We start from the raw sequence: 144,179 nt of genomic DNA on the forward strand, positions 1-144,179 counted from the left end.
TTTTAAGTGACTCACTCAAATCCACTGGTATTTCAGCCAGAAAAGTAAGAGCCTTTGACCGCAGCAGGTGGTCACAGCCTGAGGATGAGCCAGTGACTTCCCATACAGGCCCCAGAAAGTCACAGGTCACCCAGCCAGCTCATCTGACCCAAAGGGAGAGGATTTCTTTCCAGGTCAGGATGGGCGGTGACAGCAGATGGAGGGAAGGTGTCATAGTTCCTGTAGCACTGCAATCAGGACCAAAGGTCACTTCTGCCTTGAAGGTACAATCAGGTAGGTGCCTGGTGTCAGGAACAGGCCCCCAAATGCCTAGGCACTGGTGTCCGCCACACAGATTAAGATTAAAAGTGCTTATTCATAGTAATGATCCAGAAGTTCTCAGTTCCCAAAGGGCTTTTAAACACATTATCTCATTACATACAACGCTGGAGGAAAGGTTTCTTATGACAACTGTAACAGACACCAGAGGCCCATCATCTCACTAGAATGTAGATTCCTCCAGGACAGGGGGATTACGTAGACTTTGTTCACTATTTCCCTCATGTTTATAACACTAAACTTAGAGTGACCCCCCATTGATTATTTACTTCATGAGTGAATAAATGGCTCTCCCAATCCTTCCAACCTAGTCTCTTCAATTCCCCCAGGGTGCCACTCACTCTCTCTTCTAGTCACACTGAACACCGTAGGTCCCCAAGTGAAGGAAGCACTTTCCCAAGCCTGCAGGTTTTATGCATGCTCATTTCCTCAGCCTGAAATGGACTCTCCACCTTTGCCTTCTACTGGACCTTTACACCGAAGTCTTGACATTCAGGGCTGCGGTGGTCAGATCTATAAGCTGTTCACCAGGCAGGAGTGACCAGCCCAGGGGGCGACTAGAAGCACAAATATCTGCTTGGGCTCTACTAGCCAAGCTGTACGCTCTCGTATGGGGCTACAAGTGCCCAGAAAAAAAGGTGGGAGGCACCTTTTTCAAATTTTCATGAAGGTTCTAAAGGGTTGTTGTGGCCCTGTGGACATCAGTTCCCCCGGAGGGCCTCTGCCCATACCCCAGAGTAACTGAGGATCCACTCACAATGTCCAGTCTTGTCTCTTCTCCCCTCGAGGCTGTGAGTTCTTCCACTGTAGGGCTGTCTTGTTAGAAGTTGTCTCATTCATTAGGACCGTTCCAGGCCACAGTGGGGGTTTGAGAAATGTTTATTGAATGACTGAATGAATAATGACTGAGCTCTAGAGAAGGAACTGCCTTTTGCAGGGTCACACAGCCAGTGATTGGCAGTGCTGGCTCAAACCCCCCAGACCTCCTGGAATCAAGTCCAGAGCTGCCTTCCACAGTAGAAGCCCTTCTTCTAAATAACCCTTCTAGAAGCCAAGCCTTCAGAGACACCTAAGTTAGCAGTGAAGACAAGCCAGAGGAGCTATATTAATTTTGAGAAGTCTCATGCATCTTATTCACTAGGTCAGTGAGGGTTACTCGTGAAGAGAAATACTTGGGAGGGGGTCTCATTTTTCCACCCCCAATTCATAACTCTATTCGTCACTCTTCACCCAGATTTAAGAGGTGCTAACTGAGTTCCAGCAGGCCCCATGCCTCCAGTGCAGGCTGCTCTGACCGGGCTTTGCCCCCTTGATTCTTAACCTGCAAACCTAAACCAAAGTTGCTTTACCAACTGGCTTCTCTAAAGGGTCCCAGAGCTAAAGGCAACTCACACTTTGGTTTTTTGGAATAATGCAATCCAGATCCCCTGAGGACATGCTGCACAGAAGGTGAGGAGGAATGCAGAAAACCACCACAATGGCAGCCAGAAGACCCAGGTCCCTGTCCTGTTTGAGCAGGAAATTCCTCATGGGAAAAGTGATATTTGACCATACAACTGGGCCAGGACTAGAGCTATTTTGCCTGCGGAGGCCAATATCCTAAGGCAGAGTGTCAGACGTGAGTCCAGAGGAGGGCTGTGATTGCCTCTCTAGCTAAGGTGGGGTTGTGCTAGGTGGAGCAGAGAGAACCCAGGCGTGGTCTCCAGGGTGGGCTCCACCACCTTCTCACTCTGTGACCTTGGGCAAATCACCCAACATCTCTCAGCCTCAGGTCCTCATCTAATAAGGGGATAGATACACAATTCTACTTTGAAAGGTTTCTGCTCGTTTGTTTTGTCATGCCCTTCTTTCCTTATCTACTTTACTTATCTCTACAGATAACAGGAGTGAGGAGCCTGGGCTCTGGGCTGAGATTTGCAGGGTGATTCTGGGTAAGTTATTTCTGTCTCAACTTTCTCCTTTGTAAAACACTTGTAAAAATACTGTATTTTGCCCAAATACCTCATGGAGTTGTTACAGGAACTAAAACAGACTAAAGTACATAATAAAGTACTTATTTAGTAAGTACTAAACAAGTGTGAACTACTCTTCCAGAATAAGTCTGACCATTAAATTATTAAGAAAGCCAGAGCACAGCATAAAAGGCAGAGAACCTGCATTCCAGGCCCATTTGGGGATCTTAAATAATTCCTTATCCCCTCTGGGCCTCCATTTATTTCCTCCGTGAAATGAAAGGGTAGGGGATCCCTAAGGATCTTCTAGTCATTCCATTCTGAGGGTCCCAATAGCTACCCCTCGGAACCTCCTGCTCCCTGGGCCTGAAGCATCTGTCTCTGCCGTGAACTCCCTACTCGTCCTCACTGGCCAGGTTACATTTAATTTCGTCTGAGGATGCTTCGCGGAATCACACAGAAAGAAGCAAACACACAAAAGTGACCACTGGCATCTTCCCCTGCCTTTAGCATTCACCAGATACAGCACTTATACCTCACTCACTAATCATTAGTTTCTCTCCTCTCCCCACCCAGCAAAGCCGGCACCCTGGAGGGCACCGCGCAGGTGGAGTATTACAAAGTGCCTAGGCTATCAAGGCAGATCCAGGCCAACCCGAATTCTGTCTGTCCCTGCCATCTAGATGATGTTCGGAAGTCACTTCAACCCTTACCTAAAAAGAGGTAGACTAGTATCTACATCATAGGGTTGTGAGGATTCCATGCAGGGACGGCCAAGAGCTAGGGCACGAGTCACTTGAAAAGGCTGCAAGCTGCCTTTCTCTCTGGAAACGTCCCCCGGGTGTGGCACAAAGACAGCACGAAATACACTGCTGAAGGACCCCACGCAGTACCCTGAGCAGCCTGGAAATCCAAAGCCACCCGCCGCCCCCACGGATAAGCCGCAGCCACAAAGAGTTAACGTCAACCACTCTTCTGACCCCGGTCCTCTCAAAACCTGGCCTGGCTGGAAGCTCTGGGCTGCTCCCATTGGGCCCGTGCAGGCCCCGCCCTCCCCTGTCCCACCGGGGGCCGCGGCGGAGGGAGAAGAACGCCAAACAAAACCCTTGTGCTGTGATGCGGTCACCCCAAACCCGCCCTTAGACAAGCGCACGGCCGCTGCACGCAGCATTCCGCACTCGCAGTCTCAAGCCGCGGGGGCAGAGATGAAAAGCAGGGAACTGGGGCCCAACCGGCCCCACCCCCGAACCCCGACACCGCACCGCGAGTTCTGGAGACCACGCTGATCGGAAAGGAGCGCGGCTAGCTCACAGCGGGGTCGCCGTCCCCCCCCCACCCCCGGGATAGGCCCCGCCCCCGCACACGGGCTTCCAATCAGCACCTCCTTCCGCCTCCCGCCACCTGAGTGCACGGGCCGCGGGAAAGCGGGAAAGCTGGCAGAGGCGAGCCACAAGGCACAGGTTACTATGGTAACCCTGGGAGACCGCCACTCACCTCCTCCCGAAAGTCAGAAGATAGTCCACACGGGAAAATGACGCAGAGGCTATTCCAAAAAAGAAAAGGAGAATTGGCGAGTCACAAAGTGCTCTTGGGGAAAAAAATTATATATATAATATATAAAAATCCCTACCCCACCCTCAGAGATTCAGTGATCCACTGCTCCCATCCCTCAGCTCTATGCCGCCCCTTCGCTCCTTCCGCAGCTCCAAGGCCCGGCTCCATCACCTTTACTCGGCCTCAAGCCCCCCCCCACCACCACCACCACCCTGCGCCCATGCCAACCCCCAAGCTGGTTAAAGCCCGCCTCGCGTCTGGCCTCACCTGCGCCGGCCTCAGGAACTCGGCCCGGGAGCACACCACCTTGCTGACCGGTCTCAGTAAATTCCTCTCACCAACTTCAAGTCCACTGTGTTTCCCGAGTGGATTCTTCCCCGCTCCTCTAAACGACAGTTGACATCTTCTTTCTTACTGGCCCAACACCTCCTCCCTCATCCTCACAGCGCCTAATCTTGCCGCCATTTTACTGCGGAGGCAGACGCAATCGCGTGGGTTGGGCCGCGGTCCACGCAGGCCCGGCCCCCGGTCCACGCAGGCCCGGCCCCCGCATCTACATCCGCGCTGGGCCTGCGCCCGGCCTTCTGCCCGCTCTCGCGCCTGGAGGTCTGCAGGTGGCTTTAGCCCCTTTCCTAGGCCTCGCCTCGCCTCCGTGGGCACTCCCGTCTTCTCGCCCGTACTGTCACCTGCCCCTGGCGTCTAAGTCATTCCCCTTGGCACACAAATTTCCTCCAATCTTTAGAAACAAAAGCAAACCAAAGCCAAACCAGAAAACAAAATCTTTTCTGGCTCCCCATCTTCCTCCAGCTTTCTACCCGTTTCTCTACAACTTTTACAGAGCAATCACCAAAATCCGTATATGCCAGTGGCGGTCAAGCTTGTTTGGTTCACCTACCCTCAAAAGAATATGGAGAAATTATGTACTCTGAAGCACATTTTTAAGTTAGCATCTAAAACTGTTCATTTTAGGGGCACCTGGGTGGTTCAGTTGGTTAAGCCGCTGCCTTCTGCTCAGGTGATGATCCGAGGGTCCTAGAATTGAGTTGGGCATCAGGCTCCCTGCTCAGTGAGGAGTCTGCTTCTCTCTTTCCCTCTGCTGCTGTATCAAATAAATTTAAAATTTTTTTAATTTTAATTTAAAAATTAAATCGTTCATTTTATGTTTATGATCTCAGCCATCCCTGAATCCCTGTCATGCATATACATTTGTGTATGTCATGCATGGCATTTAGTTTACATGAATGGCCATCAGAAATTTCCCAGCAGTTTCACAGTCATACACTTTTAATTATTTTATTAAGAGAATTATGTAAATGCACAATAGAATCTAATTTTTATGCAGTCATACGAAATTTACCACAAATAAATTCACAAACCTGAAAAAAATTGTTCATTTTAAGTTTAAATAGTTACAAACATGATAATTTATGGTAACTTGTAAATACTGAAATTATAAAAGTATTTAGTCTTTTAGATGTATTCAGCTGAATTTAAATATAGCATTCTGATGCTTACATTTACTTAAAAAATAGATGAAAGAACCAAAGAATCAGAAATTTTACATACTTCCTTTAATTCCTTGAACTCATGTTTTTTTTCCATTTACCTCCACTCCAGAAGCTCAGCCTAGTGCAGATTATTTGATTGAAAGTCATTTATTCATCATCCCACCATATAGTAACAAAAATGTAGATATAAATAGAAAGATAAAATGTTCTGTTTCCTGTATCCATGTGGTTCGAAGTATTAAAAAATTCCATCAATTAAAATAGTCAATAGTACACAATCAAAACAAATGCATTATGGATTTTTAAAAATAATTCTTAAACACATAAAGTAAAATTTTATTGGAAATGAATCTTATCATGAGATAAATGAGGATTTTCTTTACTCATTTCATGTACCCATTGGCATATATTTATTGCTAGAATGGAACAAGGTTAAGCATCAGTTCTGTCCTATTTTTCATTTTTATAGATGTCAGCACTGAGAAACCTTATTCTCAGAACTAAGTACGTGGGGAAAGAGTTTGTTAGAGGAATGTGACTCAATTCTTTGAATTTCTTCGAAGGCATATTCCAAAAACCGCATAGTGAACTATCATCAAAAATTATTTTCAAAAGTGTATCACTGGATGACAAATCAGGAGCTCCATTTAGGGCAGTGCGAGGCGCATATTAGACAGTTACGCGGAGATGTCGAGGAAATGCATTTTCTGTCTCCTGTGGTGAAAACAGTGGAATTCCAGGCAGAATCAGGATGTGAGAGGTGGCTGCACAGCCTGACCCTGACCCTGACCCTGACCCTGATCCTGATCCTGATCCTGACTGCCAGTGGAATGGGAAAAACACTGAACTGCAGTCAAAAGATTTGGATTCTAGGGGTGCCTGGGTGGCTCAGTCCGGTTAAGCATCTGCCTTCAGCTCAGGTCATGATCTCAGGCTCCTGGGATGGAGCCCCTGGAGAGCCAGGGTCTCTGCTCATCAGGGAATCTGCTTCTCCCTCTCCCTCTGCCTGCCACTCCCCTGCCCCCTGCTTGTTCTCTCTCTCTCTCTCCATCTCTCTCAAATAAATAAATAAAATGTTTAAAAAAAAAAAGACTTGGATTCTAATCGCAGGACCTAGTCTCTGCTGGCAGTGCGAGCTTGCCCAAGCTATACAATCTTTCTGAGTTTCAGCTTCCCTTTCCCCCTTCATGGGGGCCCACAAAATCTGGAGGCAGAAGGAACTTTCACTGGCAACACAGACATTTTGAGTTCTTTAACTTCTCAGGAGAACAGAATAACAGATCCAGGAACAGCTGAATCGCCAGCCACACCTGAATCGCCAGCCACGCACTCTGAATTTTATTTTTTTTTAACTTTTAAATATAATAAGTTATAATATAAAGTTTACCATCATAACCATTTTTAAGTGTACAGTTTAGTAGTGTTAAGTGTATTCACACTGTTGTACAACCAATTGCCAGAACTTTTTCATTTTGCAATACTGAAATTCTGTACCCATTAACAATTTTCTGTTCTTTCCTCCCGCAGCCCCTGACAACTACCATTCTACTTTTTTTCTATTACTTTGACTATTTTATATACCTCATATAAGTGAAATTATACTTCATTTGTCCTTTTGTGACGGTTTTATTTCATTTAGCATAATGTCCTCAAGGTTCATCCATTTGTAGCCTGTGTCAGAATTTACTTCCTTGTTAAGGATGAATAATATTCCACTATTGGTATATACCAGCTCTGAATTTTATTTCACACTGAGGTAGGATTTTTTTTTTAAGATTTATTTATTTATTTTAGAGAGAACATGGGGAGGGGCAGAGGGAGAGGGAGAGAGAGAGAATCTCCAGCAGACTCCCCACTGAGTGCGGAGCCCACACGGGGCTCGATCTTACAACCCTGAGATCATGATCCGAGCCAAAATCAAGAGTCAGATGCTTAACTGACTGAGCCACCCACGTGCCCCTGAGGCAGGATTTTTTTAGAGGCTTTCTTTCTTTCTTTCTTTCTTTCTTTCTTTCTTTCTTTCTTTCTTTCAGAGAGAGAGAAAGAGAGAGCAAGCATGAGCAGGGGGAGAGTGGGAGGGAGAGAGGGAGAAGCAGGCTCCTCACTGACACAGGGCCCGATCCCAGGACCCTGAAATCATGACCTGAGCCAAAGGCAGATGCTTAACCGACTTGAGACACCCAAGCACCCCAAGATAAGATTTTCTTTAATTCAAAAATACTTACTGATCACCTACTATGTTTCTGCATATATATCTGTATGTGATGTCCCAGACACAGTCTGCTGTAGACTTCCAAGTTGACCCATTCTCCTATCCTATCTTTTCTTCCATCAATCAAGCCTATGAGTCAGAATATCAAGTTGGTATCACAATCTCAGTATTCCAATTTGGAGCCCTGAAACTACCTAGTACCATCCTCCAAGCATACAACAGGTCTCCAGATCTTTCTTCACACCAACTCAAACCTCTGCCCACCTTTATTCACTCTCTTATAATATCTGCATAGGTGTCTGTATCTCTCATGAGATTGTAAACCTGTTTGCAAATAAGAAACAAATAAGATTTTATTCTGTATCCCCAGCACTTTAACAAGGTACTTGGCACCTAGAAATGTTTAATAATTCTTTTTTAAGGTTTACTCCTAAAGTTGGAAAATCTCTTATTTATTTGTTCTAAATTATTCAAATAATTCAAAATTTAAATTCGAAATAATTCAAAAATTACTGCTTGCCCTCTATGAGCCAGGCTCCATTCTAGGAGACAGACTGTCACAAAGAACAAGAAAAGCTGGATCCATACCGTCATGGCACATTCCGGTTGGGGTGTGGGAGAACCAACAATCAGTAAAATACCAGGCTCTGATTAGAAGAGAGTGCTGGATTACTGGCTATTTACCCCAAAGATACAAATGTAGTGATTCGAAGGGGCCACCTGCACCCCAATGCTTACAGCAGCAATGTCCACAGTAGCCAAACTATGGAAAGAGCCCAGATGTCCATCGACAGATGAGTGGGTAAGGAAGTTGTGGTGTACATAAACAATGGAATACTACTCAGCCATCAAAAAATGACATCTTGCCATTTGCAAGGACATGGGTGGAACTAGAGGGTATTATGCTAAGCGAAAGAGGTCAATCAGAAAAATACAATTATCAAATGATCTCTCTGATATGTGGAATTTAAGAAATGTGGTAGAGGATCACAGGGGAAGAGAGGGAAAAATGAAACAAGACAAAACCAGTGAGGGAGACAAACCATAAAAGACTCCTAATCATAGGAAACAAACTGAGGGTTGCTGGAGGGGGAGGGAGGATGGGGTAACCGGGTGATGGACATTGGGGAGAGTATGTGTTGTAATGGGCATTGAGTATTATATAAGACTGACAAATCACAGACCTGTACCCCTGAAACAAATAATACATTTTATGTTAATTAATTGAATTTAAATTTTTAAAAAAGAGTGCTGGAGTAGCAAGGGCCTGGATTTATACTGGCTTTATACTGACTTATACTGGGGGGTCAGGGAAGTCGTCTCTGCATAAGTGTTATTTAAGCAGAGGCCTGAATGACAAGAAGTAGTCAAGCAGGGGAAGAACATAGGAAGGGCATTCTAGGTGGAAGGAACAGAGAATGCAGAAGTCCTGAAGCAGGAACGTTATACTGATGCAGCTTAAAGTCATAGTACTCTATGTTAGAGATAAGACAACCAAATCTAGGAGAGAGACAGTGTTTATCCACCTTTCCCAAAGTGGTGGCTGGGTTGGGAGTTGAGTACAGCCAGAAAGTCATCATAGTTTAGGGGTTTGCAGACATTTATCAAAGCAGTTCAATCCCCTAAACTATGAAAAAGAAGTAGCCTGACTGACCTTGATCCCCAGTAAGCCCACTTCTCATTCTACACTCCCACACTGGGCCATCGATGCCACCCACTGCTCGTGGCTTCCTCCACCTCCACTATGTCCACATGCTTGTCCACCATCTCCACCAGCTGTTGATTCCAAAAAATCTACATCCAGCCCAGATGTCGACTCTACGGTAGAGATTCTAGCCCCCAACTGGAATGCAAGCTCTATTTTGTCTTGTACATTGCTACATGCTGAAAACCAAACATTGTCTGGCACCATAATAGATAATAAATATTTGTTGAATGAATGAAAGAATGAATGAATGAATGAATGAATGAATGAATGAATGAATGAATAAGCGAAATGCAGACCTATCTTTTCATTATTCACTGGATGTGTTCACTCCTCCCACAAACACCTGAAGTTCAACATATCCAAAGTAGACCTTCTCATCTCTACCAGTCTGTCCTCCAAACTGCCCTTTCCTTGTCTTATCTCTCTTGGAGATCAGTACATGATCCACCTGACTGCCCAAGTCAGAAACCTGACTTCTTCTGTGTGATTTCACCCATATCTAATAGGCAGTGAGATCCGCTCAGTTCTAGCTCTTGATATTTCTAGAATCTGTCCCTGTTTCCATATATCCCTTCTGGGTATGCCTTGGTACAAAATCTTATCCTTCTCTCCTGAATTAGTATAATAGCCAACCATCATCTCATTTTTTTTTCTCTCCTACTTAAACCCTTATTCTGTACAATGTCCATAAGAGTGATAATTTTAAAAATATTTTTAAATTTAAAAGCTATATATTCATTCTAAAGATATGGAAAGTACAGAAAAATGAAAAATAGAACAGAAATCACCAATAATCCCACTATGCAGAGATAAATCCAGCTATGTACTTATGTATGTAAGTATGTATGTATGTATGCATAGTTTCTTCCTCCCTCCCCCTTCTTCCTTCCTTCCTTCCTTTCTTTCTTTCTTTCCTTTCTTTTCTTTTCTTTCTTTTTGTTTTTGTTTTTCTTTCTTTCTTTTTCTTTCTTTCTTACTTTTTCTTACTTTCTTTCTTTTTCTACCTCTCTCTCTCCTTCTTTCTTTCAAACCAAAATCAGAACCATTGTAATTAAGCTCTGAATTCTTCTTTGTGGGTTGACATTTTATTATGAATGTCTCCTATACCTTTCAATGTTGTCGAATACATTTGAATGCTTTAAAATATTACATCAGTTGGATGTATCATAATGTATTTAATTATTTAACATTTAGATTATTTCTAGTTTTATTATATAAACAGTCTTCAATATGCATTCTCACATATAAATTTTTCTCTTTATGTCTGGTCATTTCCTTATGATAAATTCCTAGAAGTAAAATTATTAGATCAAATTATATGAATGTGCTTAAGGCTCTTGACACTTTTATCAAGTTGTCTCAGAGTAACTTTTTAAAAATGCAAAACTAGGGGCGCCTAGGTGGCACAGCAGTTAAGCATCTGCCTTCGGCTCAGGGCGTGATCCCGGAGTTCCGGGATCGAGCCCCACATCAGGCTCCTCCGCTATGAGCCTGCTTCTTCCTCTCCCACTCCCCTGCTTGTGTTCCCTCTCTAGCTGGCTGTCTCTCTGTCAAATAAATAAATAAAATCTTTTAAAAATATGCAAAACTAATCATATTATTCTCTTTATTTATTTTTTAAGATTTTTTTAAAAAGATTTATTTATTTGAGAGGTCATGAGTTCCAGCCCTACGTGAGGTGTAGAGATTACTAAAAAAAATAAAATAGAATCGAATCTTCCACTTAAATGCTTGCCATGAGTCAGACCTTATGCTAAAAACTCATGTCATTTAATCATCAGCCCATTTCACATAGGTGTGTTGTCTCCAATGTCCAATGGAAGAAATGGAGGCTCCATTAGTGGGTGGCTTCTACCGTTAAGTGGCAGAATGGAGGCTTAATTCCAAGCCTACCTGCTTCTAAACTCACATTCCTTATCATGGTGTGAGATTTGCTTCCTCTCTGAACTTTTTGCCATTTAGATTCCTCTTCTCTGGGTTTCCTTAGTATCCTGGCTTATGTCTGTCTTTCTGTTTGTCCATATATCAATCTCTCTCCCTAGACTGTAAATTCCTTGAGGGCAGGAACTATGTTTAAGTCACAGCATAGGAGCTCAGTGAATATTTATTGAATGAATGAGGAATGAATCAACAAACACTGGTTGTACTCTTATAACTCTGACCTCGGTTTTCCTTAATTTCCTCTGCTGTCACTGATGATGACTTTATGAGCTTGTCTCCTTGGGGGATCACCACTCATTTCCTCTGATGTCTTGATTCATGCTGGGGTCCTCCAACTGAGCAGAGGTGACATCATGGTCATGGAACTCCTGTGCCAATAAAGGTGGACCCCCAGACAGCATCCCATGAATCAAGCAGAAAGAGAAAGAAGTCGAGTGGCAGCGCTGGTAGAAAGTTTCTGTTTGCCCACACATGCCAGAGTAATGAGAAGAAAAGACGCACAGAAATAGAAGACAGGGGCTTAATGGGATGGAAAGAGGCCCCTGTGTACGGCAGGAACTGGCCTCAAAGGATTAAAAAGAAAATGAAAAGTGAAAACTTGGCACATAAGCTTCAATTGGCATGAAAGAGATCAGGTCTACAGGAACTATTGTCCACCAAGGCTGTCCCATTGATGTCAAAACTCATTCCACCCCTTCTCCCAACACCCTAAATGCAAAAGCAACGTAGTGTTTGCTTAGGTAGAATGGATTCCACACATACCCCCTGCCCCATAACAGGCACCTTCCGTAGGGAAAGTTTCTGACTGAGAGCTGCTTGGACCACATACTCCACAGTTTGGTCACCAAAGTGGCAATTATCCTTTATTTCCCCTCTCCGCTGTCACCGCAAACATCACAGCATCTCCACAAATGCCACCTAACGGTTTGTGTCTCCCACTCAAAAGAAGCAGAGTGAACATGGACATACACACACATACTTGCATGCAAATCCGGAGATACACAATCATGTATTTGCAAATATATATACATACTGGCACACATAATCACACCCCTACACACACATACAACTTCACATAAATAAGCTAAAAGAGGGACTCTCTAGGCATCTATTCAATCAAAATTTGTTTATGGAGTTTCTACTCTGTGCTGGCCACTGTTCTCCATCCTAAGGAAAAAATGAAGGATAAGACACTGTCATTGCCCTCAAGAAGTTCTCAATCAATAAGTGAGCAGATAGGCATATGGTCAGTTGGACACCAAGAAGGCAGATGGAAGGCCAGAGAAGTCATCCAACACGACCTCTGGGCTCAGAGTTTTTCCAGTGAAGGTAGGGGCAGATCCAATCCTTGAAAATGATTAGCTAAATATGCAAAAACAAAACAGTACGAGTTTAGAAGAATTGCAAGCTGTTCAGCATGGCTGGATTTTAGGGGACAAGGGGGAAAATAAGTACATTGGGGAAAAAAAAAAAAAAGGAGTAGAGGGATAGGCAAGTCCCAGATCACGAAAGTTGTCCCATGCTGAAATCCCAAATCTAGTAACATGGCAGACTTCACTAATATAGAACTATGTCCCCAGGAAAACACATAGAAATACTGAATAAAATATACTACCTCTCTCCATTGAATAAAATATAATATTCCATGCGCTCATTAATCCATGGGCCAGATCAGTAAAAGTTCCCTAAGTCTGAAATGAAAGAAAAGTATAAAACCAAGATAATACCTTGAGGCTGAAGTTGATGTTGGAGAGGTATGCAGAGGTCAAATCATGCAGTCTTGTGTATCTCAGGAGTCTCAACTCTTTCCTGCAATCCTTCTTTAGAAATTTTAAAAAGAGAATTATATGATTAGATTTGCATAGCCCAAGGCCTATGGCGACTCCCTCCCAGCAGGAGCAAAGACAAAACTACTTTTAAAGACCAGGGCACATGGGACTCCTATAAAAAACATAGCCCTGCTACAGATAAGTTTAGCATAAAAAATGATAACACAGGCTCAAACTATTTAGTACCCAAAATGAAAATGAAAATGTGAAGGGGTTTTACTTATGTACACTTACCAGATTGTTAAAATTTAACAGTCCAACAATACCAATTGTTGAAGATGGAAATCAATTGGAAATCTCATGTGCTGCTAATAATAGTGTAAGTTTGATACAACTACTTCTGAGAGTATTTTGGCAATGATGTCTGTTAAAGAAAGGACGTATATACTCTGCTATCCAATGATTCCATTTCTGTGTATATCAGGACTCAAACTCACTTACTTGGACAAGGAGACAGACATAGTGTGTGCATTGCTGCACCATGTATAATAGTTAAAAACTGCAAACAGCTTGAATGTCCTTCAATATCATAATGAATTAATAAGAAATGGTTTATGCATACAGTGATGCTACAGAGTGGCTCAAGTGAACATTCTAGATCTGTGATCCTTCATGTATAAATTGCAAAAGCACAATGTTGAGTATTTAGAGCAGACTATAAAAATACATGCTGTTTTGATAATTTTTACATATATACGTATTTAAAACTCATAAAACAATTCTATACATTACTCATGAATGCATCCATATATTGGGCCTACTAAGATCTGATGTGAAAGGACTAGCATTCAGGATAATGGTTACCTTTGAGACAGACTGTGTGGAAGAGAGGGACTGACCTAAAATTGTATCTTAATAGTTTGTTTTTAAATTATAACAATATTTAATCTGGAATAGGGCAAAAATGCAAATTTGTTATATCTGAGGGGTAGGCATATGGTTTCCATGTTACTCTGTATTATATTACATTTTTTAAATAAATTGAAATTTTAAAATAAGAATAAATGCCATGCAAAGGATTTTATTCCCTGAGCAGAGAGCGACATGGTTAGTTTTGTGCTTTGGAAAGCTCCCTCCGGCCCCTGTGTGGAGGAATTTTTATGAGAATGTAGGCAGAGGCTGGGCTATTACAGGAGACTAAAAAAGAGTTAATGAGGCCTGGCCTAAGTTCATGGTCTGGGAGTGAAAGGAAGGGATGAGTTGAAAGCTATTTAGGAAGTAAAATTGACCATATACTGTCAGTCTTTTTCTTTACCCTTTGGTATTTTTTGTTTGTTTTTACAAACTTTCCTTCTTCCCTTTTCAATTGAAGTATGCATAGCAATATGCATAAATCATAAGTATACCGCTTAAAAATTTTCACAGTGACCACCTCCCAGTGCAAGTCCTCTCCCAGTCAAATATACCCCCAAAGGTAATCACACATCTGTCACCAAAGATGAGTTTCATCTGTTGTGTTTTTTTTTTTTTTTTAAAAACACTGAACTGAATTTAATCAAATAACGGAGGCATTTAGTTATCACACATCATGAGGGTCTTGATCCAGGTGGTTTCAGAGCTGATCCACCCAGGGCATTGGGTCAATGGTTCTCTGAAATTCTGGCTTTTTCCTTAGGCTGGCAAGGTGGCTGCCACAACCCCCAACATCATACCCTCACCGCACAATGACAAAGGAAGGAAGTAGCAATAACCAGGTTAATGAGACGTCTCCTCGAATGCCTTCCTGTTTTCTCAAATATATAGAACATGAGCACCTTCAAGCTGGCTTGGAAAGCTAGTGACCCTCTTTTTCAGCTTCCATGACGGAAAATAGGTTAAGAACAACCTTCTTAGGTTGGGTGCCATTATGACGGTCAAGTAATTTCCTTGGTTTCCAACCAGGCCAATGCTAGGAATCGAGTAGTACAAATATTTATTTTGGTTCAAGAGTCTTTTTCTGTCTAAGGTATAATCATTATTCTGGAATTTTCTGTTCTTGTTCAGCTCCTTGAAGTATTGTTTTTGTTGGGTTGGTATTATTTTTTGTTGCTGCTTTCCAGTTTTGAGATATAATTGACATACAGCACTATGTAAGTTTAAGGTATACAGCAAAATAATTTGACTTCCATGCATCGTGAAATAATTGTCACAGTAAGCTTAGTTAATATTTATCATCTCATAAAGATAGAAAAAAAAAAAAAGAAAAAGGAAAATTTTTTTTCCTAGTGCTGAGATCTCTCAGGATTTATTCTTTAACAACTTTCAAATATACCATACGGCAGTGTTAACTGTAGTCATCATTCCATCCCTAGTACTTATTTATCTTATAACTGGAAGTCTGTACCTTCTGCCACCTTCATCCAATTCCTTCTCCTCCCACCTCTGGTGTCTGGTAACCACAAATCTGATCTCTTTTTCTATGGTTTTGTGGTTTTGTTTGTTTTTTACATTTCATATAGAAGTGAGATCATACATTATTTTTTTTCCCCTCTGACTTATTTCACTCAGCCTAAAGCCCTCAAGGTGCATTCATGTTGTTACAAATGGCAGAATTTCCTCCTTTTCCACGGCTGGAAAATATTCCATTGTACATATATTCCACAACTTCTTTATCCATTGACGACACTTAGGTCGTTTCCATGTCTTGGCTTTTTTAAACATTGCTGCGGTGACAGGAGGGTGCAGACATCTCTTTGATGTGGTGTTTTTGCTTCCTTCAGATATCTTCCCAGAAGTGGAATTGCTGGATCATATGGTATTTCTATTTTTAATTTTTTGAGGAGCCTCCATACTGTTTTCCATGGTGGTTGCACCCACCCACAGTGCAAGAGGGTTCCTCTTTCTCCACATCCTCGCTGGTGTTTCTTATCTCTTGTCTTTCTGATGCCATTCTAACAGGTGTTTGGTTTGCATTTGCCTGATGATTAGTGATGGTGAGCATCTTTTCATCTACCTGTTGGCCATTCATGTATCTTCTTGGAAAAATGTCTAATCTGGTCCTTCGGTGATTTTTAAGTTGGGTTATTTGGTTTTTTACTATTGAATTATGTGAGTTCTTTATATGTGTTGAATATAATTAACCCCTTATCGGATATAGGATTTGCAAATATTTTTTCCCATTCCATTGGTTGTTTTTTTCATTTGGTTGATCATTGCTTTCACTATGAGTTTTGTCTGTTTTGAACTTCATGAAAATGAACTCACGGTGTGTATTCTGCTAGGCCTGGTTTCACTCACTCTATAGTCTTTCTGTGAAGTTTGCTCATATTGCTGTGCATAATGGGGGTTTGTTCATTTTCATTGTTAAATAGTGTTCCTTGTGTGACTATTTAATTATCCACTTGATTGTTTTTTTTTTTAATGCTTTTTTTTTTTTTAAAGATTTTATTTATTTATTCGACAGAGATAGAGACAGCCAGTGAGAGAGGGAACACAGTCAGGGGGAGTGGGAGAGGAAGAAGCAGGCTCATAGTGGAGAAGCCTGATGTGGGGCTCGATCCCAGAACACCGGGATCACCCCCTGAGCCGAAGGCAGACGCTTAACCGCTGTGCCACCCAGGCACCCCTATCCACTTGATTGTTGATGAGAATTTGAGTTGTCTCCAGTCTTAGTGCATCTGTAAGCATTTTTGTACATGGCTTTTGCTGAGCATACATACATCCTTCTGTTGGGTATATATTTAGGAGAGGAATTTCTGGGGGATAGGGTATGTGTATTACTGGCTTTAGCAGATAACTGCCAACCTTTTCTAAAATGGTTGTGCCAGTTTACCTCCACACTTGCAGTGATGAGAGTTCCAGTGTTCATGTCATCACCACTTTGTACTATTGGGTTGCTTTTCTTTTTTTTTAAGTTAGAAAAGGATGTCACAAATATGTAGTGATATCTGTGCCTTTCCCCCTAAGAGTTAAACATGCTTTTATGTTTATCTTCCGTTTGCATATCCTCCATTATGAAGTTTTAAAAATGAGTAGTCTCTTTTTCTTTTTTAAAAAAGATGTATTTATTTTTACAGAGAGAGTATGTGTGCTTTTGCGTGCATGAGCACGAGTGCAGGGAGGGAGGGGTAGGGGCAGAGGGAAAGAGAGAGAGAGAGAGAGAGAATCTTAAGCAGACTCCTCGCTGAACACAGACCCTGACATGGGGCTCGATCCCATGACACTGAGATCATGACCTGAGCTGAAACCAAGAATCAGGCACCCAACCGACTGAGCCCCCCGGGTGCCCCTATTTTTCTTATTATTATCTACAAATTGTTTTGGTGTCAAAATAAAACTACCAGGGCATCCCTGTTACTAACATTCATCTATCATCTCTGGGGCCATTCCTTCCACATCTTCATTGAAAAAGAGATGTGGGGAATCCAAATGTGATTGTGTGCACTCTAGTGTTTTTGAACACTTGCAAAGGGCTGTTAAAGGCCTGATTATCATCATTGGAAGGGTTCTCACAGAAGCTGGCATTTTTTTTTCAGGATTGGATATTCTAGAAGGGATGCTTACATGAGGTGGGAAGAGGGTCCACATGGAGGGCCTCAATGTCTTTCTAATTCATTCTATTTATGTTCCTAGAACACTTTATACAGGTCCCTCCTTCCTCTATCATATCACCATCATTATTTACTACTCATTTATCTCTTCTAGACCTGCATTTGGCAGGACTCTTCATTCATTTTGGGGGGGCAGGGGAGTGATGCAAACAGGTTTTGGCCCAGGGGAGCTTCCCAATCCTCAGATAGACAGGTCCTCCTGCTGACACCTCTTGTAGTTTCCTCTGCTTTCTTCATAACACTCACTCATCTTGGGGTGCATGGGTGGCTCAGTCCTTTGAGGCTCCAACTCTTGATGTCAGCTCAGGTCATGATCTCGGAAGTGTGAGATTGAGCCCCGCGTTGGGCTTCATGCTGGGCGTGTAGCCTGCTTAAGATGCTCTCTCTTCCCCTCCCTCTGTCCCCCACCTCACTCTCTCTCTAAAAAACAAAAACAAAACTACTCACATATCTTAGTTCTTACGTATAAATATGATTATTTGATTTTATACATTCTCCTCTAGCTTGTAAACTCCTTAAAACTGAGATCCTCCTGTTCTTTTTATCCACTATCCTACCTTATGTGTTTGCTAGTGCTCAGTACACAGTAGGTAATTAATACTAGTCGACAAGTAATTGCAATGGTTTGGATCTGAATCCCAGAGTTGCTCGTACTATGGCATGGCTCTGTCTTTCCTTAAGTCTCCAGGAAATAGGGTTATTTCTTCTGAAGACCAGTTGAGTCTGTCAAGTGCTACTGGAAAGTTACTATGGGAAGACTGGAGGATTAGCAGTATGGGGACACTTGGGGTTTGGTCTCCCAGTCCCTCCCCTAACTGGCCGTGTGTCCCCTTCATACACACACACCCCCAGCAAGTTATTTGGTCTATCTGGACCTTTGTTCCCCTCGATTTGAAGGGAAAATTTGGACTCTGACCTTGAGGATCTCCCTAGCTGCATGCTGCGGCCCAATGGCACATTTCTGCTTACAGGAAAATGCTGAGAAAGTGCTGAGCTAGCATCAGAGCCTGAGCCGGCTTGTCTAGAGTGACAAGCAGACTGACCTGGGCAGCCCGAGCTATGAGCTGCATGGACCTATTCCCATGGTCTGATGAAGTCTGCCTTCTTGGGTTTTGAAATTGTGTGCTACTCATGGCTCCTCTTTTCCTTCCATTTTCTCTTTTGAACAAGAATGTCTGTGTTATTCTACGCCTGTCCCATGACTGAATTTTGGGAGCAGCTGACTTGTTTCACCCGCTCACAGATGTAGGGTAATTATGCCTCAGAATGGATTAAACCCAGAACCTCACCCTTACCTGACTTAGATGATTTTGTTTCAATGATGAGATCTGAGACTCTGAAGTTAAGACTTAGATAAGATTTTGGATTTGAGTTGATGCTGTAATGTGTTGAAACTTTGTGGGATGTTGGGATCCGGCGAAAGTATTTTGGACGCATGCTGGATGTGACTCTGGGGCCTGGAGGGTGAACTGTGATAGGTAGCATGACTCTCCCTCCCCACAAGATGTCGGTGTTCTAATGCCTGGGGCCTACGCGTCTGCCATGCCAACATGCCACGGGGGAATTAAGGAGCAGATGGAATGAAGGGTACTAGTCAGCTGACCTTAACACAGGTGGAGAATCCTCGATTACCCCTGTGGGCCCCACATAATCACCAGGGCCTACATGCGGGAGAGGTGGCAGAAACAGAAAATCAGAGGCAGCATGAGCAGGACCTGGTTCAACGCTGTTGCCTTTGACGATGGAGAAAGAAGGCCACAGACCAAGGGGATGCAGATGGTCTCTAGAGGCTGGAAAACACCAGGAAACAGCTTCTGCCCTAGAGCCTCCAATACTGTCAGATAATAAATCCGTGCTGTCGGGGCGCCTGGGTGGCACAGCGGTTAAGCGTCTGCCTTCGGCTCAGGGCGTGATCCCGGTGCTATGGGATCGAGCCCCACATCAGGCTCCTCCGCTATGAGCCTGCTTCTTCCTCTCCCACTCCTCCTGCTCGTGTTCCCTCTCTCGCTGGCTGTCTCTATCTCTGTCGAATAAATAAATAAAATCTTTAAAAAAATAAAAATAAAAAAATAAATCCGTGCTGTCTTAAGCCACTTTGTTTGTGGTAACTTGTCACAGCAGCAATAGGAAACGAATACAAGCCCCAGCCAGCAAGTGACTCCTCCAGGATCTGAGACAAGTCGTTTCATCTTTGCATTCCTTCGTATTCCTCATTTCTCAAAATAAGAACTGCCATCGGGGTCAAAAATGACAAACAGGCAGAAGTGCCTGGCACACGGGTGCGTGATGAAGGTGCGATTTCCAGCTTCCCCACTTCTCCCAGGCTGGGCCGACACAGGGAGGAAAAGCAAGGGCCAACTGCCATTCTTCCTGGAGCGCCCTCCATCCTCCTTTCCTTTGATGTATAAAGGGCTCCCTTGGGAGCTCCCCAAGCACACCTTATCTGTAGCACTGCTCCTTATCTGCCTTTGGGGGACCCACAGCTCCTCCCTCCTTGACAAAACCCCTTTAGAATACAAAAGCTCTTTAGAAGGGCCTGAGACAGAGCAGAGCCAGAGCCTCGCTGGGCAAACAGGCTTTCAGAGATGAAAGGGCAGCTCAGACAGCGATGGCTATCCAACAGCCACCATATTTCCCCCTGGAAGGATCGGGAAGAGGTGCCCTGAGGTGAGGCTGGCCCATTCAAAGACCTCAGATCGCCCGCAGTTCCCCTTCCTCCTGCCACACAGCCGAGACAACACATCCCTCAAACATTCTTGGATCCCAACTCCTTCATTAGTTGTGTTATGAGCTTTTATTTAAAAAGCACATTTAATACAAGTATAGTTTCGCAGATACAAGTTTTCACTTTGTATTCTACAAAAGTCTTTGAATATTATTCTCTTTACAAAATGGAACCTTACAAAAATACTGACACTTTAATGTTTTTATACAGTTTTCTCTAGTTGTAGTTATTTCTTTCATTGTAAAACACTGTCTACCACAGAACTACGATATCTTAGTTGATATTAAAAAAAAATTAACTCAATGCTTCTTTAAGCAGCTAATGTAAATAACACAGGTCGAGACACAGTTTATAATCATAGTGGATATAGCTAAAATTGTTTCAGAAATAATATCTTACATAGTTAACTTTTAATGTTTTATACATTATTTATATAATATTTATATATAAAAATCATAGCTTGCTAGGAGTTGAAATGAAAGGACGGCTTCTGTAGTAAGGATGTGCATGTGGTTGATTCATGTGGTTACATTTAGCCCTTTGAAAGGTCTGCATCCGCGATCGGAAAGCCTTTCTTCCTTCCTCCTTTCCTCGAAGGTTCAGTAGAAAGGATCCCTGTCTACTGCCTAGAGTGGGGCCTTGCTTGGAAGGACACTTACGGATAGAAGAGGAGAACAACTCTACGGAGATTTAACCCATGTGTTCTGCCCAGCAGAACCTACCGAGAACTGCCCTAGAGATCAACCCCAAGACAAGAGTGCTTTACACAGCTTAGCAAGAGCGGCCCCCACAGAGACCCTCGTCAGCTCCGAGATCCGGAAGCGTAGCCTCGCGGGCGTGAGGCTGTCTGTCTGCTACTCTGGCTCATTCTGACTTCGAGTAGCCAAAAGGTCGGTGAGTTTTTCACTCTTGCCCCTTCGCTCCCACGTCTCTGGTGCGTAAGGCTGCTTTCCATCAGGTGGCAGCAACGCACGCCTTTGCTGGTGTCGGGACCCTCCCAGGAAGCCCTGATGGGCGCACAGCAAGGGCCTCGAGGGAGAAAGCAGTGACCGAAGCTAGCTAACTGTTACTGAGTGTGCAGGTGCTGGGTGACGGGTGAACACAACAGCCACATCCCGCAGCAGACGTTCCCCCATCACAGCATTATGTGGCAAAAGAAGACAAATGAGGGCCAGCACCCTCGATCTCTTCTGAAATTGTCCTATTTGTGAAATTCACTCATCCACAAAGAGTCTCCTAATCACTGAAGTGAGGGGTTGTGGTTGCTGGCCTGCGGGCCGGGGGAGTGAGGGCTGAGGCCTCAGGACTGGGAGCTTGGCTGCAGGATCGAATCACCTGGCTTAGAAACTCTGCTCTTGGCTTGTATTTAACATCCCGAACCGAAGTCACAGTACAGAATAGAGTGGTGTGGACAGAGAGACACGAGACAGGAGCCCCCCGATGGCTATTTTCTTGATTCAGTGCTATTTCTGGCATTGTGTGCTACAATGGGAACTTGAGCTTTTCTCACAGGTCTGGGCTTCCTCGGGTCACAAGGGTGACTGGCAGACTCTACGCAAATCGTTTTAGTGTTTGTTCCAGAACAAGCCCGTGTTCACTAGAACATGAACACTTAAACCAATTGCACATCCAGGATTTCGGCACTTGGTGTTAGTTTGCTGTTGTTTCCACATAGGTGAACACTACCTATTTTGGAAGGCCACAAAGTAAGACTTTTTTTTTTTCCTTTTTAAAATCGGTTGGGCAAAAAGTTTTTCCCTACATTCTACTGTCTGATGAGATTGGAGAGCAGCAAGAACTTGCTGTCAGCAGTCACTGTATAGAACAGCTCAGGCGGTGGGCGGCCCCTACACCATGTTGTGGTGATTGTTCCTGTCAATAATGTCCACAGGTGAAAGGATTTCCTTCCGGAGAGCAGGGGGAGGCAGGGAGAGTGTCGTCTTGGTCTTGAAGAGGTCAGACACAAAGAAAACCTAGAAGCACAAAATGAGACATCCAAATCAGTAACTGGCCTCCGGGGTCTGGGCACAGGCAAAGGGAAGGTCATAGGAGCACAGACTTTGGGAAAAGGGGACTCCAAACCATAGATCTCTGAATAGGGAAGAATCATATAAAGACCATGTATATAAATATTCCAAATTGTGTTATACAGATAGGGAAACTAAAGCCCAGGGAAGGACAGTGACATGCCCCAGGCTGCACAGCTGTGGTAGGAGTAGAACTCAGTTCTCTGGACTCTCAGTCCAGTGCTCCATATCCAAAACCCTACTTCCTTTATTTCTCAAGGAAAACGAATAGCGATGAAAAAGAAGTTCCTAAACAAGGAAGCAAGTCGTAATTAGTCACACTCATTAATCCACGATACTTTCCCTTTCCTCATAAAGAAATCTAGGGTGTGACCACGAGATCAGCCAACATGAATTCCTATCAGCAGGACTGGAGAAGGAAGCAGTTGTGACCACGTTTTCCTGGAAGCCCAGCGAGCTCAACAATTTGATGGGGGTGAAGAAGCCGGGGCTTTGTTGCTGAGGGAGTCAGCAACTAACCCGGAGGAGAGGTCAATGAAAACTCCTATCGCTCCTTCCCGAAGTCCTTCCTCCTTGTGAGCACGAGACCTCACCCAGTCTTAGAATCACTGAGGAACATTTACTGAACACCCAGCCTGCAAGCCTACGGGGATGGCTCACTCACAGTTTCTGTCTCGATTAGCTTACGATGACAGATTCAAGAACTTGATGAGTTGGCGGAGCAAGAAAAATTTGTGCTTTCTATTAGATGGCAAAGTAAACACCCAGACATCCACTCGAGCCACTCTGCAACAGGAGTTTGTATTGAGTATAAACCATAAGAGGCAGCTATCAGTCATGTCCTTTAATAGGGAACACATGGCTGGGATTCGGAACGGAGACTAGAACACACTTTCCAATTTCCTTATGTCTAGCAGCTTTCTGGGTTGAAAAGTCCCTGTCCCGCCGCGGGTCATGCACTCACTAATAATGACGGTACTGTGACCTCATTCTGGACACGGTACAGGCTAGCAAGTGAAGTTCTTAATTTAATAAAACTTCGCCAACACCAAGGCTCAGACCAGCCAAGGCCCAGCCGTAGTAGGGACTTGCAACCCCTGCTGAACCGATTTCCAAAATGTCCTTTCTGTAGAAATACAACAATCAACAAAAGTGCTACAAAAACCACAGTAAGAAACTGGCGCTGCTGGTTACTTGGGAGAAGAGGTGACTAGAAGACAAACAGGAAACAGAGACTTACCAGCCACTACAAAACCATGACACCTTTTGCATTTTGTACCCATACCACAGATCACCTACTCAAACATTTGCAGCCCAAGTGCTACTGAACACACCGTTCACCAAAGGAAAAAACTAAGCCTTCTGTTTCTGTCCCTTTCTTTTCCAAGGAGGTATAAACAGTGAAAGAACTGAGAGCCAAGGCAAGAAAAGATTTGTACCCAACCCTGCTGGGAGGTGCCGGGCCTCTCCCACCTCGAGGAGAGCCTTCCAGTGCTCCCAGGATAAGGAAATACTAACGAATGTGATTAAAGTTAAACATGGAGACAATTAAACTTTTCAACTCTTTTCTGACAGGTGCAGAGCCAGTGCTCCCACCTCTACCTGGAAACCACCCTCCCCTTCCTCCTTAGCTTTGTCTCGGAGGAAGGCTTCGATCAACGCCCCCATGGCGGGCTCTCAGCGGCACTTATTCCCGCCTAGCAGCTGGCCACACCAGATAAGGGCTCGTACTGCTCTCGTTTCTCGGAGATCTTTCTCCCAGCTTCATCCCACCTGCTGAAGACAAATACAGCAGAGTTCGGTCTCCCAGCCCTCAATAAACATCTTCCCTTCAAGATTGTGACACCACCTTAATCTACTGCCTTATATTCCAGTTTAATTTTCTTAGCTCATACCTACTGCATATTAGGGTTTCCGTTTCCCAGCTGCAAGATAGGGATAATATGGAGGTTCAAGGCAATAATGTACTTGAGGAGACCTAAACCTGCGTCTGGTACATAACTCAGTAAAAAACATTTCTTTCTGTAATGCTCTGGGCCCCAAAGTGATGACCTAATGGACCTAGAGTAAGCCACCCCCCTCATGTGTCCCAGACCTTGCTTGTCAGCGTTTCTTCCTAGATGGGAGGCCTCTTGAGGATGGAATCCGGGCCCTAGTGATCCTACATCACCCACAACACTTAGCACCGAGCCTTGCCCACACCAGGGGCTCAGTAAGTGTTTGTTGTTGAGTTTCTAAACTCCTCTCTACCGGAAGCAAGCACCCTAGCCTTCGATCTTATCGGCACAGGCAAATCCCCCGACTTGAGGGGAACCGCGCGCTCCTACCCTGCGTGTGCGCGGCCGGCGGCAGGATGAAAGCTGACTCAGGTCCAGCAGAATCGCCCTCGAAGCCGCATTTCGCTTTTGGCGTGGCTTGAGCTCACACAAACGCTTTTTTGGGATCAGGAAACCCGATCCCGTCAGGACTCAAACAGGGCTCAGTCTTTCTAACGCTTGAACAGCAGAACACAAAAAGGACTAGCAGAAGTGAAAACTTTGCTCGGAGCAGCTCCATTTCCTGCAGAAGGTGATCTCCACCCAAAAAGAAAACCCAGAGGCCCAGGCGGGGAAGGGTCTATACAAGTGAGGTAGCTCTCTGAGGTCCAGGGAGCGGCTCCCAGCCCGCAGCCCCGCTGCCACAGATCTCTGCGTAGGAAAGAGCACGGTGGCTTATAAACAGCAGCGTCGGCAAGCCAGAAATCTAGACCCCAAGCCGCGAGAACAGTTCCCGTTTGCACTGCCCGAAGCATGTGCCTTCAATTCTATTTCTCCGATTCCTTGCATTTTATAAACTGCTTTTTCACGCTGAACATCTGCTCTGTGCCACGCCGAGATTTTAAAGATAAATACACTTAAGGGTCTTTGCCCTCCAAAAGTTCACAGGGCAATGAGGGGGAGATCCTGGTAAACAGACAGCTTACAATGCAGTGTTAAGGATCAGGATAGAGGGAAGTCAGGGTGTTGAAGCAGCCCAGAGAACGTGGCATCTAATGCAGACCGAAGGGGATGGGAGGGGGCTTTAGAAGGCTTCCCCCAAAGGAGGTATATTTGAGCTGAGCTCAATAAGGGTAAGTAGGAGTTAGCCAGGTGGGAAAGGCCAGGAATGTCGTTCTAGGCAGAGCACAGGAGTGAGAGAAGACCGCACCTTCAGGAGCCGAAGGAAGGAAGCTCAGTCTGGCTACTGCCAAGTGGTCAGTAAGGCTGGAGAGGAGAGAGCCAGATCTCGAGAAGCCTCCGAGGACACCTTAAGGAATCGGACCTTATCCTCGTGGGCCTCAGGAGTCACGGTCAAGGCTGTCGCAGGGAAGCAGCATATTGAGAAGACAGTATCTCAGAAGCAGAAGGAGTCAAAAAGGGAGCTTAGAACCTGAAGGCCAGGGCGCCAGGTAGGACCTGCAGCATGCAGGGGAGGACGGGCCCGCGGCTTGGTTGTAATACCGGCGAAGAAGACACGGATGTCTGAACCGCTGCAAACGGACTGCGGTTGACAGAGGTGCTGTGTGCGTGTGGGGGTGGTTATGTGTGCAGGAGAGGTGATGCTTTCCTTTCCAGTTCCACGTTTAACTCCAGAAATCTTTGCACCTGTCCCCATCAAAACTCTTAAGGTCTGGGCAACCACGCTAGGGGAAGAACATTCTAGCTCTGCTTTCCTCTGCCTTCTAATATTTGGGGTCCCTCCTGTAGTATCTTGGGGAATTGGTTCTGACCTTCTCCTGAGTCAGAAAGGCAGGCTCTTCTGTGACCTGGGAGTGCAAGATGGCCTGATGGGACCCAAGCCCTCAGGACGGCAGAGTCCTTCAACCGCGAGCAAGACTACATGCAAACAAGGCAGTTCCAGGCCGAGGAGTCCCATTCATGGTTACGAGGAGGTAAGAGGCCTACAGGGAGTCTCCTTGCAAATGGCGACTATCTCTATTGGGCCATTGTGTACTGGCAACCAGCTCAGCCCACTACAGCAAGTCAGACTTGTTTTCAAATCCAAGCTTTGCTGTTTTCAGTAAAATACCTAACTGAGGACACAGGACACACCTCCGAGCATTACTCTAAGGATGTGTTGTAACAAAAGCACAAGGATGACAACATGCCTGGGGCCTCGTAAGAGGTTAAGATATGAGCCACTGCCACTGGCTTGTGTGTCCAGTGCCTACCTGTACAAAGTCACTTCTCTTCCCCTTGCCCCTTTGTGGGAAGGCAAGAAACAGAGAAGGAGCTAGAAAAAAGGAAAAGGAAAAGGGGGGAAAGAATGATTCAGAATATAAGCCAACCGGTAGAAGTCAAGCCAGACAGGAAGACCATCTGCAGGTGGGAGTTTTCCACAAGAAAGATAGAATCAGATCTCAAAGTCCTGTAATTGCTGAGGCTATTTTGGGGAATGAGTCAGCACAATCAAAAAGGAAGATGTCTCTGATGTCCTGTCGCCGGCACTCACGAGTTCCAGAGGCGCCAGTCCCCTGGAGCCCACACCGTCCAGCGCCGCTGGGGTGCTGCCTGGCTGGAGTGCACCGAGAACCAAGCCGTCCAGGAACCAGCATTCTGGCCCGTCACCAGGTTTCCACTCCCACTGCTGCAAACGGCCAACTCAGCAAATTCTGCGGGTCATGTTGTAAAGGGTAGATCATGACGGCAAAATTGTTCTTTACATGTTTCTGGAGTCCTGGAGTGTGTCGACTTCTGAGAATGTGTAAGTGAACGCCTTGAAAAGAGGAATCACGTCCTTATACACTGAGATTTTCATAAGCCCCCCCCCCCCCCGAGCTTAGATGCCAGCACAGGGCGGATAAATATGGATAAATACAAAAAGAGAAGAATGTTGGAATCTTCTAACCAGAAGAAAACAGCAAGTTGTCCGTTCTGGTATTTCTCAGAGTGTCATCCTCAGATCATCTATTTCAGAACCAGCTGGGGAATCGCCCGAGACCTACCGGAAGCGGGGCCTGAAGTCTGCATTCAACGACCCTTACAGGTGTCTGCTATGCAGACTCAAGTGAGGAGAACCATCAGTGGACACTGTATAGATGAACAGATGGGCTCAAATCCTACATCTGCTACTTAATGGCTGAATGTCTTACACATCTTGGAATTGCTTTGAGAGCCGCTCTTTTATCTGTACACTGGATTTCGTGATACCTTCCCCATGCTGCCCGTATTTTCTCTTTGCTACCCACACAGCTTTCAATGACCTTCCATCTTAGCCCTAGACATAGGCTTTCAGGCATAATGCTACACCATATTTCCACTTAGACTATGACCTACTCAAGCTCATGAACTACTCAGAGCCCAGCAACTATAGCCCCCAATAAATTCGAATCCACCCCATGTGAGGATAGAGACCATGTGCTGCTCCTTTTTTTTTTTTTTTTTTTTAATTTTTAAGTAATCTCTACACCCAACATGGGGCTCAAACCTACAGCCCCGAGATCAAGAGTCGCATGCTCCACCGACTGAGCCAGCCCGGTGCCCCTCTCCTGCTCTTTTTGCAGACATCCCCATGCCTTGGCCCCTGGATTTCCTTTTGGCATCCCGCTCTCCCATAATAAACAATCTCTTAGATTAAAGGAATCATTTTCTTTGCAGGAGACAGCCTCGGGACCTGGCTCACCCTCATGCCCTCAGTGTACGTCTAAAGAAAAGCCATCCTTGGCAGCCCTGTCTTTTGACCAAATCAGACTGACACAATTGCAATCATCACTTCTTGACCTCAAAAAAAGGCCTCCAGTGGCTTTTGGCACTGGGAACTTGCCAGCGTCTCTGTTGAATAATTTCCTGGTCTATCTGCGAGGGAACTTGACGGGGTGGAAAGAATGTCACGCTCGGAGTCAGACAGCAGGATCTGGTCCCCAAACTGCAACTGCTGTGTCACCCAGGCCAAGTCACACTCTTGTCGGGGCTAGAATTTATCCAAAGTGAAGAGGTTTGTGACTTCAGATGATGGATCTGCCCTGTACTTGGGTACAAACATTATTTAAAAATTCACTTTACTGTCAGGCTTCCACGGAAGAACTTATATGAAAACACTTCCTACCCATACAGGGCCATTCAAATGCTATCTTAGTTACCATGGTTCATGGCCATCCCTGCTACTGAGGGTTGTGAACGAGGTTAGTCTCACAAAAACAAGGAGGGCTCTGAGCAGCAGAGGAGAGAGAGTGGGAGCCATTCTGGAGAAGAGAGATCTGTGGTTGCCCAGGGGACCTTCTGGGAAGGCACTTCTAGGTTATGATGAAGGAGGGTTTCTGGGAAGGGGGAGCTCCTGGCTGACAGCTCTGATAGTGGGGTGCTCGATCCAGCAGGAGATGGGGTTCACGAACACCATACAAAGGGAAAACAGGGGCTGGAAAGAGGCAGGGGCCCCCACTTCCAGAAGCTCTACCTTTTAAAGTTTTCTAGGATCAGAAGGCACACTGTATTCTCACTGTTCTCATCCATCCCTGTGTCTCTGCAACATTCCTTCTGTGTGAAATGCCTTTCCTTCTCTTTTGTAGCTCATAAAAATGTCCCCTCGTCAAGGTTCCATCTCCCCAAGGAATTCTCTCTAGCCTTCTAACACCCTCAGGAAGACGTATCTCCTCTCTTGTGCCCCCATGGTCCCCATTCGATCAGTGTTTTTCAAACTGCATGTCACAAGTCATTAGTAAGTTACAAAGTCCATTGACTGGTGGTCACTACTGGCATGTTTAAAGGTTGAATAACAAATAGTAGGATGTAACACACACAGGGAAGCTAAGTCTTATCGGGTGAAATGTTTCAGTGACGTGTGGGTGCCTCTATTGGGTTATGATGGAAAATGGTTTCCTTATCACGGATCATGGTCAAGTCTGGGGAAGCTCCCGCACGAGAGCTCTTTAAGGACCCACTCTTCTTAGCTCCAAACCTTTAAGACAAAACGTAGTACATCCCCGTGACACACATTCCATCTGTGCTGCACGTGCCGAGTCTGAGCACATTTATTCAATGAATCCTCAAACCAAAGACTGTGGGACGTACTGTCATCCCCACATCACACGACGGGGAAAGGTGCCTGAGAGGAAGTGACATGCACAACATGCCTAATGAGCGGATGGCTAGTGAGACGCCCCTTTTAGAGTCTTCTGCCTCATCATTCATCCCAATTGTCTCAGCAGGGCAATGAGAAAGGACATCTGAGAAGGACGCTGCCGAGACTGGAGGATACAGTCATCATCTGTTGGGGCCAAAGTCTGCCTCCACCTCACCTTTGCTTCCTTCTCTCTCCCATAACCACAGTCTGGCACCCCTACCCACAGGAAAGTGGGGGCCCTGAGGAGGCAAGGTCAGCCCCAGGGCCTACTGGGCAAGGAGCTAGACTTCCGCTGGGCCAGAAGACATTTGCAAGGTCATTTCATCCATTTCCCCGTGCTCAGGCACAAGGATAAATCTAATGGGAATAGATGGAATCTTCCATTAGAGAAGGAGACCCCACAGATTCCTAACACAGACCAAGCACATTTGGAGTTCACGGTCTTAGTCCGGTGAGATAGAATTAAGAGCACTGGGATCTGGTCCCAACTCTGCCACTGTGTCCTTGGGTGTGTCACACCCTCTCTGCACCCGTTTCCTCTTGAGGGGTGTCGCCACCAAGCTCTTCTTCACAGTCCTGTTCTTGCCTGTCTCTTCTCTCAAGGTCACCTCACTGGGGCAGAGACAAAGAACACCCTCGCCCTTCCCTACATCCTGGAGGAAGACAGCAGCACACAAAAGAGTAACCGCTAGCCGAGCTACACCCCCAGGGAAGAGGAAAACCAGGAAAGACTCTGCTGTGTGTTTATGACATCCAAGAGCAGCTGCTTCCTCTGCCGAACCCACAGCAATGGCGGCCTGGCCCTGCCCTGACCCCTCCCAGGGCCCCATAATTTGCCATCTGCGAGAGGGTCAGGGAGGAGGTGACCAGATAGGCAAGTTGTCACCAGACAGGAAATGAACTGATGTTTGTTGCCTCGTCTGAGTCCCTGGGTTACTCCAGGGGTGGGTCTGGTAAGCCCAGCTGTAGAGCTCCTGTGTTGGTAGGGACAACTGTGTGTGTGCGTGTGTGCGTGTGTGTAGATGGGCAGGAGGGGGGCTGTGAGGGTCAGTATGTGCCTGTGTTTGCATTGGCTTGTCTGCCGGTGCATGTCTGTGGTTCTCAGTGCTGCTGAGAGAGAGAGAGAGAGAGAGAGAGAGAGAGGATGGCCGTCTACAAGTCTGGACGCTACCTGGTCTGTCCGTGTGCCTCTGGGTCTCTCTACCATTCACATGTATGAAGATGGACGTCAGTGTGCAGGCCAATCCCACCCCACGTACCCATGTTTCTGTTCAGTCCATGACGCCACACAGGCTTTCTGTTTGTGATGAGTGCCATCATCTTCCCTTTCTGGAAAGGGTTCCACGAGTGAGCAGTGGGCGGAGGAAACTGAATCTGCTCCTGCTTGGCACGTGGTTTTTGTCTAGACACATCTGCTTGCTGGGACAGGACTTACTCTCCACAGACCTGGGTGAAAGTGCTAAGCTGTCGTGGCCTGTTGCCCAAGGCTCTGCAGTGACTCAGCCAACATTCAAGAGTGAGGCACTGTTCCCACTTAGAGACAAGTCCCCATCCCCAAATAGAGGCCACCTTCACGGACACTGCAGGGAGACGGTGCCATCTGAGAAGGCAGGTCGAGCTTAATTACTACAAAGGCAGCTATGCCTTTGAACTTCTGTGGGAGAAGGTCACAGAGCTCCGGGGCCTGCAACATCGGCTCACCGGATGAGGAAACTAGGCTCAGAGGGGAAGTGTCTGGCCTGAGGTCACAAGCTCATTCATCACTCACTCTTTAACCAAGGCTAATTAAGCACCTACCGTGTCAACCGCCACACCAAGCCTGAGGACGAACAACAAGAACGTGAAGCCATGGGTTTGCTATTGAGACCCTGGCCGTTTAGCTGGGGAGACAGACATTTGAGCAGAACCACAATAAAACCAGGCAGAAGGCCACGGCAGGAAAACCACACAAAGGGCCGTGGAAGCAGGAGGGGAAAGCCAAACAATTCTGTCTTCAGGGAAGAGGGAGGGGAAGGTGTGGCAGATGAACAATGGTCCCCTGAACATGTCTGTGTCCCAATCCCCAGGACCTGCTAATATGTCACCTTCCATGGCCAAATAGACTGCAGATATGATGAAGTTAAAGACCTCAAGAGGGGCAGATTGTCCTGGATTAACCGGCTGACCCGATGACCCCCCAGAGCCCTCCGCAGAGGGAGGCAGAGTCAGAATCTCAGAAGATGGTGATGGAAGCAGAGACCAGAGAAAATGGAAGAAAGATCTGAAGAGGCAGGACGGGGCCATTGGCTAAAGAATGCAGGCAGCCTGCAGAAGCTGGGGAAGTCAAGGAAGCAAACCCCCCCCCCCCCCGAGTCTCCAGAAGGAACGCAGCCCGCCAACGCCTTGATCCAAGCCCACTGACACCTATTTTGTAACGCCGAACTCAGGAACTGCAGGAAAGTAAATTTGTTGTTTTAAAGCCATTAGGTTTGAGGCAATTTGCTGCAGCAGCAACACGGGAAACACAGAAGGTTCTACCAGCGATGGGGTGAAACCAGAGCCATGCTCCATCAAAGGGGGACCGGCATCTAAGACAGGAGCTCAGGCAGTGGGAAATGTTGAGAAGTCTGGTGTGCCTGGAGGTGAGGGGAGTGGAGAGGAGGAGACCAGGCCCTTGGGTCTCACAGTGCTGGCTGTCGACCACCTGCGGACAACCCTGGCTTCCCTACCTTCTCTCTGTGGTACTCCATCCTTTGCGTCCCCTCCTCGTCTCTTTAGAGAACAACCATGGGTACAGGGTAGGACAGGATTTTAAGGGGACTGAGGATGCTCTGTGAAAGGTGCTCATCATCACGGCTGGCACAGGGAGCTCGCAATACATGTTCGCAAGTGTTAGTTCTCTGTTAAGGTGGTGGGGGGTCCAGTGAAGCCTGGCTCAGGTAATCAGGCAGAGGGTGAAATGGATTTTGGGGTTCCTGGCACCCGGGAGTGGCCTCGTACCATTCTGTGCTGCCTCCTCCGGGTCCTCCTCACACCCCCACGAGACGCCCCTGTGCTCTGTGTTTCAAGATCCTTTCAATACAGCCACATTCAGAGAGGAGTGCTGGCTTTCCTGGGATTCGCTGGGACAGCCAGCCTTGGTTCTTGAGTGGGAGTTTCTGCTACGAGACCCAAACAGAGCAGAGGCCACGGGCTTTGGCCTAGGCCACGAATGCCATGCTGCAAAGCTCTACCTGTGGGGCCGTGGCTCGCCACCTGTCCCCTCCCCCAGGGACTACAGGGCGCTCAGATGGCGGGTTGCCCAGACCTATCTCTGGCTCGGGCCAGGGTTGAGCTCTGCATGTCTTCCTCACACTCAAGGCCAGGATGACAGCTCTTGTAATGGCCAATCACCCACTGCCTTTTCTCCTCCAAGCTGAGCACTCTTGAGCTCTTGGGCTGACTAGCCACAGCGTCTTGCCCTGGCCTCTCTGATGGCATCCGTGACGTGGACGGCTCTGTGTTGTGATGCCAAACCTATCAGGACCACGAGCTCCTGAGTATCATGAGTACCAGACTGGGTGTTAGGCATTTGGAGAAAAATCGTAAATAAGATCATACCCCTGCCCTCATGTGTTTACAGCTAAGTAGGCAAAAGATGGAAAGATATTTATCATCCTTTTCCAAACCGTCTTTACTCCGTCAAACAGGTTTTTAAATTGAAAGGCAATGGGGGCGCCTGGGTGGCTCAGTGGGTTAAGCATCTGCCTTCGGCTCAGGTCATGATCTCAGGGTCCTGGTATTGAGTCCCACACTGGGCTCCCTCCTCAGCAGGGAGCTTGCTTTTCCCTCTCCCTCTGCCACTCCCCCTGCTTGTGCTCTCCGTCTCTCTCTCTGTCAAATTAATAAATAAAATCTTTTTAAAAAATAAATAAATAAACTCAAAGCAATGACCAGATCAACCCAAAGGGTGGGGAAAGGCCCTGTGACACCCTTAAATGATGCTCCTTAAGCAGCCTTCTATGCTGTTCTGCCTCGGGTCAACTCTGGCTGGCCTCACCTCCAGCAACACCCTTCCTTGCCCCGTGCACAGGGCAAAGCTCTGGAGTCAGGAGGCATGTGGGAGCAGCCGTTGACCAGTTCTGACCTTGGATGACTTGGCTGGTCTCTCTGGAGTCTCAGTTACCTCATCTCCAAAATGGCTGCATGTGTCTAAAAGGAGCCAGTGGGTAAAGGATCTAGAATGGTGCCAGCACCGAGTCGGGGCTTTACAAACGCTAGTCCCGAACTCCTACCCCGCGCTACAGTCAGCCAGAGCCGAAGAGGATAGAAGCCAGACCCCTCACGTCCGTCTTGGAAATAAACCCTGCCCTCCCGGGCACCGTCTCACCGCACACGGAGAGTGCTCTAGGCTATGCAAGAGGACAGCAACGAAGCACCCCAGCACCTTTTTAAATCGGGGGTGCAGGAGACCCTAACTAAGGCAGCACAGAGAAGGAAACACAGCAGCAGGCCATCTGCCTGCCGAGAGCACGGCTCAGAAGGGCACAGTCAGCCAAGGGTGACCCCTCCCTGCAAACACCAGACCCCTGCTGTCACTTCACGTTAAAGGGCCAGTGACAGCTGCTCTCATTAACGATTTGCTCTCACAATTTCTCTCCCCTCTGGCCTTGACTGGGAAAAAAAGAAGAAAGTCATGAATACAACCATCGAAACAGGCAGCCCCTTGGCAAGCAGCTCAGATGCGACTTTCTCCGTCGTGCCCTCTCCGATGGCCCTGGCCCCCCGCCCCTCCCCTCCCACCGCACCCCGCATTCGGCCCTCACCTGCAACGAGGTGCGCTGGGGGCCTCTCGGTCACGGCCCCGAGCCACGTTCTAAGTCCCGTGCTGGCCGGCGCTGCGAGCAACTGGACTGGCGTTTCCCTGGCAGCAAGGGCCCTGCCTTACTCACGCCTCTACCTTCAAGAGAATGGCCCTTGTAGTGTTCTCAAGGAAGACAGCCACCCACTGATTCTCGTTGTTAGTTGGTTAAAAACCACATTTATTCTGAGCCAGATGCCTTGAGAGGCACTGGTGAGACAGGGAGAGCAACACGTACGTCGCCTACGGTCCCCATCCTCGGGGAACTTTACAGTCTCAAGAGAGACACACATCAGCAACGTCAGCACAGGGCGAAGCACGCCGTCAGAGGAGAGTGCGAGAGGCCACCGTCGGGAGACACGGGGCCGCAGCCAGGCTTAGAAAGGAGGAAAGGCCGAGGGCTCGTCCAGATCTCTGGATTGTTCATGAGTCCTACAGTCGGTGGGGCAAGGATTATACGCACAACACACCCCATCTACGTGGTGCCTAAACACCCAGCCGTGACTGTGCTCTGGGATCCCGCGGGCCTGGAGTGAGCGCCCCTGAGTGAGGCCCAGGAAGGCACAGGATCAGAGCAGGTGTGCCTCGCGCTTGCTGCATAAGCCCCTCAAAACTTTAAGCAGGCAAGAAAAACAGAGATTCTTGAGACGGAGGCTCAGGGAGGTGGGATGCCTTATGCCGCACTCACTGAGAGTCAGGGATGAAGTGTGAGGAGAGAGTAACCCGGTCACCTGGGGCAAATGGGAACCCGGCCCCTCCCAAGGCCATTCTCTAGGCCCTTCTCTTGATGGACAAGGCCCTTCGAGCTAGCCAGGGGAAGGCTTATTAGCCTTGACCCAACTCCCTCTTCTCCAGCCAACACCAAGTTTAGAGCCTGACCAAGTCACCCTAAAGGTCACAGTGGGAAGGGTAGATGTTTCCCAAGAAGCATGTGAGCACCAAATGAGTCAGGAACACCACTAGTCACTTGACATGTGACCTGGGGCAAGTTCCTTCCCCTCTCAAATCCTAAATGTCCTCATCAGTCAAGTGACCAAGGTGGACAGCATCTAAGATCTCCTCTGGCTGCAATGTTTCATGAGCCCAAAACTTCCACGGTTAGAGAGAAGAGGACGTAAGAGATTCTGCTGAAGGAAAACTCACAGGCTGGAAGGAAAACAGAAAATACTATCCTTTTACTGAAGGGGTCCTGGGGTGGGGGGACTCTGGATACCCCGGGCAGAGAAAAGGATGGAGAGCTCGCTAGCTTTGGTCGCTGAGCTGGAAACACGGAACAAGCAAGCCGTCGGGGCTTTGCTTGCGGACCGAGGATGACATGCTACTACTCACTATGCAGCAGGCCACCAGGGCTCCTTGAGCAAATCCCGCCAGCACATCACCGGGATGGTGCTTGTGGTCGGACACACGCGACAGTCCCGTGTAAAAGGCCATCATGATCAGGGTGAACTGCAGGAGGGGCCGGAGCAGGCGGGCCCCTCTCCAAGTGAAGCGGGCCTGCAGGTACAGCTGGAGAGAGGGGAGAAAAGGAACACACATTAAGTGCATTAGACTACAGGTCAACACCCACACCGTTTCCACTAAATGGAACCATCTGGACTTTCGGGGGCATGGTGTACAAAGAACATTCAACCTGGATATGACCTCAAGTCAGCTCCTTAAACCTGGAGCCTTAGTTCCCATACTAAAAAAAAAAAAAAAAAAAAAAAAAAAGGAAAAAAAAAAAGAAAAAGAAAAGAAAAAAGAAAAATGAGAAGAGCCGAGGAATGCCTCAGAGCCCGCTGCTTGGCACATTCTAGACACTTCATAAACGTGCGTTCCCTTTTATCTTCTTCATGACTGAAACGAATGAAAGCGTAGTAACAGCGGAGTAAGGCTTCTTCTCTGCAATCAGTGACAATCCATGCACTGCATTTGTGTGTTTCCCTGGAGATCGGGCAGCGCAGTCCCCACACTACTTGCCGCTTAGGACCGTCTTGGACAAATGCAGGATTGCTAGGAGAGGTTCTCGTGATAGTCACAAGGGGATGTTTCTGCTTCAACAGAAAGCACCTCTCCCGAAGATCACGTTTCCAAGTCACCACTCCCAACTATGGACTTTGGAGCTCGACTATAAGGAAACCCATAAAGCAACCAGACAATGCCGGAGAGCTTTCACACAGAGGCTGACAGACACCGGGCTGGGTGGAGTAGAAGAGTAACCTGAAGAAAAATGGAGAAAAAAACCACCTCCTCTGGCCGAAGCAAAGAAGTTGAAATGACGTCAGCGGAGCATTGTCCCTCAGAGTTATCTAGCTGCAGTTTCCGTTCTAACCTCTGGGCACAACCTACTTCCCAGGTTCCTGTGGGAACTTGGGAAATGAGGGGGAAAAGGCAACTGGTCCAGGGGGACTTCCGACAACAAATCAAAGCCAGGCACTGGGGGAGACCAGCAGAAAGGGGGAGCGCTCGGGGGGGGGGGAGCCGATGGCCCGAAGATAGACCTGGGAGAGCGGCAGAGGCGGGACTCAGCCCTTCCTGAAACACAGGGACACCTTCCTTCTGGCGGACAGGAAGGAGCAAGCCGGTGGCTGATCCTGAGGACAGAGATGAGTGGAAGTTTCCGGAGCCACTCCTGCCGGTGGGGGAAGATGGCCTAGCACTGACTCCTCAACTACCTGGAAGGCGATTTCAAAAACCCAGGCCTCCACAACAGCAGACAACTTTATAATCATTATGAATGCATTCTTGGGCAATCTAAGAATAACAAATGAAAAATAATAATAAAGAATGCACGGATGGTGGCTGTTAACAAGCGATAAAGATCAACAGTCTCTCGTATGTGAAACATAACCAGTGAACAACCTAGAAGAAGAGGTAAAATCGTCACAGCAGCCCAGGTGATTCTACAAACAGTAATTAGCTGACCAAGAACTACATAGGACCCTTTAGGAAGTAAGGGACATACAGGACAAGTTGAACAGACAGCTAGAATTTTTATGTATAGACACTCAACTTATAAGCTCATCAGGTTGATAACGTAAATCCCATCCGATTTGTAGGGACATCCTAAAAAGATCTGGAGAAAAAGACTTGAAAGAAATCATGCTAAAAACAAACTAAAAGGCCCAAACTGTACAACTAGCCAGAGCACAAACCAACAAATAAATAAGCCAGGCACTCCAGCAGGTGCTAAGGACACAGAAATGGGAAGCTGTAATTCCTGCCCTATAGACCATTCATTCGTTGGGGGAATCCATAAACACAAGCAAGGGCACTTACAGGTTTCCTAGGAATTATGAAGAAAGTTGGGGAACCAAGGTCAGTTACTAAGGGGGAGGGGTACTTGACTTGAGTCCTAAAGATCAATCTGCATTTGCTAGGAGTAGAGGGGACAGCGATGCATATTCCAGGCAGAGCAATGGCTTAGAAGCCAGAGTTCCGGAGAACCTCACGGCTTTCAGTACAGCTCTTCAGGGTGGGGGTGGGAGGACCGATGAGCCACAGGGCTACAGAGGCAAAGGGGGGCAGTTCAGGAAGGGTGTGGATATCAAACTAAGGAACTTGGCTTTTACTTAGTAGGTCAGTCTTTCTCAAACCATACTCCGTGGCATACTAAGGGTCTTTTAAGCAAAGATGGTAAATGCTCTATAGGAAATCCTTACTTTCATTACTGACAATACTTACTGACATTTACAGAGTATCTGTCTATCGAATCGCAATTGGGAAATGTGACTGTAAGGAAATGGTGAAAAATTAAATTATTTTAAGCAAGGCCCTCAGTACCATCAAAAATAACCTGTAGGTCAAAGGCTACCCCCTCGTTTGCACAGAAATGAGCCAGCAATGGATTCTGTAATCGTGAATCGAAAGATCCTTTCCTTCTAGGAGTGGGCATGGGGGTGACACTGGCGTAGCTCCCACTTGACACAAGTCTTGGGGCAAAAACACCAGTCCGTTTGCATTGTGCCCACCATGATCCGGCCATCTTCCAGCATTTTGGCAGTGGACAAGGGCCGGGGCAGGGACAGAAAGAACACCAGGTGTTCATCAGAAAAATCTCACCGAGCCTTAGGTTTTCTCACAAATAAAATAATCCGCAGATCCTTAGAAAACGCTCCTTTAAAATCCTCCAACTCCTCCCCGCCCCTCCGTGCAGAGTTTAGGTCATGGGCCTTGGAAATCAGGGTGGGGCAGAGGAAGGGTGGGTTTCCCAACCGGACATGGCACACATCTCCCCTTCCACTGACTCAGATACTTAAGCCTGGAGCTGAAGAAAAGAAAAAAAAAAAAATAAATACACGAGAGGAACTTGAGGAGAGAGAGGAAGAGACCAGTCATCAGAAGAGCTCCAGGAAGGGAGTGCTTATGAATGAGAAAGGAGCAGGGGCCACGGGAAAAGAATGCCTTGGGGAAGCAGTCAGATGTGGAATGGCCAGCAGCACTCTGAAGCTTGTTTTTCGCTCTCCCTCAGGAACGAACACATCGACTCAGACCTTGAGGTCTCAGGACTGACCTTGGCGTCTGCAGCTGGGGCTTCAGGGGGAAGCACAGCAGCAAGAGTAGCGTGAGTTTGGGGGTGAAGCAGCCCTAGCTCCATCACTTCCTAAGTGGGCGGTCCCTCAACTTCTCATCTGGGAAACAGGTAAAAGAGCATCTCCCTCTCTGGGTTGCCAGGGTCAAATGAGACACACAGGACTGGGCACTCAAGGCATTCTTCAGAAATCTGTGTCACCCTTTGCCTTGGTGAATGAGACTTACTCAATGACTGTGGCTGATTTCACCAAAACAAGCAGTTGACTAAAGCGAAAGATTGCACAATGACCTTCCACATTGATTTGAGAAGCTGGTCGCAACAGGCTTTGAGGTTGACCAAAGGATCTAATAAGCCCTTCCGCGCCCCACCAATCCTACTGCTAAATGGATTGGCTTTTGCTGGTTTATACCCCAGTTCTCGTGAGGATCTCCATACCAGGGACTTGGACCTCACTGTGGCCAGAGAGAACTTTCTGGAGCACACTGCTCCCTTGGAAACCTGAGCCTGGGGACAGGATGAGAGGCAGGAGCTGCATTTATTCCCATTCCACGGGAGGAAGTCACACTCCTCACCACGGTGATACCGAGGCCTTGTCCAGAACCAAATAGTAGGGAGACTTGCCCAGACTCAGAATTTCTGCGGGGGGCTTCAGGAAAGTCGTAAGCACCCTGCAAAAGGGTGGTTAGGAAAGAGGTAAGCAGAGCTGGACAAAACCAGAAAGGCTGAATCCCCTTGACCTCTCACAGAGGTCAACAGCCCTGAGGTCCTGACTTATCTTACTTCCCCATCTGCCTGAAGGTCTCTGGGCTGGCAGAATCCACTTCTAAGCATCAGTGTGACCCTGCAGAAAAGGGTCTGATTTGCAATCAGAGCAAAACTAAATTTGACTCTTTTCTCTGCTCCATGTCACCTGTAGGGCCCTAAACCCGTCACTCTGCTTCTCTCAAGTCCTGCTTTCTCTTACACAATGAGATTTGTTCATTTAAAAAACAAACACCTGTCGTGAGCATCTATTCTGCTCAAAATTGTGAAAGATGCAAACATGAATAAAGTTCCTCGCTGAAAAAAAAGAATGTTAAAATTAAAAATCAAATCTCGTTCCTTTACTAAGATTTTTCTTCCAATTGCTAAAATAAAACGGCTGACTGTAGGCAGGAAGATTACAACAGAAAGCTGTAGGTCCTGCCCACGAACCCCCATCCCCAAAATGATGTATGTGGAAGTCCCCAGCACACCGAACTCACTCCATAAATGGAGTTCTCTCCTCCTTCGTGGTCCTAGCTTCAAAACTGGGGTCCTGTGGAATTCCAACAAAACCTCTTTAGAGAGGTCTGTCTGAACTCGTGGGCTCCTCTGGTCTAAACCAGCAGAGTCAGATGTGGGGGGTGAGTCACACTGGGTTCTTGCAAAGTCATTTGTGTTTCATTACATGATTTGCATACTGGTGAAACAGGTCTGTACTGTCCTCTCACTTCATTTCCATCGCTCTTGGGACTGCTCTGCTCAGAGTGAAAAGGAGGCTTTTGTCCTTCCTTATGTCCCTGCCTGCTCTCTTCCTGGAAGTCTGTCCAGATCACTGACACCCATAGGGAGAAACTTTCTCCCTTCTCTCATCTCCGCTGCAGCTCACGCTTGGCTCTGGTCCATGCGCCTGGTGACTTGTCTACATGGTGCAGAACTAGAATTTCTCTCTGGGAAGTTATTCAACTGCTTTCAGGACAAAAGAAGAATTTTTAGTGAACTTTTCTCCTCCTTCAGGAGGGAATAGGCTCTTGTTTTCTGTCACGATCAAGGGGAGAAAAAGAAACTACCAGTTTGTTGAGCACTGTTCCAGACACTGTTCCAGGTGCTTTACATGACCTTACCTGCAATGATCACAATCATCCTATTGGATAGACACCACTGTGCCCATTTTAGAGATGAAGAGATCAAGGCCCAAAGGCCATGTCACTTGCTCAGGGTAACAGAGAGCCATGATTTACACTGATGTGTCCGAGCTCTAATCACAGAACCTGGCCTCCTTCGAGGGACTTAGTACTCTGCACACAAAGTACTGGTCTTTGTACTGGACTTCTGTCTGAGGAGAAAAGCAATGTGGAGACTACAGGCTGTCGTGGGCTAAAGGACAGCCTATAGGGGATACCTGGAAGCGTGTGCTCCTGGAATTCACCTGTCACATACTTTCATTAAGGCCACTGTCTAAATTGCAACTGTGTAGCTTTTCTAAGAGTGAGAGTATTAGAATCTCTGCCCTGATTCTAAGCTAAGCAGAGCCTGTGAACCGTGCAGTCAGTGCCCCTCAGAGTGGAGTTAGCAGCTCTCCCCTCGGGGCGCCGTGGCTCAGTCCACCAGAGTCGGAGACCTCATCCACCTGTTCTGAGACTATTCACTTTTCAGGCTTTCCACAAATAGGAGGTAGTTTGGTGTCCCCAGATGCTCACACAAGGTCTGGCTCAGAAACTGCCAGATGGATGGATGGACAGATAGATGGATGGACAGATGGACAGGCAGATGGGTGGATGGATGATGGATGGATACAGGCGGGGGAAAGACAAGGGAAAACATCTACATCTGATACGGCGGTTTATTCCCTGTAGAAACCACAATCTTGTCCCTGCCAGGGGTTTCACCAGACACTCCCAAGATCTGTGGGCATGTCTCGTGGGCATACCAGACCCCACCATTCTGCGATTCTAAACGCGCTGAACAAAACCTCAATGACTAACAACCACAGGCCAGGGAACATGGCTGTCAGAGGATAGCCACTTCCCTGTTTCCTTGGTATCCAACAAACCCTTTGACACATAAACAGTTCCCACGGGTGCCCCAGTCAAGAGTCAATACGTCAATAGTTCAGCAAAGAGGCGGCAAAGGCCTTCCCTACAGCACCTAGGTCCTTTCCGACCAATTCAGGGAGGAGGGGATGAACACGATTCTGACCGGAATGGGAAGGAGACTGGCTTGGGGATGTAGAAGGCCTGCAACTGAGTCATTCATTCATTCGTTCATTCACCCATCAAATATGCACTGCCTACTTAACCAAGCGTCAGACCCTGTTTGGAGCCGTGGGGTACAGTGGTGAATCAAGAGACAAAAACGTCCCCCTCATGAAGCTTACAATTTATCTGATAGAGAAATTAAAATACACTTCAGATGGTGAGAAATTGGGGGGGCGGCAGTGGTGGTGGAAGAAGGCTGCAAAGGGAGTTAGGGAGCATCACCACGGAAGGCTTCTCTGACAAAGCACCCTGAAGAAGGCAAGGGGGCAAGGTGCTCCTTCGGGGAGGGAGTCTGAGCGGCAAAGGAAAGGCCTCGCCACCAGCTTGCTGCTTCCTGATCTGAGCTGCAGGAGGAGGGGCTGGTCCTGAAAGTCCTCGAAGCTCTCACTGCACCCTCCACCCCCTGCTTCCTACCGGCCACCACAGCTGGACTGAACCGAGAACCTGCAGCTTGCAAATCACCGCACATAAGCGGTTCTTCCGCTCTGCCCATCTTCAGCTACTGGCAGCCTTCCCCAGCTTCTGCCACCTCCAGTCCATGCTGGCTTGGGGGCCCCAACTCTAAGTTTCCATAAGGACCTACACCTGACCCCCCACCCCCACACAGTGTACCAAACTGCTGTCATTGTCTACTTGCTCCCCTAGACTGAACTCCCCAAGGGCTGTGCCCATGACTTACCGATGTCTCTATCCCCACTCCTAGCATGCTGCTTGGTCTATCACAGTCACCCACCAAATACGTGCTGATATGCCTAGTGTTGAACCCACGCTGAGGTCCTTGAGGGCAGGGCCCAGGTCTGATTCATGTTAGTAGCCCTGGGAGGTAGCAGAGTGCCTGGCACAACAGAAGCAATGCCAGGTATGCCCCACAAACTGGGGCCTGTGCGGGTGTTGGCATTTTATCCAGAAAGCCAAGTAAGTCATCCTCGGTCCCTGACCATGGAGGTACAGGGCCGGTCCAGATGTGGTTCTCTGGGGCTTAGGCCAGGACTCAGGGTTAGAAAAGCATCACATATGCTTATATATGCTGTGGGTTTTTCCTATTAGACTGCATTAATCGCTAACATGCCTTAACCTCATCTGTAAGCTTCTATGCCCAGAGATAATTTGGTGTTTGGGGCATGGTTTTTCTAAGCTAACCATTTTACAAATCAAAACCTAACGTGGAGTGTCCCTCAGAGCCATGGGAGGGTTCACAGGGCAGCTGCTGCCGACAGGCCTGGAATAGGGGTGGCTGGTGCTTCCCATCCCCCCCAACCCCCGCCTTGAATGCCAAGGTAATGAGGGCATAAGTTTGTCCTGGACGGCTTCCCATCTTTTCTTGTCGAGCTTGGGGTAGTTCAAACTTCTTTCAAACAGAACCACAGAGATTGAAAAATAAGTAGATTCCACTCTCCCATTTGACATATGGAGAAAGTGGGGTCTAGAGATGAAAAGTAGCAAGAATCCTGCAAAAGAGACATGACTGTCTCCACTTTTCAGAGGAGTACTGAGGCACGAAACCTAGGAAAGCAACCCCTGGATCCAGAGCTAGTCGTGAGGCGACGGAACCATCCAGGTCTGCCAGACCCTGAGGGCAAACGCCGTCAATGTTACGCCCAACTGGTTCAAAGGTGATTTTCCCCAAAGCCCCAGGGGGAGGTGCACTGGGGGAGGCCAGGGTCTCCTCTGCCCACCTCCATGGAGAAGCCCCTGGGGATGGGCCAGGGGGCTCCCCTGAGTGCAGCATTTCCCACAGACCCTGATAGGCAGCAATGGTGCTCGAACGTGCTCTAGAAAGCTTTGCACATTGGACATTCGGAGGGCTGAAATTTCTGCGTAGCATCACGTAGAAAGGAGCCTGGCAAAGAGCACTGTCCTCTTTGGAATTTAGCCTCAGAGGTTGTTTCAGGGCAAGATAACCTTAGAGCTAAACATAGAGCCCTGTGTTTATATGTTGTATATATGGCTATCCGGGAGTTGTGCATGTTAAAACGTGTGTATTTGCAAAGCTTCTCCAGCATGTGGTGTGTGCATGGCTGTGTGTACGTGTGCAGTAAGACGCTAGGGCGATGGAGGAGTAAGAAGGCTCTTCTGTTCCTCCGACCATCTTCCCTGCCTCCTTCCCTTCCTTCTTTCCAGAAACATAAAGGCACTATAATTTTTTCCTCCCTCAAAGACACAAACAAACATCCGGTCCGAATCTACCCCTCACTCCTCACCCCTGCAAGAGGAGGTCTCTGGCTGTAATCACAGTGGGTAGGAGGTGGTCGTGGGGGGTGGGGGCAAGCGGGGTAGCCTCTCCATTAAAGCAGATCTGAAGAAAGGCGGGTTGCCTTCAGGTGAAATGGAAATTAGGGTCAGGAATTTATATCGTTTTGTTTTGTTTTGTTTTAAGACTCTATTTATTTGACAGAGAGAGAGGGAAGGAGAGGGAGAGAGCACACAAGCAGGGGGTGAGGCAGGCAGGGGAGAAGCAGCAGGCTCCCCGGTGAGCAAGCAGCCCAATGTAGGACTCAATCCCAGCATCCTGGGATCCCGACCTGAGCCGAAGGCAGCCGCTTAACCGACTGAGCCACCCAGGCACCCAGGAAACTTATACTCTTTCAGTTTATCCTGGCGAGGCTGTTTTTTGTGTTTTGAGAGCAGAACCATGAAAAAAACAAGACAGTGATTCTGGTGTCATCAAGATAAGCCTTCAAATCCATTTTCTCCCTTTTACAGGAGATGGAATTTTTATTACTAAAATTCTTAAGATTCGGGTTGATTGGTTGGTTTCCAACTGAAAACGAGGTAATTGAAATGCACCTCGCCGAGTCACTGAGAGAACCGAATGCTATGGTGTGAGCTTGCCCAGTGCCTGGTCCACAGAAGGCACCAGAAACATGTCAGCACCTTTATCTCTTCAGCAGCTGTAGAGCACACGGTGCACAGAGTTGGTTTCAAAATTACCCCATATTTTTGTCTTGTTAAAAATGAAGGAATAGTTGAAAAATGAACACAGACCCACTCCTCCAAGCACCTTTGCAAAACACTGAAATTACATTTGTAAAATTGCTTCCAGACCTGGGTAAAATATAAAAAAAATGAAATAGGAAACTAAATATCTTCGCTAAATTAGCTTTCTAAAAGCAAAACAAAAGCAAAACAACAACAACCAATGAAGAATGGAGGGGGGAGCGATTCGTGAATAAAGAAAATCCCCGTGTGAGGCTCTCCTAGGTCGGGGCCCACCTTTCAGCTCTGTATCCCAGGTAATGGGAAGCCCGGAGGCCTCCGGGCTTGGAAGGGATTGCGAGGGAAAACAAAACAAAACAAAACCCTTCTGCTAGTTTTTCCAAATCCTAATTATGTTTTTTAAATAAGTCAAAATCAAAATGTTCTTTCTGCAAACAGCTTATGTTCCCCTGAGCTACGTCTGACCTCTCAGCGCCTTCTTGCTCCTCATCAAAGGGGCCGAAAGCAGGAAGTGCCTTGGCACAGGGACCTCATTCAAGGGGAGAGGAGAGGCAGGGGACCGTATGTAACTCACAAAGAGAAACAGACCGGCCGCTGTTTGCGCAGCAGCGGGAGAGGCGCAGGGCACCCCGCCTGCACTGTCCCAGCGCCTCTAGGAAGTCAGAGCAGACATGGCCACGGGAAGGGCAACACGGGGTTTCAGATCATGGCCCCACCACTAGCTGAGGGACCCCCCAACACACTGCTTGGCCTCCCTGGGCCTTGGTCTCTGGATCCCAGCAGCGGGGACACACATTTTGTGCCTCACCATGTTATTATGAGATCACGTGTGCTCACGGAGGCAGAATTATTTTGTCACACTTGAAATTACTCTAAGTCATCAGATAATGATAATTTTTAAAGCCTTTCCCTCAGTGGGGGATGGAGGAGGGCTGGCATGGCGAACACCACAAGGAATTTGATGACAGGGCTCGGATGTGAGCAATAGTGCTAGTGTCCGTGTAAATTCTGACAGTTCACTTGAAGTCTCTGAGCCTTACTTAGAAATCCTTTCCCACAAAAGAGATAATATTACTTATAACCTAGGGTGCCTGGAAGGGTCAACTGAGTTAAATGGATGTTCAGAAAACAGTGCTTGCTACCATAAAATGTGATACGAGTGTCTTCATCATTTTATAACTTCAAATGGGTGCACAATCCTTATCAAACAGCCATGATAAATATCAGTTATATTTGAAAAATGGGAAACGCCTAGAAAATAAAACAACTTCTACTGATGCCATGGCAGAGCTCAAAACAGAACCTCATTTTTCTAGCTAACTTCTCTTTCAAGGATTTCACAATGAAGTCTGTCCCTAACCATCCCAAGGGCTCTCTGCACAGAAGAGATTTAAGCTGGGGCTGGACGCTGCACTCCACTGGAATCAGAAGGAAGGTACTTACCACCAAATACAGCATAGTGTACATGGAGAAGGAGGCGTGGCCAGAGAAGAAGGACTTCCTGCAAGAGCAAGAGAAGGCCATGAAAGGGCCATATTCACATCCCTGACACATGCTTGCCTGTCTGTCTTCCCTCCCTGGACTGTGACCTTGAGAGCAGCACTATCTTGCTTGGTTTTGCGTCCTCGGTAATGCTTTGGATACACTGTCTAGAACCTAGCAGGCACCCACAGATGCATAAGTAAGCAAAAGGATGGATGGATGGATGGATGGATGGATGGATGGATGGACTTACCAATGTTCTACCACAATTGCTTATTTATCTATGTATCTAAATTATTTGACCCTGAGTTCCTTAGGAATGGGGACTATGCTTTATTCACCCCTTGAAACCAAAGCCCTTCACTGAGCTTGCACCTCACGCACTAGGTGCCTTAGTAAGTGTTCCCTGAGCTGCCTGCGTTGAAGGTATGCCCACTGTGGCCATGGCAGGTGGTAACTCACCTGGCCTCCTGGACTTTGCTGTCGTCACCTCTGCATTTGTAGTTTTGGATGTAGCCCTCGGAGCAGTTGATCTGGCTGAAATCAGGGTTGCAGACGCTCAAGAAGTGAGGACGCAGGCGCCCTATGGAGACTTTGGCAATGTCTGTGAAGGACTGGCTGATGGCACAGCCGAAGAGGAAGCAGCCCACCTGCTTATAGAGGGCCGCCACATAGGGGTTCTGAATCGTTGACCGGGACTTCTCCTTCAGGTAGTAGATGCGGTAGAACTCCCCAGTGATGATCTGAAAGGAAACCAACAGGGGAATTAGGCAGTATCGAGGCCTGTCATCAAAGCGAAGTTTGTAAAGGGTATTTAGTGACGTAAGAGAATGTTCAGTATATGACTGCAGGCTATAATCTAGAAAATCTCAACTTTCTGGACACGTGGGTGGCTCAGTTGATTAAGCGTCTGCCTTCGGCTCAGGTCATGATCTCAGGGTCCTGGGATGGGGTCCCACATCGGGCTCCCTGCTCAGCGGGAAGCCTGCTTCTCCCTCTCCCTCTGCCCCTCCGCCTTCTTGTGTGCGTGCTCCCTTTCACTCTTAAATAAATAAAATCTTTTTTGAAAACAGAAAATCTTAATCTTCTGTTTGAGAAATATACAGATAGAAATATGATGAGAGGAAACATCAGAGTGCTAACATGGTCATTTTTCCCTATTTTAAAAAAGTCCCACATGGCCACATAGTACCTTTGTGACAACAAAAATGTACAATCAAATCTATTTATACTTAAATATATACATTAAATATAACTTATATGTATTTTTTTTAACAAAGAGACAAATAAAGACCCAGATGTAGAAAAAAAATTAGATGAACAATCAAGGACATGGTTAAGCGTGGCCAGGACGTCAGAGGATCTAAGCCAATCTCAGGACACTGGGCTCCGGAGTCGGGGATCACCAGCCTTGTGTCAACACTGAGCCATGGTGGGGGGTTTCTACAGGAAGGTGAATGCCCAAGACCATGTCTTGGGTTTGAGTCCCAGCTCTGACACCTGCCTGATGTCCCTCGGCCATGACAACCTCTCCAAGCTTCGTTTGGCTGCACGCCCTTGCCGAGTCGTTGGCTTAAATCTGGTAACGTGGATGGGAAATGACCTGGGTCATACAAAGTGATTCTTTCGTTTTCCTTCTTAGAAGAATTTTATGATGAGAACACTGGCCTACAAACCAAGGACCTTTTAACACAATGCCCTTTGGTGTTTGCAAATTTCCAAGTCTGTGGGCATTGTCTCGCATCTCCTCAATCCTAAAGGACAGTCAGTGAGTCTCAGCTTTCATACCCTTCCTCCAACCCGCTGTGTTTACTCCTAACACTTAGGGGAGGTTTCTCACTCCTGGGAACAGAAGAGCCACCAGTTACTGATTACACACTGCATACCAGGTATCGCTCCCATATGCTTTATTTCATGACAATCCGGCCATGAGACAGGTGTGCCTGGAGCTCAGCGGAGGAAGCAGCTCCACCCACACTGCCTGGTTTTACATTAAGACCGGGGGTCCAGCTTACTCTCCGCAAGGCAAATGCCCGCGATGCCTACATGGCAGAGGACCCATCCCACTTTGGTCATGCCCAACCACACAGCCTGCTACTCTTGTCTTAACTCCACAGCGCAGCCCCGGCCACTTCCTGATCGCAACCACAGCCAGGGGACAGCAACAGTCAACTCATCACGCACCACAAAGCTCCTTTTACAGTTTCTCACAGGGCGGATGGTGAGCCACACTTGTCTTTCAGGGGGCACAGAGCATGTTCACGACCGCAACGGAAGCAATAGACGGACATATCCGGGCACTCCTTTTCAAAGTCCCCCGTTACTGTTTCACAGCGGGGGAAGGGGTCGAGGCGTGGGGTCTGATCCAAGTTCTCAAGGGCTCCTAAGTCTAGTGGGGGGATGGCCAGATGGAAGGGAGATGCCAGCTGGGCCCAGGGGCCAGCAGGTGTGGTAGCGAGAACAACCACTAGTTCTGCTAACGTTGGTACAGTGATCCTGTGTTTATAAATACTGGATTATTTCTAAGTGCTACACTTTGGTTCCCAGATCACACTGAGTGTCATTCTACGTTAGAAAGAGATAGTCAAAGGCCAGTTGAGTGCACAGTCCTGGCTTAGCCATTCTCCGGGAGAGCACCTGATCTCGCAGATGTGGCTGAACGAGTGAATGAACGAAAGGACATAGGACCATAGCCTTCACAGTTGTTTTATTACAAAACTGGAACTATCCTCTAAATATTACCAAAAGTCCTTTGATAACACGTTGCAGAGATTAAAACCTGAGAAGCCTAGCACGTCAGAAATGAAAGGGTCCATTATACATGGAAGAAACTGAGGTCTAAATTAACTCGCAAGGAAAGATTGGACCCAGGTGTTCTAGCTCCCCACCCAGCATTCTTTCCTACCATTGCTGGTCTAATTCCCCTTTGAACCTGTTTATACTTTTACCCCGTGTAACCTTACAGGCTAACAAGTTCCAGATGTTCACTACCACCATCATGCTTTCTTCTTTATTTATAAATCATGCTCACATGACTTTGGATGCAGGGAGACGAACACTCAACTAGGAGGCAGTGGCCAGGGTTCAAGTCCCTATTCACTGAGTGAATCTGAGATAAGCCAGTGTCTCCATTTGCAAAATGAGGGCACATGACTCTGTAATTTATCACTTGATAATTGCAATGACATTTATTTTCAACTCTCCTGTGCTACCTCCACCACTAGCCTCCCAGCCAAGCAAAGGTAATAAGCAACAGCAGAGGAAAGTACTTCCTCGGAGACGATGCCACAGCCACGGCACAGAACCAAGGCCCCTTGCACAGTCCCTGCCCTTGGATGGTTCCTGAGCTCCTTGATGTGTCATGGCCACAAATTAAGAAACTCTAAACTGACTTGGCTTGAGCCTGGCTTCCTGTACAATGCTGAAAAAGAACACGTGGCTTTTCATTGCAAATCAGCATCTTGCACATGAATTTACTAATTAATCTCAGACAAGTCACCTCTATGGCCACTTTAGGGAGAAAGGGTCTGATCACGACTCAAGGACTCCTTTCCGCGCTAACATCCCATCATTGTAAAGCTTCAGTTTCAGTGCCACAGTCTCGCGCACGGCAAACAGCCGGTTAAGATGCTTCCTCCTCTCACGGGAGGAGAAAGAGGTAAAGAAGGCGTTTCATGGCATCTCAAATTCCTAATCACAAAGCTATTAACAGCAGTAACCTTGTACATTTCTTTCATACTTCACAGTTTCATCTGATCTGTGACTCTGTGAAGAACTTATACCCATTGTACAGCCGAGGATGGTAAGGCACTGAAGGACAAGCACTTAGTTGAAGGAGTTGAGGCGTCTAAGTGACAGAGCTAAAGTAAAGCCCAGATATGCTGACTCTTTTTTTTTTTTTAAGATTTTATTTATTTATTCGACAGAGATAGAGACAGCCAGCGAGAGAGGGAACACAAGCAGGGGGAGTGGGAGAGGAAGAAGCAGGCTCATAGCGGAGAAGCCTGATGTGGGGCTCGATCCCATAACGCCGGGATCACGCCCTGAGCCGAAGGCAGACGCTTAACCGCTGTGCCACCCAGGCGCCCCAGATATGCTGACTCTTAAGTTCAAAGACTCACAACAGACTATATCAACAGAATTTTGTTACAGATCTTCCTCGACTTACCACAGTATTACATCCTGATAAACACATCCTAAGTGGAAAATATCCTAAGTCAAAAATGCAGTGAATACACCTAACCTGAACACCGTAGCTCCGCCTAGCCTACCTTCAACACGCTCAGAGCACCCACATCAGCCTACAGTTGGGCACAAGCACAAAGTCTGTTTTACAATGAAGTGTAGAATAGCGCATGTCATTCCTTGGATACCGCACTGAAAGTGAAAAAGAGAATGGTTGCATGGGTACAGAAAGGCTGTTTGCCCTCGCGATCACAGGGCTTGACTGGGAGCTGCGTCTCACTGCTGCTGCCCGGCGTCACGAGAAAGCACCGTACTGCGTTATCGTTCACCCATGAAAAAAAAATCAAAAGTCAAACCATCGTAAATTGGGGATCAGCTGTATCTCTATCGTTACTAACATCGATTTCCACTGCAGAACCCCAGTAGCATATTTTCAAGGACAGGGCCAGGCTGAAGCCATTTAGCAGACACATGACTCCAGGACCGCATGGCTTCTGGGGCAGCCCTGACAGATCTCACAGTTAATGAGCAACAAATTATGTATTTTCTCTATCCCCTAGCACAGAAGGGTCGGGGAGTCGACAACACAGCCATAAATCATCATTATGAACCAGCCGGACTTGGCTTCTTGTAATCCTAACCCTTAAAAGACCATTGAATGAGATGCGGGCTGCGAGGGACAGCCCGGATACCTCACCCCTGCAGAACAGGGGAAGGCTTAAATTGTTCTCTGACGCGTTACACACCTAACGTCGGAGTTCCAGATTTACTGCTTTCGGACCTTATTCATTACTCACGATGTTTTTATTCCTGGGTAATAAAATCTGCTCTTCCCTCCCTCTACGAAGGTCCGGCCCCGCCCCCAGCCCTCATTTCTACTTCGGTCAGCAAGGTTGCGATATGTAAATTTCACTGCCCACAAGAATGCCTTCCGTGTTGATCCCTTTCTGAAACAGCAGGCAACAGATTCTGGGGCGAATGGCAAGCTGCCAGGAAGCAGAGGAGAATTCTCCCCTACCTGCCTTTTAAAGCACTTGGCACAGAATCTGGAAACTAATAAAGTGGGAAAGCATTGCAATTAAGCTACGAGGGGACAGAAAGGGATCTTTCCTTGCCTGGGAACGGTAACAGTTTGTCCCCAACTCCAAGACAGCGCCTCCCTGCCTATCCTTTCTGGTGTCAGAGAGCTCCACTGCCCACATGTTCGCAAATATCAAAGTGTTCCACAGGGGAAATCTGGAGAACATCGACTTCGGAGCCAGAAAAAACTCAGTCTGAATCCCATCTCTTACCTTAGGCCAAGAGGCTCCACCTCTCTGGGCTTAGGTCTCCTCATCTATAAAAATAAGATGAATACCATCCACCTGGTGGGACTGCCAAGGGATGCAAGAAGGTGATATGTCAAATGCCCGGCACCCAGCGGAAGAGCCCTCCAAAAGTTAATTTTTTTCTCTTTCCCTTAGAGAAGAGGAAACAAAAAATTAACACATACTTGTAGAACATATCCTTCCTAAGATCCTTCCAAAAGCTCCTTGGAAAAGAACGTTCCAAATCGAAGAGTTTGGAAGTACCACCCCTCCAGAGTAGAACCAGAAAACATGTGTATGGATACATTGATTTTGACCATTGTATCTATAGGATACCTTTCTCAGGGGAACAAAGCAGAGGAGAGGTCTAAACCCCAGGCAGCAAGGGAAGGCCTACTGTACTGTTTATGTCATTTGTCACATTCCCCTCTATAAATGATCCCAAGAAAAGTGAAGACTTCTGCACAGTGTCCCAACAGTCCCTGAGAGACTGCTGAGTTTGAAGGACAAACTTCCCTATTTTCTGATCTGCTTGAATAATAATTATTTGCATAGCACCTTACAACTTACGAAGCATTTTCACATCCACTGCGTTATCGGCTTCTCACAACACCCTATGAATTACTAAATTATTGTCACCACTTTATAAGTGAGTATGGGGAAGACCAGAGGGGCCAGTGATTCAGCCTTGGTCAGAAATCCGGCGATGGCAGGGCTGGCACTCAAGCGTGGACTCTTCACGCCAGTCCCTGGGCCCTGTCCCACCGCACGAAGCCGGCTTTCCCTGCGAAGTCCTAGCAGGCAGCAGGATTGTGTTTCCAGGGAAACGGATGCTCCTAGCGCACCTGGTGAGGTCACGTACTCTTGTCAGGCACTTGCACACCTGAGGCCCTGCTAGCCATGGAACCCCGTGCTGTTCTTTCACATCTTAGTTATCCACATGAGTGCACTTCTGTCCATCCAGGACAGATTCATTCATTCAACGAACACTGGGTGATGGCTAATAAAGAAGGGGAAATCATTTTTCTCAGTCTCAAAGTGAAAGGAAAAATGTATCTGGGTCCTGCTTCTAAGGATGGAGATGGACGTGTATCTCCTCGGACGCTGGACGCTCGATCTAGTACAACAAAGTGTGGGATCTTTAGTGACGAGAAAGAACAGACGAGAAATTTAGTCTTTGCTTCTTCTCCCGCTTTGTTTGTCTTCAGCCTCTTGGCAGGAGATCAGTGCCCTGCAGACTGGGAAAGGCGAGGAGAACAGAGCTCTGTGCAAGGCCACCAGTGGAGTTTCTGGGCCCTGTGGTAAGTCAAAACTCCAATATCTAGAATATAGACAGCAAAAGGCCAGAGAGAGGCCACAGAAGCTAGTTACGGCTGAAATCAGCAGTGGCTGCCCGAAGCCCACAAGCTTTATGCAGAAGGCAGTTTGAGACATGAAGCATCATTATTTTCCCAAAGGTCGGGGCCTCAGAGCCGCGGGTCTCCTAGATGACTAGCCCTGCCTGTCCGTGCAAGAGGCTCCTGATTGTGTTTTCTGTTGCACTGACTGCTGCCCATCTCTTACTCTTTTTTGACACCGAATTCCCTAAATTTCCTGAGTATCACACCACGGTGCTTTTCTTCCTATTTCTCAAACACCTTTCTCCTTCCAGTGGCTCCCCTTCAGGGTTCTACCAGATAAATCTAGATCTTCTTGGAGCTGCAGCCTTTCTGCTGATCTCTGCTGCTTCAACAGTCTGAATTATTACCTCTGTGAAGATGACCACCCAAAGGGCATCTCTCTCTCTTCCTCTCTCTCGCTCGCTCGTTTCAGCTTACCCCTTATTCCAGTCAGTCCTCTTCCAGTCTTCTGCCACATCTCCCAAGCAGCTATCACTGATGACATCAGCATACCAACCTATATGATCACACTCATTCCAACTTCCATCCCAAACCTCACTGCTCTTCCTCTCATCTCTGTTCAAGTCACCACCATACAGCTGCAAAGACATGACCCTGTAGACTCCTCGCCTCCTCATCCCACTGTCATCCAAACCTGGTCATCCTACTTCTGCAAACTGTCTCCCACCCAATCTCTTCCTCTCTCTTCCCCTTGCATTGCCCTCACCGTGGTTCAGGCCTCACCCTCACCCTGGCTGCAAAATTGACGAAGCTAGCTTCAAATACTTTCATCAATCTCTAGCCAATTCATTTGGGTAAAAACTCCTTGACATTCAAGGCATTTCACAATGTCGCTGTGCTCTGTTTCTACCTCATCTCTATCTACTCCCTGATACTCTCTCCAGGCGAACACGTTTCCTTTACATTTCCTGAAAATACTCCATTGTTTCGCTTCTCATCCCTAAAGCAATACCTTCTGCCTGGAAGGCCAGGCTCTCTGATGAAAGTCCCACCTGCCCTTCAAAGGAGAGCTCCAGTGTCAACTCGCGGACAGGGTTAGAGTTCTGGCTCTTCTTACTTAGGGGTCTTGGATGACTGAGCATTGTAACTCTTGGTTTCCTTATGTGTAAGAAGGGGACGATGCCAGTATCAAGAGCTCCAGGGCCATTGCGATAATTAAGTGGGACTAGTGCCCGATGTTCGATGACGATGGCAATGATGATGAAGTCTTCAGCAATGAAAATAACCTTCAGTGATTTTCCTCTGAATTCCCATAGCAGCACTTTATTTATACCTCACACCATTTACTGCCTTTGGCCTCTTTTGTCCTTAAAGCTCTCAGCTCTGGGGCCCACCACCAGCAGAGAGTGCTCTGGCTCCCTTCGTGTTCTCTGACCAAGTCCTCAGTCTCCCTGAGAGTTAGTGCAGTCAGCCTTCTCCTTGCCCTGCCTCCCCTTTAGACCATCGGCTCCTAGGGCAGTATCTGTGTCTTCTACACCAGCTGTAGGCTGAGGTCTCACCAAGCACCCACCTAGCAGGCTACTGCGTCTGCAAAAACCACTTCATACAAAACACTACTGCACACCGTCGGTCTTAGGATCTTAGGTGGTCATCTGCCCAGTGGTCTACCTGTCTTGCCTTCCTCCATACACTCAGCTCTCCAAGCAAGCCCAGAAACTATATGTTTTCATAGCTCGTGAAACAAAGAGCACTCCGCATAGCATCTAGCACAGAGTAGGCCTTCAATGAATGTCAGTTCAAACACTGGGCTTTGAAGCCAGAGAGACTTGGGTTGTAACTCCTGCTCCCTCATTCACTAAACAGAGAGTAACCCTGCACTAGCTGCTTCTCCCTTGTAAGCCTCGTACCCTTTTTGTGAGACAGGGTAAATAATACCTACCTCATCTCACTGTTAAGATAAGGCATTAGCCCCCCCCCCCCATTAGACAGCTTGTGAGTGTTATCAGATTCTCCACCCCATCCCCTAACATACAACGACTCACAGAATGGATTTCCCAGCCTCCAGAGCATTATCACTTAAAATGGATAAACTAAAAACCACTTTCACACTGGACACATTTTCCAAGTAGTCACTAACCCCTAAGAACTACATAGAGCTAAGGAAGGACTGCTGCAGCTCTCACTTCTTCCAGGGTCTGGATGTCTGCGTCTGTGTGTGTGTGTGTGTGTGTGTGTGTGTGTGTGTGTGTACAAACTAAATCCTAATCCCAATGCCTGTGTTTGCTAAATGGCACATAGATGCCCCCTTCCACCATCCCCTCAGGGAGAAGGAGGTCTCAGAAGAACTCTGTAGCCATCTGATCAGGGAACGGCGCAGCTGAAGGATTCATGTGGCCACTCTCTGTGGGTGGTCCTGGTAATTGCACAGATGTAGTGGATTGTAAACTGGGGGGACAGGGTCTCCTACCAAGGCACCACTGGGCCAGCCCGACTTCACTGTTTTCAGAGTTGAAAACTCGCCTAACCTTTAATGAGGAGGCAATCTTGGGGAACCTTGTTTTCTTGGCAGTGCTCTCTCAGATAAAGGGGGCTGGGGCTGGGGAGGAAGTAATGAAGTCCAGATGTGGGCACACTGAAGCCCGATCCTGAATAAACAAGTCTTGGAGGTATTAAGCTCTTCTTCTTGTCTTTCCAGCGAGAAATCTGCGTGTGCTACAGAGCACGTTCCCATGTGCGTCATGGGCCATATTTAAGATTTTAGGGAAGCAGATGGGATACTGTTCCCTGCTGCATAGGTCCTCTCACATCTCCTGGCCTAACGCTTTTGATTTTCTGCCCAAAATGTATGGCTTGTGGTTTCTTACAAACACATATTGAGCACCAGTCCGTGCCTTGCACGAGCCATTCAAAATCAGAGCAGGCTGGTCCCTGTCCCTGCCGCCACTCACGGGGCAACCGAAAAATAAACGAGTAAACAGACAGGACAGTTCCACACAGTAACTGCAAAGTCAGAGGAGGGCCCAGGGAATCTCTGGGACCTTCGGAAGGTGGGGGAGGAGGCAACCAAGGAACGCTTCCTGGAGAGAGAGATGTCTGCCTGGGGTTTATATAGTGCCTACCATGGGCAAGAAGGAAAGCCTGGTCTCGGCCTTCTAGGAACCTACTATCTGGCTGGGAAGACAAGACCCGGACACAGATCACATTACCAGGACAGAAGTATGGAAGGTGCTATCTGTCTGTCTGAGAGGCAACCGGGGCAGACGTGTGTCACCGGGTCCCCAGCACCTGCTATCTCAGGGGTGTCTGAGAAGTAATTGTGGAAGGTAGGCAGGCAGGCTTCACAAGGCAGCAGTGATGCCATTACTTAGGGGGGAAAAAAAGGAAGGAAGGAAGGAAGGAAGGAAGGAAGGAAGGAAGGAAGGAAGGAAGGAAGGAAGGAAGGAAGGAAAAGAGAGAGAGAAGGAAGGAAGGAAGGAAGGAAGGAAGGAAGGAAGGAAGGGGAGAGGGGAGGGAGGGAGAGAGAGAAAGAGAGAGAGAAGGAAGGAAGGAAGGAAGGAAGGAAGGAAGGAAGGAAGGAAGGAAGGGGAGAGGGGAGGGAGGGAGAGAGAGAAAGAGAGAGAGAAGGAAGGAAGGGAGGAAGGAAGGAAGGAAGGAAGGAAGAGAAGAAAAGAAAGAAAGAAAAAAAAGCCTTGCCTTTGAATCAGACGACCCCTGGTCTGGCCCTGCCACTAATTAGTTATGGGAAAGTCACTTAATATCCTTGATCCCCGGTCGCCTTAGCTGTAACAATCCACCTCCCAGGATCAGCACCAGGTGCAAATCGGGGCATGCGCACATCAAGTGCACTTTGTTAACTGGAGGACGCTACGGAAACGAAAAGGATGCTCCTCGCTGATGACACGCACCATGTCACCCGATCTGACCTCCGGAAAAAGCCTATGGAGTTGGTGAATGACTGTCACCAATTTACAGAAAAGGAAGGTACGGTTCTTTTCCAAGGGGGTCCGATGATGAATAAGCACAAATAAACGAGAGGCTGCCGCAGCGTGAGCTGCTGCTCGAGTGAGGAATAGTATTGCAGCAGTCACATGCAACAGGATCTCTGAGGAAAAGTCGAGTTTATATGGCGGAGGGAGACGGGGAAGCACCCATGGCTCATCCACGCTGCAACTCCTAGGTATTAAGAATCTATATAATCCACTTTCAGCGTCTGACCAAGGCAAGCGCTGAGCCCATGTTTATTTGAAATGAATACTGAGCATTTTTTCCATATTAAAATCTTCACCCATAATACTCTGCACAATGTAGTGTAAGGCAAACTGAGAGGAGGCTAGGTAGGGGGTGATACTTTACTGTTTTTGCTCCTAATCTCACTGCTGCTAGAGTCATTAAACCTTTACCAGGCAAGGATAGGAACCGCTGCTTTGTGGATTTGGAAAGAATTCCTATTAGGCTATAATTCCAGAATCTGAGATACATCTGAAAAAGAAGTCAAAACGACTAGATTTTTCCACATCTCCTGCCACAGAGAGGTGTCTGCTTTCTCTATAACCGCTGATGATCTCCATGTCCACATCGCACTCTGAACTGCACCGGCCCCCCACCCCTTTGCTGTGGGACACTCAAACTGGAGCGAGGGCATCCACATCAGTCAAGGCTCCTCTTGTTGTTTTGAACAAACTCGAGGTCGGCAGGAGAAGGCCCGGGCAGCAAGCAGCAGGATGATTAGATTTCCAGCCCTGGGTCCCCCTCCACCCTCCCTGACTGTCATTCACGCCCTCTGATCAGAAGCAGATCCTGGATGGAGCCAGCCAGGCTCTATGACCAGTCATAATGGGAAAGTGGGAAATGTGTTGTTGTTGTTTAATTTAGGCTGTATATAGCTTTTCCAGAATTGAGTACACTAAAGTGAATTACTCATTTTTCCTCTGAGGTCTCTGCTTCTGCTTGTTTCCATGAGGACTCAAGTACTTAATGGCAGGTAAATGGGTAAGCAGACCTCATGATGAGCCCCCATCTCACACACGCCTCCAGCTGAAATGCAGGGGTAGCTGGATCTGGAGGCAAAGTCCCCTTGCAAAGAGCACTGGAATGAGAGTCAAGAGATCTGGGTTTTAGTGAATTAACTACATGGAAAGAGTGGGAGACAGGATGGGTCCCAAGGCCGAAGTTCCTTTCCTGATACTATTTTTATTAGACAGGAGGTTTTGGCAAAGTCACCTCACTACTTTTTGACCGTTGACTCATTTACAAAGAACACAGTTAACATTTCTTGAGCGTACTCTAGGTGCCAAGCACTGAGTTACTTGACATACGTCATCTCCATTTAACAGATGAGCCTACTGAGGCTCAGCGGGGTTAATTAACTTGCGACACATGCCACAGCAGGAGTTCAGATATGCAGAGCTTACACCTTTAACCCCCATGCTAAACGGAGACCTTTAAGATTACCTAGCTGTTGGGGCTTCTGCAAGAGTGAAATGTTTAAACACGGTTCCCAGGTTTCTAGGACGCATAATAGCACCTAACACAGGGCACCGATTCTTACGGAATTTTCTCGCCCGCTTCTTCTCCGCCCTCTGGAACTGTAGGAAAGCACTCTCCAAACCTATTTTGCTGATATCGTATGGGGTAAGGAAGCAATGCTCTCGCACATCCTATAAGCGAGGCCGCGGCGTGCGACTGCCTGTTTCAAGGAAACCTGAGAGGGCAAGGGGCATTTTAATTAAAACACCAACATGACACGAGGAGAAAAGCAAGCCAAACTAAACTCCTTAAGGCAGATCTTTCTCAGAAATGCTAGCATTTCCAGAGGAAGAAGGGGCTGGTCTTGGCCAACAGCAGGGAAAGAGCTGCTGAGCAGGAGTTCTGCCCGAGCAAGGAAGCAGAGGCGAGAAGCACAGCCCTCAGAGAAGCTTCTTTCGCAGCCTGTGTCCATCTGACCTAGCACTGCAGGGTCCGTTCCCACGAATAATCGTGTTTGAGTCTCCCAGCGGTCCCCATGAGTGAATGCAAACCCAGATGAGGAAAACGAGGGCTGGAGAGAGCAGTGATTCGCCCGGTTCACAGAGCTCGGGTGGCACGGCCGTCCACTGTGCTGGGCCTGGGAGCCGCCCCACCAGGCAAGCCCATACTAACTGCATGCAGACAGAGCAAAGGGCACGTGACATCCCTGTCCCCGTGCTATTCTTATCTTAAGCACTCCTGGGTTATACTCTGCTTCCTAGAAGCACTCAATTCACTGGTCCTCCAAGCGTCAAAAACACCTGTTCAAACCTTAGTACGAGATACTGTACAATTATTTGCCTTCCTGACAAACTTCTTTTCCACGAAAAGCCATTCTTCCTAGAGAACTCAACCCCACACTGTCAATTTGAAGCAAATAGTAAAATTAGATTGTAGATCTCTCCGTTTCTGAACACAAAGATCCTCAGTCCACCTTTAAGAAACTACTAGAGTTGCCAAATGGACTGTTTTTATTTTAAAGGTTGGAAAGAATTCTACTAGTCCCCATCCCCCTTCCCAATTTCAAACTGTTGATTGTGTGCCTGGTTTACGATGTTATTAAAAAACAAAGAAGGGTCTCAAAGTTTACAACCAACCCCCAGAGTGAGGAAGTCAAAAGAAAAACTTCATGAAATGTGGTTCAGTACCATCAGCGGCTTGCATCTGACCCAGAATAGGCAAGAGTAGCCAACTGCCTATCCCTTGAGCAGTTAATATGGATAAGACAGCCACTCTCATTTTGAAATCAAGTCTGCAAAATGGAAAGGGAGCTATGAAATAAGCGAGGGAGAGGCCTGAGCCCCAATTTTTACTTGCTGTAGACTTTGAGCATATCATTTAACCCCTCTGAGCTTCTGGTTTTCCACTTGTATAATGGAGATATTAGCATTTAACTCACATGCAGTATTCTTAACCTTAGCTTCCTTCCTTCTTGGCTTCTAATCCAGGCCAAAGATAAGCTTCCAGGTTCTGGCTAATATAAACATGACTCAAGGATCTGAAAGAATTTATGACCTTGGTGGACATGACGCCCGTCCCTTATGCCTACATGGCTGGGGTTCAAGGGCAGAGAACAAACAGAAAATTCTGGAGGTGGAGCATGGACAGCTGTGAAAACGTAGGACTCACAAATTACAAGACTGGATTACCATTAGTTACTCTCCCCACCCCTACCCAAATGGGCACATCTAAAACAGGGTGGTGACTTTCCAAGTAACGCCCAGGTGGGCCATACCCCAATTTCCACAGGGCGACCATTGCTCAAAATAATCCTGGACTTGGTCCCAAAGTCCGTGGCACATTTTTGCGTCCTCAATGAGGACTTCATCCTTTAAGGAAAGATCTGTGTGTTTATGCTCGCACCTGGGTAACCTGTCCTGTAGCTGGGAGTTTGCAAAGTATTTCAATATTCATGACCTCTTTTCCTTTTCTTTGCAATACTATGAAGCAAGATGGTCATCCCTGGTTTTAAGGACGTACAGCTTGTCAGCGAGCGCCAGGTCTAGGACCTCAGTCTCTCGATTCCAAGTCCCATTTTATCTTCACTTTGCACCACCGCCTCTGGATGTGAGAAGTGAACGATATGCCAGAGAACCACCAGTGGCATGATTACTGTGACAGCAGCACAGCCACGGTGTGAAGAGAGCCCAGAAAATGCCTGTGACATCGGATGGCATCTCCCCCCTCTTCTGGGGCTCAGAGCTCAGACTCTGGACTAAGGGGCACCTTGGTTCAATTCCTAACTCTGCCACTCCAAGTGGACTTGGGCAAATTACATTTACTCTGCAGACCTCAGTTTTTTAATTTGTAGAAGAAAGATAAGAAGAGTATCTAGACTTCACCGGATGGTTCTGAGGATCATGCACGCACAGTATTTTAGAGGGATGCATTGCATACTTTCATGACACTTTTAGTATAGATGTGCATATATATTATACTTCTGGTGTATATGCACATACATATATATTTAGTATTTGAAAATACTTTTTTTAATAAAGATTTTATTTATTTGTCAGAGACAGCGAGAGAGAGAGCACAAGCTAGGGGAGGGGCAGGCGGAGGGAGAAGCAGGCTCCCTGCTGAGTAAGGAGTCCTATGTGGGGCTCGATCCCAGGACCCTAGGATCATGATCTGAGCCGAAGGCAGCCACTTAACTGACTGAGCCACCCAGGTTATCCCTGAAAATACTTTTAGTAATAGTATTAACCACATGAAATGAACAGTATTAATCAAATGAAATTCTCCTTGATCTGCCAACTGCACTGGCTCAGATATTCTGAACTAGGATCCTGGGGCGGCGAGCCGGGCTGAACGCGGTGGCCAGGATGCTTACCGCGAGGATGGCGATGACGATGCCCACGGCGCAGAGGACGGCATCGTTTATCGTCTCACCGGTCTTCAGGGGATACTTGATGCTCTCGTCATTGCAGTAAAACCCTCGGTGGTACGGCTTGATGGTGCTTGTCTCAATGATGAGGAAGGGCAGGCCCGCTGCTCAAGATGGAACCACCACATGGACCAGAAAAAAAAGAAAGAGAGAAAGAGAAAGGGAAAACATCAATAAAAGGAGGCCAAAGAAGCACTGACCAGCAGCAAAGACCCCCCCCCCCCAAATAACAGCACTGACAGTGATAGTAATTTCTTGCATTTGCAGCGTGTGGGCCACAGAGAGCGCTCCGTACACGCATGCCCTTTCCTTCCTGATCGCCCCCAGCAGGAGCACAGTCTGACCCTCTTGTCTCGTGTAGGAGCGCCGCGGGAGGCAGTGGAAGAGCCGGGCAGGAGCTCTCCCCCTGCGCCACAACACCCTGCTAAAATTTAAGCCCAGCTGGTACTAATGACCAACAAAGCCTCAAGTCTAATGATGTCTTACTCTCCAAGTGCGTTGGTCGTCGCCATTCCCCTTGCAGAAGCTCATCCTAAGGCTCCGGCCCTTGGAGCAGGGAAGGCCTTGGTGTCACATAACCTGTATCTGAATCTCAGATCCACCCCCTCCTAGCAATGTGACCTTCGGTTCTAATTCTGTCTTCCTGAGCCTCAGTTTCTTCACAAATGAGTTGTGGGGTCCAGGAGAGGAGAACGAAGCACATAGAACTTCTAGCATGGTGCCTGGCACATAGGAGCTGCTCAGCGGTGCCTTTTTCAACCTTTTTTCCTGTGAAGAGTCACCAACAAGACTAAGCCAGCTGAGTGGGGCCCTGCCGCCTGCAGCCCTGGAGCGGAGCCCAAGGGCATCTGGGAGCACCGGGCCGCCCTTGCAGCTGCTGCTGGTTTATCAGTGTTAGCTCAGATGCCGTTCTCTGAAAGGTCATGGCAAATGGATTCCATCACCTGCCAGGAAAAGTTCCTCCTAACACTGAAGCAAAAGGCGAAGGCCTACAGTATCTCCTGCCTGGTCACTGCGACGGCCTCCACGTCGGTCTCCTGGCCTTCACGGTCTCTCACACGTGCCTACCAGTTCATTTCCTGACCACGAGCACGTCACTGTCTTGCTTAAGTCTCTTCAATGGCTCCCCATTGCACAGGATGAGATAAAGTCCCTAAGTATGACCTCTGGGGTTCCCCGTGAACTGGACCTCCTCTCTCTTGACTCATGGTCTGCTGCCTTCCTGGACACGGCCTCCAAGGAAACAGTACACAGAGACTGTGTTTTGGTTCATACTCTTCTCTCAGATCGGAAGTCCTCTTCTTTCCCTACCACTCAAGTTCAACACCAAGCCGCCATGCCACTTTACAAAGGCAAAGGTGAGCCGCTAAATGTTAGGACCGGGGAAGACCAAGAAAAATTATCTTATTAACAGCCAGCACTGACGGAACAGCTAACACCAGCAATGCGGAAAGCACTTTATATCCATTTTTGTACTGGATCTTCCAACAACCTGAAGAGGTCATGTTAAATCGTCATTTAAGCACATGTCGCGTTCATCTTTAAGTGAGGAGAACGGAGACTAAGAATATTTAGCTCATTCTTGGGGCGCCTGGGTGGTACAGCAGTTAAGCGTCTGCCTTCGGCTCAGGGCGTGATCCCAGCGTTCTGGGATCGAGCCCCACATCAGGCTCCTCCGCTATGAGCCTACTTCTTCCTCTCCCACTCCCCCTGCTTGTGTTCCCTCTCTCGCTGGCTGTCTCTATCTCTGTCAAATAAATAAATAAAATCTTAAAAAAAAAAAAAAAAAAGAATATTTAGCTCATTCAGAGTCTCTTAGTCTACCCCCGGATGCCCGAATCCCCTAACTGAACTTTGCAAATTGGTTTCATCCAACTGTGAATTTCACTAGCTGAAAAATCCCAAGATAAGCGGTTGTTCAAAAGATAAAATTCCATTTTCATGATTCTCAAAAAAGAATTAAATTCACGTCACGTTGCTCGCAGCCCCAGACCGCCTCTTAAAAAAAAAGGTACCATGAACTCCACAATTTTTCAATTACTTTGGTCCAGACCAGCAGCGATAAAAATGCTCACTTTCTAAAAAGTGTATTTATGTATCACTGTGCATACACACATGGATTTATTTGGTTTTATTCTTTGGATTTATTTGAATTCTACGGCTATTTATTTTGTGACCCCTAACTGCTTCCTGCTAGAACAACAATTTACTTTATCAAATTCATACTGGTGCTTTGAAAAGAAAGAAACAGCAACACACCACAGCATTGTGCCTGACCTTCTCAAAGTAAACACAGAGGGGCCCTGAAAGGCAGTTACCATTAGCTCTCGAGACTCTGTCTCCGCAAAGGAGTGAAGTGGGCAAGGGAAGGCAGTGGGTGAGCGTGGTGGCCTAGCAATGACAAGAGTAGTCAGCCTATCTTTGGGGGTGGGGGTCTGCGAGAGACAAAATATCATATGGGCCTCAACCACCTTCATTCTACTACTCAACATTTTGAAACGTGGCCAAGTTGGCTATGAAAAGTAGCCGAGAAGCCAGCAGTATGATATTAATAGTCCGCTTTTCAAGTTCCACACATCGTGATAAAACATTGAGCTCCACGTCTGAGCCCGGCCGCAGCCTCTGTGGTGCCTGGGAGCCAAAGCGTTGCTAATAAACTCAGGAAGGGAACAGACCCCGAGTGCCTCACATTTGTGCCACGTCTTAGGCCCCAGCTTCTATTTTTAATAGTGTTCACATGATAGGCCTGTAAAACATATGTTTCTAAGGACAATAAAACACATATAAAAGAGCTGTGGAGTTAGACAGAACTGGGTTAATGATCTCAACTCTGCTCCCGGCTACTTGAGCGAGTGACTTCCCATGTCCCCAACGCCCTCCTCATCTGTGCGATGGGAAGAACGGGCTCTAGTTCGGGGATTGCTCGGACGGTGTAGTACGCCGCTACTAATCCATGCATTTATTCAACCAATATTTATTCAGTCTTCACTATGTACACAAGTGCAAGGAATACAAAGATGGCACCACCCTGCCCTCAGGGAGCTTAGCGTCTAGTAGGGGAAGACGTAATGGGATGAAGTCAGCGTTGGAAGTCGCTTTAGTTGAAAGAAACCGAGCAACAGCACTGGGTAACGTGAGCACGGAGTCTGGCACACACTGTGGACACTCAATAGACGTTAAAAGGATGAAGTTGTGGGGGGGATAATCCCACAGAGAAGGCTAGTAAAGAAAATCTGTTTATTCCGTTCCTTTGCCCTCTCTTAACCTGGGAGCGATCCAAATCCTTTCTCTCATTCCTCTGCCTGAGGCTCGGGGAGTTTCCGGTTCTGATTATATGGAGGATGACCACAAACAGACAAGAAGTTGGATCTGAATGTGTTCTGTTTATTTTCTTGAAAGGCATGGAGATAGCATTTAGAAAACCCAATGGCTTTTTCTGTCTCCCCTACAAACTTGTGGTATGATTGGGGGGGGTTGCCAGTCAAGTCTTGACTTTGCTCCAGAAGAGAGTAACCTCAGATTCCCTTCAGTTGATGGGAAAAGCATAAACATTTTCTCAACGGGGCAGAGCTAGTCCTCAAGAGACGTAAGACCATGCCTTGCCTCTCCAGGACACAGGGAAGAGGCTGTTCTTTTCCACAGCAGGATCTCCATTTCCAGCACTGGCACCATCTTTATTACCAACCACTATAGTCCCCAGTCGTATCATTTCAAAAAAATTCCCAGTGCTAGCGCCTGGGAATCTAGAGGTAAATACATCACAGTACCTGCCCTCAACAGGCTCGTCGTATTTTAAGAAAATTACAAAAACAAGTGCACTACAATATTTCCAATGTGAGGACTGGCATATGTATAGAGTACAGGGAGGCCCAACAAGACTATTCCACCAGGAGGGGCGCCTGGGTAGCGCAGTCGTTAAGCGTCTGCCTTTGGCTCAGGGTGTGATCCTGGCGTTCCGGGATCGAGTCCCACGTCGGGCTCTTCCGCTATGAGCCTGCTTCTTCCTCTCCCACTCCCCCTGCTTGTGTTCCCTCTCTCGCTGGCTGTCTCTGTCACATAAATAAATAAAATCTTAAAAAAAAAAAAAAAAGACTATTCCACCAGGAGCACCAAAGATGGCCCATAGAGGATGGGAGGCTTGAGGCAGCCCTTATGTGACTAGGAGGTCTTTGGGTCCAGGGACTCAATATACTCAAAAAATTCAATGTAGTTTAGGGATTTCAATAAGGCAGTCATCAAAAGTGATGGCCATTATGAGAATACGATTTTAAATTTGGCTACAGAGCTGGAAGAGACACACAAGTAGACAATGAAAGGAAGAAAGGGAAAGCTAGCACAGACACAACGAGAATAGCTAACATTTACCAACTGACTATTATGTGCCCAGACTATGCTGCGGAGCCCCACGTGAACATCTGCCGTTTCACAAACCTGGGTGCCACCGACTGGGCCACTGTGCTGAGGGAAGTCCCAACCTTCGAGTGGCCCAAGGGCTAATGGGAGAACAGTCATAACAACGAACACATTCAGTCACCCGAAGATTCAAAGGGATTAAAGTGACTTGCCAGAGACACGAGGACTTTTGGGTGCTTTCGAAAGTCAGCAAGTCGCTTAAAACAGAGAAGGAAGCCTCTATGAGTATTGATAAATCAGTTACAGCTCACAAATTTCATGGCCTTTGAAGAAAAAGATGCCTTTATATGGAACAGTCAAGGCAATAGCTTGGGCGATTATTCACTGAACATTTACCATGTACCACGCACGGGCTCAGTACCTAATTTAATCAACACTCTGAAGCCAATATCCTGGACTTTAGATTTATCTATAATGAAAGGTACATTACAAGCTTTTTGCAAAGCAAATCCAAACAGTGTGTGTGTGTGTGTGTGTGTGTGTGTGTGTGTGTACATACCATCTGGTGATTCTAGTCCCCAACTCAAAGTCCTTCTTCTTCTTTTAATCAAGGATCAATTAACTTCCTATACCTCCGGGACCTCTAGGGATGTGTAGGCTGCAGAGGCGGCGAAATACGAACTCACTGACAAACACTTAATGGGCAGAAAATCAAAGCATGAAGAAAGGCCCCTGTGTTGGGTTCGGGCCTTTGAAACTTCTTGGGCTTTGAAAAACTAACACTTGAGCAGGTTGGGTGGTTTGGGGGGTGGGGTGTAAAAAAACACAGGATAAGTTTCTGCGGCCCACCCATTGATAAAGTCATGTGGGAAGTGTTACCAAAGTGACCCAGCCCCAGAACCCTGCTCCCTTCAGCCCCAGCTTCACATTTGCACAAAATTAAACACACTCCTGCTCTCAAAGTGCTTTTTAGAAAGCCCGTGCTGTGTGTCAGGGAAAGAGTGGGGGTGGGAGACTGAATTAGAAATCTCCGCTCTTGGGGCGCCTGGGTGGCTCAGTCATTAAGCGTCTGCCTTCGGCCCAGGGCGTGATCCCGGGGTCCTGGGATCAAGTCCCACATCAGGCTCCTCCGCTGGGAGCCTGCTTCTTCCTCTCCCACTCCCCCTGCCTGTGTTCCCTCTCTCGCTGGCTGTCTCTATCTCTGTTGAATAAATAAATAAAATCTTAAAAAAAAAAGAAAAGAAAAGAAAAGAAAAGAAATCTCCACTCTTTGGCAGGACCCAACTTAGGGCATCAGGGAGGGGCTGCCCATGGCTCCTAGAGACCAAGGCCTTCCGGCGCCTTCCCCAGAGTTGTCCGGCTTTCTACTTCATCTGATCTGTAGTTACCTTAAAATAAGCAGAGTCCAGGATCTGTGAGAGTAATGATTAAACAAACACCTACCCACAGAAGAAGAGTGGGTACAGAATCCGTGTGTGGGTATCAAGCACAGACTCATCGTTCCAGGCAGTTAGGAGAACTCCATGACAGTACTTTAGACATCTTACCTACGGTACACGCTACCGTTCTGCTCATTTTACAAATGACCGACTGAGGCTCAGAGTTTTAAGCCGCTCATCCACACTGCAAAGTTAGCAAGGGTGCCAATATGGAGCAGATGTTAGAAACACAGAAAGAAGGCATGGGGCTTCTGATTTCAAACCTGGAGTCCAGTTAGGAATTAATGTATCTGCACTTCTCCAATAGCTGTGAAAAGGTACATTATTATTTTCATGTGTCGCCAACAGAAAGCTGAGGCCAGAAGTTTTGTAACGTGGCCAGGGTTCCCACATGAGTCAGGTGGTCACTGGGATTTGAACCCAGGTCTGTCTGTCTTTTGGTTCGTGTTTTCTTACTCCATGACCTGACCCTCCCTTTCTTTATAAATGTATTCCCTGTTAAAATATGACCAACTGCTTTTTTTTTTTAATCACTTAAGGCCAGAATGGTCAACCCAACTACTACTTAGAGGTTCAAAATACAAATATTTATGTTGCTTGTAAGTGACAGGGTTTCTATTTAAAGTAATTAATTGCTACTGGTCTTAGAAGTGTGCAAACTTTCTTTGGTTTACGATATTTGTCCAGATTTTTATACTGGACACAATCCAGATGAGACAAAACTAAGTTTATTATGAAGGCGTTTCCCACCTTTGAAACGGGCTGCCATGAAAAACACTTGCTGTTGGCTGGTGTGAACAGGCAATATTCTGGGTCTAGGGGTTTTCTTTGACAAATGCTCATTCTTCAAAACTGGAAAGTCCAGTCCCTTTCTTCACAAAAAGAAGATTGTCGGAACCGAAAGCAACTCTGTGGCAGAAGTGAAGACATTAATGGCAGATCTAGTCCTGGTGCCTGGGTTTCCCAAGCCCAAGTCCAGGGCCTTCAGTGTTAATTCCACAAACATGCAGGGCAGTTTCTGAGTATGGGGCACGATTAGGTGCTGGGGACACACAATATCAAGATACCGAACTGTTTCTGAGTTTCGCAACTTTGGAAATTCTCAGGTTCCATGACAAAGGGACACCTGTCTTTAGTCTAATCATGGGTGTGAAAAAGAACTTTGGATGGCCTTTCTTATTGGAAAGTGCTTGAAGAGAAAACATTTTACTCTCCAAAATAATATGGGTCCCTTAAAACTCTTAGCTCTGTCTGTTTTTGACCTTTTCAGTTGGATTTTGAAAGGGTTGTCAGATCCACCAGGGACTAAAAAACAAACTCGCCAACAGTGCATGATTCACACCTTTCACGAAGAGAGCCCCAGCCTTCTTTTGTAGGCATGGTATTTCTAGTAATACACAACTACCAGAGCTAACAGGACATACAATTCCTCTACCCCAGGTCAAACTGGGTCACGTTCTTCCTCTTTTGACCCCTCTTTTAAATAAGGATGAGAGTAAATTTGCATTCATTGGGTGCCTACTACATGCCTGGAGCTCTGGATACATCAACTGATGTAATTCAAATCAATCCTCTAAAACAATTATTAGCATATAGCCAAAGAATTGAGTCACAGAGATTATATTTCACCACCGTTGGTAAGAGCAGTGTAACCAGGATCTATAACAGAATACTGAGACTCTTGAAGTTCATTCAGAGATGGGGCCAGTTAGCCTTTCCTGCTAAGTACACAGAGGAACTAGGTTCCTAATATGCAGATATTAGCAAAGCTACAAAACTCTGGGAAAGTGCATGCTGACCTTGAACAAGGATAAAAAGCAAGGCTCTTCCTTAGATGCTGAGATGGATTTATATAGATCCAGCTACTCTCTTGCCTCAGTCTCCCCAGATGACCCCAATGTGTTTATTTCCAATATGGCTGCCTAGAGCTAAGACATAGCAAGAATCCCATTGTGTGCATGGGGTTTAATAGCTCTTACATAAAGAATCACATTTAATCTTCCTAACAACCCCATGAAATAATGTCTTAACATCTAGATTAAAGTACCCCTGGCAAACTCCTGTATGTCTTTCAAGACTTAAATATCTCTTCTACAAAGGATTCGCTGAGCCACCTCAGCCACTCTGGTAGAGTGACTTTTTTCAATTTATCCATGAACTTCAGAGTCAGGCAGACAGGATTCTACATTCTACTTCTATCATCTGCCATGCTTACTGTATGACCCTGGGCAAGTCACTTTACCTCTCTGGGCTGCATCAATGTACAATAGGACTTTGTACAATAATTCCCAATGTACAGAGTTGATTGTGAGGACTGAGACGACACCGTTTATAAAAGATCCAACTGCCTGGCTCCTAAGTGTTAGCTCCTGCTCCTACATGTGACAGGAAGCCACGGAAAGCTTTTAAGCAGGTATAAGATGTGATCAGAGTTCAGTCAAAAGCTCACTCAAGCAGCTGGGGCCTGCCAACTCCTTCCCAAATGCAATCTGATCCCACGGGAAAAGCACGCTCATAAAATCCTCTAATCCCAGGGACTTCTTGGGATTGTATAAATAGAAGGGGCTTCGACAGTGGTTAGCAGGGCCTGGCACCCTGATGCAGAGAAGAAATATCGCGGCAGGAATCCTGCCATGCACTGCCAAAAGATCACACCAGGCTGAATGGGAGGTAAGTCTATATAAGGGTGAAAAAAATTCCCTTTTCGTTTTCTCAAAGAGTTAAACATACATTCGTCAGCATGCACGCTCCCACCCAAGCTAGGCTGCCCAGGTGTACACAAAGCACCGGGTTCACATGGCGGTAAGATAAACAACACGTGGACTGGCAGGACATCAGACACCTGGGAGGGCCAAAGTTCGAGATAGTCCAAAACCAAGACTGGAGCCAGATACAGTGCCCAAAATGAGGAGTTGCAGCATTACTGGAGAGGCCGTGAGGACCAAATCATGCTGGTGGGCCATCCAAGGCCACCAGGGCACCCACCAGGGCACCGAGCTGCATGGGCCAATCTAGGTCAAAGGTCACATGCTGGCAGCCCAGGGCCGAATCTGGCCTGCAGAGATATTCTGTTTGGCCACCCGTGGCTTCAATTTCTTAACATCGGTTGTTACCACTTCATGACAGTGGGTCTCACGCAACATCCAGATTTCCAGCTCTTGAACCAGCTCAAATGCTACGTGGCAATGTAAGCAGTGCTAACTGTGGCTGAATGTGGTCTCCGCCTTTCCTGCTGTCTCCCTGACATCCAGGCCGCAGGTCCGTCATCACTGTCGCTGAGCTTGAATTGTCGATTTTCCTACGCCTGGTCTGTGTCAGTTATTTATGTTACCCACCCGGCCGCTGTAGACATTTTACTTTTTCCAGCACTGCTCTAGAAAATATGGAAGTCCTTGAATGAACCCATAAAAACAGAAATAACGAACTCTTGGTTCAATCATGCCCTTCGTGGTAGGTAACGGCCTCATGAGACGTGCGTATGTGTAGCAGTGTATGCGTGAGTTTATTTAACTGTTTTAACCTTAAGCCTATCTGTGTTCAACTATAAATCCAGTATGCTTTATCCATCATACTCTAGCATTGTCATTACTCCTTTTTCTGTAAGTCCCCTACACTAGTGGGTAGTCTCTTCAGAAAAGGGGCCATATTTTACTCATCTCTGTATGCCCAGCACAAAGAGTAACTCCTAGTACTGAGTGGGGGCTTCACAAATGGATATTGGATAACCGTATATAGGAAACAAACTAAAATCCAGACGACGTGGCTCTGCCCCAAATACAGCCTATGGCTTCTAGATCCTTTTCCCCCCACCTTTCTGCGTTTTCATCGGAACTCTTTCACGTCTCAACCCCTGTTTCTCTAACACGATCCCCCAAAACGACACGGCGCCACGCGTCCTCATGACGAGCAGACGCATCCATGAGGAATTACTTACGGGGCACCTAACCAGCTCCAAGTCTCAGACGGGCGGCGGTTGGGCTGGACGACCGCTAAGACCCTGAATTTTCAGTCCCCCAGTCTTTTTCATGCGGTGCAACTACCAGGAGATACTCTGTAGGGCACCCAGGTAAGCTGGGCAGCCTGCCGCTCAGGGACTCGGCGGCTCACTCCACCCTGCCCCGCTGTCCCGAGGACCTAGAGATCCATTTCGGCACACCCTTGACCCACTTCCCGTGATCCTCCGGGGAACTGCTGCCCAGGAGAAAGCTCCCAGTCAGAGGAAGAGCACAATCTCAAGAGAGCAACTCGGATCTGGGTCTGAAAACCAGTGTTGCCACTTCAAATCTATGCGACCGTCCGCAAGGGGCTTCACTTCTCAGAGCCCCCGCGGTAAAAAGAGGATAATACCCACTTTGAAGAGCTGTGAGCATGACCCATCACCGGGCAGGGATTTAACGGACGCGAGTTCTCTGCCCTCTTGGCCTGAAAATCTACTCTCCAGCTGTTTACGTGATGCCAGTCAGGAGGCTGTGTCGGCTCCGACAAGGACTGTCACTCCAGTCAGGCGAAGCTGGAGCCATTCCAGTGTGCCAGGGACAGACAACCCTCGCGCCAGGAGCACACGCCCACTCTGGGCCTGTCAACGTTCCCTTTGTAGAACCCAGAAACCTTCTTCCACTCTGACAGCTGCCACCTGCACAAGTAACTCAGGGATGCAATTCTGTAACAGAATACAGGCCCTGAAAGCTGGAAAGTTTGAAGTCCAAAATAATCCCTTTGACCTTCTGCCTAAACGCTCACTAATCACTTTTTAATTTGTCGTTTATTTCCTCTCTCGGTGCTGCGCTCACAGGCTACGTTTTCGTTTCAGAAGTATCCGGAGAGTGAATGGCATTACAGAACACCTGATTAAAGTACAAGTCGAACTTCTCTCCCCCACATCTGAGGCTTGGGGTACGCCCCACCAAGATTTCCAGAATGCACTGGGTGGCAAGAAAGTGAAGGAGAAAAAGGCTGCTTTGAAGCACAGCCCTCACTGGGAGAATTATGGGCTACAGGAATTAATAGGATGTGGTCCCTGCCGTCTAAGAATGCAGACTCTGGGGACAGCTACCCATGATGCAGCGGGACAGGACCGTCCAGGGAGGCCTTTCTAAAATGCCCAGGGAGCACAGAGGATGAGCGCATGACTGGGCCGCCAGCAGGGATGTAATACCAGTTTACTGACTAACCCAGTAAATGCATTTCAAAGATTCCTTGCTGCCATTTGAATACCAACAACGGAATAAAGGCTATACAAAAATTTTTTTTAAATAAAAGTAATTAAAAAAAAAATCCAGAACTGGAAAGATCCCCCCCCAAAACAGTTAATAAAACTGCTGTGGTAACCCACCCTCAGCCCCTACCCAACTTTTAACCCTGAGGAAAAATGAGAAAAGGAGTTTGAGGGAGCCCATCTAATTCCTAAAACACAGATGCTGAAAAGATGCTAAAAAGGGAGCACTGGCAGCTAAAAATGTTGCTCCCTCCAGAAGAACTGTCTTACTTGGAGACAAAGGATTCTCGTTAATCATCACCAGGGTTACTATAAACTGAAATAAGTTGAATCCAAATAGATATACGAGGGTCACTCAACGTTGTGTGTTTATCCTAGTGAATTAGGCAACCTTTCACCTACTGGACAGCAAAGTCTCAAGCGGTCAGAGCCGGGTCAGCTCGCCAATGTCTTGGAGAAGAAAACGATTTCCACACTAGCTTCTGATTCAGGGAAGAGAGGCCTGCAGTAAGAAGACAGCACAAGTGAGTTTGGGAGTATTAGTTCAGTTTCTTTTGGCAAGGAGACCTCAAAGAACAAATCCCAACGCACACTAACTGACAGTCCTAATGACCCGTATTCATCAGTGTTAGTTAGTGAGGCTAACTAACTATACAACTCACACTTCTGCTCTCTCAGGCTCTGTGTCTTCATGTGCAAAATGAAAGGGGTGGTTTTATCAGGTGTCTTAGGGACATTTCTAACGCAGGAGTTTCCGTCTTTAGCCTCGGTGCTTTATAAACAAACCGCAGGCTTCCTTCCCAGGGCAACCTTACGGGACAGACAGATGGGCATTGCCACCTGCCCGCTAGCCCCACTGGGGTAACTGAGGGGCGCACCATGTTCTTTTTAAGTCTGGGAAGAGAGACTGGCCAAGCAGTGCCCTTCAGAATTCAGAGGTGCTCATTTAGAAAAGAACAGCTCCAACAACATCCCCGAATCTGCAGACCTTCGGATATGAACTGAATGAACGATTGGCAGCTCCTGGCTCTGTCAAAGAAGGAGGTTCACAGCAAAAACGCCGTGTGGGTTGCAGGCAGGTGGGAATTAGCATCAGCTACCGCAGCACACTGGGTACTATTCTAGGCGCTTTATAGAGGGGCCTCTACTATTCCTCCCGGTCAGCCTTTCCAGCTAAGCAGGACAAGCTAGGTGTTGCAAAGGCCCGGACTGAAGATCAGAAGCAAGGTCGCAGAGCAGGCAGAGCAGAAATGCTACAGGGCCGGGCTGGCTCTCCACAGTTCCAGGCAGCCAGTGCTTTCCCTTTCTGTAGGTGCTTCTCCCCAGACCAAGAAGGGGTGCCTCTGGCAAACTGGCTGGCTCCCCATAGTTAGAAACCCCTGTGCTCCCGGGGCCACCCTCAGCTGCTCTGGCAGCCCTCCCCTCCCCTCCCACCACGATGGGGATAACAAAATGTGGGCATTCAGATACAGGAGAACGGACTGCAGTAAAAAAAAACAAAACAAAACAAAACAAAAAAAAACCCTAGGTGGTTTGCTATAGGAACCCTATTGTTCCAGAGGGAAGTTCTTTTGCCAAAGCTCTCCAGGAAGCCACGCTCCGTGATGCATTTTTCAGCTGTTGAGAGAAAAGGGTAGTTCCTGGGATGTTTCTTCAATGGTACTGGAAGCCAGGCCCTTAATCCTTGCAAAGCAGCAAGGAGCCAGCTTCCCTCAGAGGGACAGAATGTCTAGAGTCCTTCTTCCAAATAAAAACAGAAAAACTCCTCAACTTCGCCCTTACAACCTCTCAAAATGTGTGAATCAGGCAGAGAGGGAGAAGAAGGTAGCAAAGCTCAAAGTGGGGGGCGGGGGTTCAGGCCTTCTCTGCATCCCTCCTCCCCTCGTGGCCCTGCCCACCTGACCTCTCTATAGCAGTAAATTACAAAGCCCCCACTGTTCTCTCTGCCCATCCTCCCCACATCCTCCCTACCCACCCACCCCCACACATACATTTTTTTTAAGGGCGAAATGCCAAATAACATTATTCCCCTTCACCATGGTATTGCCATGAGAGCTGCCTGGTATGTTTGCCTGAAAATTGGAAGGTTTTCATGGAAATCTCGGCCTCCACTACAGCTCTCCCTTTGTGGAAATGGACTTGGAAAGAAATGGAAGGCCCCTAACTGGAACCTAATTGGGCAGACAAGAGCAGAGAGCAAGGCCCCTGGGATTGCTCGGAGGCCGGAGGAGTACCTGACTGTGCCTTTGGCTGCCTGGAACGGGCCCCTCCTGCAGCCGCTCGCCCCTGTGCACAATGTGGCTCTGTAATGGGCTGCCTCACCTCAGAGGACCAGAGGACGGACCCTAGTATGGAACTGCGGGGGGCGGGGGAGTGCTTGCCACGCATGTATTACCCACGGGTGCAAACAGGTATCCCCAGCGCAGTGAGGTCAAGGGCTGAAAACTGTTTCAGAGCCCCCCTGAATCCACCGAGCTCCAAGAAGAAAAATCAAAAATCAGTTTCTGGGTTTGGTCAGGTTTGGTGACTGGAAGGAGCAGACCTCGCATGAGTCCCTCCCTTCTCTGCTGTGGCAGTGTGACCCCGGACCAGTGAATTCTCAGGACTTCCTCGTCCTGAGATGGCAAAACAGGTCAGGCCGCGTGGAAGAGCTACGGTGAGGATTTCCAGAGCTGGGGTGGGGGTGGGGGGTGGCCCCCAGCTGGGCAGCGCACGGAGCGCACGCACTGGGGTTCTGAGCACGAGGGGAGGGGACAGGCTGCCGGGCGCAGGACCGGATCCGTGAGAAGTCACCTCTCCTAGCCTGCTCCCTGTACCGCTGAGAGCAAAACTGTGGATGTGGGCCCCGGCTTGTCCATCAAGATGACAGAATGGGTCTCGGGGAATTCATTATTCAACAAACCGGCCCTTCACAAATCCCATCCAAAGGAATGGTTTGATGCCTTTCAGTACACTGACCATACAAAATACTGAAAGACCAGCACACTTCAAAAGCCTCACAAAAACCCAGGCCTGGGTTTGGCAGGAGTTCCTCAGCCACTGGGTTTTTCTGTGTGTGGTTTACAATAACATGCAAGCCTGATGCCAACTCCTAATCTATTAAGGGACTGCCAATTAGCAGGGGGCTTAGAGCTGCAGGTTGGAGAACTGGGGAGCAGGTCTAATTAGGGTTCCGAATCATTGCTATCACCCCCTCTCAATCTGACACCAGGTACACTGGCCTATTGTTCTGCCTGTAACCTTTCTCAATATCTCAGCACGCTTTGTTGGTTTCAAGGTTCCAGGCCTGAAAGCTAGTGCTGATTTTCACGTCTGTCTTTAAGGGTAAAATTGGGCATGGAACAAGGTTCTTCTCTGGATAGTGACTTTCAGATTTGGCCAATCATCAAAATCATCAGGGGCACTCATTAAAAAACACATTCCGGGCACTACCCAGACCTGATTAATAGCTCAATCAGAATCCCCAGGACAAGGGCCCGAGAAGTCTCCATTTTCACAAGCCTTTGAAATGATTCTATTCCCAGGTGATTTGGGAGTCACTGCTCTAAAAAGTAAAAACGATTTCATTTTTGAATTCAAGGGCTTTAAAAAACATGGATGCATAATATACATAAAACGAAACTTATATGTACATCCAGCAAATCAACACCATTTTAAGCCACAGTGAATATCAAATGTTTGGGGCGCCTGGGCTCAGTCGGTTAAGTGTCTGCCTTCAGCTCAGGTCATGATCCCAGGGTCCTGGGATCGAGCCCCACATCGGGCTCCCTGCTCGGTGGGGAGCCCGCTTCTCGCTTTCCCTCTGCCTGCTGCTCCCCCTGCTTGTGCTCTCTCTCTTTCTGTCAAATAAATAAAACCTTTAAAAATACATATCAAATGTTTGCCGTTGTGCCTATTGTATGCTGGAGACAGGAAATACTGAGACGAATAAAACAGGGTTCCTGCCCTCAGAAGAGCTCCCTGTCTAGGAATGCAGCAACATCCCAGCAGAAGAGCCAGTCTTTCTAACCTAGGGATCCCCAGAGACTGCAAACCTACAGCTCTTCCCTCCTCCTTTCTCTTCTGCCTCATGGTGGACTTTGCTTTCCAGTATCTTTGCCAAGACGGCACCAAAAATGATTTCAGACACCCAACTTCAGAGGCCTATCTTAGAAGGGGAGAAAAAGCCGGAGAAACATATGGCTTCAAGATACAGGAGAAAATATGGGCCTTAGGACTGCCTAGACTGAAGACAGACACAGAGTGGGTCCCTGTGCAGCAGACAAAGCCTGGGGCTGGGTTTTGGAGCCCAAGCCTGGATAACTTTCTCCACTGAAAGTCCCTGTTCTTCTCTGAGCCTCCTTATCTAGAGAAGAGAGGGAACGGGACTATTTGGTCATATCCTAAAGCAGTGTAGCGTGAGCCTTCCCTGGGGCCTTCATCAAAGTTCACTGCTGAGTTTCAGAGGGAGATGTACAAACTCGAAGAACCAGAGCTCTCCAGAACACTCTCGCAAGAAAAGTGGGCCTAAATGATCTCTTGCCGGCTCTAAAATTATGTTTCACGTATACGGTTTTCAAACAAGACTCGTTTCTTAGCCGTCAGTAACAGTGTTTTCTATTTACCCTCTGCTGGATATACAGCAGAGACTCAACATAAAAACGTGTCTAGGGTTGAGAGTGGCGTGGCCAGGCCGTTTCACAAAGATGACTCTGGCAGCCATGTGGAGGACAGGCTGGAGCACAGCGCCCTGAGAACTCGAGCTCCCTGCTAACTGAGGTGTGACCAACCACCTTCCCGAGGAAAAGCCTTCTGCATTTTGTAGACACACCCCCATCAACCCTGAATAAGACGTATTAAGGCCTCCCACAGCCCTGACGCCACGCTAGGTCCTGGCCAGCACAACTCAAACAAACAGTGCCTGCTCTCCAGGAGAGTCTGGGGCTATTTCCCTTCTTGCTTTAAACACCTCTCTGAACCCGACCACTGCAGCCCCCCTGTTCAGACTCTCGGCTTATCTTAATACACAGCGCTGTTCAGGAACACGCCTCGTGTAGATGAGAAGCAAACGGCTCAAGAGGGCAGCCCATCTGTTGGCCGCGGAAGTACAACAGCCTGGTGTAGCTCTAAGCACGTGGATTTTGGAGTCAGACACACCTGGGTCTCATCTCCCCCCTTCACCACGTCCGTTCAGCTCACGGTGATGTGAGAGGAATGCGATCCTAGGAGCAAAGACGTTAGGACGATGCCTGGCACCCAGAAATGCTCGGTACTGTTACTATGACGACGACGATGGGATGGTGTGTCTTCTCCAGCAAGGACAGAGACAGGTGTTATCTTGGCCCACAAAGAAACCCATTGTTTACTTCATGCACCGTTACTGAATAGGTACCATGAAGGTCACCAAGGCTTTGGCTTTTTTATGAGACATGAGTGAGTGACACTGATTATCAGAAAAAACACAGGCTTGGGGGTCGACTCGATTTCCATTTGAAGTTTGGCTCTGCCACCCCTTTTTACTCCTATGACATGGGGCAAGCTGCGAGGGTCTTTAAGGCCATCTGCAGAAGGGAGCTAGCCAAGCCCACCTTGAGGGGTTTCTGTGAAACAGAGAGACACAGCACGATATATACAGTGCCCTCAATTCATGGGAGTGGCTCTTGTCACTCACGGTCTTCCCTACAAAAGATGTCAGCATGAAGAAAGGTGATGAGGGTAGCCCTTTGCCCCATGTGGGAGCTCTGCACTTCCTTTAAAGCAGCCCAGGGCAACAATATGTGTAGAGTTCTCTAAAATACCAGTGTCTTCTCAATGTTTGATTATATCCAGCTAAAGGAAAAGAGTGGGGATTTTCTTAGCATTTCGTGCTGGTCTGAATGGAATGTCCCTCGGGACTTCCTTGGACCTTCACTTCATATTGATAGTCTCCATCTCTATGGAGACGATTTGTTCACTTTCTCTTCATTCGCTTCTTTCCAATAAATATTTATTACGCTCCCACAATGAACAAAGGACAGACGTGAGAGCAACTGGGGATATATGCAGTGATTATAGGTCAAACCCTTTTTTAAAATTCCTGTGGGGAAGTTAAGAAAAAGCACAGGGGTCTGTCCGAGTGCACTCGGTGAAAAAGAGACACAGGTTTCCACGTGCTGCACAACCCCAGAGGTCACTACTTCCAGGCCTCAGTTTCAGCCAGGACTGAAACTCAGGGCCATTTCCACTCCTGCTTCGTGGAGAAGGCTGAGCAGGCCCCATGCAACCGCCTCTGCTCCAGCTTCAACAGGGCCTCGGACTTCTTGTGAACATCACACCCTAAGCACCACGGCCCGGCTGACTATGTCACCTGGGTATTGTTATACTGGTTCTAGCCTTCCCTGGGGCCTACTGGTGTGTATGCGACATTCACACCAAACTTGTCTCACGGAATTAGTAATAAGGAAACAGCAACACCCAAAGTGTGGGACATACTACGAAATAATTGGCCAGAACCCTTTGATAAACTCAATGTTATATTTATATAAAAGATGAGAATCCGTCGCAGATAAAGGAGACAGAAGAGATAATATCAAATATGGTGAGTGAAACTTGATTAGATCCTGGATCCAAAAAAATCTATAAAAGAGATATTGGCACAATTGTACAATTTTGAGTATGAACCATATATGGGATATTATTGAATACATGTTACTTTGGTTGTAAAAAAATGTGTGGGGGTTGTAGTTAGCACACACGCGTGTGTACACAGAGCTTGCCACAGTCGTGTGGGAGAAGAACAAAAAACTAAAGGGAATCTACATAAAAGCTAAGGAAACAAGATGAAAACTCATGAGCCATATGCAATATTGCTTGGTTTTACTGTGAAATGTGATCCAGCTGCCAGGGAATCATTGGGGGGCCCCAGAGCGTATAGGGAGCTGTGCTCCCCGGTACTTCAAATACGAATGGGACGACCTGTGCAACAGGCTTAACAAACACTTTAGAACAATGAAAAGGTTTAACAAAGCATAGTGCACTGTACTTCATTTTTAAATAACATGATTACACAGGTTTCAACTGGTCAAACGGTTAAATTTAGCAATTAATAACCATCATCAAACATTGTCTCACACTAATCAAATTCAGATCAAGGAAGTAATTTTTTTTCCTTTGTTCATGGGATTTTCGATTCCTGGGTAGAAAACAGGATGTGATGAGAATGCACATTTCAGAGTCACAGAAGCCTAAATCCAAAGCTCATGCTACCTGACTTGGGCCTCATTTTCCTTGCATATAAATGCAAAAAAAAATTCATAGTTGAAGTTCGAGCCCAAGGACCTCAGGGTGTGACCTGATTTGGAGATGGGGTCTTCACAGAGGTAATTAAGTTACAGTGATGTCCTTAGGGTAGACCCTATCCAGCATGACAAGTGACCTGCTACAATGGGGATATCTGGACGTAGAGACGCCCGCACAGGGCATACGGAGAGGACGCCATATTCACACGAAGACCGCCATCGTCAGCCAAGAAGCCAGACACCAAGCCAGACATGGAACACCTCTTCCCTCACGACCTTCAGAAGAAACCACCTTGCATCACTTTGACCTTGGACTTGTAGCCACTAGAGCTGTAAGAGAATGATTTCTGCCGTTTCGGCCACTCAGTTTGTGGCACTTGGTCACAGCCACTCTAGCAAGCAGGGGCAACGGTACCTACCCAGAGAGTTTTAATTTGGGGGAGCAAGGCAAGGAAAGCAAAAGGGAATGAAGAGAAATCTATGTGATTAAAGGGTAATCCTTAATTCTGGGTGACTGTACAGAGAAAGAACTTTAATTATGGCAATTAGTAGCAACACAGAAAATCGTATGAATGTGTATGTATGTATTTATACCTGAATAAGGGAAAGAAAATCAGTAACAATGACTAAAAGGAAATGCGCCAAATGGTAATAACATTTGGGTGAGGTCATAGATTATGGGTGATTTTCTCCCTTTTCCCAAATTTTGGGTAGTTTAAAACATCAGTGATAAAAAAACAAAGTCACAGATTTAGGGGGAAAAAAGGGGCTAAAAAGTTTATGCTAGTGTCAAAATACTTGGGTTTTTCTATTTTTTCAATCTTTACTGAACAACTTACATATAGTAGGCCCCGAGTTAGGCACGAGGAATATGGAAGTAAAAGGAGAGCATCCCTGCCTCAGATTTCACTGTCAGGGCTCTACGTAAACCAATATTTATCCTTTACACCTCTCCAAATACGTAGAGGAATGCAGTAGTCCTTCAAATTTCAATCTCCCGTGCAAAATGCTCTAATTCAAAGAGGGAAAGAAAAGTTGCCTGTGTGGTCCAGACATCTATAAACACACCAGAAACTTTTCTAAATGTCCTTATTCAATAAACCAATCAGCTATTATCTTCTCTGATTAAATCCAGTTGTCAAAAACACCACCTGTGAGTGCGAATCAAAGCGGGAGACTAGCCGTCCCTGCATCTCATGCCAACATTTAACTGATGTTAGGGTAACCTAACCTGTCTGCAGATTCAAGGCCCTGGCACCTCTGAATTCCAATGTGCTTGCAGTTGCTGGTGGAGCATGTCTGCAAAACTACTACAACAGCAGTTAACAGCCACATAAGCAATGCCAGGAGGCAGAGGCTGGATAAGCTTAGATCTTGACTCTCAAAAGCCACTCAGCAATGGCTACATTATTGATGCACATGGCGGGGGGGGGGGGGGGGCAGAGCATGCATTTAAGATCACTCATCTATGACAAACTGTCCCTTCTTGCTCACAGCTCGGAGTCCCATCTGTTCCAGAAAACTCAAGTTTTCCAAACCTGTGACCCAGAGTCACCACACCTCTTCTAGGTGACAGTCCCAGTTGACCCAGGCCCTCCCAGGATCAGTCCTGTGGTCAGTGGTTCTGCCAAACCCACTCATTTCCTTTTGTTGTTCCCATTGTTCTATTTCAACCCCCACCCCCTCCCCCAATCTTACCCAGCCGTCGACAGGAAGTGGGTCTTTACTGCTCATGGAAGTTTCGGCTTAGTAGGTACAGCTTTGATACAGAAAAATGAAGACTAGAATCTGCCAGAATTTATTTCCTCCTCCTTGACTGACATCCCTGAGTCTTCTCCATGCTATCACCCTTCTCTAACTCACCAGTCCCTGCAGGGCCCAATCTGCTGGTCGGTTTGCCGATACTAATCTGTGAAGGTGAGTGTGAGAAGCCTCACTTCGGGGAAGGTCAAATTTAAGAACCTGTTTGGGGGGGTGTGCAGGGAGGAGGGTCATGTGTCCGTGAACGCAGCGGTGGGTACTTATGAAGAAGGGCAGTCTTCTTCCCTTCAAATCTTCAAGCTCTGGTCAACTCAGGTTTGAGCTCCCTGAGCAGGAATCGTACCCTTTCGACTCCACAGCTCCTAGTAGACAGCAGGTGATCAGTAAATGTTGCATGAATAAATGGATGCATAAGTGAATTCATGAACATAGCTGCTTTGGGTCTTGAAAGAAAACCTTTGGTCTCAGGTCAGACAGCCTTGCTAGAATGGTCGCGTCTGCGTGTGCCTTCATGGACCATTTCCCTCTTCTGCTCAAAGACATAGAGAGTGGTAAGTCCACATTCTACAGGCACACGGATGAAGCTGACAGAGGAAAGATAACAGCTTCTGAAACCAACTTTCGAGGGTTTTGGAATAAACTTTCACTGCATGGAGAAAGTTTATACTTCCTCCATCGATCTCATAGTCCCTCTCCTCCTCGGCAAGTCCCGGGGCGCTGTTCCAATCCCACACTGCTCTGTGCTGAGGCCAAAGCCCCGTTTCCTGCCTCAAAAGGCCCTTTGTTTGGGCTCTCTCTCCAAATCAGCGTATCCTGAGCTTGACCCTCTTGCTTTTGAGAACTCTGATGCCTTGCCAGCAGGTTTGTGGTCCTAACAGCTTTCAAAAACCTCAATGTGAGGGCATGTCTATAGCTAAGAAACTCTTTTCACGGGAGGGGAGGGGGAGAGAGTAGTATTTTAAGAATTGCAAAAACAACTTCAAATTGACTCTTTAGTCTTTAATTGCTACCAGAAGACTGAGAACTTCTTGTTCTCTTGTATTTAATTAAGATGATAGTTTTAATCAACTTTAAATGATATTGGTTAATATGCTCGGCTTAATCTCTCAGGCAAGTTTTGCCTCAGAACACTGGAATGCATTAAAGACAAATCCCCAGCATGTGCTCTCCCAACTGGAAAACACCTTCCTTCGGCAAGAGCAGATGGAAAGGTAGCCCCATCTGGGTGGCTGACATAGGATTCTCTGGCAGGACTCCAGGGCTACTTTTCAAAGATCAGATAAACTACCACTAATCCATACTCTGTATACTACACATGCTATAAATCCAGGTAGCACTCTGTTACACGTTTATTTGTCCTGAAGCCTGCCGATTATCTGGGACAGATAAGTTTTGGGGGGCAGGGTAGAGACTAATGCGGAAGAGCCTACAGTCTGCCAGGCATCTTCTAATCTTGGGACAACCTCTAAGATAGGAATTATTGTCCCCATTTTGCAGATGAGGAAACTGAATTTCTGAGAGGTTCCGACCCCTGCCTCAGGCTGTGAGCTAGCAAAATGGCGGAGCCACGATCTGAGCCCAGAACTGCCCCCAAGACACATCCTTTTTCCACTGTGCCACACTGTTTCTTAGAGTAGAACACTTCAGGCAAGACTTAAGTTGGGGGAACTTGTTAGATGAATATCTTCATCTCTCCTCTTACGTTGAAATCCTCTGACAGGATTCAGGCACTCAATCCACAGTCAAGACTCCCAACTACTTAATTAAGCACTGTGCTACGTGCAGTCTTTCATATTTTACAGCATCAAGCACATCTTAAAGACCATCTAATTCAACAGCCCCATTATTTAGGTGAGGAATATTAGAACAACAGAACCTAAGTGCTCTGCTTAAGGTTGCTAACTAGTGCCAGAGCTGAGATGACTTGAGATCACAGAGGAGGAGGGGTGGGGTAGGGGGTGAAAGCACCCAAGGCAGATGTAGTGAGGGAGTGGGATGAGCAGAAACCAGCCATCAGAATGGATTCTTTTTCCCACAGGCAGAGAGGAAGGGGATGGTGCTTTGAAGAGGGAAGACATGATCAAAGGCCAGAAGGCAGACATCTGTCGGGTGTGTCTAGGAAACAACGAGAGCAATATGGCCGAAGGAGGATGTCAGGGAGAATACCTGTGCCTTCCAAATGAGGCTGGCAGGAACTCCAATCTGTTAACACTAGATGCCTCTGGGGATTAGAATTTAGAGGGCTAACGGGTGAGAGGGTTATTCCCTTTAAGCATAATCGTATTTTTGGAATTTTTTTTTACTATAAGAATATATTACTATGCTTTGGGATGTTGTGTTAAGGTTTAAAAGGCTTTGTAGATTACTGACACGTGGGGCCAATATCTGGTTTGCAGAATAACTAAATCCGTAGTACACAGGGATGCTTTAAAATATGGTACTTACTAAACAAATAAGTAAATAAAATATGGTACTTAACTGGATTTAAACTCGAACTTGCACCAGATAAGGGTTTTATTTCTTCTGGATTTACCCATTTTCCAAGATCGTTAACTTCTCTGAGCCTACTGTTGCCATTCATGAAACAGGGGTAGGCAGCGGGAAAACCTGATGGTCAGGTCCCCCCACCTCCTGCATTCTAAGATTCTTCTAAAGCATGGTCGTCAGTACTGGTCAGAGCTGGGACAGAAGAACCACTCTGCTGGCGGAATGCCCTATTTGACAACGGTGCCGAACAGCACTCTCCCGACTCGCCATCTGAACAACTGTGACATTACTGCTCTCAGCCTCCCAAATCAATTCTGCTTTGTCTGTAAGATGTCCTTGCTGCGCTTCTAGGCCTGGATCTACCACTGTCCACTCCAGAAGAGTCACGGGCCGGGACCCCACCCAGCTCATCATTAGATCCCGACACCAGGCACAGTACCTGGTACAGTAAAGATGCTTAAGGAATATTTGTTGAAATGACACATCATGACCACTTATTCTGGGGCTTTTAATAATAAAACTAATGAATATTATTAATAATGGTAATAATTACTTAACGACACGGTACCAAACATAGCTGATGCCATGTTACAATTGTAGGAAGACAGATTTCATATTAACATACTCTTTGAGGCCAACAGTCACAGACAGGGAAAGTTACCTGGCCAAGGTGACCCAGTAAGTCAGAAAGTTAGGCCATAAACCCAGATTTCTTATCACCAGCTTGGGCAACTTTTCTCTCTCTCTGAAGAACCCCACCTAAGGCAGGACCAGATGAGAAAACCCTCTCACTCTAAAAACAGCCCTAGCTTTTAAGGTAAGTTAAACTTTCTTTTTTTTTTTTTTGAATGGGAGCTATCATTGTTAGTACAAATTCAGTCTGTTGACCAAGTTCAGAACACTGTATGAGTACAAAGTTGAACTCAAAATTACTAACTGCATTTCATTTTGTTACATACCCAATTCTCTCAAGTTAGTCAGTACTTGATGGGCTGTTACAAACTCTAGCAGCAAAGGGTTTTCTTGGGTTTTTTTTCCATTCCATCACACTGCTTTGCAGAAGTACGTATTAAGTAGCCACTGTTTAGCTTTATAATTATACTTAATAATAATGTAGCTATTTATAGAAAGAAGACATACTGTGCCAGTGGCTACCTTACCATTGTGGTTGTAGAGGCAGCAGAAATGTTGTTTTTCATCTTGCTTCTTTTCTCTATTTTCTAAAATAAATTTTGTTGACATTTTCTTCAGTAAAAATTTTTTTGAGAGCATCTTTCTTCTTTTTTAATGTCTTATTTAAATTTGATTTAGTTAGCATATAGTATATTACTAGTTTCAGAGGTACAATTTCGTGATTCGTCAGTTGCATATAAAACCCAGTGCTCATTATATCAAGTGCCCTCCTTAATGTCCATCACCCAGTTACCCCACCCCACCCCGCATCCCCCATTTTCTTTAATAAAAATTTTTAAGCATCTGTTATATACCAGGAAGTCATATCCTATTAAGACGGAACTGTACGAAACTGAAAACAAACCAAAATTTTCCTCCTAAGAAAGATCAATACAAAGGGCCCAAAGAAGGTCTAATTCTGCCCAGAAGAAATCAGGAAAAGCTTCACAGAAGGGGCTGCACTTGAACTGAGTGAGTCTCGTGAGGTAAGTAGTACATATCAAATGAAGAGAAAGAATGACCGTGGGAGAGCACGTGGCTTGGCCACAAGATGGAGATGTCTGGGACAGGAGTATGAAGCAGCGGGGTAGAGGGGGGATGGCAAGCAAGGGAATGAGGAGCAGAAAAGGTTGGCTGGGGTCTGATTCTGAAGGATTTCAAATATATTTAAAAGTTTATTTTGTAATCAATGAGAGGTCATAAAAGTCCTGGTCTGAAGAGAAGGACCTATGTGATCAGAAATGCAGTTTTAAGAAATGACTCCTATAGATTTATTGCATAAAGTATATATGGGGGAGAGCAGACACTGTCACCTAGAAACAAAACCTCTAAAGAAATATTTTCAGCCACAGGTATGTGACAGCATGCACCTAAAATGAGAAATAGGGAGAATGCAGAAGAGAGAACAAATTCAGAAGATAAAAAAAAATACATATATTCATTGCACAACACAGACATGGCTTTACAGGCTAAAGCATTTTCCTATACATTTGTGACACCATACCCTAGGGTCTCAAGAGCTGTATGAGGTAGGCAGGGAATGAATCATCACCCCCACCATATCATTCCTATAGTAGCAATGATTTGCCAGGAGTCCCCCAGCCAATACAGCAAAGCAGGGAACAGAGCCCAAGACCAGCAAGGAGCTGCCTCCTAGACTCCATATTGGGAGTTTTTCATTTAATTTTCCACTCAAGACACCTGGCTGTGTTTTCTCCATCAACTGACTGTGTGTCTATCTCCTCATCTTCTCACCTGCCCCTTAAGGGCAGGCTCCACCTCTTGTAATTCTTGGTATCTCTTTCAGCCCTTGCATTTATCTCAATAAATACTGAAGGGTAGATAAGAGAGACAACGGGGTCCCAGGAATGTTCTCATCTGTAGTTTTGGTCAATAGCCAAGAATGCACTTTCCCATTGGGCTTGTGGGTATTTCCCATCCATCACTGACTGGTCCACAGTAGAGGAACAGCCCTTGCTATGAGTCTATGATCCGAGGTGCCTCTTGCCAGCTGCTTTGCTGCTCTGCATTCCAAGCGCGAAGGATCTGTACAAAATGGGTCTGCTCTGAGTCCTATTTAACTTTTCCATGGGTCTGTGTTTGTCAAAGCTTCATGCCAACTCTGTCAGAAAAAGAAACGCCACAGAACTTCTTTTAGGAAAAGGAGAAAAAGACCTACTTTATACACTTGCTCTCATGCTAATCACACCACCATTCAAATCCCAGATGAATAGGAAACCTACAAGAGCCTGGGAAATACATAGAGCCTGTAACCAAAGCGTGGGCTACTTCACTCAAAATGTTGCATTTCCCTGCCTTTTTAACTCCTTTGGGGAAGACTGATAAGATTCAGCAACAAGAGAAGGTGAAGCTGCTATCCCCCTGCAGAAATGTCCATCCGCTGCTGTATGAAATGGGCAAAATATTCTCCTGCCCTGGCCTGTCCTTCTCTCCTCACACTCTACACAAGCTGAGCTTCTCCCACCTATTTTCAATAAAAGTGGCTACAAGGCTTGAGTGACAAGCTCCAAGCCGATTCCGGCAGAGCACTTCCCCTGGAATCTTAGTAAATGATCTCTGCTGGTGATTAACTAGTTGAATTATTAATACAATGTGTCACCACCTACCAAAAGGAGTTGAGACAGGCATTGCTGACTAGGTTCAGAGAAAACGAAAATGAACTCCAACCTCCTCCTTCACAGGGTTGTTGTGAAATTCAAGTCAGTTAATAATGCCTGTAAAGCCCCTTGCGTTACTGCCTGCCAGGGAAAGATTCAGCAAAATTCATGCCCTTCCCCCTTCCAGCCTGAAGGTTTTGAGTCTAATCTCTGTCCTCCAGGAATTTTACAAAGCAACAGGCAAAACTAAAATGGGCAAAAGGCTTTAAATCCCAAATCACACTTGCAACACTTTACAAGGCCTGATAATTTCATTTCAAAACTTTCTGGCTGACTTGTTGGCTTCATAAGCTTATTATTGAAAATAGAAGTCAGTGCAAATTCCAATGCCAGTCTTCACTGCTGGAAGAAAGAGCAAAGGTGTTGACTGGTTCTTATCCCAGGCAGTCGACCACTTTCCAGCTGCAGGATCCCCAGCAAGCCACACGACCTCTCCAAAGGGCAATGGCTTCATCTGTAAAAATCAGTTCTAGCAGTATCTCCCCTTCGGCATTATACTATTTCATGCGACACATGGATATGCCTGACTATACCATAGGGCTCAAAAACGTTCTTTTCCTAGCCTTTTTCCAGTGGGCATTTGGAGAATGACAACCTGGGTGTAGAGGTATTTGTGTTTTGTTAGTTTTCAGGGTTTAGGCAGCTGGAGATCTAGAAGGAGAGAAACTGAGGCAAAAAAGCGTATTTACATTCTAATTCTCAGATGCACACATTATCGTTTGATGGAACTATTCACTGAAAGAGATTATTAATTAGTAATAACTGGATTCCACAGCTGAGGCCAGCAGAACCGCAAACATACAATTTAAGGCAAAATCGTAATTAAAGGTTCTTCAACCACCAATGGCCCTAGGAAAACTAAACCAAAAATCAAGATGGCTTATTTCCCTCATGGGATTGAAAGCACCCAGTATTTTTAATGTTTTGACCCCAGAAGTATATTTTAATTTCCCAGCCAGCCCCTGGGAATCATGCAATCACTCAATACCTACGATACAGATCTTCCGAAGCAATGGTTTACTAGGATGAGTGGAGCCCGTCATCCCTCCTGCCTAGTTATTGGAGTTGCTCTCTCCAAAGAGATTTAAGCGAGAAGCCCACGAAAAAACTCAGGTAAGTTGGTAACACCCTTGGAAAGATCTTAAAGATCTCAGCCTACCAAGAGTTCCTCCCTATCATCCTAGTATGTGTTGCTTCCAAAGACAGCACCACGCATTTAATCAAAATGTCCGTCGAGGCCAAGATGACGGCAAGACAAATGCAATGCTGAGAACTAACGTATTAGGCCATTCTTCCCCAGGAACCTACGGAGGCCAAATTGACCAAAACGGCTACTTTGGGCAAGTGTCTAATGAAATCCACTGTGCGGCTGACAAGCATTTCTGCCACTTCCTGTTAGTGGTTGCTAACTCCACAACAATGTGGGTCATTTGTGGGGAAGAGGCTACTAGCAGAAGTTCTAGTCACCACATTTAATGAAGCTGCTGCGCCCACAGCCACTAACCAGACAAGCTCACAATTTCTCCACGTGACCCAAAGGTTACATGAAACCACAAGGACAGCAGGTCAAGCCCATGGTACAAAAAAGGTCACTAATGGGGCGACTCATCACTACTGCCTGATGCGAGTGACAAAGGCCTAGTTCAAGCCCCTCTTCCCTCTAGGACATCTTCCCATGACACGGTGTCTTCCTCTCCTCTAAATTCACAGAACAGCTTATCTATTCCAGGATGTCCAACCTTTTCACCACCAAAGATACCTGCCGCTTCCTTCTTGACCTTCTGTGACGTCTGGAAGATGTCCTCATTTAGCAAGCAGACTATATTTTAAATCATTTCTCTCCTTCTGTTCATCTCCTTCTGTTCATCATAGAAAGTGCCAACCCCACCTCCTGACTAGTGGAGATAACCAGCAAGACCAGAGTGAGCGGACAGGTGTCCTTCCACGTTCAAATCACAGCCCCGAACCCAGCGCTCTGACCACTGCAGGCAGGGCTGATGCTCCGGGTTAGTCTAGACTAGTTGCACACTGGTAAACACACAGGTTAGCTACTTTTGAAGCGCTGAAAAGAGCATAAGATGCCCCAGAATTGCCCTAATACATCTTTACAGGTGCAGAGAGCCCAGGGTGAGAATCCCAAGTCTAATTCATTTTGGACAAATCATCACGTGCGACCAACCTGAGAGCCAGCACGCAGGGGTGTGGACAAAGGGGGCTTCAGAAGCACCCGGAGAACAAAAGCAGTAGAGCCTGGTGGTGAAGGATGGCCCGATGGGTCTGAAGGCTTAGGTCTTGCAACGTTGCAAAAGTCACTTGCCACAGAACCTCTGAGAAGTGATTTTTTAACCTCTCTGAACCTTCTTTCTATAAAACGGAGATAACGGTAACAAGGACGCCATCAGCTCAGTGGAGGATTAAAGGAGTGAATGAGTGCACACTGATCCCCCCAGTGAGAAGCAGAGCTAGCACCTGACAAATGTCAGCAGTTGTCCTTGTTTTGGCAGGCCTGAGTCCCAGCCCAGCCCCCACACACATTAGCTGTGGGAACCTGGGCAAATCATTTACCCTCTCTGAGTTGCAAAACCAGGTTACTGACATCGACCTTATTCTGTTACTGGAAAGATGAAGCAAGACAGCGTCTCATGCTCCTGATAATAAAGGTGAGTCTCTTTTCCTCACCCTTTTTTCATATCGGTGGTTTAATTTTTTACGCACTTACAGTTTAATTTTTAGTGTAACTTACAACCTGACGCGGCAACTAATTCCTAAGGCTGCGTGCTTGGGTCTTACGCTCTTTACCATCTGCAGCATCCAGCACGGGAGTCCAAAAGACACACGGTAATTCTGACTTCTGGGGTGATCATTCTATACACAGCCATACATCTAGCAGGGAAAAGGGTGACTGGTCAACCTCATCAGAAACTACAGTTCTATCTCACGGTCTTAAAAACTATTATAAAACAGATCCTAGGCATATGAAGATCTTAATATCAGCACCCGTACTTTTAACGGTTTTCAAGAGACTCTGAAGATCCGAGGCTTGTTTCCATTTCGCTGGGGCAGGAATCTGCTTGTGACATCCGCGGACTGTGGAAGTATGTTACTCAGCGGGTGAGCGGGTCCAGCTGACCACCCAGCAGCTTTCTCTCAGTCAGCTTCATTGTTCTCTGCTCACTCATCTTAAACCCAGTGACAGTAGTGAACTGATGAAAAACTTTGCTTCTTTGTGGAAAATGGCTCAAACAACAAAGCGACACTAGAGTGGTTTCATGAATATGTTAATTCCAAAGGTCCCTGGTAAAACTTTTGTGTGTTCTCCTTACATATTTTAATTAATCGTAGGATATTTCTAAAATGGCGCAGCCACTATGGGAAATAGTTTGGCAGTGCCCTCGAGAAGTTAAACACAAGAGTTACCATGTGACCCGGCAATTCGACTCCTAGGCATAGATAGCCAAGAGAACCGAACATGTGTGCCCACACAAAATACCCGTAGATGAATGTTCATAGCAGCATTATTCATGATGGCTAGAACGTGGGAAACTCCCAGATGTCTATCAACTGGTACATGTATAAAATGAATGCCGTGCGGCCATACAAGCGAATATTATTTGGCAATAAAAGTCAGTAAAGTGCTAACACATGCTCCACAAACACGCTGCACATGCGTGGTACGGTGTGGATGAACGTTACAGACATCATCTCGAGTCAAAGGAGTCATTCACAAAGACCACGTATTATATAACCTCACTTCCATGAAATGTCAAGAATAGGCAAATGTACAGACCCACAGAGCGGATCAGTGGCTGCCATGGGATGGCGGGACCAGAGGGCAGATGGACAGTGACTGCTAACAGGTCCGAGTTTCTTTCTGCAGTGATGAAAATGTTCTAAAATTGAGAGTGGGGATGGCTGCCCACGTCTATAAATATACTGAGAGCCTGTGAACTGCACATCTAAAATATGTAATATATATGTGATTTTTATGTAATTCAGGTATTATATCTCAACAACACTGTTTCAAAAATAGCATTACAACCCAAGAAACACTATTTCCCTAAACCAGGAGGACTTCCAACTGCCCATGTATTTTAAGGGGCATTTGAGAAACTAAGAAATTCCAGAGTGGGGGTAGAAAGGGAACTTACAGCTTCACCTGCCTAGTAAGGCTAGAACCATGAAGCACTTCAGTAATCCTACAAGACGGATTTCATTAAGCCTTCTATACACACTGCATTCAAAGAGTTTGTGAAGGGAATGGCAGCACCACAGGTCAGAGGTTCCCACCCAGGGGATGAGGGGCTACCTGTCCTCCTTCTTCCCCACCCTGCTCTTCTTGGTGTCCAGTGCTTACGGTCCAGCTCTGCCTCCATGTCACTAGTGTCCCTCCTCTCTCTCCCATTTCCCTCTCCTCAAACTGAGCAATCTCAAACACAGCTCAGAGCAGATTCATCCTCTCCTAAAACTATTCATGAATATGTTAATTCCAAACGTTGTCTATAAAACTCTTCATTTTTTTCCTTACGTATTTTAACTAATGTCACACTATTTCTAAAATACGGCGCAGCCGCTATGGAAAAACCATTTGGCAGTTCCTCAAAAAGTGAAACACGGAGTTGCCATATGACCTAGCAATTCCACTCCTAGGTATATACGGTGTTTGGTTTCGAGATGACATTTTCCATAATAAAAAGGAAAACGAAAACAAAAATAAAAGTTCATTGGCTCGGCTGGTCCTCCAAAGTCAAGCTCAGGTTCCTCTGCTGCCTGCCATTTACAGCCCCACCCCACCCCCGGTCATAATCGGGCTCCAACCTTATCTCCAACATCCTCCTTCCGTCACACAACACAAACACACAAGGTGGTATTACACCGCAGCCTCTCATACTCACCCTTCCCAGGCTTGGTCGCGGGCCCACGGCTCAGCATCTGCTCCTCCCTTCGCTGGATTACCCTCTCCCCTCTCCTGGCACGTGAGCTAGGATTTCTCTTGCAGGACCCAGCTCCACGGCCTCAGGCAAACTTCCCCACTCTTCCCTGGGCTGCTGCAGCTCCGCCTCTACCCCTTCACATCAGCAACACTTAGTGTGTTTAATCACGCGGGTCTGGGTCCCTCTCCCAGCCTGAGAACTCTTACAGGTCAAGAAAGCCTGGGGGCCGAGCACATAGTAGGTGCTCAAGAAATAACCATGGAAGACAAGACTGATACTTGAAAGACAGGTACAAACCCAGCCTTAATGAAATAGGCTCTCTAGAAATTACACTGATTGATACCGCAAACTAATTTGGGGGCCAGATATAAAGAAACCATCAACAAGAAAGGTTTCCTTCGTGTCGATATAATTATGTGTATTATGTGCTTTGGGGATACATAAACAGGAACCAAAGCATACTGCTTATTATGACAAGGCGCTTATACTGATTTGCATTTCTCTGCGAAACTCGCGAAGCATATAATTTTGTTAATTTGTGACAAACCTCAAAAACACACTTACCACCAATATTCTGATTGCAACATATACTTTCAAAGCACACAGAAATCAACAAGTTCCTTTCAAAAGTTTCCAACTGGATCTTATGTGTGTTGTTTGGTTTGGTTTTAAATTGGGGAATTTTAATGCAGATTCTAATTTATAAACGTGGATCGAAAGGAAGGATGGTTCCACAAGGATGTTTGAGAACCTGACCTAGCTTTGTCTTGAATGTTGGCACCGCCAATTAATGCATGACCTTAAGAAAATTATTGAATCTGAGACTTCGTTTTGTCCTCGGTCCAGTGAGAATAGTTTCTACCTCAAGAGGCTTTTAAAAAGCAAAAACTTTGAAAATTTGGGTTTTTCTTTCTTCTCTCCTGTGATACATCATTTGCAAAAGCGGGCGCCTGTTCAAGTTCAAATCAGTCAGCAATGATCTTTGGTAATAAGCACTTTCTAGAACAAGCACCAGTTGGAAGAACAGTGGCATCAAAAAACTGCCTCGTCCTTCAAATTTGCCTCATGTCTCTCTGGCCTCACTTGACCATTACCCAACGATCGGGATTAAAAGTTAACCTGATGAAGGGCATCTCGGCTCCTTCCACGAGTTAGCTATCGTGGACAATGCTGCTATGAACGTTGGGGTGCATGTGGCCCTTCTCTTTACTACGCGTGTATCTTTGGGGTAAATACCCAGTAGTGCAATGGCTGGGTCATAGGGTAGCTCAATTTTTAACTTTTTAAGGGACCTCCACACTGTTTTCCAGAGTGGCTGTACCAACTTGCATTCCCACCAACAGTGTAAGAGGGATCCCCTTTCTCCACATCCTCTCTAACAATTGTTGCTTCTTTTCTTGTCAATTTTTGCCACTCTAACTGGCATAAGGTGGTATCTCAATGTGGTTTTGATTTGAATTTCCCTGATGACTAATGATTTTGAACTAAGGATGTACTGTATGGTAACTAACATAATGTAATAAGAAATTATTATAAATTAAAAAAAAAAAAAGTTAACCTGTTTGTCTTGTTCCCTTTTTAAGTGACACAGGCAAGAGAAAGAAGAGATTACAGCTCTCTGGAGAACCAGACCTCCCGGACAATACCAATTTCAAACTGACAAGTAAACACCACCAGAAAAGCAAAATGGCATAAAGGCAAGACATGGGTTGTAGGCCCTGATCTTTCAGGATCACGGGACCATCACCACCCAGTCCAGGCCTTGGGCTCCTCATGTCACATGGAGAGCACAGAGTAGGATGTGGTGACAGAGGTGACAGGAGCTGCCACCACGTGCTGGGCACACAGCACCACGCACCATCCCTGGCACAGCCTCACACCTCCACGATACCCATACTATCTGATTTCACAAATAAGAAAACGGGGGCCTCAGAGACACTCAGTGACTTGTCTAAGGCAAGAGCCAGTAACAGCAGGCAAGCTCCCATCTGTCGGACTCAAGAGCCCGTGCTCCCCCGCTCCCACCTCCTGCCCTGCCCCAAGAGGCCTGTATTTCTGACGGAGATCAAAAATGACCTTGATGTGGCTGATAACGACAACTCCAAGAGCTACTGTCAGACTGTAAAGATTCCATGAACTAGGCAGTGAAGAACTGTTCCAACAGCATTTTCGTAATTTACACTGTCCACAGAAAGGCTCATTCAACACTCTCTGCGCTGTTTTGCAATTATTTATGTATACCTAGCTCCTCACTGCCCAACGTGATCCTCAAGACTCGTATTTGTGTCAGGGCACCTGGGGGGCTCAGTGGGTTCAGCGACGGAATCTTGATTTCAGCTCAGGTCGTGACCTCAGGGTCGTGAGGTCAAGCCCCATGTAGGGCTCTGCGCTGGGTACGGAGTCTGCTTGAGATTCTCTTCCCTCTCCCTCTGCCACTCCCCCTGCTCCCATGCTCACGTGCTCTCTCTTCTCTCTCTCAAACAAATAAATAGATCTTAATAAAAACTTTTTAAAAAGACTCCTATTTGTGTCCTAGATCAGGTCCTGTAAAACATATCATACACATTCGGACTCAATAAAATTGAAATGAATAAAATGGAATGAACTAGAAAAGAACGAGTCTTTGCTGCATTCATTGTACTGAAAAGTGGGCAGCAAGACAGATTCAAGGTGGCAAGAGCTCTGGAAAACCGAACGGCTACTGACCAGCTGGGGACACGGGAAGTTCCTAAGCCTCCCTGAGCCGCAGTTTCCTGTCTATGAAAGGAGTCTGGTACCGATACCACGTGGCTGGCCCGAATAATCAATATGATAATGAACACAGCTGCTCCCTCCCTTCCCCCAGAAATGCGGACAGGGCCCCGGATCACAAGCATTTTGGTCCTTTTCAATCCCGACTGTTCTTTTCAGTTCGGTTTTTCCCGGGGCTGTCAAAAGACACAGATAAGAGCTGACCGTAAGACAAACCATTTGTCCCAATTCCCTCCCACCTTTCCTAAGATGTATCTGTCCTTCTCATAAGATGATATGGCCATGTCCCTTTCAAAGGGGAAAAAGCAACTCACCAAAGACTACCGAGGTCCCTGCATTGTGACTTTCCCAGATGGGGTCAGAAAACCTGCCACTGATTTTCTTCGGCTAATGGGAAACACTTGTGTTCCCTCTGCCTGGTTTTTTTTTCTTACGATTCTCTTCACAATTTTTTCCCCTAATACATTTCAGGCAACTTTGTTGCCAAAAAAATGAGAGGATTTCACAGCACCATTGAGGAGTAAGAACAGTGGGAAGTGTGGGAAAATACTACTATGAGTAATAATAGCGACATGACACCTGATAATCAAGATAGAGTGCTTTTTTAACTTCCCAAAGTCCTTTCAGAGTCACGATTTCACCCGAGCTTTCCCGTACAATGGTGTCACTGGGTCCCTTGCTTCTTTTCTAGAGGAGGACACGTTTCCGCCTGGAAAGGTGAAATACTTTTTGCCCAAGTCACACCCAGATTGGAGGGAATCCAAAGCTGGTATTGTTTCCACAATCGTTTGCCAGGCTAACTTTGATCTTTTAAAGGCTCTATTCCAAATCTCATTTATTCATTTCTCTTTTCACTCAGACACAAACTTCAATATCTCAAAAGAAAATATTTACAGAGTTAACACCTCATTTTTCCGAAGTGGTCACTAGGCGGGCAACTCCCACTACACAGAACTCAGTTTAGGACCCAGAAACAAATAAAACTCCCAGCCTCTCAGCAATTAGGAGACACCACCAAGCCCCTACACTAAAAATCACCAGAGACCTTCAGGCCTGTACCCAGAGGTAATTTTTCCTTTTGAACGAATTCTAACAAGCTTCATTATCTTTGCTGAAAGACAGGTGTGCTGGCCACAAATGAAAAAAACCTAACGATGTGAAAAGTGCCAGAACATTCAGTCCAGGGACAAAAAGCCCAGGACACAGCCAGTTGCCCTTAAGACACTGGCTGTTAACACAATGATGCTCTGACTGGCCTGATGAGAATCAGCAGAAGCTTTGATAGAATACAGACTCCCAGGCCCTGGCCCAACGCCTGCTGAATGTGAATCTCCTGAGAAGGAGCCTGAGAATCTCTATTTCACACCAGATGGGTCTTCTTATTAGTAAGTCTGTGAGATGTCGATACAGCAGACATCCCCCAAATAAGTGATCCCTCCTCCAATAATGTGTACTGGTTGAACTGCCTGCACAGGGAAGAAGTCCTTGACTCCGGTCTCATTAGCATCATACTGCAGCCAGCTGGGCTTGCCAGCCCAAACAACTGCACAGGAAGGGGAAAGAAAGAATCCAAAATTGACAGGAAATCAAACAGGGCTACAAGTGGAAAAGGCCACCAAGTCTGGCCTTAACAGTCTCCCACAAAGACAGCTACACCCCCATGGTGTCTCTCTTAAGTACTCGAGAAAGCTGGGGAAGAAAGAGCTAAGGGGAAAAAAAAAAACCCCAAAAACCAAACAGCAAAAACAAAAAGACCCTAGCCATTCTGGACAATGAGGAAATAGAGGTTTTCAACCATTCTGGAAAAGTCAGCATGGCTTACCTACAAAATGGAGGTTCCCTCCTTTATTTCAACCCATCCGAGATGCTTGGCTGGACAGTTCACCAGTTGATTAATGAAAATCTATTTCTATATTCTGTGGTTCGCATGGTAGATTAAATGATCAAAACCTATTATTAAAAACACGTACTTAGTGAATATAATAAGAGTAACAAAAAAAGAGGGAAAGTTACCTGTTACGCTTGTTTGCTTGTGATTGTAGCTGAGCCTTGAACAACAGAGCTTTGAACTGCACAGGTCCACTTACACACAGACTTTTTTTAATACAGTACGGTACTATAAATGCATTTTCTCTTCCGTATGATTTCCCTAAGAACACTTTCTTCTCTCTAGCTCACTTGATTGTAAGGACACAGTTTACAATCCATATAACACACAAAATACGTGGTAACTGATGTTTACGTTACCAGTAAGGCCTCCGGTCAATGGTACGCTGTTAGGTTTTGGGAAGTCAAAAGTCATATGCATTGTTCAAGGGTCAACTGTACTATAAATTTCAGGAGGCAGGTTGGGGGACACATGCGGCTAAGGAAAAATCTAGCTGGTTTCTCAGCATAGTGGGTTAACTTTAGGAACAGTGCTTACTTTCTCTCCAGAATGAATACCAATATAAGCTCATTGTCAGCATGCATTCTTCGGTTAATAAACGTAACAATTCAATCGATGATGAATGGTCTAACGGAATGACGGAATGACCGGGTTTCTACATCACAGTATGTATCTACCAGAACAGAATCATAAAACTGTTAGTGCTAGAAGAGGTCTGAGAAGATGATCTAGGCCCTTCCCTCTATTTCAATAATGAAAGAACCCAGGCCCGGAAAAGTCAAGCGCCTTTCTCCGACGTTACAGGGCGACAAAGCAGCAGTCCCAGGCCAGAACTCCTATTTCTAGGCTCATCACTGTTGCGGTGACTCACGGAGGTAATGTACAACGAAGAGCCAAGCAAGTGCATGCACGAGGGAGACATTCAACGAATGGCTCATTCCTCTCTGCCAGAAATCCATCACAGAACGTTGCTTAGCAGCTTTGCGTATCAGATGTGATCCTGCCCAACCTGCCATTTACCAATGGGGAAAAGAACACCCTGAGATCCACAGAAAACCAACTTGTCCACAACCACACAACTGGATAGTGGCATTGGCCAGCCTGGAACCTGAAGCTTCTGATTCCGAGTCTCCTGTTCTTGCTCACACTGCCTCTCTTTCAGGATGAAAAGGGAGTAATTTAATAATAACACTAGATGATGTTATATAGCCCATCTACGGAACCAGTTCTAGGAATTTTGTCTCAACCATTTAACTGAAAATCAAAAAAGGCCAAGAACATTCTGGAACCGCTAAATTACACAGCATGGTTGCTGAGCATCCAAATCCTAAATTTTTACCTGTTTGAGTTTCTTTCCCTTTGCTTCACGGTACTCCACCCGTTGACTGCATTTCCTAGTGGGGAACGGCATGGGAGTCCGGCCTTTCAGACTCAACCTGACCAAGCACCAGCTTCTTCCAACGCCTCGCAGCCCTCCTGGTGTAAGTTCAGCTCACCTACCCTCTAGTATCAAAAGCCAAATGAGGAACAGGTTTGTTTGTTTGTTTTTTTAACAAAAGAACCTTCTCTAAAGAGGGCTCAGGGTACACAGTGCAGATAGCTGGCTCCAGAGCTCTGCTCGGTTTTAGGGGCTGCCCTCTCAGCTCAAGTGTAGAGTGGACATGAATGGGAATCATCTGTCATCAACTCACTGGGCCAATGTGACATTCTCCTAGTTAAAGTGCAGCCTTACGGTCTTCACTGTAATAATATTACTGGGTGTTTATTTCATGGTCTCATCTATCTATGACTCTGAGACACGATGTATGAAGACAACCACAAAGCCTTCACCCAGGGCTCCGGGTTATGAATCCCCTGCATTTGCCCTTGCATTTGCCTAAGACTTGAGAGATTTCTTCTGATCTTTACAGCAACGGAATGAAGCGGCCAGTCTGCTCACCATTTTGCAGGGGAGCTAACTGAACTCAAAGGATGAAGGGCCTTGAGCAAAGTCCACATAGAAAAAGCTGACCTGTCTAAAACTGCCAAGGCCTCCAAGGGCACGGGTTGGAGGGAGGCACTCAGCAAAAAGCTGAGATGAGGGACAGGAGAGAGGGAAAGCGGGGGCACACTCGGCACGGATTTACCAAATCTCTGCCTTTTGCTCCAGCCACGTACTGCTGGTGTTCTTTCTGGGCAACCACTGTCTCAAGGGGTAAAAAAGTGCCCTCAAAAATCTGGTAACTAGTCTCAGAACTAGCTCCAAATCCAAACAAGGCTGTGGAGCAACAAGACTGCACCCCTGACCAGAAGAGTTCAACCACCTCTACCCATTTGCTTTGGCGCAAATAGGTGACCTCGGAAATGCGGGAGAGGCAGGACTTTCTGCAAACAGCTTTGGGATTTTCTGCTAAGAATCTCGAGTCTGAAAGGCAGATGGACTCCAGTCTTGCTCACTGAGAATCAGGCATCCACCCAAGTCGACTTCACGGTGCATCTCAGAGCTTCCTGCCTGACACATGGTTTTCTCACCTATGAAATGGAGAAGCTTACAGCGGACAGTACACACAAGTATATTAAGAGGAGGCTAGCAGAGCTTAGACGGCACACGCTTCTCCCTTCTTGCCTGGGAACAGCCTCTGCGGCTCTCCTGTCACCTGGTGTCCAGAACCAACTGCCGGAAAAACAGGAGGCGGGGCATATTATGTAATTGAAAGGAAAACAAAATCAATTTTAGAAAGACTAGCACACAAAGATTCTTAACTGAATTTATAAAAGCAATTAGTTGGCAAAGACAGCTGTTCAATGGGAGGTAAAGTCCCTGTGGGGTTCTCAGACACCAGATTCTTTAGGCCTTCAAACAAGAGTGGACTTTTGTTTTCTGCTAAGAATTTCATATTCCAAGAAGGTATGTGAAACAAGTTCAACTGCTCACATATTTCCACTCACGTAACACTTATGTAGCACATCAGCTTTTATTTTTTCCAGATACAAGGAGATGAAGCTTGGTATATATTCCTGTGAGGGAATAAACAGAAAACTATGTTTCTCTTTTTTACTGTATTAGTGCCCTGTAATCCAGACCATATGGTCAATAAACTATATAAAAATTAAATCACACTGACAGTCTTAGGCAAAAAGTGAACCAAGAAGAAACAATTTTTTTTTAGGGCTGTCATGTAGAGGATATTAAAATCACATGTTGTGTTAATAATTTTCTTTTGGAAGCCAAATAGAGTTCTCCTGCATAAATTTCTCAAGTATTTACCTTACAGTTTTTCCTACTGAAGGTAGGTGAGGCATTAAATTAGTGATGTTATATTTTGGTCTATGCCTAGGGGAGACACTGATAAGTCACTTTGAAAATGACTTTGTTGGCGCGTTTTTTTGTTTTGTTTTTAACAGCAAGGCATACCCTTTAAATAGATAGCTATGTGCCTCAGAATAAAATGCGGGGACCAGTTACCACCTTTTTGAGGTAAACAAAATAATTGATTCCAACAGACCAACAGTGAGTAAAGATCCTTGATAGCTTGGCAGAGGATATTAGCTTTCGGGGGCCACAGGGAGAGTTGGGGCAGATGAAGTGAAAGGTGCAAACATCCACCTTGTACCTTCAATGTACAACCCTGTCCCTGGCTAAACTAGAGCTGATAGGTGTGTCTTCCGGCAAATTCCTTCACACCTCTTTTCCCTTTAATAAGAATGCACCATCTCTCGGGCCTGCCTTCTGAAATCAGAAGACTGGAAGAGGGGAGGAGAACAATGAAACTGCAAAGGCTGTCAGGCGTGTTCTAGCTTTGCTGTCCTAATCACGAAGTAGGAGGTAGGAGGGTACTCAGCACAGGCCGTCTGGGAAGAGTTTACCTTACCACCAACAAAACACACCAGTAAATACTGGGAAGCCCCGGACAAGTTTACAGCAAACAGTTTGAATGTGTTTAGTGTTCTCCTTGTACTCCCCCAGGACCAGGGAGGGCCTTTTAAAAATTCAATAGCTTGGCAGCTGACTTTAAATCCTCATCTTCCCACTGTGCAGGCTAATAAGCCAGCGGCCCACAGGAAGGCAGGCCCCCCAGTGACAATTCCTTTACATAGCATCTTAACGTCTAATTTCTATGAAGAGGTGGGAAGGGGATTTGCCACCTGAACTAGTCACCTCTCTTCCCTTCCACAGAGCACGATTTTAGCCACAGCTGTCTCTCTGTACCCCAAGGGGGCCATTCTTGTGTTTTAATAATTCTAAGTGTCCCATCTTCCTTTGACTCCCAAACTCACTACGGACAGTGAAGCCAAGGACAGACGGACCTCAGGGAGGACCTTGCTGCAGAAAGACTCATGAAACACAAGAGAAGGGTAACTCCAGCCCACTAAGTCTCTGGTTCGCACAATCTGCTCGGACAAATCCATTTCAAAGGGGACTTACGTCTCCGTGCAGGAGTTCTATTTTAAGGGAACTGAATTGAGAACACAGATGTTTCTTCAGTCAGCAGAGTTGGCAGAACAGCTCCTGGACCAAATCCGAGTTCTTAATGCAGGAAGGGGCCTTAGGAGAGCATCTAATGCAACCCACTCACTCAACTGATGAGGAAACCGAGGCCCAGGAGGCAAGGAGGTGGCACGCCCAGCAAGTGGCAGAGTAGCACTGTTCTGACGACAAGTCCTGTGCGCTTTCCATTACACCATGAATCGCTTAAAAAAAAAAAAAATCTACTCTGACTTCAACCTTGGAACTCCTGTAGATTCATGTCAATAGCTTTCTCCCCGCCCCCGCCAAGTTCATAAATCCTCCTCACTCCCCGCTCAATTTTTTTAGCGCCCCCCCCCCCTGCTCTTCGGGCTGGGGCATGCAACTAGTTTGGAAAACAGAAATGGACCATGGCCTTAACTTTCTGAGGCTGCAGTTAATCGTGGTCCTCAAACACGATCCCGATCTTGGATTGCTTTCCCAGCGCCTCAGTCTCCTAATCGGTGAAATGGGGCTCCTCACCCATCTCGCACAGGGTCGGAGAGAGGGCTGGTTGAAACTAAGTCCGGGACACCGCCTACCACTGGCACATAGTAGGCGCCTAACAAGTGGCAGCTGAATGGGTGCCCTCAGCAAGCCCCCGGGGCGCACCTTCCAGCCCCCCGGAGGGGGTGCGGGGGGGAAGACGGGGAAAGGCCAGCTCGAGTCCGGCCGGGCCGAGGCGGCGGGAGCGGAAGGGTTGGGTGTTTACACACAGCCAGCGAGGAGGCAGCGCGGCTGCAGGCAGGGGCCCGGCGCCCCAGGAGATCCATTTTACTTGGATGGGGGCACCCAGCTCCGCGCGGGCTCCGGGTCACGGTTCCGCCCACCGCCCTGCGCTAAGGGGCCGAACCCACACCTTCCACCCGACCCTGCCTGCGCCTCCGGCCGGAGGCGCCTCCTAAGGGGCCGGGCTCCCGTGGCCCGGGAGAGCCTGAGCGCGCCCCACGCCCGCTTCCAGGCCGGGAAGTCGGCGGCCCGGGGAAGGGCGGGCGCCGGGGCTCGGGGCTGCGCGAGGGCTCCGAGACCGGGCTGGGGGCCCCCGAGGCTGACGGCGCGGGGCCGGGCTCACCCATGAAGAGGCAGAAGAGGTCGAGGCAGACGAGCAGCACCCGCTTGCTGCCGCCCTTCCTCGGGTTGTTGTTGAGCGCGGGGCTGCCGCCGTTCTTGCTCTCCGGAGCGATCGCCTTGTCGTACTTGTAGTTTTGCATGGCGCTGGCTGCGGCGCGAGCCTCCGGCCCCGCGAAGACGCCCGGCGGCGGCAGCCACACACCCGCGCGCCCGGCCCGCCTCCCGGCCGCGGCTGCTCCGGGACGCGGAGGGTCGGCCCCCGGCTCGCGGCGCGGCGGCGACGGTGCAGCCCGCCGCGCGCTTCGCACTGCAGCCCGGGCTGTTTGCTGCTCCCCGCTGCTCCTCTGCGCTCCTCTCTCAGCCCCAAAGCGTCCGAAAGTCCAGGGGGAAGAGAGCCCGCTGCCGAGCAGAGACTCCTGCAGAGCTGTGCTGCCCGGGGCGCGCTGGGCTGGCGCGTGTCCGGCTGCGCGAGCGGGTGAGTGGGCAGCGCGGGCGCTCGGCCACCTTCCTCGGGGGCTGCTTACTTAATGAATGGGAGCTGCTCCGAGCCCGGCCGCTCCGGAGCGCCTGCCCCAACTCCAACTTTTCCTCCTCCTCCTCCTCCTCCTCTTCCTCCTCCTCCTGCTGCCGCCGCGGCTGCTGTTGTGGTCGCCTGGGTTTGTTTCTGCACTTTTATCGCACGAGGTCCTTTTAAAAAGAGAGAGAGGGGGACAGAGGGAAAGACGGACCTCCTTACTTGGCTCTGAAGAGATCCCGAAAGCACAGCCCCTTCCTTAAGCTGCCTAAGACGTAGGATAATTAAGGCCACATTTTCCCCCACCCCCTTCAAAAAAAAAAAAAAATCCTAAAAGGAAAAGTTACTCTCAAACCAGAGAATCCGGGAGCCCCTAGCGTTCAGAAACACCAAGTTGTCACAAAAAGAAAACTATATAAATAAAAAGAAACATTTTCTTGTTGGCCTTGGGTCGGGCAAAAGTTGAGGCTGTATATGGCGAACATGCATTTTCTCCTCCCTTACAGATTTGGGGCTTTCAAGTATTTATTTCGCTTTGAATCATATTATCTTGAAAATACTCAGGGAAAAACGCCCAGCATCGGATACCGGGCTGAAGTCTTTGAGGATATGAACTTGAGACCGGACCCTGGAGCCAGACCCTGTAGATTTGAATCCTGACTGTGGCTCTGTGCCTCAGTTTCCCTATATGTAAATGGAGATATTAACTGTTTCTCCCAAATACAGTAATTGCGAAGACTGAATTAGTTAATCCATGTAAGCATCTAGAACAGTGCCAGGTATATAGAAGGGCTGTATAAGGGTTCGCCGTGACTTTTATACCTGTTTCTGAGGTGAGGGCGGCTGAAGCCCTCAAGCTTCTCTGCTGGTTCAGCTGGCCTCAAGCCTGCCTGTACCACTGTTTGGGGGGGGGGGGGGCGCTGGGGGAGTCCAGGACAGCAGGAGTGCTCTCTGGAGGTATCATCTTTAGCTTGAGTCTGGGGCAATCTAATGCTTTGCTTTAAAAGCTGTAATATTATTTTACATTATTTTATGTGAGTTCATCTTTCTTCCAGACAGAATGCTCTATAAACATTCCCAGGGCATGGGTCTTCCCCTATATCTTCTATAGTCCCTAGCAGAGAATTGGGCACACGGTGGACAATAAATGGATATTTATTCCAGGTGTCTCTGTGCATCCCAAAATAGAAACAGTTGTAACTTTTTGATACATTTACACTGACTTGTTACGGGGTTCAGTAACCCCTACATCTAGCCACCATCAACCACTTGTCCTTTCTGGAATACTCCTTCGACACTTCCCACCCCTGCCCTCCTACTCCCTCTGTTTACGATGCACCTCTATCCCTTCTCTAGCTAGCAAAATGCTTCTCTTGCTTTAGAGTCCCCTGAAATGTCACCTTCTCTCTGAGCCCTTTCCTGACCCTTGGACAGAATTAACTTTACCTTCAACACTTTGTTTACAGCACTCTTGCAGCACTTCTCACAGTCTGGGCGTTATCGTTAGTAATCTAGTCAGCTCTGTGGATTATCAGCTCCACAGCATCTCCCCAGTACCCAGCACAGGATTTGGTGTCTGTTGAATGAAATTCAGGTCCAGGCTGGACAACAGATAGGGCTGGCAAAGAAAGGCAAAATCGCTGTCTTCTGGAATATCCAAGACAATTCTGGAAGCTGGGGCATCCTGATGCCTGTCAGACACGGCACTCTCAATTCAAACAGCAGCAGGTAAAACTAAGCCAGGATAACTAAGAGAACAAATTCCTTGGATAGCTTTTCAATGAGAAACTCCTCTTCAAATGTTAAAATAGCAGAAACAATACAATGTGATTACTGACATTTCGAAAGGAATTCAGGGATTTCAGTGTCTTTCCCTTGCCCACCCAACCCTCCTTGTAATTATAATCATCCTAGAAGTTCTAAGTCACTAAACCCTATCTTTGGAATTCTAAGCTAAAAGTAAATGCAGATCTTCTTGAAACTGCGGACCTCTCTCATCTCCTCCTTGGGCACCTGTGCCATATAAGGCAGCTGCTTATGTTCCAAGATATTCTACTCTGTTCCATCATTAGAATTTTAGAGTTACCTCCCTTTACATTTCCTGTCTGCTTTGTCTTATCTGGGAAATGACTTTTATTAATTTAAGAATAAACATCTTTAAAAGCCAGGCTTTTACCCTAGCTAAATGGTATTACAACTCCTCAATCTTGTTGGTCCCTAAAGCCATTGGGTAAGATTGTTAACTTTAGCTGGCACTAGATTGAATGCTAGGAACCTAATATTCAGGTCCTCCAGACTGAACTCAGCCACTTAATAAGAGTCCTAAAGTCTGGTATTCCAGGAGCAGATAAGAGGGAAAAGTAATGGATGTTTAAATAAGTTTTATATTTCCATTCACAGGGCTCTGTGGGCTATTTTTTTCCCCTCATAACACAAAGATCATAGTGTTAATTGAGGCATGGAGTTGTATGCAAACAAGTATTATATTTGGATTACTCTTCGAGGGAACAGAATACTACAGATACTCATTAAAATTGACTTGAACAAGTCATAAGCACAGCGTCAATATCATTCTTCAGATAATAGGAAGTCAAACCACCTAACCAGACACGGAAACTTGAAGGCCTCTTTGCTTTAACCCTGAAATGGAACAGTCTAACTAGCAAGTTAAATGCAATGGAACAGACTCCAGAGTTTAGAACCACGTCATTTCAAAGTAATTAAGTAATTAAAATTCCTGGTAAACATAGCTGACCAAAACTCACACCTAAAAATGGCATCCAGTTCACTAAACGCGTCTGTAGAAAAACTGTAACATCAGCAGGGATAAATGCCTTTTTAAGATTAACTTATTATGCGTGGCAACAACAGCACATCATTCTTAACCGACTGATACCTCCCAAGAGATTTAAATGGCTTTCATTTCTAAGATCTCCTGTTACCTCATAATTTTATTTCTCTTTCTCTTTAACCCCTAACATTTAATAATTAATCATTTTTTTTATTTTTTGAAAAGGCCTGAATTGGCTCTGGAAATATTTAGGGGAAAGGTAACTGAGTGCCTTTCCGGCAGAGTGTGTAGTCCAAAGGTCAAAGCGAGCCTTTGAAATTCACATAAGAAGACATAAAGTTTTGGCTCTCAAGTACCCATTTACCCAGTTTCCTTGAAACTGGTACACTCCACCTCTGGTTTATACTAAACAAAAATTGCTAGCTTGCTTTTGTAAGTGCTGGATGCAGTATCAGGGGTGCTGCCGAGGAGAGGAGAGAAGCCCCCACAGTCATGCGCCTAAGACAAGACAGGAAGGAGCAGGGGATTGGAGGTCTGAGTATCTTGGATCTGCTGTTTGACCGGAGGCAGGCTAGGCAACTTCTCTGAATCTCAGTTTTCTCAACTTTTAACTTCAATTTTCATTAAATTTCCATTTAATTTCAATTTCTCTCTCGTTTTGAGGACTAAAGCATTAAAAAATGAAAGAACACATTTTTAGAATACTTGCTTCAAAATAGGCAGTTGACAAATGTTAGCTGAATGTTAGGAGTTTAAGGGAAGACATTTATTTCTACAATACTCCTAATTTAAATGCAAATATTCAAGAAGTGGTTATCAACTAATTCTGAATATTTAATTTTATTTATCCTTCCCTGAATGCGATGATACCTTGAGCTTCTTTATTCCTATCTTTTTTTTTAAAGGTGCAATTTCCTGAGATTCTGAAGTAAATCAAACATGCTTATTTTTTTAAAAAACTATTTAGTTACATATTTCTTCCTCCAGGATTGTTGGTGAAACTCAAGAAAAGCCATTTGCTTAAACTAATAATCTTGTACAAGTGAGAGTACGTTCATTTTAAATGCACTTTCACATCTATTATCTTATTTTATCCTTACAACTCACCGAAGTAGGTGGGGTTGCTTTCATTACCCCATTTTATAGATGAGAAAACTGAGGCAAGCCCATTTAACTAGCTAGAACTGGTTTTCCCCGTTGGTAAAATGGAAATGATTCTAACCTTAGCTCGTGCAGTATAAAATAGAGCCTTTACAATTTCTAAAGGAATTTACATTCACTGATCTCATTTCAAGTAGGTAAGGCAGAGATTGTTATCTTTGTTTTACAAATAAAGATACTGAATTCTGGAAAGTAAGGAGATTCCTGGAGGCACCACTGGAATCCCAGTTCTCTTCATTTAAACCAAGATTCTTTTCTTTGCACCACAAGGTCTCGCCCTCAAAGGTGCCCAGAAAGTTCTGCTTCTCAACAGTGGTTTCGCAGAGTAAGTTAAAAGGACTGCAGAATTAGCCTCCTGTCTTTATTTAGAAAGCAGAGAAGTTTGATTTTGTTTTGTCTTTTCTTATAGACTTGGAAAGGAACAACATTGTTGCACCTTGTGTAGCAGAAATGGAAGAGGTTTGCTCATTATTTCTTACAAAGCCAGAGCTTTACGAACACGAAACAGTAGCGGTACTGTAAGGCAGCCTGGAGTAATGTCAGTATTTTTATCTTTTTACAAGCAGTCATCTTTTCTTTAGCTAGAAATTAGGGCAGTTAAGAGCTAACCTTACAATAATTCAATTAACGTTGTTATTTAAAATAACAGAATCTAGAACGGATGGAGGAACTTGCAAATAGAGAAGTTGCAGGGTCTGTCTAGAACGTGCGAACTAGTGCAGCTGATGGCTCAAAAGGAGACTGATGCTGCCACCTTGTGTCACTGTCGGAAAATGCTATGATTCCCGAAGAGCGAAATTGTCCTCGATGGAGGATAGGGAATGGCTGGAAAGGGAATCTAGAACTTTCACCTCATACTTGAACTAAGAATAGTCAACAATTACTGAGATTTTCCCGATCCAAGGATTGGTCATTCATGCAACAGATGTGTTTAATGAGTATCTACTACGCACCAGACACTCTTTTATGAGACAGGGGTCCAGCAATGAACAAAGCAGACAAAAATTCCTATCCTCATTGAGCTTTCCAGGCCTCTGATTATTTTATAGGTATGCGCTCATTTACTATTCTAAACAACTCTACGAGGAAGGTATTCCCATTTTACAGATGAGGTTACTGGGGCACAGGAAGATTAAGTAACTGGTCTAAGATTACGCAGCTACTGAGTGAGAGAGCCGGGATTTGAACAGAAGCTCTCTAATACAAGAGCCACCGGGACCCCAATCACGAATCTTCACGGCAGAAACTTTGTCCTCTGACTAACATACACAGACATTAGTGGTTGCCCAAAGGCACTTTAGCTCATGTGTCTGGGAAGAGGAGATGGAAGGTTGTGTATGTGTGTTTGCATAGGTACACGTATGTACATTGACGTGTGTTAGTCACTGAATTCATATATGTACATATTCTGTATACAGATGCACTGTACGAATGTATGTCTGTTTACTGCATATGTGTGACTATTGATCCACTCGTTTAATCACTCATCCAATGTTCCTTAGCACCTGTCCTATACCAGAGCTCACGCGAGGTGCTAGAGATAACCAAATGAAAGCCTACGGTTCCTTTCTTCAAATGACTCATTTTTAGTAGGAGAAAAACAAACCAATACTTGCAATATTATCATGGCACTTAGCACATTTTATTGTAGAGACTTCGTGGTTTTCTTTAAAAGACTATAATCTCCTTCAGACAAAAGCCAAACCTTTGTGTCTAGCATGTTACTTAATAAGCCTTTTAAAAGTAGTGGTTGAATGAAGGACTCACTGACGGGTGTAAGCTCCATATCCGGCCATCAGGGAGAGTTTCATGGAGCAGAGAAGTCATGGCTGCATGACAAAGTTGCAAAAGGTCCATGATGACTCGGGGACACAGAAACAAACGTGTAAAGCCTCTACTTCACACCACACACAAAACCTCATCCTAGATGGATCATTGACGTAAAAGTGAATGATAAAATGCACCTTTTTTTTTTAAGATTTTATTTATTTATTTGACCGAGAGAGACAGTGAGAGAGGGAACATGAGCAAGGGGAGTGGGAGAGGGAGAGGCAGGCTTTCTGCCAAGCAGGGAGTCCGACACGGGGCTCCATCCCAGGACCCTGGGATCATGACCTGAGCCGAAGGCAGACGCTTAACGGCTGAGCCACCCAGGCGCCCCATAAAATGCACCTTTAGGATAAAACAAAGGAGAACATATTCAGGAACTTGGGATAAGCAAAGATTTCTTATATAGGAATAAAAAGCATTCATGACAAAAGAAGAGATATAAGTTGAATCTCATGAACATTAAGAACTTGTATGCGTAAAATATATCTGCGGTCACCGAACTATGGCCGACGTACTACATTTATTCTGCTGCTGGCTTTGTATAGCCTGTGAGCTCAGAATGGTTTTTGTATTTTCACATGGTTGAAAAAAGTCAAAAGAAGAAGAATATGTAATGATATGTGAGATGTACATGAAATTCAAAATTTCAGTGTCCATAAATAAATAAAGTTTTATTGGAATACAGCCGTGCGTGTTCATTTGACGTATGGCTGTCTGCAGCGGCTCTTGGGCTGTGGTGGCGGAGTTGAGTGGCAGCAGCAGACATCACCGAGGCCTGCAACGTCTGAAATAATTGCCATCTGGCCCGTTACAGAAAAAGTTTGCTGATGCCTAAAATACACAAGCGAGAAAATGAAAAGGCGATTAGGGCAGATTAGGGAAAGACATATATTGACAAAGAGAACTCATATCCAGGATATATAAAGAACTATAAATCAATTGGAAAAACGAGGACACCCCCAGTTTTGGATTTCTGGCCGCCAGAACTGTGAGAGAACACTTTTTGTTGTTTTCAGCCGCCGCGTTTGTAGTCGTTAAAGTAGCTCTTACAAAGTCATCCTTCATGTGCTCATCTGGTGACATTGGGTCGCTTCTGCTTCTTAGTTATTACGAATGACGCTGCTATAAACATTTGAAGGGACTTTAGTCTTGACGAGAAGGAAAATGAAAGTCGATTTTAGAGCTGGGGTCACAGGAGTGGTGATGTGACTTAAGTTTAAAAGAATCGTTCTGGCCGTTTTGAGATAGACTGGGCGATGAAGCGGAGTCTGCTTTGGAGACCATGGCAGGAACCCGGGAGAGGGACAGCGGTGGACTGATTGAAGGCGGTGGTGGTAGAGAGGGTGGCGGGAGAGTAGATTCTAGAGATATTTCGAAGGTAGAGCCAATCGGATTTGTTGACAAAATGGATATGTGGTGGGAGAAAGAGATCGGTAATGACTCCAAGGTTTTTAGCCTGAGTAACTGGATAGATAAAGGTGCTATTAGTGGAAAGGAGAGGCAGGCTGGGAGGCTCAGTCAGGTAAGTGTCTGCCTTCTGCTCAGGTCATGATCCCAGGGTCCTGGGCTCGAGCCCCGCATCTGGCTCCTTGCTCTGCAGGGAGCCTGCTACTCCCTCTGCCTATTGCTCCCCCTGCTTGTGCTTGCTCTCTCTCTCTAGCAAGTAAATAAATAAAATCTTTAAAAAAAATTTTTTTTTTTTAATAGAAAGGAGAAAGACAGCGTGAAGCATACCTGTGGAGGGAAGACCAGGAGCTCGGTTTTAGACATGTAAAATTCAAAATATCTCTTAGTAATTCAGGATGCTGAATAGACACATAGCACATCTTGTACTTTTATTACATCAAATAGCAATTTACTAATTTAATTTTTCCACTTATTCAGTAAATAATCAGCGAGTGCCTATTATATGTAAGGCACTGTGGCTATCCAATGAAGACAATCGAACACTGTTTATGTCTCACATAGCATTCCACATATTGCCAGTCATCAGTGAAACAGCGTGGAGTCCGGAGGCATGAATATTAGTTGTGTCTCTGTTCCAACTGGTTACCTGATCTTGGGCAAGTATCTTCACTCATCTGTGCCTCAGTTTCTACGACTTTAAAATAAGGGCTTGTGCAAGATGATGTAGTCAAGATGTCCCCACCCAGCCCTAAAAATTCTTCAATTTGCACGTCTGAACTGAAGCCTATTTTCCCTCAGGTGATATCATTTCCTTGGAACTTTGCTGGGGAAGGCAGCTATTTTTCCTTCTTCCGGTCATTCACTGGACAAAGAAAAAGTTGGTTTATATACAGACAGTCCCAACTTACAGTGGTTCAACTTACGACTTTCTGACTTCATGCTGGGGTGAGAGTGATATGCATTCAATAGAAGTCATAGTTCAAACTTTCGAGTTTTGGTCTTTTCCTGGGCTAGCCGTACATGGTACCATGCTCTCTTGTGATGCTGGGCAGGGGCGGCAAGCCACAGTTCCCAGTAAGCCCCAGCGTTCACAAGGATGAATACCCAATACTCTTAGAACCATGCCATTTTTCCTTTCTGTATGAATAAAAGACATGAGATATTCAACACTTTATTATAGACACTTTATTTGTAAAATAGGCTTTATGTTAGATGATCGTATCCAGCCGTAGGCTGGTGTAAGTCTGAGCATGTTGACGATAGGCAAGGCTAAGCTATGATGTTCAGTAGGTTAGATGTATGAAATGCATTTTTGACTTGCAATTTTTCATTTTACAATGAGTGAGCACGGTGTGATCCCGTCATCCGTTGTGGAATACCTGTATTTCCGACCTTCCATGGCTACTTCCATACCTTTGTTTCTCCTCCATAAATGTAATGTTCTCTCTTCTTCAAAAATTAAATGAATCTTTTAAAATTATTATTGTAGGGGCACTTGGGTGGCAGACTCAGTTAAGCGTCTGACTCTTGGTTTTGGCTCAGGTCGTGGTCTCAGGGTTCCCCCCACCAACCGTGTCTGCTTGAGAGTCTCTCTCCCTCTGCCCGCTCCTCCGACATGCTCTCTCTCTCTCTCTCTCTCAAAGAAATAAATCTTTTTTAAAAAATAAATCTTTAAAAGAAAAAAGACTTGATATCCGTGAGTCACTAAAAGCCTTGTTGTCAAATAGACAGGAGCGGGAAAATCCTAAAAGGTGGAGGGAAACAAAAATCATGAAAAATAAATAAATTAAGAAAATAAATACATAAAATTGTTATAAGAGTAATATGTATTTACTGTAGACAAAAATGGCAATTATATTGCCTCCGCTAATTTCTCATAACCCTATACTCACGTGTCTGGTGTGGCATTTATAACATTTTGCCTGTTATTACAGTTATTTGTGTGCTTAGAGATGACATATTTCAGGAGGTCAGTAATTGCGTCCTGTTCATTTTCACAGTTCTCAGAGTGCTCAGTTCAGTGCCTCATTAATAACAGACACCCCAGAAACGTACACTGAGTTAATGAGTCAACGAACCATCTATAAAAAATTTTTTAAAATCTAATATACAAAAAAATAAATAAATAAAATTTCCCTTCTGGTGTCTGTGGGTGGTTTCTCTGCTTTTTTGAGCTTTTATGTAATATTGTTTAAGCATTGTTTATGAAACACCCCCTTTGATTTTATACACACCTGTGAGGTCGTTGAATTCTCTCTGGCACAGGCAAGATATTTCTGATTTTTTTTTAAAAGTAGATAGTGCAAATATTATAGCATTTAGAATCAGAGTCTTGAATTCCGAGTCTGTCACAAAGTGGCTGTGTGATGTTTGGTCAAGTTGCTCTGTCTCCCTAAACCTCAGTTCCAGATTTGATACGGTAAGAAGTGCAGACCTTATACCCTGGGTTGGTATGGGAATACAATGGGATAATGGATGTGGAAATTCTTTGAAGACCGAAATGACTCTATTTTTTTTAATTTTTAAAAAAGATTTTTTTCATTTATTTGAGAGAGAGAGAGCACAAGAGGGGGGAGGGTCAGAGGGAGAAGCAGACTCCCCACTGAGCAGGGAGCCTGATGCGGGGATCTATCCTGGGACTCTGGGATCATGACCTGAGCCTAAGGCAGATGCTTAACCGACGCAACCACTCAGGCTCCCCGAAAGATTTATTTATTTGAGAGAGAGAGAACGGTGGGGGGAGGAGTGGAGGGGGGGAGAGGAGGGGCAGAGGGAAAGAAGCAAGTGGACTCCATGATGGGCACAGAACCAACACAGGGCTTGGGGCTTGATCCCAGGACCATGAGATGAAATCAAGAGTCAGCAGCTCAACCAACTGAGCCACCCAGGTGCTCCTGAAATGACTCTATTAAAAACTCATCTTTAAAAAAATTCTGAGAAGATATGGAGTGCCAGGGTGGCTCAGTTGGCTACGTGTCTGCCCTCAACTCAGGTCATGATCTCAGGATCCTGGGATCAAGCCCCACATGGGGCTCCCTGCTCAGTGGGGAGCCTGCTTCTCCCTTTCCCTCCACTGCTCCCCTTGCTTGTGCTCTCTCCCTCTCAAATAAATAAATAAAATCTTTAAAAAATTTTCTGAGAAGATATACTATTATTACATTATTTTTACTGTTAAAATGATCAAAATTCTTCAGTGGAAGAGATTAGCAGACTCCTAGTTCAATGCTAAGATTTGATAGGAATTTGACCGGATAGGCAAGCCCTGTCTTTTCCAAAGGAGGCAGAGAAATATGCCGGTAAAACTTTTGGAGATGTATGTAATCTTAGGGCCACTATGTGTGGCTACACAATTCCAGGATCTCCATTCACATGGGTGTCTGTGAAGCCCCGTGGCCCTGTGTAACAGGGTGGCCGTGGCCTGCCATGCAGTTACCAAATGAATGGCAAGCCTAACTATGGAACACCTAGTTAGTTCTGTGAGTGTTTTAGGAGATATATTATAATGAATTCTTAACGTGTACATGTCACTCTGTGTCATTACGAATAGTAAAAACATGAAGAAAAAGTATGGAGACAAATAGAAGACATTATGTTGAGAGGCTACAGCTAACCAGAGATAAAGAGTTTTGGGTGGTAGATACAGATGCATTCTTCCTTGGCCTAAGTGCTTCCCGTCATTTTATTAATGTAAGTCTGGATCCCATTCTTCAGTAAGAAGTGTTTCAAAGGTACAGTTATACGTTGTTAAAAATTATATATCCCAGTGCTGTACTTTTCATTTCTAAGACTTACTTATTTTGTTACTGGAAATTTGTATCTCTTAATCCCCTCTGTATCTATTTCACCCATCCCCTCACCCACCTCCCCTCTGGTACCACCAGTTTAGTCTCTGTATTTGAGCCTGTTTTTGTTGTTGTTATCTTTTTTCTTTGTTCTTTGTTTTGTTTCTTCAATGCCATATATGAGTGAAATCATATTGTATTTGTGTTTTTCTGTCTGACTTACTCCGCTTAGCATAATGCCCTCTAGGTCCATCCACGTTGTTGCAAATGGCCAGATCTCATTCAGATTGCAGTAATGTTGTTGGGTGTCAGATGGTGACTACACTGATTGTGGTGAGCACTGAGTGATGCACAGATTTGTTGAATCATTATGTTTATACCTGAAACTAACCTAACATTGTATATTAATTATACTGCAATAAAAGTTATATATCCCAATAAACAAATCATAATGTCTAAAAAATACACGCAAATAGATTACAGAGGTATTTTTAAATACATAAATACTGCACTACACAATTTTTCTTATGTACCGTAACTGCTATGCTTACTTAATAGCTTTGTCTCACCAATGTAGCCATTCATGCAAATAAACATGAATTGAATGTTGACTCCTGTTAAGTCGTAAGCACAAAAACTGTCCTCAAGAAGCTCACAGATATTTGCTGTGGGTCCTAAGGCTCCCAAGAAAGCATGAGGTAAACTGTAAATGTGATTATGTGGAATCCAGCATGCGGGTGTGTAAGCCACAAAAATAAGAAAAATAAGGAAGGAAGGAAGGAAGGAAGGAAGGAAGGAAGGAAGGAAAGAAGGAAGGAAAGAAGGAAGGAAGAGAGGGAGAAGAAAAAAAAGTCATACCTCATTTCATGAGGTAAAATCATCTTCGGGTAGGAAAGAATTAAGACACGAGTCAATTTGGGGCTTAAATTGATCTTTCCACAAGAGGAATCCTTAAGTAGGACTTTGACGCACTATCAAATGTGTTTCATTCCAGCCAACAGGGAAGAACTCATAAAACTCTTTGTGAGCCAAATACAAAGCTATGACTGCTGGAAGAGAGACCCTTTTCCATTCCTGGGCATGGCCAGTGATATCAGGAAGGGATGAAGCAGCATTTTGGGAATGAGCCCAGCAAGTGCCAAAGCAGGCGGGGCCACCGGGAGCCACAGGACTACCAAGAAAAAAACTTCATCCAGGAGCCTAGGGACACAGGGTGCACGCTTGGGGGCTGGGTATCCTAGTGACCTTACGAGGAAAAGATAATAATATTAAAAGTAGTCCCATAGTAACAAGAAGAAAGGGTTACACAAAGGGACTTTGTTGTCCCTCAGTCTCTTACAAGAATGATAAGCCTATTTGCCTTAATAAAATAAAAGGTCTTCCTTTTTAATATTATTTAAACTAAACTTTTCCATTTTTTAAAAACCCAGTTGGTATGATAGTAATAAAGAAGGCATTGTTTTGTAGTTGAATCTGGGCAAAGTATTTTGTCTGATGTTCTAAACTTTGGGTTGGAGTGGAGATAACTATCCTGAGGTAATCACACATAAAAGTTTATGTATGCCCTTGAGCATTCTTTCTAGGTCATTCCGCTAGGATAATTAGTAGTTACTCAGATTCCAGGATTTGCTATAGAAACTCACTCTTAAAATAGGGAAGGAAACACAAGGCAAAATATTAGGGCTAATGTCTGGGGAAGTTTCTTAACCCCTCATAGGCATGTGTCTGAATTTTTAATTTTGGAAGAAAGTGGATGTCTTTCTTGAATTACCTAAATGATTCAGTTGATTACATTTGATACTGTGAGTGTGGAGTCAGATCGGCTGTACTACTTGCTAGCACGTGTGATCATTGTCAAGTTACCTCAGCTCCCGTCCTTGAGTTTCCCGATCTGTGAAATAAGGTGGGTTAGGCCTGTTTTATAGTGCTGTGGTGCAGAATAAAGAATGTACGTGGAAATAAAATGCTCCGTTCATGGTCACTGTTTTACAGTTCAGTGATGGAATGAGACGACTCCTTATAATCTGCATTCTGTATGGAGGATTCATGTCTCATGTTTGGTAACTAACTGAAATGCTCAGATTTCTTTTTTTTTTTATAATAATATTTTTATTATATTATGTTAGTCACCATACAGTACACCCCTGGTTTTTGATGTAAAGTTCCATCATTCATTAGTTGTGTATAACACCCAGTGCACCATGCAATACGTGCCCTCCGTACTACCCATCCCCGGCCTATCCCATTCCCCCACCCCCCTCCCCTCTGAAGCCCGCAGTTTGTTTCTCAGAGTCCATAGTCTCTCATGCAATGCTCAGATTTCTAAAACGTATAGACATGTGAGGCAAAGAAATGTATTACTCCGTATCAGGCAAATTGATACTTCCAAACAAAAAGAGTGAAAGACAGAAACACAAGGTTGAGAGTTCATGTAAGCCAGTAAAAATCCTCATCTGAAAAAGCTTGGGAGGCTGTCTAAATTCTTCCTAGGCTTTGTCATCCGACCTCTAGATCATTTGATTGCATCTAAACAGGAGGAAGAGTGATAGAATCTAAACCCCTCCCCTTTGTAATGCACAAGTTGCAAAACTGGTCTGAGGCCTGGGTTTGGAAGGTCACACACACAAAGACAATGGAATTAGTTATTTGCTATGAAGGTGTATCTTACAGATTCTCTGTCTTACAGAGGGATAATGAAAAGCTGAGGGCAATTAACCATAGAAAATTAACTGTGGAGGCCAGAGAGCCTCTTTGGTTTCCTAAAGGCCCCTTTTCTCTCATAGCAAGAAGCAGAAAAAGCATAAAACCAAACTCAGGAGGCGGCTGGGTGACTCAGTTGGTTAAGCTCGGCCTTCAGCTCAGGTCACGATCCCAGGGTCTTGGGCTCGAGTCCCTGCTTCTCCCTCTCCCTCTGCCTGCTGCTCTCCCTGCTTGTGCTCTCCGTCTGTGAAATAAAGAAATAAAATCCTTCAAACAAACAAACAAACAAACAAACAAACAAACTCAGAATTGAATAGAGTTCCTAGCTTCAAAGACGATTGAACACATTACGCAAGAAGGTCTATTATGCCAATGTCAGGGCCCTGGTTGGGAAACGCAAGAATCCTGATACATGCAATAAGAATATCTGCATATTTCTTGAAGACTTTTGTTCCACAGACTTACCTAAACCCTCAGGGCCTGCAAGGGTAACCTCCTTCTCCTCACTAAGAGGAATACTGTCTTCACAGAGGAAGGTACTCTAGACACCTCTCCTCCTCAGAGCAACTGGGCCCAAACCGTCAAGTTAATAGGTATGTGGAGTGACAGCCAGGCTCATGCTGAGCCTGATAAGGGAGGACAGGGCCTGTACTCCACAGGAGCTGTGAGAGTTAGTCAGCATTTTCCACATGGAACCAGGGGATATCTGAGGGACTGGATCTTGAGAATATTTTATCAAAGGGGCTGAAACTTAAAGACTGAATGAGGTAGAGTTTATTGACTCAGGGGAACTCTCTTGAGATACTGGGTTTAGCACCCTTCCAAGAAACTCAGGAGACAGTACAAACGTAATGCAAGACTAGCTGAAGAAAGCAATGGCTTATGCTAAGCTAAGTTGAAATGCTTGAATTTTTGTAGCATACAATGAACAGGAAGAATAAAAAGCTCAGGCAATGAGCACACTTGAGTGGACATATCCTGTGAGGCTGAAAAATCCATCAGATTTTGTTCTGTGGAAGTCCCAGAGATCAGGCAATTTACCAAGGCCATCAGGTGTATGCCAGTGAGAAGCATCAGCATCCCCAAGAAGTCTAGTGGAGGCTCTCATCTGACAGTAGTGGAGTAGGGGAGCTTGGCTCATTGACAGGAGGGGATGAAGACAAATGGCAGCATTTACTGACTGGAAGCCAATGGTTCGCAATGGTCGTCATGATGGGCAAAGGTGACGTGGCATCCAAAAGGACTTGACCTGCAGGGTTGTAGAGATGGTTAGTAGAACACAGTGTCCTTAGGGGCAAAATAGATGGGCAAAAGAAAGCAAGAATAGATATGGGGCACCTGGGTGGCTCAGTCGATTAAGTGTCCAACTCTTGATTTTGGTTCAAGTCACGATCTTAGGGTCACGAGATCTAGCCCTGTGTCAGGCTCTGCACTCAGCACAGAGTCTGCTTGGGATTTTCTCTCTCCCTTTTCCTCTGCCCCTCACCTTGCTCACACACTCTCTTTCTCTATAAATAAATAAATAAATAAATAAATAAATAAATAAATAAATAAAATATTTTAAAAATAATACTAGAAAAAGAAAGCAAGAATGGATAAACAGAGGGCTGCAGAATGTTGTCTTAATAAAAATTCCGGATTGCTCGCTCAGTTTCTGGACCTGTGCCAGGTACAAAATTTGGAGTCCGTTTTAACATAGGTCCCGTCGGAAGATAGAAAGTACACTGTGATTTAAACAATGGAAGTTCAATGTAAAAAATTATCAAGCTATGATAGAAGAGTAACTATAAGATATAAATAGATCTTGGGGCTGAGGGAGAGTAACGAAGGCAAGACAAACATGGACAAGAGTTCAGACCTTACTGGAGAAGGTAGAGTTGCAGATCCACTGGATGGTGAAAAATTCTCTGACTTTCCGGACCAAGATGGTCTACAATCACGAGGCAAGCAGGAAGCAGCCCTTTGGGGCACAAGCAAGCCACACCCAGGGGAAGTGCACAGGGTACAAGAGAAAGCTATTTCCATAATGGAGCTGAAAATCAATGGGCTTCAGGATGTCTTTTTTTTTTCTATGTAAGTACTGAGGTGCTTTCAAAAGGATCCATCCCACACCCAGTCCTCACAGCCACAATTGTCAAACACTAAAGCCACTTAAGTGTCTAAGGCACTTGCTTCTTCTGGCACGTCATGACAATCAACCAATCAATCGTGATGAATTGTGATGCCATTGCATGCAATGACTTACCAACTTCCCGCTTGCCATTGGCAATGTGCTCAGCACCGCACTCAAGACCAGGGGATGACCGATCTAATTCCCAAATCCTAACTTTCTGGGACCATTCCCATTCCGTATCAGTCTGGGTCCAATCAAGAGACAGAAACCACACCAAGATTTAAAAAGGGTAAGTACCGTATTAAGAATAGTTAGGCTAGGGGTGCCTAGGTGGCTCAGTTAGTTAAGCAGCTGCCTTCAACTCAGGTCATGATTCCAGGGTCCTGGGATCGAGCCCCGCATCAGGCTCCTTGCTCAGTGGGGAGTCTGCTTCTCCCTCTCCCGCTCCCCCTGCTTGTGTTCTCTCTCTCTGTCAAATAAATAAGTAAAATCTTAAAAAAATAAAAATTAGGCTATGATAAAAGAGTAAGTATAAGATATAAAGGCACCCTAGGCCTGAGGGAAAATATCCAAAGAAGGACAAACTTCTACTGAGGGAGTTCTCCTTCAAAGGCTGGGGTCCAGACCTTGTTGGAGAAGGTATGGTTGCAACCCACTGAATGACAAAGAAGTGTGCTGGTTTTCCTAGGCCAGAGCTGCTCTACTTTCTCGACAAGCAGGGAGACTATCATTGTAGGGGAGGGTTGCCCACAGTGGCCAGTGCAGATGGGACATCTGGAGAGCACAGTGTCTATGTCAGGAAGGCCACACCATTGTCAGGGAAGTAGGAGACAAACTTCTGGGGGAGAGATAGCAGTCAGCAGAAGGAGGCAGGGTTGTAGGGCTTGGAGGTGAGAGGCTTGGAGGGCACAATATCTGTATTAAGAGGGCTATGGGAAGATTGTCAAGCTAGGCTGGGAGCGTTCTGGGAGCAAGGCTGGGTCAGCACCACTGACCACATGCCTGACAGACAGCACAACTGCCAGAAGGAGTGGGAGAAGCTCCTTCCTCCTGTTCTATTGCTCTAGCACCTGCCATTGAGAAAGCTTAGCATTTTGCTCACTGTAAAGGATAAATCCTTAAAAGAATTTCATCTGTTATCAGAGAGTAAGTACTAAAGGGTAAATTTGGAGCTGCAAGGTAATAAATTTATAACTAGGGCACCACTGAATAAAGAGGTGGGTTGTCTCCAGGAAGAAGGACCCTGAAACACCCCAGCAAATACGTACTCAAGTCTCCTTGTTCTTTCCCAAGGGACGAATGGCCTTTGGCTTGGGTGACTCTACACTGGGGAAAGAGAAATACCAATACATTTTGAAAACTATTGGAACAGGATCTCATCTTTGACACTGATACTGTGAGGGTTAATTTCATGTGTCAGCCTGGCTAGGCTGTGGTGCCCAGGGGTTTGGTGTAATACCAGTCTAGACGGTGTGGGGAAGATATTTTTCAGATGTGGCTAACGTTTAAATTAGTAGGCTTTTGGGTCCCACAGATTACCCTCCATAATTCTGAGCGGGCCTCATCCACTCAGAATGAAGACCGAGGTCCTCTTTAAGAAAAAGGAATTCTGACTGCAAACGGCCTTTGGACTTAAGCTACAGTATCAACTCTTCCCTGGGTCTCCAGCCCGCCAGCTTTCCTTGCAGATGTGCCTGTTGCTATAATCACATGAGCTAGTTCCTTAAAATGTCTCTTTCTTCACACACACACACACACACACACACACACACACACTATTATTTAATTTCCCTGAAAAACCTCAACAAATATAGATACCTAGAAACCCAGTGTCACCATAATCATGGATGCAAAAGTGAACCAGGCAATAGTAGATTTGTGGCCAAAGTATGGCTTAAAATCAATATACTCGAACTGTGCACTGACCCTGTGGTCTTTCCTTCCAATTCCTGAATCTATAATTGAGTTTGAATTACTTGACATTTTGAGTAACCCTTGGCCTGCAGGGGTAAGAAATATGATAGCAGCTAGGCCAAGTAAAAACCTCTGAACTTGCCCCATCCTCTTTCCTAATAAAGATAGAAGCAGCATTGCATCTGAGGGAGGATGGGATGGATTAGTATCAGCCTTAAGGACCTCAGGGATCAGGGATGGTGGCCACGACCATATCTCCATGTATCCAGCCAGTCTAGCCTCCGGAGAAACCTGATGCTAGATTCTGGAGAATGACAATAGACCACTGCAGGCTCAAATTGCCACTAACATGCTAAACATTCTTTTTTTTTTTTTTTTTAAGTAGGCTCCACACCTAACATGGAGCCCAACCTGGGGTCCAAACTCACAACCCTGAGATCAAGACGTGAGCTGAGACCAAGAGTCAGACGCTCAACTGACTGAGCCACCCAGGCGCCCCTCAACATGGTATCTTAATTAGAGTAGATTAATTATGGTCTTAGGTGCATGGTATATGACCGTTAACATAAAGGCTATATACCTTTCTATCCTGATCAAGATAAAGGCCCAGAATCAGTTCACATGAAATGGGCCACTATACACATTCACAGTTTTGTCATTGTGTTAACTCTTCTGCTATCTGACAGTAATACAGTTCAAAGAGATCTGAACTCTCTGGATGTTCCGCAGAACATCACATTAATTCACTAGAGTGACAACATCATTCTGGTGTGGCAGGATGACCAAGCACCGGCTAGCACACTGGAAGCCTCGATAAAGCATGGGCACGTACTCTAGTACGTAGACGACATCCTGTGATGATTTAGGGACCTGCCACTTCAGTTACATTTTTAAAGTTCCAGGGGTCAGGCATGTCCCAGAACATCTCCTCCAAAGCAAAAGACAAACTGATGCATCTTGTATCTTTCCATTCTCAGTGCCTTCGGAGTCACTTTGGTTTAACTGAAGCTTTACTCTGTCCAGGCAATCCCAAGCCAATGACTAAGCACAGTGGATGTATGTTATGGATTAAATGTTTGTGTCCCCCTCCCACCAATTTACATATTGAAGCCCTAACCCCTAAGGTGGTGGTGCTATGGTCTGTTTGTGTCTCCACCAAGTTCATCTGTTCAAACACTAATGCCCAATGGGATGGTGGTCGGTAGGGCCTTTGGGAGGTGTTTACGTTGTGAAGGGGAGGTTCTTAGGTCATTATGGTGAAACTCTCACAAATGGAATTCGTGTTCTTATAAAAGAGAGCACACAGAATTTCCTGGCCCTTTCCACCACCTGAGGACACAGCGTGAAGTCTGTGACCCAGAAGAGGGACCTCATCCGAACATACCGGCGCCCTGATCTCAGGCTTCCAGCCTTCACAACTGTAAGAGAAAGATAAATTTCTGTTGTTTATAAGCCATCCAGTCTGTGGTATTTTGTGATAGCAGCCTGTACAGACTAAGACAGGTGATATTTGGAGATGGGGACTTTGACGCTAATTAGGGTTAGATCGGGTCATGACCATGGGCTCTGATAATGTGATTAATGGCCTTCCGAGAAGAGGAAGAGAGAGATCTCTCTTTTTCTCCTCATGAACATAGAGGAAAGTTCACGTGAGGACACAGAGAGAAGGCAGCCATCTGTAAGCCAGGAAGGAGAACTTACCAGGAACTGGACGCTGTCAAACTTGGATCTGGGACCTCCCAGACTCCAAAACGGTGAGAAAAATAAGTGTCTGTTGTTCAAGCCCCCCAGTCTACAGCAGTGTTTTATGGCAGCCCGAGCGGATGAAATCAGTGTACTGGCCATTAATACCCAACCAGAACTCTTAGTCTTTGATGTAGAGCTCCTCATTAGGCTGAAGAAGACTTAGATCTGCATTGCAGTCTGATGCCCTCCCTCTATTGGTAACCATTCAAAGTAACTGTGGTTTGCCATTTTGTTTTTTTAATATAAGCAAATACTAGCGTAGATATTTGAATCCTCTTCTCCATTACTTAGATAAATGGTAACATACCATGTATGCTTTCTCCTCCTTGCTTTTTACACTTAACAGAATATTCTAAAGATAATTCCATTGTAATATATAGGAAACTTCATTCCTCTTTACATCTGCCTGGTGCTCTATTATACTAAGGTGTACGGCAATTTCCTCTAATCCCCTATTGATGACGCTGGGTTGTTTTCAGCAATTTGTTGTCATTTCACCCTGAGGATGGAGTCTCAGAAGTGTAACTGCTAAGTCAAAGAGCAAATACATATGTAATTTTGCTATGTGTGACCTGGCATTCACACTTTCGTTTGTCATGAAGCCTAGTTCTACTCTTAAATTTGCCATTTTCCTTCAAGGCATCTCTCTCCACCCAGTCCAGCAAGTCAGACATTTGGAAATTTCCTCCAACCTTCCTTTTATTCCCTGCCTCCAACAAAGTAGACATAAAATTAAAATAATTTTGCCTTCTAGGGATGGGGTTCTGACTTTGAGCCCTGAAGTCCATGGCTTTAATTCAAACTCTTGTAAACTCTTTGGACATGCTTTCTTACACACTATATTATTAGTGTCTTGGGGCACACACACATTAGAATATATAATAGGAATTGGACTTGGCTGGAAGGTTAGGGAATGCTTGCATTAAAAAAATGATTCCTGAACTTATACCTGGAGACTGAACAGACATTGACTAGAATAGGGCTTTCTAGGCAGAGGGAAAGCATATCCTAAGGTACTGTGGTAGGAGGGCATATGAAGAGTAGGAGGAACTGAAAGAAAGCTAATGAATTCAAAGCACAAAGTAAAAGAAAGAAACTGGAGAAATCGAGGCCAGAACATACAAGGTTTGTGGACTAGATGAAGGATTCCCTATTTTATTCTAAAAATATATAGAAACCATTTTAAAAATTTAAGCAACAGGGTGACACAATCAGATCTGAGGATTGAAATCATCATTCTGGATACTGGGTGAACAAAAATTGGAGTAATCCCCAGACAAAAGATACTGATAAGAGTATGACGGCAGTGGTGGTGGCAAAGCAGACAGATTCGAGAAATATTTAAAAATGGAGTTAACGTAGGGGCACCTGGGTGGCTCAGTCGGTTGAGCATCTGCCTTCAGCTCAGGTCATGATCCCGGGGTCCTGGGATTGAGCCCCACGTTGGGCTCCCTGCTGAGCCGAGATCCCGCTTCTCCCTCGCCCTCTGCCACTCCCCCGGCTTGTGTTCTCTTTCTCTCAAATGAATAAATAAAATCTTGTTTTTAAAAGATTGTATCTATTTGGTTGAGAGACAGTGAGCGAGAGAGAGCACAAGGGGGGAGTGGGGGTTGAGGACCAGAGGGAGAAGCAGGACCCCCCAACACGGGGCTCCATCCCAGGACCCTGGGATCATGACCTGAGCCCAAGGCAGATACTTAACTGGTTGAGCCACCCAGGCACCCCAAAATAAAATCTTAAAAAAAAAATAGATTTAACATAAAGGACACTAATTAAAATAGTTTGGAATCTCTACAAATAGACAGGGCTTAGTGATGTGTTGGTTAAGGAAGAGTTTCCCTTAACTTTGTTCCTGCTGCTATGACTTCATGATCAATGATCTAATCACTGAACTAGGGAACCTTTGAGAGACAACCAGGTTGGGCTGAGTGGAAGGTAGCGTAGAAATCATGAGTTCAATTTTTAGACATGCTGAGTCTGAGGTGACTGTGATATTCTTTTTTTTTTTTTTTTCAGGGCAAAAAGATGTTTTTATTAAAGCACAGGGACAGGACCCACGGGCAGAAAGAGCTGCTTGCAGTGCATTTGAAATTCTAAGATAAGACAGTAAGCACTAGGTGGGAAATAAAGATCAGCGGAAAGGTCTGGTTGATGACATACATTTCTGAGTCATCTGCAAATGACATAATTTGGAATCACAGGTCTACGTGAGAATGTCTCAGTATGTAATGAGGAGGGGGCAGACCTAGATCAAGTCTGCAGGACTGGTGACGTTCACCCAGAAAGAGGAAGAGCGCACACAAATGTAATCAAGAGACAGCAGCAGGTGGCAGGTGGGGCGGCAGCGGGCAGGGAGTTAAAAGGAAGTGAGGGAAGTAGTTAAAGGAGAGAATGCTTGGTTGTGTTGACTGCTGCTTGAGGTTGGGTTAAAATGAAGCCATAGAAAATATGATTAGATGGAGCAAGAGTCATTAGTAACTTCCATGAGGTCAGTGTCCGCGAAGTGGTGCGGGTGGACGGCTCGTTACACTTTGTTGAGGAGACAATAGAAGGTGAGAAAGGTGAGACAGCTTTCGCTTCAGAGAAGTTTGGGAAAGCAAGTACAGAAGTGTGGAAATAGCTGGAGGCCAGCGTGCAGTAAAGGGAGGTCTTTTACAGGGAGGAGAGTGTTTTGAACGCAGATGGGAACAGAGCAAGAGGGATTAGGGCTTCAAGAAGGAGGGGAATAGGGCGCCTGGGTGGCTCACTCAGTGAAGTGTCTGCCTCCGGCTCAGGTCATGATCTCAGGGTCCTGGGATCAAGCCAGGCATCTGGCTCCCTGCTAGGCGGGGAGTCTGCTTCTCCCTCTGCCTGTGCTCTCTGTTCCTCTCCCCCCACCTCCACACTGCTTATGCACTCTCTCTCTCTCTCATTCTCTGAAATAAATAAAAAAATATATTTTTAAAAAAATAAGAGAAGAAGGGGAATAAGGAACCAAGCCTCTGAGAAGGCCAGAGGAAATCAGATCTATGCTGAGGAATTGACTGGCGATAGGAGAAGGGACACTTCACCAGATGGAACAGAAGAAAGGGAGATGAGGGCGGGTGCAGATGGGCTTGTCGATCTAGTGATAAGATGATCAAAGGGTGCCCATCTGATGGCGTCTATTTTCCCAATTAAATTGGAAGAGCGGTTGTCAGGTGATAGTGGTAGGGATAGAAGTCTGACGCTAGAGAGTCTGCCAAACAGATGCCAGAGAATTCGAAAGTGAGCTTCTAAGAGAAGGTGGTACGATGGTCACACAACGTTGACAGCTCATTTAACTTGTCAGTTGGCATTACCATTCTTCCGTATTTAACATCCTGTCTCGTAAATTAATCCAAATGGATCTCTGCAAGAATTTAGTCTGAATTAAGCAGATGATGGTTTCAATTCTCCGCTTAGGTCTTAGTCTGGATCTCTCAAAAGCAGAGCCCGAAGCAGAGGGTTTACGTGCTCTTATTTTATTAAGGAGTACGATCTCAGGGAAGGAGAGTGAGGAACAAGGACAGCAAAGCAAGGATGGCGGGAAAGCCAAAGTGAAATGTACATGCTAGTTGTTGCAACGTCCTATTGATTGCTGAATTCAAAGACTGGGCTCTTAAGAATTAGGACATGCTGGGGCGCCCGGGGGGCTCAGTGAGTTAAGCGTCTCTCTCAAGTAAATAAATAAAATCTTTAAAAAAAAAAAAAGAATTAGGACATGCCTTATGTCAGGACTACTCACTTGGCAGGGAAGGGGGTACAAAGGAGGGAGATTTTATCCACTGGCTGTGAGCTGTGAGATCACGGATTCACCCCCTGCACTCCAGGTTGCATATGACTGGATGCACGTAGACCCCTAGTAGGAAGCTCTGGGGCTGGAGGAGAGATGTGAGAGGCAGGGCTGCAGGGGAAGTGCTTTCAGCTTTGGTCCGTGTGAACTTTGTCAGAGCTCATACAGAGCTGGCCTGCCCAGCAGCAGCTGGCATGAGATAGATACATCCAAAGAAGTCTCTTAGATAACTTACGATTGGCAGTATAAGTTACTGATTTCACTAAAGTCAAGCAACACTTGAGAAACACAGACAAAAATGGAAATGAACTCGTTGTGTCTAAAGTCATTAAGAGAAGTCCTCTCACCTGGGTGGTGAGCTGATTCGAGATTTTAAGGTACTTTGCATATAGCAGGAGAATTTCAGATTTGCTTTGGGCAGACTTACATAGGAAACAAAATTGTTTCCTATTTAAAAACTTGTTATTTTTAAATTACTTACATTTTATTTAAATTTAAATTTTAAAATTATTTAAATTATTATTTAAAATTGTTGTTGTTTTAACAGGGCAGAAGAATCTCGTGGATTTTGAATGCTGACTTCTTTTCCTTCATCTTAAAGCTCCCCTGTCCTGCCATCTAGTGTTGACTGGTTTCTCAGAGGGACATCTGCAAGGCGTTGCTTTATCTGTTTCTCAGTGCAGCACCACCAACATTTTGTGGCGAGGCAATTTCTAGTTGAGGGAACTATTCGGGAGTATTTATCCCTGTCCCGCACCCACATCCCTCTGGGCATTGTGGGCTGAAAACACTCCCACACATTTTCAAACGTGCCCCAGCACCCCAACCATTGCAAACCACTGCAGGAGGGGTTGACGGTGAGCGCCTACTTTACAGATGAGGAAACCAGGGCTTGGAGAAACAAAGAAGCAAGGTCACACTACAGATGTGCCGTGGAGTCGGTGCTCCATAAACAGAAGTCCTTTCCTAACTCCCTCTGCAAAGGGTGTTTAAGGAACTCAGTGCATTTGGGATAGGACACAACTTATAAAATATTCTATTTTTGCAGAGCTGTGTATCATAAAGTCAGGTTCACTTGTCAGATCGCCATGCTAACAAAGACAGAATAAATGATAAATTAGAGAGAAGTTACAAATCATGAGGAGTGTTAAGAGTTTGAGGAGAGATTGTAGGAAGAAATTATAAATAAACCAGGCGATTCAGTTTAGAAATTGGAATGAGGATTTGATAGTGGCCTTCTAGCATATGAAAGATTTTCCCACAAAGAATGGTGTGTATATGTGAAATGCTCTAGAGTCAGAGATGCTGTGAGTTAATGGTATTTGCATCCGGGTGATGTTTGTACAGAGCTGGAAAGCTTACCAAGCACTTTCATATACATTATCTCATTTTCATAATTTGTATAGCATTGAGTTGAGTTTAAAATGGCAGTTATATGTATCTTGTTATGTACACATGTAAAAGATGAAGGAAAGACAATCATTATTAATAAAAACAGGTGAAAGGACTACTGGATATGAACATATTCAATGATTCAGGTTTTTAAATTTTTTTAAAAGATTTTATTTATTTATATGAAAGAGAGAGCATGAGCAGGGGGAGGGACAGAGGCAGAGGGAGGAGAAGCAGACTCTTGCTGAGCAGGGAACCCAACATGAGGCTCGATTCTAGGACCCCAAAATCCTGACTCTAGCCAAAGGTAGATGCTTAACCAACTGAGCCACCCAGGCGCCCCAATGATTCAGGTTTTAATTAGGTAGGAAGATGGGAGTTCATACGGGCCAGCCCATGCTGATCACCGACATCTGGGAAATGCAGGGAATTGGTTAATTTAATCGAATATATAGAAGATGATAGATAGATAGATAGATAGATAGATAGATAGATAGATAGATAATTACAAGACCCGGCTTGCGGAACAAACCAACAAACCATCAATCAAAGTGAAATCAGATTCAAAGAGAAAGTACAGATGCATGACATATCACAGACTATCACTAAAAACAAATCCCAAATTTTAGAAAACAATAAAGTTAGGAACCAGGAATATTGGGAATGCATGAGGCACAATGAACACACAGGACAAAAAAGATGATATTAAGAGAAAAACCTGGAAGAAAAGAGAGTATTGAGAAGAACTCCTTATGAGAAAACAATTGCATGCAAGCAGCAATCATCTAATTCACTCTGAGGAATTGTGCATCCTATTACAAGTGTGTTAGCCCAAGTAACTAGAAATGGCATAAGTGGTAAGGACAGTTGACCATGTATGGTGCATGAATATATGTATTCATAGTTCTATTATCTGACCAACTTTTAAAAATTTTATTTATTTATTTATTTATTTATTTATTTATTTATTTATTTATTTATTTTAGAGTGTGTGAGCTGGGGGAGGGGCAGAGGGAGAAAGCGAGAATCTCAAGCAGACTCCACACTGAGCACGCAGCCTGACGTGGGGCTCGATCCCACAACCCTGAGATCATGACCTGAGTGGAAACCAAGAGTCTGACACTTAACCAACCGAGTCACCCAGGCACCCCTGACCAACTTTTAAATCCAGGAATTATCTCCAGTGATGGCGCCATTGTGCCTTCCTCCTTGACATTATTCATTCAACAAATAGCATACCTACTGTGTGCCAGGCACTCTGTAGACACTGGGGATACAGTCGAGAACAGAATAAACATATTCTTGCTCTCATGGAGATGGCTTTCTTGAATATGTGTAGAGGGTGGGGAGGGGAGGAACAACAGATGAACAAAATAAAGTAAAAACATTGTTGTATGTCAATGGTGGCAGGTGTTACAGAAATGGTAAAGCAGGGAAGGAGGGTGCGGACTGCTGGGGCATCAATAAAAATATAACATTTGTTGCTCAGGATAAAATATTAAGTGAAAAGAACAAGACTGAGGGGCACCTGGATGGCTCAGTCAGTTAAGCGACTGACTCTTGGTTTTGGCTCAGGTCATGATCTCAGGGCCTTGGGGAGGCTCAGTGGGGAGTCTGCTTAAGTATCTCTCTCCCTCTCTCTCTCTGACCCTCCCCCTTCTCTGAAATAAATAAATAAATCTTTAAAAAAAAGAACAAGACTGAAAACTGCATATAAGTATATTGTTTATTTTTATATAAAAATAGATTTAATACAATATGCACAGAAAAGAGAATTAAAAGGAATATTCTTATATATTAAAGTGATTATCTTCTTGGTTGATGAAACTAGGAGTGATTTTTAAAGTGCTTTTCTTTATATTTTGCTATTTTGTTAGTTTTCTATGTTAGCATGTATTACTTTTATAAATCAGAAGCAAAAAAAAGTTTTCATCTTTTTTCTCAGTATGTTCTTCCTCTTCACCAAATAGAACGGTTCCTACCCAGCTTAATGTATTTGTGTTAGATGTATAGAAGAATCACTTTCTAGAAAGATAAAATAAAACCTTCTTGAAATGCCTGATAATATCCCTTGTCATGATTCGCTGTTCTTTCTACTAAAAGGTGGGCCCTATGCCCTGATTTCTCTCCCCCTCATTCCCTACCTACTTAGACCGCTTATAAAATGCTTACCATCTACTGTTGGGTATTAGTAACCTCCCTTCAAGAGGCACTGGCTAAGAACATGGATTCCAGAGACAGGCAGCTTGGGTGTGAATTCCATGTTGCTTCTCACTAACTGGGTGACTGTGGCCAAGTGGCCCAATCTTCCTGTGCTGTCCCTTCCTCACACAGAAAATGGGATGTGCATAATTCCTGTGTCATACGTTATTGTGAAGAAGAGTGCGTCCCTCCATGTAATCGTGCTTAGGACAGTGCTTGGTATATATTAAATGTTACTCATTATGGTTCTAAATTTAATTTTCCAGAAGACGAGGACCACATTTGATATTTCTCTGTAGTCTTAGCTCCAACCAAGCACAGTGCTTAGGAAATGCGTCCTGTTCCTTTTGTATCCCTAGGACCTGACATGTGGGGAACAGGTGAGAGTTGATGTGGGGTGGGAGGGAATAAAATGTCAAGCAGTTTGATATGTTATGTTTGTAATCCACTCTGTCATTCTTCAAGGGAAACAGCAGATAGGCAAGCTGAGGCTCTGAGAATTTAAACAACTTGTCCAAGATCACCCCGCTGTTAAGTGCAAATTAAAGCCATGTTTGTTTGACTCTCTTCATTGTACTATGTGTTGGAAATAAACGTGAATAAATGGATGAGCGGATATGAGAAGCATCTGGAATTGTCTGTTGAGCCCTTCCTGTGTTTATTTATTTACCCTGTATTCCCAGAACTTAGCACAGCGTCTACTTCGCAGCAAGAGCTCAATAAATATTTATTGTTAAGTGAATGAATAAATAAATGAAGAAAAGGACAAAGGAACAAATCAAGGAACGAGTAGGCAAAATGCCCTCTCAAAACATTATTTTCAGACTTAATATCCAGTCCCCACATTCAGTATATGACAGATGCATGATAAATGTATCTATTCAGTACCTAGAGAAAGTGGGGAAAGAATTCATTACCTACTTGCTACATGTACAAATTCAGACCAACTGTACACAATCACCTGTGGTTTTATTTTGATAAAATTAAGAAGTAATAAGTTTCCAGCTGTGCAACCACAAACTTCGCTTGTTTGGCTGTGGGTTCACATGCAATAGGCATAGGGATTCAAATAGATTGATATAGTTCATCCCCCACATATTTTCTCTTTCGAGTCAAGGAACTTTGGGAAAACGCTTTTGTTTATATTTTAAATTATCGTATTTCCCCTATTCTACCATCCCCCCTCCCCTGCCTCAAATCAGCCTCAAGCTGGCAGAGGTCTAGAGGGAGCCCTGGAGGGACTATCACAGATGCTTCTTTTGATTCCAACTAGTCTCCCATTTCCTCTTAATAGAAGCATGAGGGAAACACCGTAAGTTTAACATAAAATGGATTTATTTATAATAACATGTCAACATGATAAAAACACATTAATATATCTGCAGGGTACAATGAAAAACTGCTGCAAAAATCAGCTGTAAAAATAATTTTCATTTAGATGAAAAATAGCAGATAGTTCAGGAATGAGCCAATATGTATTTTTGTGAAGAAAGTTTATATCCCACTGGTGCTTATAAAACATTTCTCAATTTATAAAAATATGCTTTCCTGCATGATTTTAGAGTTTATAAAAATACTCCTGCTGGAAATGGCATAATATCATTATGTTTTATATGCTTACGTTCTCTCCACCCACACATACAAATCTTCGACATTAGAATTAATTTTGGAACAGGGAGGTTGCTTTGAGATAGCCAAATAGCTATAATATGCAAATATCATAGAGCAAAGATATAAACAAATGAGTGTTAGTCACAGATGATTTTAAAATTTTGAGATCTACTACTAGTGCACAGGATTAAATAAGAAATCTTTCTCAGTGGTAGAACTGGACGCTTGCTACAAGCGAGGGTATTACTAATGTTTGGTGTTATTATTTTTAGTACCACAGGTATCTGGGGGTAGAGTTATATATGACAGCGTTGTAGGCATACAACATGGTGTCTGTCCTTTATTTCATTTTGTGTGGCCATTGGTAGATAGTGAAAACTGTCTGAAGCATTTCATAAGCCTAAAGTTCTCTTTTATTAGGATGAAACTCTTCATGTCAGTTCCTTCACTGAATTATGGGCAATAGATTTTATTATAAAAATGAATCCTTTTAAATTTTATAACATATGGGGTATCATGACAGATACCTAACTATTAATTGTTAATACAAACATACAGACACATAGACATACCTGTAGATTATTGTCTGGCTCCTAAATATTTGCATCCTAAGCACACATTTCGGTACGAAAAGGGAGACACTGTGTTAGAAGTGATAGAAATAGAGCATATCCCATAATCTATGTATAGCATTTGCTTCTTTGTTTTGAAAGGCACTTCAAATTCCTGTCTTTTGTTTATATTGCTCATGGTTTTTCACACAAGGGTGCTGTTAAGGTTGACTCTTGTATTAGTCATTTTTTGCTGCAGTAACAAGCATCCCCAACATTTCAGGAGCTTATACTAATATAGATTTATTTCATGCTCATAGATCTCCGATGAGCTCTATGTGTTTTGTTTTGTTTTGTTTTGTTTTTCCAGTTCAGGACTATCTGAGGAAGGCTCTTCTTTTGGCAGAGATCAGAAGCCCAAGAAGACAAACCAAACCATGCCAGTGTATTGAATATGTCTTCAAGGATAGGGCGTTTGTCACATCTGCTCACATTCTATTGGATGAAGCAAGTCACATGTCCAAGCCCCTTGTCAGTGTGATAGGGAAGTCTATGCCTCCCCCTCCCCCCGCAGGGAGGATGGGTGGGGGGCAAATACTAGTGAAAAGTAATACAATCTGTCTTGACTACAGATTAAAAGGCCAAGTCATACCCATGAGTTACAAAAAGAGTTAAATACTAAAATATCATTGTGGATTTGAGTAAAATTTTCCTATATCTTTGGAGAACTACTTATAAGGACATGATTGTTCAGGAGCCAGAGTGGAAGTTTAGAAAAAGCAATCAGATATATTAATTAAATCTAAGAAAGGACAAAACAAAACATACTAATTTCTTTCCGGGGCTTCCTTAGCACCTAAGCTGAGTGCTGTCCTTTTACTTGTGACTCTGCTTTCTGATCATTCATTTCTGAAGACAGGAGTGGTATCTATTATCTTTGCACACCCAGGGCCTAGTACGATCCCTAGCACGAAGTAAACAATCCATGAATCCATGCATACATGATCCAGAGTATGTTGTCCTTTCTTTCTTCCTTTTTTTCTTTCTTTCTTTCTTTTTTAGATTATAATAATATTTTTTTATTAGATTATGTTAGTCTTTCCTTCTTTTTTTTTTTTTTTTTTTTGAGAGACAGAGTGAGTGAGCCTGGGAGTCGTTGGGGAGGGGCATAGGGGGAGGGAGAAGGACAAGCAGACTCCATGCTGAGTGTGGAACCCTTAGGAGGCTGGGCTCCATCTCACCACCCTGAGATCATGACCTGCGTGAAAACCGAGAGTCAAATGCTTAACCCACTGAGCCACACTGGAGCCCCTTATTGTTTCTTTTTCAGGGCTGAAACTATTGATATTTATAACATGGGCGAATGAACACATTTGCTTTTCTCTTCCCCATTTTCTTTTTCTACATGGGACTTTTCACTTTTCCTTCCCTCAGTGAGGTGATTTTATTTTGAATAAGATAAGTTGAACACACTTGGTTTAATATACCTCAAGTATTTTCCTGCAGATAAGCTTTTGTGCACATGCACATATGCGCTGGTGTGTGCAGACGTGTGTGTGTGTGTGTGTGTGTGTGTGTGTGTGTGTGTGTGAAAGAGAGAGAGATCTGTACAAATAGTTTTTATACCTTTACCAGATATCTTTAGGGTAGTCACTCTTCATTTACTATACTACTGACAAAAATCAGTTCTCCAGCCAGCTTCTTTCCACGTTTATTTCTTTTGTGATTTGCTTAGTGGGAAAACCTTCAGAGATTCACGTTATGCAGTTCCAAGCCTATCAGGAGGGCCATTACCATACTAGCGCAGTTAAAAAGATTTCAAATAGGTTGTATTATGCAGTCCTCTCACAGTAAATAGCAGACAACAATATAAAGGGATGAGAAAGTGATGATAATTAAAAAAAAAATGAAAATGGAAACAGTAGAATGCAAACTGGTTTCTATTACCATTCAACACATATAATAAACCTTTCAATTTCTGTAAAATTATTGTTAAACTCACTTGGCTCAGTTGTGTATTTTTCATGATTTAAACTTCACACTGAAGTCAGAAGTATTTTTAAATGAAGTTCATATGAAATTGCATCTTTGCAAGGCATCCAGAAATAATAGAGAGATATCATCTCCGCAATTCCCCCTGCTTCTCCAAACCATGACTTTCCAATTCTGTAGCTGATATTAGAGAGATGAAGTATGTGACAAGAGTAGAAAATATTATTTTTATTTAACTACAACAAAAGGAAACAGAATTTGCCCATGATTTTTACATATGCATATCATCCTACTATAGGAAACTTTATTGTTCATGACAAAACTTTTGAAGATTCAAGTGGATATGATTTCTTAGTACAAGTGACCTTGGCTTTTGTTTTTTCTTATAGGTAAAAGAATGATGACAGTTTAGAGGCTAAGTGAATTATCCAAAAATCACAGCTTCAAGAAATATCAGATTTATAATGAATAGTCAGAAGATTTTAGAGACCCACATATATCATGGCAGAAATAATGAAGTGATTCAAAATTGTTAACATTTGAAACCTCAAAATTCCTGGGGCGCCTGGGTGGCTCAGTTGGTTAAGCATCTGCCTTCAGCTCAGGTCATAATCCTAGAGTCTAGGGATTGACCCCTGAGACAGGCTCCCTGCTCAGCAGGGAGTTTGCTTCTCCCTCTCCCTCTGCTCTTCCCTCTTATGCTCTCTCACTCACTCACTCACTCACTCTCTCAAATAATTGAAAAAAAAAAAAACCTTAAAAAAAAAGAAATCTCACAATTCTTGGCTTAATGCTGAGAAATACTTGCAATACAATAAGATCAAGCTGTTTCTATCTCATGCTTGACTCTGTCCTAAGGATTCTATCAGATACAAGCTTGGGTAAGACTTATGACATAAAGCTATGATATAGAGCTCCCAGCAGCAAAGGAGTGAGAACATAAAATTCTTGTAGGGATTTATTTTTTAATTTGTATTTGAAAAATGTTCCTAACAGATGAGAAAAAGTAAGGAGCTATTCATAAAATCTTTGGCTTATTTCCACAAAAATGTTCCATTTATTGAACAGGAAATAAGGTGTAGAATGTCCTTTTAACCAAACTAAGAATTCATTTCTCCAATTTATAAAAGCTATTCATTCCTTCTACTACCAATCCAAACATTTCCTCATCTGTACCCCTCAAGAGACTTGACTCTAAGTGAAACTCAAGAATGAGTGTTTATGGCACCCTCTTTCGTGAAGAAGAGGAAAAAATAGTCCCTTTTCGATGTTGATAAATTCTAGTGGGTAACAAAGTTGGGGGTTACTCGGTGTGACACAAAACTTGTCAGAGGGGCATATGCCTGGTTTATGTGATACCATGGCAACATTTTTCAGGCCAAAGCCTGGAGTTTGCCATGGTGTGTCCACATTTTGTAGAGTAAACTTCGCAGTGGTGGGGAGGGGCAGGGTGTTGGTGAGATTTTCAGACTCTGGATGGAGGAGTCCTAGAAAACGGGTAAATATAAAAATGCAGAACAGATTTCACCAGCAAACTGGTTAAAGAACAAAAAGGAACAACTGGTGAGAGTTAACAACAGGTGCCTTTAGGCTTTGCAGCAGGAATTCGGGGTTGAAGCTGACTTTGGGATTCAAGAAATATAGTCAATGTTGGGACTTAGAAATATGGGATTTATTAAAGACAAGTTTGATTAGTTCTCTCTCTCTCTCTCTCTCTCAAAAAAAAAAAACAAAAACCCAAAACCAAACTTCCTTGCCTGCAGGTTAAACAACCTGAAGCAGTCATCACTTGATTTAGCTTTTTCCCTGTAGGCATCATAAAGATACATTAGATTTTTGAATGACGGAGTAAAGAAAACGGCAGAAAGGGTGTATAATCAGGCTCTTTTTACAAGCCCGTGTTTCTGAGAGTATTTATGTCATAGGCAATGAAAATTGGTAACAAAAATCAAGTAATTTCCTTCCTATGCAACTGAAGAGAGTTTGGTGGGAAAAATATGAGGTGCCATTTTACTTCACGAGTTAAAAAAGAAAATGTCAAAAAATAATGACTTGTTTTTAAATTGTTTTGTGAGTACAAATGTTCTTGAGGACGTAAGAGCCTAAGGCATTGTTCATGGGATACTTCTTTTGTATGTAGCATGGTTGGCACTAGAAAATTCTTGAGGCTTGAATGACATTCTGAAAAATTAGCATTTAACTTACCAAAAGAATTTCTCCGATGATTCACCTTTACAGTAAACCTAATAATAGTTACATGAATTAGAATCAGATCTAAAACAAAAAAAGAATGCCTTCAAATTTATTTTTATTTATTTATTTTTTTGTTGTTCCCCAAATAATACTTGAGAAAGATTTTAAAAGGCTGGAAGTAATAGAGGATTTTAAAAAATAGAGGATGATACTTAAGGTGATTTCTTTTTTTCCTCCTGAAGAAAATTGTAAAGCCCCATTTCCAAGAATATAGAGAACGATTGCTTTGAATTCTTTTTTTTTTTTTCTTTCCTGGAAAAGCTCATGAGAGATGCTATGATAAGCTTCTCATTATACCATTATACATTATGATTTTTAAGCATTTCCCTATTCTATGCCAAGCATGCCCAACGTTCCGTACACTTCATTACATAATCTATGTGAGATATCCAGTGGATCAGCTAATGAAAGAGTGTAAGAACAGGGTCACAGTGGGGATACCAATCACATGCTCACTTTTTGAATACGGGCAAGGGAACTGAAGTGTCGAATTTGCACAGAGACACCCTCCGTCCATGCCTTCTCCCTTTATCCCAGTGATAGGAGGAGCTTTCTGGGGCACGAGGATGATCACACAAAGAGGAAAAACGAAGTGGGGGAAATAAAAGCTGCCTCCAGCAAACATGGACGATGTTCCCTGAGAAGGTGAGAATTACCCACGCGGTAGGAGCAGCAGAGAGGCACACAGGAGCTGGTTGACTCCATTACTGTTTGAGGGCGGAAGTGCTTCCGGCAGCGTGTGGATGATGCCCTCCCCCTGGCGCCCAGTCCGTGTCCTGAGACATTGGTTTCAAGTTCTGCATGTAAGAGGCTGTAAACTAAAAGAACAAAATCACCTTTTCGATTACTAAAGAGTTGTAGTCACCGGGAGGAGAACATTTTTTAAAAATCCCTTCTTTTCGATTTTGAAGATCACGAAGGCAGCAACAGGAGAAGCCTGCTGGAGGACCCGGGAAATGGGAATTGAGGTAGGAAAGACATTAGGGTTCGAAGCCCACAGCCAAGAACGAATTCTTGAGACGTCTTTGGTGCAAAAAGGTGGTTTTATTAAAGCACGGGGACAGGACCCATGGGCAGAAAAAGCTGCACTGGCGTCATGAGGAGTGGCCCATTATATACTTTCAAGTTGGGAGGAGGTTAGGGCTGGCTAAGTCTCTAAGGAATTTTGGAAACAAGGTTTCCAGGACCTTGAGGGGGCTAGCTGTTGTTGGGAAAAGGTCATTTATTACCGTCTAATAAAACCTGAGTCATGAGACCCTTCAGATGTATATTGGTGGGTCCTATACTTGGGGGACAATTGCCAACATGTATCTTGGGAGGGTTTCGAGATAAAAGAAGTTTCCGAAGGAATTTTTGTATGTTAAAATAAACTTACGGGATCCTGGGGCTTGGGCTAACTTTGTCCTTTGCCCTTAGCAAAGTATTAACATTGAGGCAGCTGAGTTCCTACAGGAATGTCACTCTGCCTGTTTGAAGGACTTGTCAATGGGCTGCAAGTAGTAAGGAAATTTAATAATTTTTCTTCTGCCTTTGTTTCCCACAGAAGGAATGAGCATGGGTTACTTGAGTTCCACAGAGAATAGAGAGGTCAGAATGTACTAAAACCTCAGGGAGAACTCAGTTCCTGTAACATTTCTATTTGTTTTCAAAGCTAGCATAGCCTGGGAAAAGAAGCATAATTTTTTTAAAGTAAAACTATTATTTTTTTCAAATTTAGTTTATAAGGGACAATACTATCTTCCTCTAGCCCATACAAATAGGTGATTTCTGGCTCTAAGCAGTAATAGATTAAATGAGCAGACTAATTTTGTACAAAAGGTAAAGTCTGAATTGCCTCTGAATTTGGTAATGGAAATAGTAGTCCTTCCTTCTTTTATTCATTCATCAAACTTTCAAAGAATGCCTTCAAAGTAAAGCCTCAAGGGGACAAGAGATTGTCATAAATAGTTACTAATGGTATAAATGCAGTAGTTTATAATTGTTTATTTTTACAAAATAAAGCATATCAGATTGTGGAGTATTGCTTTTACAGCTCCCTCCCTTGGGAAAGGGTAGAATTATGCCTACCCTTGGCGTGGGCCTGTGTACTACTGAAGTATAGTGGTGCACAAAAAAGGAAAGTTGAGAATTACAGCTGTGTGGGAATATAATGAAGAGTTTTCTTGTTCTTAGGCTTTTGTAGTCACTATACCAATTACTGTCCTAGAAAGTGATAATTACACAAAAGAGATAACGCTACAGGTTCATAGAATGCAGAGCAAAAGATATGAATTCTAGCCAAGACTGCGCAGGGAATCCTTCGTGACAGTGGAAAAAGATGGGCATGATTATATGATATAAGACTTTAAAAGGTAAGATAGGTCTTTAGTTATTAAACGATGCATTCTTAAAACATTTATTGAGAACCTAGGTGATTGGGATACAAAGATAAACAGGATAAAATCCCTGCCCTTGAATATTTCAGGGAGAGACACATGCACCAAAAAAGGGAGAAAAAAACAATGCAATAGAGCAAATATAATGTTATAGCACAATGTGGTGCTAGAACAGAAGTGATATAGGACCTTGCAGGAGTAAACAGGAAGAACCCTTCAGTGTTGCATGTGAGAGGATAGGTGAACTAAGATAATGTTATGTCTGAAATGAGATTTCATCAGTTATTCACTCGTTCAACCAAAATGTATTTAGTGCGTGAATTAACATATACTAAGTACAATTAACATGTACTATGTACACAGCTTGCCCTCAAGGGAATAATAGTCACATGGCGAACCAGACATATAAATAGATAAGTACAATGATGGATTTAGTTAGGTATAAAGCACATGGCATTATTAAAGACAGGGTAGTCAAATGTATCTGGGAAGTTGCAGAATGACTGCAAAGAGGTGGTGAATTTTGAAACGTGGAGGTCTTTGTTAGGCAGATTGTGATTGGGAATACCAAGCGCTAAAGGAGTTCTAGACAATGAAAACAATGGGAGTAAAGGAACAGTGTTCTGCTACAGCATGGTATGTATGCAGAATGCAAAGAGCTTTAGGTAAGCAAGATGAAGCAAGAAATGGGGTTGGCAATGACCAGATTATAGAAGGCCTTGAATGCAGACTTAAAGACTGAATTTTACTCTGTAGACCAGTACTTTTCAAACTGGATTCCACTAAGTTCTTGAGTTCCCCAAGAAAGTATCTAAGGAAGGGACTGGGCATGCCAAAAAAGCAGATTTTAGGAGTCCACGAATTCCAGACTCTGGAGTTTTAAACATTAATCTTTAGGCAATGTAAAGTGTTTGAACATTTTTAAGGAAAGAAGTGATAGGCTAAGAACTGTTTTAGGAAGATTTGTTCATCTATAATACCATGCTAGAAGTCTGGAAGTCATCCAAAATTGCTCCCTTTCTATCCTATTTCATAAATAGTCACTAAATCCTATTCATTCTTCCTCTTAAATATCACTCAAATCTACCTTTTCTCCTCCTTCTCTATTGGAACTGCCAGTGGTTCAAGTCTCACCCTTTTTTTTCCCTGGTCAAATACAAGAGCCTTCTAACTTACTCTTTCATACTCTTCAGTCAGTTCTATCTATAACTTTGGATAGCCATACCACCTATTGCACCATTTTTGGAATTTATTAAAATGTATATGATTTCCATTAGAGTATAAGTCTCTTGAAAGCCAGTATGGGAGGTCCTGAAGGACTGTCAAATCAGGATTCACTGCTAAATGTTACACAGTTAGTCATTCTGTCCTACTCTATCATTCCCCCCCACCTCTATTGGATCATTCCCATTAGCACACTAGCATATTGTATTTTTCCTCATCCTAAAAAACTACTCTTGTCTCCACATTCTCCAGTTGCTACCGCCACCTCCATAGCAAACCTCCTAAATTTCTCTGCTCCCTTTCATAGCAAAGAATTGTATAGAATCATCTTTTCTATTTCTTTGCTTTTATTTTCTCGTCAACTCACTCCATTCTGACTTTTATCTGTTATTCCATTATAAAGTCATTTGTCAAGGTTATCAAATCCAATAGTCAACTCCTCATCCTCATCTCACTTGACACCTTGGTAACATTAGACATGGCTGATAATAGTGTCTTGAAAAAGTTGGTACTTTCTTAAATTTCCTCCTATCTTAGTGGATATTCCTTCTTAGTATCTTTTGCTAACTCCTCTTCCTTTTACACTTCTCTAAATCTGAGATGTCTCAGTGTAAGAATCTCTTCCTCCTGCTGTTTATATTTATTTCCTAAGGGATCTCTAGTTCTATGGCATATATACTGATGATTTTGAAACTTACACTTTCAGTCTGGACCTATCCAGTTCACACTCTTGTGGTCGACTACCTACTGGGCATGTCCTTTTGAATTTCTTTTAAACATCTCACACTTACCATGGTCAAAACAGAATTTTGTCCCTCTCATCCTTCCCTTCCTCCCAACTTATTTCTCATGAAGACTTCTGCATTTCAGTCTATGACACCCTTGTCCATCTAGTTGTATGGGCCCCAAACATCTAAGTCTGTCATTCCTTTTTTGTGATTCTTCTCACACCTCACATCCAACCATTGGCAAATCCTCTTGGATTTGCTCACATTAAAGAATATGCTAAATTTGAATGGCTCTCCCATCTTCACTGCTACCAGCCTGGTGTAGGCTACCATTAGCCCTCACCTGATCTACTGCAACGGACTCTTAGTTTCTCTGCTTCCACTTTTGTCCCTTCAGACTTTTCCACACAGTCATCCAGAGAGATCCAGTAAATTTATAATTTGTATCATGCCACTCTCCTGTTCAACAATCTTCCAAATATATGATCACACTTTTTAAGAAGTCCAGAGTTTTTAACATAGTCTACCCTATATGGTCTGGCTCTAGGCATTCGGACTGCAAACCCTCCATTCTCATTCTTGTATTCTCCACTCTGGACACGTTGATCTTCTTTTTTTTTTTTTTTTTTTTTTCACTTTGCCAGAAAAGCACTGCTTTAAATATCTATGTGGTTATATATATGAGATTATAAGACATATTATTATATGTTATATTAGATCTAATTATATGTTGTGTACATATGATATTAAGCAAAATTTGGATGCACACAAGAAACACTACAAGTAAAACCTAGTTGTCCATCACTGATGGATATTAGCCACTCCACGTGCCTTATGCATCAAAGCCTATAATTAAACTTTCATACTATAAGTATGAAATAATTTCACTTTATTTATTTATTTTTTTTTTATTAATAATGATTTTTTATTATATTATGTTAGTCACCATACAGTACATCCCCGGTTTTCGATGTAAGGCTCGATGATTCATTAGTTGTGTATAACACCCAGTGCACCATGCAATATGTGCCCTCCTTACTACCCATCACCGGTCTATCCCATTCCCCCACCCCCCTCCCCTCTGTAGCCCTCAGTTTGTTTCTCATAGTCCATAGTCTCTCATGTTTCATTCCCCCTTCTGATTACCCCCCTTTCTTTATCCCTTTCTTCCCCTACTGATCATTCTAGTTCTTATGTTCCATAGATGAGAGAAATCATATGATAATTGTCTTTCTCTGCTTGACTTATTTCACTTAGCATTATCTCCTCCAGTGCCGTCCATGTTGTAGCAAATGTTGAGAACTCATTCTTTCTGATTGCTGAGTAATATTCCATTGTATATATGGACCACAACTTCTTAATCCAGTCATCTGTTGCAGGGCATCTCGGCTCCTTCCACGATTTAGCTATTGTGGACATTGCTGCTATGAACATTGGGGTGCATATGGCCCTTCTCTTCACTACATCTGTATCTTTGGGGTAAACACCCAGTAGTGCAATGGCTGGGTCATAGGGGAGCTCAATTTTTAACTTTTTAAGGGACCTCCACACGGTTTTCCAGAGTGGCTGTACCAACTTGCATTCCCACCAACAATGTAGGAGGGATCCCCTTTCTCCACATCCTCTCCAACAATTGTTGTTTCTTGCCTTGTCTATTTTTGCCATTCTAACTGGCGTAAGGTGGTATCTCAGTGTGGTTTTGATTTGAATTTCCTTGATGGCTAATGATTTTGAACATTTTTTCATGTGGACACGTTGATCTTCTTGCTAGATCTCCCATATGCTATTTGTACTGTGTCTTTGCACTTGCTCTTCTCTCTGTGTGGAATGCTCCAATCTCAGATATTTCAGTGGTTTCCTTCACATAATTCTCGGGTCTCTGCTCAAATGCTACATTCTCAAAGAGACTTTCTCTGACAACCTGTATAAAACGCCTATTCAACCCTCCTCTCCCTTTCATCTATGTATCCATTTACTCTGCTTATTTTTCTTTATAGCACTTGTCTCTAATATTACATTATATTAGATATTTGATTGCTCATTTATTGTCTGGCTTTTCTGCTAGAATGTGACAAAGACTCGCTCCTTGATCTGATCCTTGTCAGACTCCTCTGAGCCCAATTAGACTGCATCCTTTGGCATGTCCTCAAGAGCCCAGCTTTAGCAAGAATCCTACTAAGTTAGTTCGGCCAGATTAATCACCCTCACAAAACAACACCCAACAAAATTCCTTGTCTTCACCATCACCTGGGCTTAAGAATTGCATAGAATTGGGATTGACCCAATTTTTTTCAACAAATAAATGACATTAACAAAAAAAGAGGGGGAGGAAAATCAGTATAAATTAAAGAAACATAAGATCCATATCAACAAAATATCTTGTTGGAAATGCATAGGGATTGCATGGCTTGTTAGGTCAGCTTAGCAAAGAATGACTGTACCCGTTTACTTTCCTTTTTTTTTTTTAAAGTAATCTTTATGCTCAACATGGGGCTCAAACTCAAGACCCCAAGATCAAGAGTCACATGCTGTACAGAGTAAGCTAGCCAGGCGCCCTGAATTACCCTATCATTTTAGTAATTTTCTACCCACTGACCCTCCCACCTTGTTCCTTGGCTATGAAACCCTACTTTTCATTATTGTATTCAGAATTGAGCCAAATCTCTCATCCCTACTATAAACCTCCATAGCAGTAGTCCTTATCTTATAGGAATATATATAGATAGATAGATATAGATACAGATATAGATACAGCAATAGTCCTGAATAAAACGTGCCTTACCTTCTTTAAAACTGTATCTTCAGTGCCTAGAATAGTGCCTAGCTCTCAGTAGGCATTCAAAACATCTTTGTTCAATAAATGAATTTATTTAGGGGTGCCTGAGTTGCTCAGTCATTAAGCGTCTGCCTTGGGCTCAGGTCATGATCCCAGGGTCCTGGGGTCGAGCCCCACATCAGGCTCCCTGCTCAGTGGGAAGCCTGCTTCTCCCTCTCCCACTCCCCCTTCTGGTGTTCCCTCTCTCGCTGTGTCTCTCTCTGTCAAATAAATAAATAAAATCTTAAAAAATAAATAAATGAATGAATATATTCAGAAAAAGGAATGATACACACAGAGAATTTGGGAATCTTTAATGGGTAAAGCTAATTTTATAACACTTCTAAGACATTTCAATATTTTAAAAACAGAGGGTGAAAAGTTTATCAATAAATTCTTTAAAAAGTATTAACACATTTAATTTCATAGAATCAGAACCTCCAAGTTAAGAGCTCTTCAAGGGCACCTAGTGCAAGCCCACATTCTAATTTAAAAAAGAAACAGAATTCCCTGTTTATTTTTTAAAGGTCTGAATTATTTTATCATTTATAGGGCATTTGGAAATTTTGAAATTACTTAATTGATCTTAAGTTTACACTAATTAATCATGTCAAAGCTTTGTAGTTAATGTTAACAGGATTGAGCCTACAAACCAGAGCATTAACACCCACTTGAGGTCATTAAAAGTGGATTACAAGAGACTTCAAATAATATATATACTGTATTGTTTTGTCAAGGCTTGTTTTAAATCCAAAGCACAGCCATAACAAAGTGGATAATCAATTCAAGGTGACATTGGTATCTCCTTATTCAACCTCACCAATTTTAAAGTTTTCAGTATAGATAGGCACTGAACCCATGCCAAGAGGGAAATAATTGATTTAACTGATCTAAAAGTGTGTTTGAGCTTTTTTCAGACAAGCTGTCAACACACACATAAAAG

At 45.1% G+C, this 144,179-nt stretch overlaps 1 protein-coding gene and 1 long non-coding RNA gene across 2 annotated transcripts; one reads left to right on the forward strand and one right to left on the reverse strand.

Moving 5' to 3' along the window:
• Positions 1 to 20,326: 20,326 nt before the first annotated feature.
• Positions 20,327 to 103,116, reverse strand: PLPP3 (phospholipid phosphatase 3). Its single transcript, XM_045802242.2, has 6 exons — positions 102,344 to 103,116; positions 61,301 to 61,458; positions 46,593 to 46,873; positions 46,092 to 46,149; positions 35,529 to 35,705; positions 20,327 to 22,249 (listed from the first exon to the last, which is right to left on the reverse strand). The coding sequence occupies exons 1-6, from the start codon at positions 102,480 to 102,482 to the stop codon at positions 22,124 to 22,126; spliced, it is 939 nt and encodes a 312-aa protein (XP_045658198.1). The 5' UTR covers positions 102,483 to 103,116; the 3' UTR covers positions 20,327 to 22,123.
• On the forward strand, positions 89,799 to 94,664 carry LOC148109145 (uncharacterized). The gene is made up of 2 exons (XR_015726247.1): positions 89,799 to 89,875; positions 93,730 to 94,664. It is a non-coding gene; the product is annotated as an uncharacterized LOC148109145 (long non-coding RNA).
• Positions 103,117 to 144,179: the final 41,063 nt, after the last annotated feature.

The sequence above is a fragment of the Ursus americanus genome, chromosome 12 (assembly GCF_024610735.1).
Source record: "Ursus americanus isolate L20-20 chromosome 12, mUrsAme1.1.p, whole genome shotgun sequence".
NCBI lineage: Eukaryota > Metazoa > Chordata > Mammalia > Carnivora > Ursidae > Ursus > Ursus americanus.

Coding starts and splice junctions, on each gene's coding strand:
- PLPP3 (XM_045802242.2), bottom strand. CDS start 102,482: ATGCAAAACTACAAGTACGACAAGGCGATCGCTCCGGAGAGCAAGAAC. Junction 61,459..102,343: donor CCTCTTCTGCCTCTTCATGG/GTGAGCCCGGCC, acceptor CATCTTGAGCAG/CGGGCCTGCCCTTCCTCATC. Junction 46,150..46,592: donor AGCAAAGTCCAGGAGGCCAG/GTGAGTTACCAC, acceptor TTGCTCTTGCAG/GAAGTCCTTCTTCTCTGGCC.